The sequence below is a fragment of the Mustela nivalis genome (assembly GCF_964662115.1).
Source record: "Mustela nivalis genome assembly, chromosome: X".
NCBI classification, from domain to species: Eukaryota; Metazoa; Chordata; class Mammalia; order Carnivora; family Mustelidae; genus Mustela; species Mustela nivalis.
The window spans coordinates 119062705-119206883 of NC_139040.1; the positions used below are offsets into that span (position 1 = coordinate 119062705).

A 144179-nucleotide genomic window follows, 5' to 3' on the forward strand; every position below is an offset into this window, starting at 1 on the left:
TCAATTCCTATTAAAAGCAGGCTGGCAGGGGCACCTGGGTGGCTCAGTGGGTTAAAGCCTCTGCTTTCGGCTCGTGTCATGATCTGAGTCCTGGGATCGAGCCCCACATCGGGCTCTCTGCTCAGCGTGGAGCCTGCTTCCCCTCTCTCTCTCTCTGCCTGCCTCTCTGCCTACTTGTGATCTTTCCCGGTCAAATAAATAAATAAATAAAATCTTAAAAAAAAAAAAAAGCAGGCTGGCTAAATCAAGGATGGTCCTCCATAGCACGGAATTATTATACGGCCATTAAAAAGAAAAATCAGTGAACCAAAGGGTTCATGGTAACAGGGTCCGTAATTACCCCAAAGTCTGTCAGTAGCAGAGTGGATAAATAAGTTCTGGTATATTCACACAACAGGGGTTGGAGAATAACCAGAATGAACAGACGACAACTACATACCACCACCTTGTGAATGTCATAAATACAAGGTCGCACAAAAAAGGAGGTACTGAATGACTCCATGGACACAAAGCAGACCAAAAAATAACCGACGCGGCTACAAATCACAGTGATTATTACACTTGGATGGGGGAAGGGGGAGAAACACGGCAGGAGGCGTGAGGGGAACTCTGGGACACTGCAGGTTCTGTCTCTTTTTTTTTTTTTCTTTTTAAGATTTTATTTATTTGACAGACAGAGATCACAAGTAGGCAGAGGCAGGCAGAGAGAGGAGGTGGGGGGGGGGGAGCAGGCTCCCTGCTGAGCAAAGAGCCCGATGCGGGGCTGGATCCCAGGACCCTGAGATCATGACCTGAGGCGAAGGCAGAGGCTTTAACCCACTGAGCCACCCAGGCGCCCCAGGTTCTGATCTTGATCTGGATGCTTACATGGGTGTGCTCCTTGTGGAAATTCACCAAGCAGTACACTCATGATGTGTGCGTTTGTAAAAGAATTAGAGGCATTATAACTTGTAGGGATTTCAATTAGGTCTTATTGGTTGAGGGAAGACAAATGCAGAGAAATATGTAGACTAGAATGTCGTTTTTATACAGTATGCAATAATAAAACTGCATTAAGGATTACTGCGTATGTAAACACATGCTTGTACGAGGACAGATCGAAGTCTGCATAGGTTCATGTGGGACGGATAAAAACACAGAAGGCCATATTGTGGGTTCGCGTGGCTTCCCTAGGTGAGGGAGAAAGGGTGATGAAGGCCATGATTATGTTATAAAGGGGAAAAAAGGGGCCCTTGTTTCTTTAAAAAAGTATATAAAAAAAATATCCCATTTGTGTAAAAAAAATTAAAAACATTGAAGAGGAAAATTATTGGGGCACCTAGGTGGCTCAGTGGGTTAAGGCCTCTGCCTTCGGCTCAGGTCATGATCCCAGGGTCCTGGGATGGAGCACCAAGTCAGGCTCTCTGCTCAGCGGGGAGCCTGCTTCCCCCCTCTCTCTGCCTGCCTCTCTGCCTGCTTGTGATCTGTCAAATAAATAAATCTTTTTTTTTTAAAATAAAGAAGAGAATTATTGAGAGAGAAGTTCTACTGAAGTTTACCAGAGACTCACTAAGTGATAATATTGTGTAATTCCAGCATCGTGGCATATTGTGAACATCAATCATTGTCTAAGTAAAAATACGAAGGCTCAAAATTATTAACAAAGAGCAATAGATTTTAAAAAAAATCTATTTATTGGCTTTTAGCAATATGGTGGACTCAGACAACTTGAAAATCCTCTTACCATAATCACCTAGAAGTACTGGGTAAAATGTAACATAATTATTTTAAGTGTGCAGTTAAGCTCACGAATAATAAAAGCAAATCCCCGGGTGCCAGAAACAAAGAGGGAAGTGGGACAGCACAGGGGCGAATGCTTGCACTAATGGGTATTTGTCTCCAGAACCCAGGGGTTTGGTGTTAATTCCCACACAGGGGTAATAAATGAAGCTTTGGGAGGTAGGGAATTGGAACTGAGTACTTCGCATAAAGCCAAGACCCTCAAAGGGCTCTTTGATTTATGAAAAGATTTAAAAACAAGAGAGACCACAGGACACAGGGCTTTGGGTGGGAAAAAAAGAAAAGCTTTCTGAGAATTCAAAACCGCAGGACCACAATTCGCGCTGCTTTTACTCTACCCACATAGTTCAGAAATGCCAGACTCAAAAGTAACAGAATTATTCCTCAAGCAGGGATACTATCTTGGCCCAAGGCAGAAGCAAACAAAAAACTTCTCTCGAGAGTTGCGCCCACAACCAGAGACTATGGGATTTTACCCAGGGAAAAAAACCCCAAAAGCCCTGCTAGGGAGGGATTCACAATAAAAAATGACAGAGCCCACGCGGGACCCATCCAACCTGATCGAGAGTCTGCACACAGAATCATACCCCCAGGAACGCTCAACACAGACACAACCAGAGATTATCAAATACATACATATAAAATGAAGAGTAGAAAGGAAGAAAACAAATCCTAAAAGAACTAAACCCTACGAACAAGAGAGCCAGAAGAGTTGAACCAAATAAAATAGGAGAAAACCCATCAGGTATCATAGAATAAATCTTTTTGAACAGATTGTAATGATAATGAAAAACTATTAAGACATTAGAGAAGACTAAACTAATTGGGAAAAATACACCATGTTTATGGATAGGGAGACTCGATACAGTGAAAATGTCAATTCTCTCCAGGTTAATCTATAAATTTAAGGCAGTTCCCAGCAAAATCCAACAGGAGATTTCACAGAAATCCTAAAATGTACAGTTTTGTGAATACCGAAGCTCTGCTCCCAGGGAATACAAGGTTTGGTCCCTGAGAGCCTCTGGTCACAAGATTTTTGTCAAGTGACCCATGACAGACCTCCTCTATGTGTGTTTCTGTTCAAGGACACCTCACTTCATAGGTACATTAACTGGGGTCAGCAGCATTCAGCCCCCAGCCCCGGAAGCTTATTTAATACACCTGTTTTCTCCCAACCACTTCCCTGCCTCCCGTCTCCATCTCAATCCCCGCCCCCCCGCCCCAGGGTCTTCTTGCTCTTAGGAACAACACTAGAAAACCGTTCAGCACTATGTTTGAGGATCATCTTAAACACTGAAATCACCAACACAAAACAAATGGGGCCCTAAATTAAGCCCAGGTGAAGGACATTCATTCACAGTAGGAGAACCAAACCAGAAGGCAGAGCATCGCCGTGTTTGCCCTCAACTGGTACACGTTTGACTCCAAATTTCACTACTTGCACCCGGCCACCATAAATATGGATTTGGGGTCACACACTTCAGTGAGTAGGGGAATTTGCAAATACAGAGCCCGCAAACAATAAGCAACGACTGTATCTTTGTATTTCCAGGGTTGGAAAGAATATTTGTTTTTAGACAAGAGGCAAAAAGCATAAATTACAACAGAAAAGACTGACAAACTGGGTAAGCTGACATTTAAAACTTCTGCCTGGGGCTTGCAGACGCCGCCCTGGAGCATCCCACGCCACCAAGCCATCGGTCAACCCGTCTGTGTTCCTCCGGATTGCTGGGGACCACAAGCCCTCGGGCTGTGTCTCCTATGAGCTGTCGGCGGACCAAGTTCCAGTGACAGCAGAGAACGTCTGTGCTCTGAGCACTAGGGAGAAAGGATTTGCTTATAAAGGTTCCTGCTTTCACAGGATTATTCCCTAATTTCTGTGCCAGGGTGGTGACGTCACAGGTCATTGTGACACTGGCGGCCAGTCCATCTAGGAGGAGAAATTTGGTAAGAATTTCTTTCTGGGGGGACGCCTGGGTGGCTCAGTTGGTTAAGCAGCTGCCTTCGGCTCAGGTCATGATCCCAGCGTCCTGAGATCGAGTCCCACATCGGGCTCCTTGCTCGGCAGGGAGCCTGCTTCTCCCTCTGCCTCTGCCTGCCATTCTGTCTGCCTGTGCTCACTCTCTCTCCCCCCCTCTCTCTGATAAATAAATAAATAAATAAAAATCTTAAAAAAAAAAAAAGAATTTCTTTCTGGGGCACACAGGTTCTGGCATCTTGTCCACAGCAAATGCTGGACCCAACACAAACGGTTCCCGGTTTTTCACCTGCACTGCCAAAGCCGCAGTGGTAGGAGGGCGGGCACGCGGTCTTTGGCAAGGTGCGGGAGAGCAGGAACATTGTGGACACCATGAAACACTCTGGGTCCGGGAATGGCAAGACCAGCAAGAAGCTCACCATGGCCAACTGTGCACAAATCTCCTAAATTTGACTTGCATTTAACTACCAGACCGTTCCTTCTGTAGCTCAGGAGGGCACCCCTTCACCCCCAGCTGCTCCAAATATCCTACAATCTCTGTGCTCTTGCTGCGACTCCACGGGTTCCAGATTTTCCTTGTTCCCCTCCAAGTCTAGCTGGATTGCAGTTGAGAACTATGAAATAAAAATGAACAAACAAAAAAACCTTCTGCGTAAAAATCTATGTCAGAAGGAAACCTGAAAAAAACCCGAACTATATTGTTCACCCCAAACTAATAACACTGTATGTTAACTGAAATTATAATAAAACTGTAAGAATATACTTATATTAGAAAGAAAGTGAAAAATAAAGTCACAGACTGGGAGAAGATAATCTGCTCCCCAGATAAGCAAAGGATTGTTATCAAGGAGAGCTTTAAAGTTCCTAGAAATCAGTAAGAAAAAGAAAAATGAGGAAAGGGGGAAAAAAATGAGGAAAAGAACAAGCATTTTCTTAAAAGAAAACAGACTGCCAAACAAAAATATGTTCCATCTCATTTGTAATAAATATAAATTAAAAGTGAGATTTCACAACTCTCTATATATTGTACATAAATACTTTGTCAAATTGAAATGTGGCTGAAGATAACTCATGTTTCAAGCGGGAGTTTTACAACATTCAGTAACAATCTTCAGTAAAACCTAACTACATTTTTAGGTAAAATTTCCAACAAAGGCATTTAATTTCAGAGATTAGAAGCCCAAGGAAGAAGATGAGAGTTCCAGAAAGGACCCCCAAAATAGATAACCAAAGGATACTCAGGAAGCAACAAAAAGACTCATTCTTGACCACCAGGGATTGGACGTTTCTCAAAACCACTATCCTGGGATTATCAGTGGATTTTCACGTGAGATAATGGGGCAGAAGCTCTGTATACACCAGGGAGTACACATTCAGAGCACTCATCAAGATTCTGTTCTTTTGGGGCGCCTGGGTGGCTCAGTCGGTTGCGCGACTGCCTTCAGCTCAGGTCATGATCCCGGGGTTCTGAGATGGAGCCCCACATCAGGCTCTCCCTGCTCAGTGGGGAGCCTGCTTCTCCCTCTGCCTGCCGTTCCCCCTGCTTGCTCGCTCGCTCTCTCTCTTGCTCTCAAAAAAAAAAAAAAAAAAAAAAAAAAAAAAGATTGCTCTCTTGGAACCACTCTCAGTACAAAATTCTGTATTAGTCGGGGTTTTATAGATACATAAAACCAGCAGAAGGGGTTGACACAAAAGTGGGATCTGGGTAAACAGGTTCTGGAAGACGCCTTACCTGGTGTTGGAGCTCGAAGTCCTCAGGGTAGGTAGTCAGGAGGGGAAGATGAACACAGGCTCGAACCCACACACACACAAGCCGGCACCGCACAAGGACGGACCGCAGCCAGACTCCCTTCCTACTGTTTCTGGCGTTGGTGATGAGGCCGTGCTGTGGAAGCCACGGCCCTTCATCACGGAGCTAACACACACCTGGCCCGGGTGTCTCATCACGGAGCTGACACACACCTGGCCCGGGTGCCTCATCACGGAGCTGACACACACCTGGCCCGGGTGCCTCATCACGGAGCTGACACACACCTGGCCCGGGTGCCTCATCACGGAGCTGACACACACCTGGCCCGGGTGCCTCATCACGGAGCTGACACACACCTGGCCCAGGAATCAGAGAAGCTGACAGAGGATCCAGGGGAACTTAGAGCAATTGTGGGCCACTTCACACCAACAAAGTGACTCCGCAGCTCAGCAACAGCGTGTGCGAGCTACACTATGGCTGCTACTTCCCTTGGCCTTCCCAATCACTCAAGAGTCTCCCTGGCCACCCACTTTAACCGGAAACATACGAGAACAGGCATTCTGAGAAATGCGGTTCAGCCTAGCCAAACTGACACACTGCAAAGCTGTCACATTCTTTAATGGTTGTGTCTCTTCCGAACCTCCTTTTGTTCTAGAGTTAGCCTTAGTAAATTACATTTTTCTCTAAGAAACAGTCTATTCACCTATTTTTAAAAATAGTTACTCATCATATTCTTGGGAACTATTTTTAGCAATTTCTGGTAGAGCTACAGTTGTATTCCTTTTCACTCATTAATATGGCTATCTTATGTTGTTTCTAATTTAATTACATTATTATCAGAGAATGTAGTATCTTTGTTTTTGTTTGCTTGGTATTTGAGATATGTGTTGAAGTCTAGTAGAGGGTCAATTTTTATAAATGTTCCATGTGTGCTTGAAAACAATGTGTATTATCTAAAATTAATTCCAGAGTGCATGCGCACACGTGCACACGCACACACACACACACACACACAAAATTCAGTGGATTAACTGAGTTGTCCAAAAATCTATACACTGTTCTGTTATATAAATGGTCTATTCCTGACATAGGTGTATTAAAAATCTCCCTCTATCAATTTTTCCTAGTAATTACGTCAATTTTTGCATTATAAATTTTAAAGCTGTTATTGGATGCATATGTGTTTATAATTCTTTTATCATCATGGTGAATCATTCCTCTTAGCATTCAATAATGACCCCTTTTATCCCTAATGATATTTTTGCCTCAAAGGCTATATCCTGTCCAACATTAGTACTGCTACAGTTTTAATTATGCTGTTTTTTTATTGCCCACTAGGGCTTTCTATTACTTTCTTACCAGCTCAGCTATGCATTTAAAAAAGATATTTGTTACATTTTATCCATTATTCCTGGTGTGTGTACCAGGTAGTTGTGGATATCTAACCTGGCATATTGATAGATCTTAAGGTTCTCAAAATTAGAAAAAAATGAAATGCATATTCGCCTTTAGAGAGAAATCTAGATGCTTGATATGCATTCAGGATAGTAGAATAAATTGCACAACGTGTGCATAACCAAAGCCCCATCTCCCCGTGAAGGCGGCAAACGATCTTAACTGTAGGGCTCAATCTGAATTGTGTTCACCTTGTGTCTCCAACAGACAAGACAAAAAAAATAGGTTTTTTCAAACAATATACTCCTACAGCTTCCCCCAAGAGTTCGATATGGGCCCCATCCCTCAAGGGTGGTTCCCCCAAGATTGAGAATCACTGGTTTATGGTCTCCAAAGAAGATTCAGTTTAAAGACGGACATATTTTATTCCATTAACAGTTTGGTATGCCTCCTCCCATCCCTTAGTCACTCACACATGTTGCACTTTTCTCTGGTGCTCTGTGGGTTCCTTTCACATGTTTCCAAACTGCTCTGGTCTCCTGGTCCAAGAGGCCAACACTAGGATCAAACCCAGTTTCTACTTGGCAATGTATGAGTCCTAACACTGGAGCCAAATCCTATCAGCTGACATTTAACCTAGTTTACCAATTACCACTTCATGGGGACTTCAAACCCCATACTATACATCTGCTTGTGGCATGAATGGGGGGGGGGTCTACCTTTCTCTACTACTGATTATGAATTACAAGGGTTTTGCAAAGATGGCGCCAGTAATTTGGGCCCAAGAGTTTACAAGGAGGGAAAGCCCTCGTTCTTGCTAAGGAGATTGGCCATCTGATTTGTTCAACTTCTCCAATTTATGCACTACATAGAAAGCCTTAAGAAACTCATTAAAGTCAATGCTTCCATCTTTGTTTAAGTCCATTCTTTCAGCGAGCTCATCAATTTGAAAATCCTCAATGTGAATGCTGTAGTGACTATTGAAGAGTTTCCACATGGCACGAAATTCTTCCATGGAAATCAGGCCTAAAGGAATAAAGAAGAAGGTGTGAGTGTTGGTTTTAAGACCCACCTAATGGAGGCGGGGGGACTTATACTGATTGAAGAGTCCTAATGAGAAGCTCACTCACATGCCCAAACATCGAGACACTGAAGGAAATAAAAAAGTCAGACTGTCAATTTAAGACACAATATGTCACTTTCACGTACCTGAGATTATTCCAGGTCCAGATTATACTCAAGGTCCTGAGGTTATTCCAAACCTGGAAGTAGTATACACCGAAGGGATGGGGGTAGACTGTGGACTGTGGGGCTCTATTTAAGGGAAAGGGACATCAAAGCAGAGGGAGAAGATACTCTGGCCCTCAATAAGATAATGGAAAACAATGGCTCTGCCATGTTTTATAGACAATGATTTACTTTCATATTTTGATTATTGACCTTTGGTATTCAATGATCTCTGCAGTTGGGGAGTATCTGATGATTTTTTTTTTTATTGCCTGGAGTAACCACTATGTTTAAATGGCCAGGAAATTATCTTTTCATCTGTGCTGGTGACTTATAAAAGGAGCTATTCTTATCCAATAGATACAGAGGCCTATAGGGACAGTAAGGTCTTAAATACAGTTTTTAGACAAACTAAATAATAATAATAATAATATTTAACATAAGTTTATTCATCCCCCTAGCCCAGGTTAATTCAAGTTTGGGCAAAGAATGCAACAGATGAAAGCTGAATTCTGCTTTCCGAGAAACAGATTAGCCTTTGCCTTCTACTGCTATCGAACTAATCAACGCTCGTTTACCTGAGTGATCAGAGTCAATGACATTGAAGATGATTTGCAGGTCAGAGCGGTATCTGTACAGAGTTTCAATTAGAGTAGACTGAGCCTAAAATAAAGATGTTCTAAGTGTTAAAACACATAGAATTAATAACACAGGTCAATTGTAGTAAATGTAGCAAACACAAAACATTATCACCAGTTCAAAGGATGTGATTCAGATAGAATCGAGATGACAGGCCTTCCTTGGAGGACCAGCCCTCATTAATCAAAGACAAGACCATGCTCTTGTATGCGGAACCAAGTGCAGCCTGCGTGGGTCAGGGGACAGGGCCCATGCCATTCAGGAAGCAAGGAACAGCAGCCAACATTTACTGAGGAAACCGAGTGCAGGCTCTATGAGGAGAGTTTTCCATGGGAAACCCTCCATGAGAGTTTTCATTTCATTCTGTCCTCAACAAGAGGCCCGGGGAACAGAATTATTATGCCCATTTTCCAGATTAGAAAACAGGTAAAGTTCAGTTTCTCAAGGTTCACATAGTTGGTAAAGGGGATCTGACTCTCAGTTGCCTGAAGCCAAGGCCTATGGGTTTGGCCATCACGGTTTACTGCCTCTTAGATAAAGCCTAAAGCCTTCTCCGTGTGGGTGTTTCACTCTCCCACTCGCACTTTGCTTTTCTTCCCTCTGCTCTTACTTTCCTATCTCCCCTGCAAACAATCACCCCAATCTCAGTCCCCATCAGCTCCCTTTCAGCCAGTGTTATAACCAATTGCCAAAGGGTTGTTAACTAGTAAGTATGGGGGGTGGTGTCTGGTAATTCTTCCTGCGGTATTCTCATTTTAATAAGAGATACTAAAGTTTACAAGTCTTTAAGGCATAAAATGTCATGTCAGCTAGTCTATACCCTTACAGTTTAACAGGGGCTCTGCTGAGTATTTTAAGGGGGAGTTGAATGAAAGAATGGATGTCAGAGAATCATATATTTGACATGGATTTGCTTGCAGAAGCCTTTTCCTTCTTTTTCCATCTTGCCTATCCTTAGAAGGCACAAATTTCACAAACAGATCACAATGTACCTGGGAGAGCATCCTTAGGCCTTTCCCAAGACTGCCACACCCATCCATTAGATGATTCTCACTCCCCAACTTTTCTTTTTCCTTTTTTTAAAGAAAGATTTTATTTATTTATTTGTCAGAGAAAGAGCATGAGAGCAGGGTGAGGGGCAGAGGGAGAAGCAGACTCCCCACTGAGCAGAGAGCCTGATGCGAGGCTTGATCCCAGGACCCTGGGATTATGACCCGAGCCAAAGGTAGACGCTTAACGAACTGAGCCATGCAGGCGCACCATCCCCAACATTTCAGAGGACTGAGTTCCTCTTATAGGTCGTCTGAAGGGTGTTTTGCTCAAGCCAGGTTTTATTTGTCTGTTTTTGCTTTTTTCTTTTTAAGAGAGTAAGCACATGTGTGGGGGGTGGAGGGCAAAGGGAGAGAGGATCCCAAGCAGACTCCACTCTGAGCTCAGAGCCTGACTTGGGGCTCGATCCCACAATCCATGAGATCATGACCTGAGCCAAAAGCAAGAATCTGATGCCTAACTCGACTGAGCCACCCAGGCGCCCCATCGCTCCAGACAGGCTTTAGCTGGAGCTACGTTTCACTTGCCTCTTTCACAGGTTTCTGAATGTGGATATCCTGGAAGGTGGACATGTAGTTAATATTTCCATTTTTGTCTGTGGTTACCAGATGTGGACTCAGGGATCTCCATGGTAAGTTCAGCCCCAAAGTGTTCTCCATGGAGAAGGCCCACTGGCCCATAGAAAGTTTTCCTAACAACAATAACAACAACAATAACAACAAAGCCCATATCATTGGTTGATAATTTGGTAAAGAAATGCAACTTACTTGGCAGAACCAAGTTTCGAAGGCCCAGGGTTTCGAAGCCTGGGTTCCTCCTGTTCCCCTCTGTGATCTGTCCCAACAGGCACCGTAGCTCTGGTGCATAATATAGAAATTCCCCACTTCCACTCATCACCCTGTGCTCATCACGACCAGTGCCCCCCTTTATCCCCATCACCTGTCTCACCCATTCCCCCACCACCTTCCTTCTGGTAGCCAGAAGTGTGTTCTCCAGAGTGAAGAGTCTGTTTCTTGATCTGCCTCTCTTTCTCTCTCATTTTATCCCTTTGCTTCTTTCATTTCTTAAATTCCACAGATGAGTGAAATCATACAGTATTTGTCTTTCTCTGACTTATTTCACTAAGCTTAATTCTCTCTAGCTCCATCTGTGTCATTGCAAAGGGCAGGATTTTCTTTTTTATGGCTGAGTAATATTCCATTGTGTGTCCATATACCACTACTCTCTATCCATTCATCCATTCATGGACACTTGCATTGCTTCTGTATCTTGGCTGTTGTAGATAATGCTGCTATAAACATAGGGACGTGTGTATCCCTTTGAATTAGTGCTCTTGTATTCTTTGGGTAAACACCCTGTAGTGTGATTGCCAGATTAAAAGGTAGTTCTATTTTTAAATTTTTGAGGAACCTCCATACTATTTTCCATAGTGGCTGCACCATTTTGCATTCCCACCAATAGTGCATGGAGGTTCCTGTTTCTCCACATCCTCGCCAACACCTGTTGTTTCTCGTATTGTTGGTTTTAGCCATTCTGAAAGTGTGAGGTAATAGCTCACTGTGGTTTTGATCTGCATTTCCCTGACGATGAGTGATGATGAGCATCTTTTCATGTGTTTGTTGGCCATATTCTTTTTTTAAAAATTAAAGTTCAACACATACAGAAAGTTCACGAAATAAATTCAGAGCTCAGTGAATTGTCACGAGGGAGTTCCTATGTAGCCACCACCAAGGATAAGAAATAGAACATCGCCAAATACGTATGATTTCACTCATGTGAAATTTAAGAAACAAAACAAACGAGCACAGGGAAAAAAAGAGAGAAGCAAACCAAGAAATATACTTTTAACTATAGAGAACACACTGATGGTCACCAGAGGGGAGGTGGGTGGGGGCATGGGGTTAAACAGGGGAAGAGACCCGGGTGACATGTGAAAGTACTGAATCACCATATTGCACACCTGAAACTAATATTACACTGTATGTTAACTAATTGGAACCTAAACAAAAACTCAAAGTTTAAAAAAAAAAAAAAAGAACACTGTCAATATTCAAAAGGCCCCCTTGTGGCCTCTCACAATTACTACCACCACCCACTTTTCCTAAGGAGAGCTGCCATCTTGATTTCTATCACTATAATTAACCTTTTGTCTTTTTTGATCCATATGTAAATGGAATCACGAGGTATATATTTCAGGGGGAGTCTGACTCCTTTTGCTCAACACTAAGTGCATGAGAGTCAGCCATGTTTTCTATTCAGTTTCAGCATCTTTATTGTCATTGGTGTATGGCATTCCGTGGTGTGAATACACACAATTTATATATCCATTCAACTGTTGGTGGGCATCAGGGCTATCCCCAGTTTGAGGCTCTCACAAACAGTGTTGCTAAGAACATTTTTGTACATGCCCTTTTGGTGCATTGAACCTATAATTCAATTTGAAAAGAATTTATATCTTGATAACTTCAGCCCTTAAACACAGTAATATCTACCCACTTATTCCAATCCTTTTAAATTTCCTTTAATAATATTTTAGAAATCTCATACATCAGTCATTAGGCTCGTTCCTCAATTCTTGCTTATCTGCTGTGAATGGTATCTTTTAAGATTCTCATTATCTAAAAGTTAATTCTTAGCTCTGTTATTAGTTTATTCCCCCCCAGCTCCAAATCTACCCTTCTTTGCCCTGTTTTGTGATACTGGAACTGAACCCTGTAAATATTTCTCTTTTGGCACCTGGTATAATGTCAAGAGAGGGCACAGGAAGGATGCTCTAAGAGTTGGCAGAAGAAATACCTCTGGTATGCTTTCCTTCTTGCTTTTATAGCACAGCATGGTTGCCAGAGGTGTGTGGGAAATGCATTGGCACCCACTATCTAGTCAATTTTACCAATACCAGAGTGAATGGCTTCCTTGCCAGGAGTGTGTGGGAGACTCAGTGGTACACAGCCTAAAGAGGGTTTTGCTGGCACCCCAGTGGGTGGCTCCATCCTCTACAGTCCTGACCCACCAGCTATAGATCATCTTTGATATGAGACACCTGAGTGAACTTCCACCCCACCTAGAGAGCCACAGTCACTCCCTGTCCAATGAGATCTGAATCTTAGCCTTGGAGGGAGTAGGGGGCTATTCTAAGTTTGTTCCTTCCTTGGGTACACTTTCTTAGCCTTAGAGATAATAGCTGCTCCCTATAATTTCTATTCCTGTATCCTTTAGAGTTCTCTTTTAGCCATTTTAGTAATTAATCACCTTTAACTAGTTAATAATTCTTTATATTAAACTTCCCTGTTCAAATGATTGCTGTGGTTTCTGAGTCCTCAACAGATTCTAACCAATATACTAATATATGGAAATGCAATCAATTTCTGTGTATTGACACTGTGTTCTACAAGTTGTTAAATTAACTTATTAATTCTAAGAGTTTTTCTTTGTCTTTATTTAGGTTTTCTGTATACTCGATTATGTTGTCTACACATAGTAACATTTTATTTCTTCCTTTCTAATTCTTATCATCTTACTTAACTTGCCTTATTGCAGTAGCTAGCATCCCTAATAGAGTGTTGAACAATCTTGACAGTACACATCTGTATTAGTTTCCTACTGCTGCTGTAACAAATTACTACAGACTTAGTGGCTTAAAATAACACAGATTTATTCTCTTAAAGTTCTGGAGATTAGAAGCCCAAAATCTGCTTGCTGGGCCAAGTCCAAGTGTCAGCAGGGCTGGTTCCTTTGGGAAACTCTGATGGGAGGACCCATTTTCTTCCCCTTTTCGGCTTCTAAAGGCTGCCTATATTCCTTGACTTGAGGCACCTTCCTCCGTTTTCAGGATGTATTGTTTTATATTTGCTTCCATCAGCACATCACCTTTTCCTCTGACTCCGACTCCTCCTACATCCCTCTTGAAAGGACCATCCTGATTATATCGATTCCACCTAGATAACGCAGGGTAGTCTCCCTAGGTCAAGATCATTGTTCTAATTACATCTGCAAATCCCTTTAGCCATATAAGTAAGGTAACATTCAGAGATTCTGGGAATTAGGCTATGGACACGTTGGGGGATGGGAATTATTCAGCATCTTTCTCTCATTCCCCATCTTAGAAGAAAAGGTTTCAACATTACTCCATCAAGTGTGCTTTTTTCTATAGGCTTTGTTAGACATCCTTTATGAGATTAAGGAAATTTTCTTCTGTTTTTAGTTTTCTAAGTGTGATATCAAGGTAAAACACATCCAACAATTTTTCTTATTTTGGGAGAATCATAACTTCTTTAATTTTGTTAAAGCAGTGAATTAAACTGATTGATTTCTGAATGTTAAAACAAGCTACAATTCCTAACATTTCTAGACTAAACCAAACTTGGTTGTAATTTAACCTTTTGTTAATATTCTATTTAGGATTTTTTTCATCTAAGTTTATGAGCAAGATTAGCTATTAACTTTCCTTTTCCATAATGTTTTTGTTGGGTTTTGGTATCAAGGTTATGCTGACCTCCTAAAATAATCTTGGAAATATCCCTTGTATTTCCATTCTCTGGAAGAGTTTTGTAATACTGGTTTTATTCTTAAATGTATATTGTAATGGTTAATGAGGCTATCTGAACTAAGCTGTCTTTGGGACAAACTGCAAAATTTCATATCCATTTTCTTCAACAGTTATAGGATTGTTGAGATTTTCTATTTCTTTTTGTGTCTGTTTTGGCAAGACAGTGGGTATGTGTAACGTATTTTAGGAATTTGTCCATTTAATATAAAGTGTTAATTATTAGCACAAGAGTCTCTTTTTTTTTCCCAAGATTTTATTTATTCATCTGACAGAGAGAGAAGCACATGCACAAGCAGGGGGAGGGGCAAATGGGAGAGAGAGGAGCAGGCTCTCTGCTGAGCAGAGAGCTCAATACAGGGCTCAATTCCTGGACCACAGGATCATGACCTGAGCCAAAGGCAGATGTTTAATGACAAAGCCCAGGTGCCCGAGCATAAGAGTTTCTATAATACATCTTATGAGCTTTTTAATATCTGTAAAGTCTGTAGTAACATCTCTCTTCTCAATTCTGGCATCGATTATTTCTCTTTCTCTGTCTGTCTCCTTACCAGTGTTTTATCAGATTTACTAGTTTCTTCAAAGAATCTTTATTTTTTTACTTTGTTGATCTTAGTTTCATCTTTTAAAATATTAAAATATATGTATGTTCAGTGCTTCTCTAACTTGTATCTTATAAGTTTCAATATGTTGCATTTTCATTCAGTTGCAGAATTCTAGTTTCCACTGTTATTTTTCCTTTTATCTAAGGGCTATTTAGCATTATATTTCTTATTTCTAAGCCCCAGGGAATTTTCTGGCTACCTTCTGTCAATTCACTATGACAGAAAATTTATTCTGTATGTTTCTTATACAAAAATTTGTTGAGATTTGCCTTCTGTTCCAGTTTATGATCAATATTTGTAAATGTTCCATTTGTGCTTGACAAAAATGTATATTCTGCAATGTTGGGTGCAGAGTTCTATATACGTCTTTTAGGGGAAGTCTACTAATATTTTTGTCCGTTAATTCTTTTAGTCAAAGGGGTATTAAAATCTCCCAATGTTATGGTAGATTTATCTACTTTTATTTGTTCTGTTGATTTTCTTAAATATATTTTTGAGGCTATAAATCAATACATATACATTTAGAATGGATTCAATTGTCAAACTATTTTATCATTACAAAGTGTCCCTTTTTATTTTGAGTAATGTATATTTCCTTGAAATCTACTTTGTCTAATATTAATAGAGCTCTTACAACTTTGGTCTTGTGTTTTCATGTTGTATCTTTCTCTAAGTTTTGGTTTCAGTATTTTTTATATATGATTCCACTGTTTACAGGTTTCTATTGCAACTATGGAGAAGTCTAATAACAGTACAACTGTTTTTTCTTTGTAGCAATGTGTATTTCTCTCTGCTTCCAAGATTTTTTTTAAAAGATTTTATTTATTTGACAGAGAGAGAGATCACAAGTAGGCAGAGAGGCAGGCAGAGAAAGAGGGGGAAGCAGGCTACCCGCTGAGCAGAGAGCCTGATGCAGGGCTCCATCCCAGGACCCTGAGATCATGACCTGAGCTGAAGGCAGAAGCTTTACCCACTGAGCCACACAGGTGCTCCCCAAGATATTTTTATTTGCTGTTGGTGCCCTGTAGTTTCTCCACAAGTGTTATAGGTGTGTATTTATTTTTTTTATCCTGTTTGAGAAACACTGTACTTCTCTACCTGTGAATGTGAGTTGGCTTATCAGTTCTGGAAAAGTCTCAGCCATAATCATGTCAAATATATCCTCTCTTACAGTCTTTTCTCCTGAGACCCTGAGTAGATGTATGTTAGACTTGACTTTACTGTCCATAACACTTAATATTTCTAATTCCTTCTTAAGCAATGTCTAATCTTCTGTTTAACCCATCCGTTATGGGTTTTCTTAAACAAGTATATTTTTTTATCTATTTGGTTCTTCAAATTGTTTTCAAATGCATGTCTGCAATTCCATCTTTTATTTCATTAAACATTTCTTAGTTGTTTGTATTTGCATTTGAAAATTCTAATATCTGATGTCTTTAGGGAATTAAATCTGTAGTTTGTTCTTTCTGTTGACTCTTACTCATGGTAGCTTGCCTCGCTGTTTCACAATCTTTGGTTATGAGCTCGTGGTTGATCTTAATCTCTGGATACATTAGTGGCCAAAATTAGGGATGCATCCCTTGAACATGGATTTGCATTTGCTTGCCAAGAGTGGGGGGCACTACAAACATAGGCCTACCGTAGCCTCTTTGAGGGCCCAGGCTTAATGTAGAACTCTCAGATTCAGCTTATCCATCTTTCTTTTATCCCATGGTTTAGTCTCAGGATTGAGTGTTACACCAAAATTAGCATTTGCCCTCAGGACAATCTACTATTTTGTGCTTGCTTGCTACTCCATGCCCCAAATATGGTTTCAAAAAACCTTTCATGGGGAAATAAAATGTTTCCTACATATTTATCTTACTGTGAGGCTGGTAGATGCATTAAAATTCTTTATCCTCTAGAAGCTAGCTGTTACTTAGCAGGAGGGCCTTATGGAGTATCTAGTCTGAGATACCAAAATAGAAGGGTTGTTGTTGTTTTAAGTTGAAAGAAACTTCCTGCAAAGGAGGAATATGGCTTTTTTCAAGCACATAATGGATTATATTTTATTTTTATCTCTATCTTTCCTCGTTAGTAAAAATAGAAAACTGAAATCTTAAGGGAGCAAAAAAAATAAGTAAAAACTGATTTTTATGTAAGCTGGTACATTAAGAAATGGTAAGCATAACATCATTTTATTACCTGATTTACTGCGGTCTTGAAGTTGGAAAGCACGAATGAGGTCAGTTTTTCGTGAAAGCATTCTCTCTTTCAATATCCTGATGGCACTACTTTCCATAGTATTCACCCTATGGTAACAAAACAATTATTGGGTGAAAGAAAGACACATAAACCATACCACTGTGTCTTGTTTTAATGTGTTCCACTTCAAATGAACTGCCTAACTACACACATACCCTGTTAGTAGGTGGTCAGTGTTTTTGTATGTATGTATGTATGTGCATGTATTGTGAAATTTTAAAAGGATTACCACTGGTGTTTTCTTTTTGATTTCCAAGTTTTACATAAGCAACTGATGTCTGAGCATATCCAAGATAATTTTTAAAAACAAGAAAAATAAAGAGGGACTTGCTATAGCAGACATTAAAATTTACTGTGAAGTTGCTAAAACCAAACAATAGGTATTAACACAAAAGAAGACAGATGCATGAGCAGAACGTAATAGAAATTGCATAACCTTAGTGAACTATATATGGGAATAATATATATGACAAAGGGGGTATTACAATTCAGTGGAAAGGGGCTATTTTTTTTAACACAGTGCTAGCATAGTTATCTGTCTGAATGCTAAACCACCTTGACCGTTTACAAAAATAAATTCTAAATAAAGGAAGAAGAGAGAAGTAAAGTGGCTATGAGTCATATATCCCCTCCCCCAAAAAGCAGAGAGGGCAGACCCAACTGTATGTTTTCTACAGGAGATACACTTTAGTTTCAAAGATACAAAGAGCTCAAAAGAACAAAAAAAATGTGTATTATGCAAACATCAACCATAAGAGAGTTAGAGTGGCTACACTCTAACTAATAGTAGACAGAATAGACTTGAAGACAAAATATATTACTAGAGATAAAGAGGGATATTTTATAATGATAAAAGAGTCAGACAAGAAGACAACAATTGTAGCCATATATGAACCTAACAACAGAGCCCAAAACTATATGAAGCAAAAACAGACAGAATTGAAGGGAGAAAGAGACAATTTAACAATAATAGTTGGGGACTTCAATATTCTACTTTCAATAATGGATAGAACAATGAGGCAGAAAATAAAAAAGGATATAAAAGACTTGGACAGCACTACAAACCAACTAAATTTAATAGATATGTATAAAACACTCTACCCAACAATAGCAGAATATACATTTTTCTAAATCACATATGGAACATTCTCCACAATGGATCCTATGCTACGCCACAGTGTAAGTCTCAATAGATTTAACATGATTAACATAATACAAAGTATCTTTTCTGACTACAAAGGGAATAAATTAGAGATTAATAACAGAAAGAAATTTGGGTAAATCCCAAATACAAGGAAATCAAACAACACAATCCTTAAATAATCAATGGGTCAAAGAAGAAATCACAAGAGAAATTGGAATATACTTTAAGATAAATGAAGATTAAAACACAATATGTCAAAACGCATGAGACATAACCAAAATAGTGCTTAGAAGAAAATTTGCAGCTACAAATGCCTATATTAAAAAAGATCTCAAATCAATAACATAATCTCTGCTTTCAAAAACTAGGAAAAAAAGAGTAAACTGAAAGAAAACAGATGGAAAGAATAAAGAATAGAGGAAAACTATAGGCATAAATGTTTTATAGTACTTCTAAGGTATTTTTACATATTGAAGGTTTGTGGTAACCCTGCACTGAGCAAGCTTATCAATGACATTTTTCGAATAATATTTGCTCACTTTGTGTCTCTGTCACATTTTGGTAATTCTCACAGTATTTCAAACTTTTCCATTATTATTTTGTTATGGTGATCTATGATCAGTGATCTTTAATTTTAGTATGTAATTGTTTTGGGGTGCCACAAACTATGCCCACATAGGACAGCCACTTAATTGATATTGTATCTGTTCTGACTGCTCTACCGACCAGCCATCCCTCATCTCTCTCTCTCTCCTTGAGCCTCCCTATTTCCTGAGACACAACAATATTGAACTTAGACTAATTATTAAACCTACAGTGGCCTCTAAATGTTCAAGTTAAAGGGAGTCAAAGGTCTCTCACTTTATATTTTTTAAGTTTATTTATTTATTTTTAGTAATCTCTACAACCAATGTAGGGATCAAAGTCACAACCCTGAGATCAAGAGTCACATGTTCTTCTGACTGAGGCAGCCAGGCGCCCCTCTCATATTAAATCAAAAGCTAGAAATGATTAAGCTTAGTGAGGAAGGCATGTTGAAAGCCAAGAGAGGCTGAAGACTAATCTTCTTGTGCCCAAAAGTTAGCCAAGTTTTTAATGCAAAGAAAGAAATTTTTGAAGGAAATTAAAAGTGATATCCCAATAAACCCAAATGATAGGAAAATGGAACCGCCTTATTGCTGATATGGAGAAAGTCTAAGTGGTCTGGTTAGAAGATCAAACCAGCCACCATATTCTCTTAGGCCAAAGCCTAATCCAGAGCAAAGTCTTAACTCTCTTCAGTTCTATGAAGGCTGAGAGAGATGAAGAAGCTGCAGAAGAGAGGTTTGAAACTAGTGAAGGTCGGCTCATGAGGTTTAAGGAACCTCCATAATATTAAAGTTTAAGGTGAAGCAGCAAGTGCTGAGTAGAAGTTGCAGCAAGGGATCCAGAAGATCTAGCCAAAATAATGAATGAAGGTGGCTCCACTGAACAACAGATTTTCAATGCCCATGAAACAGTCTTCTACTGGAAGAAGATGCCATCTAGGACTTCCACGGCTAGAGAGGAGAAGTCACTGCCAGGCTTCAAAGCTTCCAAGGACAGGCTGACTTTTTTGTTAGGGGCTAATGTAGCTGGTGACTTGAAGTTGAAGGCAATGTTTATTCACCATTCTGAAAACCCTCGGGCCTTCAAGAATTATGTTTAATCCACTCTGCCTGGGCTCTATAAATGGAACAACAAAGCCTAAATGACACCACACCTATTTGCAACATGGTTTACTGAATATTTTAAGCCCACTGTTGAGGCCTACTACTCAGAAAAAGATTCCTTTTAAAATATGACTGCTCACCGACAGTACACCTGGTCACCTGAGAGCTCTGATGGAGATGGACAGTGAGATTCATGGTTCTGGGACTGCTACACAACATTCATTCTGCAGCCTATGGATCAAGGAGGAATTTAGACTTTCAAGTCTTATTATTTAAGAAAAACATTTCATAAGGCCATAGCTGCCATAGATAGTGATTCCTCTGATTGATCCAGGTAAAATAATTTGAAAAGCTTCTGAAACGGATTCGCCATTCTAGATGCCATTAAGAACATGTGTGATTCATCGGAAGAGGTCAAGTATCAACATTAACAAGAGTTTGGAAGAAGTTGACTCCAACCCACATGGATGACTTTGAGGGGTTCAAGACTTCAGTGATGGAAGTCACTGCAGATGTGTTGGAAACAAGAGCACTAGAATGAGAAGTGGAGCCTGGAGATGTGACAGAATTGCTGAGATCTCAGGGTAAAATTTTAATGAATGACAAGTTGCTTCTTAAGGATGAGCAAAGAAAGTGGTGTCTTGAGATGAATCTACTCCTGGTGAAGATGGTGTGAAGATTATTGAAATGACAACAAAGGAATTAAAATAGTATATACATTTAGTTGATAAAGCAGCAGCAGGGTTTGAGAGGACTGACTCCAATTCTGAAAGAAGTTACTGGGGGGAAAATGCTGTCAAATAGCATTGCATGCCACAGAGAAATTGTTCATAAAAGGAACAGCCAATCAATCTAGCAAATTTCATTGTTGTCTTATGTTAAGGAATTGCTGCAGCTGCCCCAGTGTTCAGCAACTATTACCCCGATCAGTCAGCAGCCATCAAGGTGGAGGCAAGAACTTCCACCAGCAAGATTACAGCGAGCTGAAAGTTCAGATGATGACTACCTTTTTTTTAACAATAGAGTAGTTTAAAATTAAAGTATAGGGCACCTGGGTGGCTCAGTGGGTTAAAGCCTCTGCCTTTGGCTCAGGTCATGATCCCAGGGTCCTGGAATCAAGCCCCGCATCGGGCTCTCTGCTCAGCAGGAAGCCTGCTTCGCTTCCTCTCTCTCTCTCTGCCTGCCTCTCTGCCTACTTGTAACCTCTGTCTATCAAATAAATGAATAAAATCCTAAAAAAAAATAAAATTAAAGTATATATGTTGTTTTTTAGATATGCTACTGCACACTTAACAGACTACAGTATAATGCAAACATAACTTTTATATGCACTAGGAAACTGAAAAATTCTCCTGACTTGCTTTATTGTAAGATTTGCTTTATTTATTTATTTATTTATTTTAAAGATTTTATTTATTTATTTGACAGATGGAGATTACGAGTAGGCAGAGAGGCAGGCAGAGAGAGAGGGGGGAAGCAGACTCCCTACTGAGCAGAGAGCCCAATGTGAGGCTCGATCCTAGGACCCTGAGATCATGACCTAAGCTGAAGGCAGAGGCTTTAACCTACTGAGCCACCCAGGCACCCTAAGATTTGCTTTATTACAGTGGATTGAAACTGAACCTGCAGTATCTCTGAGGTGTGCCTGTAAATGAAATAGAAAACAGAAAAACAATAGAGAAAATCAACGAAGCCAAAAATTGGTTCTTCCAAAAAGATCAATAAAATTGACAAACTTTAGCTAGACTGGCCAAGAAAAAAGGAATGAAGGACTCAAATTTCTAAAATCAGGCATGAAAGAGGGGTCATCACAATTGACCTCACAGAAATAAAAGGTTATGAGGGAATACTATAAGCAATTATACACCAACAAATTAGATAATCCAGAAGAAATGGACAAATTCCTATAAAGATACAAACTACCAAAACTGACTAAGAAGAAATAGAAAACCTGAACAGACTTAGAACAGATAAAAAGATTGAGTAAGTAATCGAACAAGTTCTTATGAAGAAAAGCTCAGGATGAGATGGCTTCACTGGTGAAGTCTACCAAACATTTAAAGAAAAATTAATACCAATCACACAAACTCCTCAAAAAAAGTATTGAGCATACTACCCATCTTGTTATACATACCCGTATTATTATACGAAGTCAATATTTTATCCTGACACCAAAACCAAAGATCACGAGAAAACTACACATCACTATAACACCTCTTATGAATATAGATGGAGGGGCATCTGGCTGGCTCAGTCAGTAGAGCACACAATTCTTGATTTCAGGGTTGTGAGTTTGAGTCCCATGTTGGATATAGAGATTGCTTGAAAAAATTTTTTAATTAAAAAAAAAAAATGAATATTGGGGCGCCCGGGTGGCTCAGTTGGTTAAGCAACTGCCTTCGGCTCAGGTCATGATCCCAGGGTCCTGGGATCGAGCCCCACATCAGGCTCCCTGTTCAGTGGGGAGCCTTCTTCTCCCTCACCCTCTGCTGCTCTGCCTGTCCTCTCCTGCTCTGTCAAATAAATAAATAAAAATCTTAAAAAAAAAATGAATATAGATGGAAAATCCTCAATAAAATACCAGCAAACTGTACCCAGCAATGTATAAAAAGGATTATATACCATGAACAAGTGGGATTTATCCAAGGAATCAAGGTCTGTTTAATATCTGAAATTTTAAAAATATCATATTAATTTTTTAAAAAGGAACAAAAAACACATGATCCTCTCAATAGATACAGAAAAAGCATCTGACAAACTCTAACACTCTTTCATGATAAAAACACTCAATAAATTTGGCATAGAAGGGAACTTCCTCAATCTGATGAGAGGCATCTACATAAAACACATGGCTGATATACTTAATGGTGAAAGACTGAATGTGTCCCTTTTATGAACAGGAACAAAGTAAGGATATCTGCTTTCACCACTTCTAGTCAACATTAGTCTAGAGGGTAGCCAGGACAATTAAACAAGAAATAGAAGTAAAAGGCATCCAGATTGGGAAAAAAGTGAAACTATTTTCATTCAGAAATAGTATGATTTTGTATATAAAAAATCCCAAGGAACCTACTAAAAACTATTAGAATTAATAAACAAGTTAATCAAGATTGCACAGTATACAAAAAACAATTGTATTTCTATAGGCTAGAAATGAACAATCCAAAAATGTAAATTAAGAAAGCAATTCTACTTTCTATAGCACTACAAAGAATAAAATACTCAGAAATGAATTTAACAAAGAAATTCAAGATTTTTACACAGAGAAACCAAAACTTTCTTCAAGGAAATTAAAGAGCTAAATAAATAGAACAATATTACATGCTCATGGACTCAAAGACCTAATAATTAGAATGACAATAACCATGGGTGCCTGGTTGGCTCAGACAGTTAAGAATCTGCCTTAGGCTCAGGTCATGATCCCAGAGTCCTGGAATCAAGCCCCACATTTGGCTCCCTGCTCAGCAGGAAGCCTGCTTCTCCCTCTTCCACTCCCCCTGCTTTTGTTCCCTCTCTCAATGTGTCTTTGTCAAATAAATAAACAAAATCTTTTTTAAAAAAATGGCAATAACCAGGAGGGCCTGGGTGGCTTGGTCGGTTAAGCATCTGACTCTTGGTTTTGGCTCAGGTCATGATCTCAGGGTTGAGAAACTGAGCCCCATGTTGGGCTCTGTGCCCAGCAGGGAGTCTGTTTAAGATTCTGTCTCACCCTTTCCCTTTGTGTCTCCCCCTCCCCAAATAAATAAATAAAATCTTTTAAAAATAAAAATAAAATGGCAATGGCCACCAAATATATCTACAGATTCAAAATAATCCCTAACAAAATCCCAGCTGGCATTTTTGTAGAAGTTGACAAGCTGATTCTAAAATTCATATGGAAATGCCGGGGTGCCAGAATAACTGAAACAATCTTAAAAAACAAGAACAAAGTTCAACTCACATTTCCCAGTTTCAAAACTTACTACAAAGCTGCACTAATCGGGACAGTGTATCACTTGCATTAGGATAGAGATACAGATCAATGGAATACAATTTAAAGACTAGAAATAAACCTATACCTTTATCGTCAATTGACTTTTGACAAATGTGCCAAGACAATTACTTGGGAGAAGAATAGTCTTTCCAACTGCTAGTGCTGGGACAACTAGATAGCCACATGCAAAAGAATAAAGTTAAAGCCCTACCTCACACCACATACATTAACTCAAAACGGATCAGATACCCAAATGTAAGTGCTTAATGTATAAAATTCTTAGAAGACAATATAGGAATAAATCCTCACACCTTTGAGTTAGGCAATGGCTTCTTAAATACAACATCAAAAGCACAAGCAAAAAAGAGAGAGAGAGAGAGAGATTGGATTTCATCAAAATTGAGAATTTTGTGCTGCAAATAATACCATAAGGAAAGGGAAAATATATCCCACAGATTGAGAGAGACTATCTGCAAATCATTTATCTAATAAGTGATGTGTATAGGATATATCAAGAATTCTTGTAACACCATAATAAAAAGAATAATAACTCAATTAAAAATTGAAAAAGGAGGGGCGATTGTGTGGCTCAGTTGGTTGAGTGTCTGTCTTTGACTTGCACCATCAGCCCAGGGTCCTGTAATTGAACACCCACACCACGCTCCCTGCTGCGCAGGGGAGGAAGTCTGCTTCTCCCTCTCCTTCTGCCCCTCCTTCTGCTTGTTCTCTCTCTCTCTCAAATAAATGAATAAAATCTTCTTTGAAAAAGGTGGCACCTGGGTGGCTCAGTGGGTTAAAGCCTCTGCCTTTGGCTCAGGTCATGATCCCAGGGTCCTGAGATGGAGCCCTGTATTGGGTTCTCTGCTCAGCAGGGAGCCTGCTCCACACCCCCCTGCTTGCCTCTCTGCCTACTTGTGATCTCTGTCTGTCAAATAAATAAATAAAAATCTTTAAAAAAAAAAAAGTTGAAAAGGGATCTGATATAGACATTTCTTCAAAGAAGATAAACAAATGTCCAATAAGTACATACAAAGGCCCTCAATATTACTGGTCATTAGAAAAATGCAAATCAAATCCACAATAAGATTCTATCTCACATTTACTAAAATGGCTACCATAAAAAAGATCATAATAAGGGTTGGCAAGGATGTATAAAAACTGGAATCCTCATACACTGCTGGTGGGAATGTAAAATTACGCAGACCCTTGGGGATAAAAGCTTACAAGTTACTCAAAATGTTAAAAATAAAGGTACCATATAATCTAACAATTCCACTTTCAGGTATATACCCAAGAGAAATGAAAACATATGTATGCAGAAAATCTGCCCACCAATGTTCAAAACATTATTATTCATAATAGCCAAAAAGTGGAAAAGAGACAACTTTCCATCAATGGTCTGATGAATGGTCAAAGAAAATGTGAACTATTCAAGCTAAAGCTATCTTGAAGAATAAAAATATAACTGGCATTATCGCAATTCCAGACTTCAAGTTATATTACAAAGCTGTAGTAATCAAAACAATATGTTACTGGCACAAAAATAGACAAAGAGATCAATGGAACAGAATAGAAAACCCAGAAATAAACTCACAGTTATATGGTCAATTAATCTTCAACAAAGCAGGAAAGAATATGTAATGAGGAAAAGACAGTCTCTTCGACAAATGGCTTTGGGAAAACTGGACAGTTACGTGGAAGGAATGAAACCACATTCTTACACCATACACAAAAATAAACTCAAAATGGAATAAAGACCCAAATGTGAGACCTGAAGCAATAAAAATCCTAGGAGAGAGCACAGGCAGTAACCTCTCTGGCATTAGCCATAGCAACTTTTTCTAGATAGGTCTTCTGAGGCAAGGGGTAGAAAAGCAAAAATAAACTATTGGAACGACATCAAAATAAAAAGCTTCTGCACAGCAAAAGGAACAATACACAAAACTAAAAGGCAACCTGTGGAATGGGAGAAGATATCTGCAAATAACATATCCGACAAAAGGTTAATATCCAAAATATATAAAAGAACTTATCAAACTCAACATCCAAAAAACCAAATAATCAAATTTTAAAAACGGGCAGAAGACAAGAACAGACATTTCTCCAAAGACAACATCCAGATGGCCAACAGGCACATGAAAAGATGCTCATCATCACTTACCATCAGGGAAATGCAAATCAAAACCACCATGAGCTATTACCTCACACTTTCAGAATGGCTAAAATCAACAACACGGGAAACAACAGGTGTTGGTGAGGATGTGGAGAAACGGGAACCCTCACGCACTGCTGGTGGGAATGCAAACTGGAGCAGACACTGTGGAAAACAGTATGGAGGATCTTCAAAAAGTTAAACATAGAAATACCTTACAATCCAGCAATCGTACTACTGGGTATTTACCCAAAGAATACAAGCACACTAATTCAAAGAGATACATGCCTCCCTATGTTTATGGAAGCATTATTTACAATACTCAAGATATGGAAGCAACACAAGTGTCCATCAGTTGATGAGTAGATAAAGAGCAGTGATATATATACACAATGGAATACTACCCAGCCAAAAAAAGAATTAAATCTTACCATTTGCTATAGCATGGATGAAGCTAGAGTGTACTATGCTAGGTGAAATCAGTCCGAGAAAGACAAATACCAGATGATTTCACTCATATGTGAAATTTAAGGAACAAAACAAATGAACAAAGGACAAGGGGGGGGCAAACCAAGAAACAGACCCTGAACTATAGAGAACAAAGTGATGGTTTCCAGAGGGGTGGTCGGTGGGGGAGGATGGTGAAATAGGTGATGGGGATGAAGGAGGTACTCGTGCTGAGCACAGGATGATGTCTGGAATTGTTAAATCACTATATTGTACACTCGAAGCTAATGTAATACTATGTGTTCACTGTACTGGAATTAAAACCTTAAAAAATTTTTTTAATTTTAAAAAAAGAAAATGTGGTCTATTCATATAATGGAATATTACTCAGCCATAAGAAGGAATGAAGCGTTCATACATGTTACATTAATGAACCTCAAAAACATTGTGCTTAGTGAAAGAAGCCAGTCACAGAAGACCACATATTGTGTGATCCCATTTACATGAAATATCCAGAACAGGTAAAATTTATAGAGACAGAAAGAGAAAACAGACTACTGGTTGCCTAGAGTTGTGATAGAGGTAAGTGACTGGTGACTGCTAATGGGTTCAAGTTGTCCTTTTAGAATGTCACAAATGTTTTAAAACTAGATTATTTTGGAACAATGAAAAAAAATAAATTAAATATTTATTTTAAAAAAAGAAAAGAAGAAGAAACTAGGTTATAGCGATGGTTGCACAACTCTATAAATATCCTATCGGTGAATTAAACTGGTCAACTTCATGGTGTGTGAATTATGCCTCAACAAAGCTGTTAAAATAATTTGAGATTAACTTACTAACATAATAAAATATAATATAATATAAACTTGTTGTGGAGACATTCTTCTAACAAAGATGAAAATCCAAAAGATACGATGAAATTATATATAAAAATGTGCTTTCATAGAACTAAAGCAAAATGACAAAATATATACAATGTAACTGTAAAAATCCTCTATCCCTCATTTGCAAAGTACTCCTAAAAATTGATCAGAAAATGACAAACAACCCAATGTAAAATGGAGGAATAATACAAATAGGAAATTCAAAGAAGAGAAAAATGCAATGCCCAAAAACATAAGATAGGCAAAAGTGCTAATTAAAACAATGAGATTTACCATTTTGATCCAACAGCTTGGCAAAAATCAAGAAGTGTAGTAATATCTGAGACTGACAAGGATGTGGAAAAGTTGGTATGTTGTTTTTCAGATTGTTAATTGTTAAAACTCTTTTGGAGTATCCAGCAAAATTTTAAACCATAAATCTATAAACTCCACATTTTGAAATTTTGTGTTAAAAAAGTACTAAAACTTATGGCTATATGCATGCACGTGTGTGTGTATGTATGTATGTATGTATACACACACACACACACACGGAGAAGTATTTGTTCTATACAACATTGCTTTTATTTTTTTTTATTTTTTTAAATTTTTTATTTTTTATATACATATATTTTTATCCCCAGGGGTACAGGTCTGTGAATCACCAGGTTTACACACTTCACACAACATTGCTTTTAAGTGCAAAACCCTGGAACCAAGCTGGATGGCCTTCAATTGAGTAAGATTTTGTCACTCTATAATTTTTATGGCACCTCTACTAGAAAGATTGAGTTAGAACTACGTGTATTCACTTGGAGTAATGTTCATGATATCATCTTTAGAGAAAAAGTCAGTTGTAGAGTGTGCTGTGTGATTCTATCTTTGTAAAAAAAAAAAAGTTTGTATGTTGCAGACTGCCTTTCTCCGTCCCCTCTGGGATCTGCACTGGATGAGGGAAAGGACTTCTGCCTATTTTGTTCATTGCTCTATCGTCTGTGCCTGGTACAGTGTATGACAGATACACAGGAGGTGCTCAACATTTTTTAAATTCGATGAACATAATGGTTTGTTTATTCTTGTAGAGCAAGAAAAGGGAAGAAATGTCCACTCTGGGCTATCAATTTCAGCTGCCTCTGGGAAAAAGGATCATTAAGAAGGAGGGGGAGAGAAGATCATTAGCACTTTCTGTATACATCTTTGTTTGGTCTCACTTGTCAACAACAAACATACTCGTTTTATAATGAAAACGTCTTAAAAAGATCACGTTGAATGGGGAAAAGGAAGATAAGCTACGGAGGCCATCACACGGAGAGACACTCAGCTCTTGTCAATCTACGCTTCAGGGTAGAAAAGCGACCAAGAGGCAAGAACACACAGGGCTGTTTGGGGGACAGGGAGGGCTTTCGGGTATGGGAGCAGGTGGATGTGGGGACCTTCTTTTCTTTACATTCAGTTAGAGGCTGCTCCTAGACACTAATGGCTTTACCCACTTAAAGAGACATATGAATTGAAAATTGCTCCTCTTGGCTTCAAATATGAATGCATTCACTGCTTGGTGTCTGGACCTAATTCTATTGTGTTTATACTAATGAGTGACCAGTAAGGAGTTGTCTTCACTCTCATGGCTGCTCTTAGTCACTCTGGGCTGGTTCTACTGGGTCACCAGTAGCAGCGCTCAGAATTCTCCTTGGAGCATACATACCTTTGGTAAAGAGGCCTCGAGCACGTTGCCCTAGTTACTTGGTACTGGAAAAATCGAGGGGTCATATCACAACACAGTTTGATGTAAGCTCCTCGATTGCTGCCTTCTTCATAATAATTAGAAGCAGAAAATACCGTAACAACCTGATTAAAGAAAAAGAGGGCCAGGTTCGCGTAGAGTTAGTTCTCAAAACATCCTTCAGTAAAGGCAGAAATAGCTCCATTCCTAAAAAAGCAAAAAGCAAAGTTCCAAATCCATACAAATGACCCAAGTCTGACAGGATTTTCTGTGATTCCACTGAAGAGCGACAAGGCTTCAAAATCAGTGTTCACGGGAACACGAACTTCCAGTCACTCACCCTCGTAGGGCGTAGCCTTGCGATCCTGTGTACAATTCCAGTTCCGTACCTTAGAAATCTACTTAACGCTTGGTTTTGCAAATTCTAATTTTCCAAGCTGGTAATGCCTTTGCTTTCTTTCCTTGTGATACTTGAGTGTTCAAAATAAAACTCCTCTACTATCAGTCTTTCTCTTTTGCTCCAAGTTGACTGATGTAGAGGGCTTGGGGCCCTGCACAAAACCAGTCCTTCAAGGGCAGAGAAAGTAGTGGCCCCAATACAGAGTGGCCAGGACCACTCTGCTGGGAAGGAACCAGCCCTGGGGCCATGGAGGGGGAGATGGCAGGGTAACCCTGGTCGTGGACAGGAGCTTGGGCCCAGTACAAAGAACCCTTAAAGAATACTTGCCTTCACTATCTCACAACCTGAGCAGGAGCCAAAAATGAACTAATGGGAGTTAAGAAAAGTGAAAGCCTTGAAACAGAGATGCCACATGGTTTGGTATTCTGTTTTATTTATTGTTATTCTCTGGTAGAAAAGGGACATCCCAAGACAACCTGGAATGAGGAACCCGCTCCTCAGCCCTCTTCTGGCCTTACCAGACACCATGGAAGGAGCCCAACACGCTCCACTTTAGCGTCCGCAGCTACACTGACCACAGCGGGCGACTCGCTAGAGCTCACCTGCTCAGTGAGGAGAAGCGAGGCGGGTTTTGTGGCTCTGCCCTGCACAGGGCAAGTACAAAAGGTGAAGGAGAGCCAGCCAGACTCACGGCTGCCTTTGACGGGCTCTGTGAGGGTAAGTACCTTCTCCACTGCACTGCACCAGAAAGCCACCTTTTGATCAATAAAGAAGGCAGCCTGTCTGTGGGTGCACTTAGAGCTACGTGTCAGAATTTCTATCTCTGGGATTCAGGAAGGTCAGGGAAATAAGCCAAATAGCTCTTCGAGTAAGGCACACTGAGGCCCCTTCAGATAACCTGTGTGAACCTCGTAGTCTCCTGTTTCTATGTACCAAAGCGTGGCCTCCTGTTTTGGTCCCGAGGAAGTCACCTTCCCATGAGCCTCTAGGTAAGATGCATCCTGGGAAGAAAAACTGCCTGGGGCGAGGCTGTGTGTGGCGCTGTCACCACCGCCGTCGGCTTACCTTCCCGTCATGGCAGATTTCATACCCTTCGGGCTTACATTCATGAGACCTGATCAGCATCTTCAACTGAAACTTATTAAGAATCTTGGAGGTGATATCTGGTCCGAAATAGCAGCCTCCACCGCGACTTGTGTTTGGGTAACAGCCTCTTTTGCCTCTGGGATCACTCCACAGAATATCGATAACCTTTGGGCAACAAACCAGATTAGGCCGCTATTCATAAGCGAGAGTCTGTCTTTCTAGATTCCAGCTTATTTGCCAGAAGTATTAACCCAAGTGATCCCAGACTCTGTTCCTCGTTCCTCCTTCAAACTTGGTGTGGACTCATCTCCTCCATGAATCTTTGCCACAATACCTGTAATGCCCACAGTCACCGCAATCGCTGTCCACTCATTACCAATGACCAGCGCAGCCAGACTCCATAATCACAAAGAGTCAGCCCTTGCTATTTTTGGTCTGTCTTCAGAAATCTTTTTTTTTTTTTTTTTTTTTGAGGAGTTTATTTATTTATTTGACAGAGAAAGAGATCACAAGTAGGCAGAGAGAGGGGGAAGCAGGCTCGCCGCTGAGCAGAGAGCCCGATGCAGGACTCAATCCCTGAGATCATGACCTGAGCCGAAGTCAGAGGCTTAACCCACTGAGCCACCCAGGCGCCCCGTCTTTAAAAATCTTATCGTGATCATTTCACAATTGCTGAATCTACCAAGGTCTTTTCTCTTTCTCTTTTTAAAAAAATTTTTGTTTATTTATTTGAGAGAGAATGAGAGTGACAGAGCACAAGTGGGGGGTGGGGGAGAACAGCAGAGGGAGAGGAAGAAACAGGCTCCCCGCTGAGCAGGGAGCCCAGTGTGGGGCTCAATCCCAGGACCCTGGGAAAATGACCTGAGCTGAAGGAAGACACTTAAATGACTGAGCCACCCACGTGCCCCTCAAGGTCTTTTCTCTTAAAAGAGCTACACTGTCATGTTCCAAGGAGAAAACAGTTCCCCACAGAGAACACACATTAGAGGTTCTTAATATGTTCAAAGAGGTAAGGTAGGTCTCCCAGCTGTGCCTTTGGCCCTGGTTTTTGTCCTGTTGAGCAGATAGCATGAGGAAGACTTTCTCCCAGCACAAATATAGACAAGTGTTCATCCGAGAGTACTTCCTAAGTCATCTCCTTTCCTTTTTGTCCCGTTCATAGAAACATTCTCAGTTCCACTGACTGGTTTCCACAATGTGTCTTCCTAAATCTACAAGTATTTTATTATCATAACATTTCCTTTTGGGGCTGAAAGAGGAAAACACAGCCTACATGATGCCCAAGACTGAAGATCCAGGTTTCTAAGAATATTTTTTATTGTTCTGATCTACATATAATGTTTCTTTATCTAAACTCCTACAGGCATTAAAGCAGTAGTGAGAAAAACTAGCTTTGTCACTAAAGCTGTGCAGCCTCGAGAAAACTCTCTGGGTCTCAGTTTCCAGATCTTTAAAAGTGGGGGTTTGGGCCAGGTGACTTGTAAAGTATCTCAAAGTTCTAACCGAGTATGATTCTAAGAGTCTGTCTTTTCCCTGTTTTTGTTCTGCAGGCTTGAAGGACCACGCATTTTAAGTTCTGCACTTAACCCTGGCAAGTCCAAGTCAGGTCTTAACAAGAGAACCAGAAATGGTTGTCCCAGTAAACTGGACTGTACACCCATTTATAGGTCTGATATTGAAGGGGAGCTAGAAATAAGTGAGGAAGAAGACAGTGAGGTGGAGAGAAGCGCAGAACTGGTAGAAGAACTTTGGAATAAGCACCTGGTCAGAGCCTGTAGCAACCCTCCATCAGGCATGAACCAGACACTTGGGGAATTTTTGATGATTGACAGCAGTGAGAGCTAAAACCCCCCAAAGAAGATTCAGACCAGGATTCTCTTTCCTCCCCTACTGAATTCCAACACTGGCACAATCCTACCCTACAAATAAATAAAATGGAGCCCATTTACCTTGGTGGTGTTTATGACAAAACAAACACTTGTATTGGCATATCTGGCTCTTACACCATAAATTCATGTTTGGGGGTCCTGATTTGACCTTTAGTATAAGGAAGGCAGAAACATGGAACACAAGAAATTGTGTTTTATAAAGAGGGGATTCAGTTTTAAATTCTCGCATGAAATGTGTCATTTATAGCCAAAATTAGCCCCTGGAAAACCTTTTAAATTACCCTTAATGTGCACTACATGATTTTATACACTAATATGGATGTGAGAATATTTTATATAAGTGAGAGTGTACAATGGGATAAATAAGCTTTATGACAATACAATTTTACATACTTTTCTCCTTTTTGTCATATACATGTAGTCTAAATGTACATAAATTCAATGTATGTGATGGATTCTACTGAACTAGAATAAGCACTGACCAAAGAGTTAGTTCCTCAAGCATCCCCTGTGTCATATTGGGCAAATCATTGAACCTATTTGAGCTTTAGTTGGCTCATCAATGAAATGAGAAAGATATAACAAACAAACATTCATTTTTCTTTGACTCAAAGTCAAAGGGGGTATGAGTTTTATAGAGATGAATGTCTTCAGAATTATCCATTCCATGAGTTTGCATTTGTTTTCTGTCTAGAATTCATTCACCTGACTCTGTTGAGCCAGACTGTGGCTATAATACAGATTTGATCCTGAGATCCTTTGTTGGTGAAAACAAATTCCTCTGTAGAGACAAGTCTCTTTCCTTCCAACAACATCCTCTCCTCTGAAATGCAAAGGCCTTGTGAGTGGTAAGTGCATGAAAGAATAGTTATTTACAACATTCTTTCCTGAAATTTTTCAGACCAAAAACTGGGAAAGTTTTACTGAATGACAGTTTTTATAGGTCCTGGTCAACAAAAATCTATTCGTGTCTCAGCCTTTAAACCTCCTAAATCCAAAATAAATCCAGCAAGAAGTGCCCTGGGCTGTCTGCGGCTCTGAATAATCCAGTTGCCAAAAGTATGTCTTGGGGGAGAGTTAATAGCTCCGAAAAGATGTATCTAAATGCTTCATTTCTAAGACACTAAAGCTACAGAGTAACTCTTCTTTTGTATTTTCCCTCCGTGATGTGTCCTCCTTCCAGCTTTGGGACATGTCTTTGGAAAAGCTGTGCTCAACCCAAACCTTCCAGCCAAACCGAAACTGCTTTAGATGCCTACTCCTTGCTTCATTGCTGCCCTGGATAAGCAGACACTGACGCAGTTCATTTTCTTATTGAGACCCCCCAGCACTCCGAAGTCGTATTTCCCTTCGGAAAAGGTGCATGGGCGTTAAAGGTGGACCAGGAATCCATCCTCCCCTGTGGCTCAGTGACTAGCCAAGTGAATACAAACAAGCCATTTCCCTCTCGGGAGCCTGCGCGAGGAGGCCGACCACCCTATCTAAAATTACAGCTCTGCCCTCCGCCTCCGGTTCTCCTGATTCTCCCAACCTTGTTCTGGTTTTAATTGTTTTCTGTAGAACTTCCCACTTAACAAATTATATAACTGACTTGCTTTTTGTTATATTATTATTTAACTCCTCCCCCTAGAATGTAAGCTTCAGGAGGTAACAGACCTTTGGTCACTGACATTCTCCAAAGTCTAGAACAGTGCAAGTGTTGAATAAATACTAAATGAATATTAAATGTTGAATAAATACTAAATAAATATTAAATGAGTGAATTAAGAGAAAAGAGTCACTCAGGAAATAAATAATTAAAATTATTTTTTAAACCTCTCTGGTCTTCTTGTTGCAAGTCGGTCCTAAAGGAAGGGTATCACGCTCGTCTCTATACAGTGACATAGCTCTGAGTATGTAGATGCCCCACATATCAGTGAACATAAGATAAACCTTAAATTATAGCACTCTGCCAAGAATCATGCACTTCTGTGAGTAGGGGACAAATAAGGAGCCTATGACCTTTATTATAACATAGCTCATAGCTATTGAGTAATAAAGTATGAAATCTGGTTTTCTCTGAAATTTCAACTCTAGCTAACTAAAGTATGCATGCCCACTTTGTACCAGCAACTGAGAGGAAAAAACATAAGGGTACAAGGTGAAATTATTAAAATAATGGGAATGAGATTCTGGTCCATTTTACCCTAAGATCCAGCGATGTACACGGAGTCGGCAAGATGCCTACACGTCTCTACCGTTGGGGCGGCGGGAAGTTCTGTTACAGAATCATGATCCCCAGTCTCCTCCCTCCCCTTTCTTAAGACTCAGTCTCTCTAGAATTCTAACTTACCTAGGCTTCCAGAGGCCAGAATTTTCTTTTTGTGCAACTCCAATCTCTTTGGCATCATCTTTTTTATTCACCATCCTCGAAGTGCTTGTTCTAACCTTTGGTCTTTGGAATTTGGGTCTCAGAATCTAAGTCGGTATCCTTTACTACTTGCTATAGGTGGTCTCTTGTACTTCTCTATTTTTTTTTTAAAGATTTTATTTATTTATTTGACAGAGGCCACAAGCAGGCAGAGAGGCAGGCAGAGAGAGAGAGGGAAGCAGGCTCCCTGCTGAGCAGAGAGCTCGATGCGGGGCTCGATCCCAGGACCCTGGGATCATGACCCAAGCCGAAGGCAGAGGCTTTAACCCACTGAGCCACCCAGGCGCCCCTACTTCTCTATTTTTAAATTCTTTGGATGCACAAGCTGTTGATGAATTCTATTCCTCTCTTCCTACCTCTTCTCCTTCCCTCTCCATCTCCCCACCTCTCTCTCTCTCTCTTCACTGATTAGAAGATATTTTACAACAGAAATCACATTTCAGTCAACACTTTCAGCAGTCAAGGTATAAGAGTACAGAGTCAAGAAATAGAGGCTTCTTAGAGGTAAGCAATCAGAAGAAAGCTGATGGTTCCACGATACTAGTAGCAAGAGTGGACCAGACCTAAGTTTCACCGACAGAATCAGGGAAAGGGGCAGATGAAAAGAGCCTCAGAGGGTCAGAATAAGCCTCAAGGATTGTACCACCCTGCAGCTGCAAAGGAGAAGGACTTTAATAGGATCAGATTGTGGAGCTATTCCTGAGCCCTGGGGCATTGTTAAGAACAATAGCACAATTAGCCAGCAATTAGTGAAGACCAACAGCTGCTGATACAAGTAGTTGTCTGATACAAATAGAGGCAGGTGCACCAAAGCTTAAGAGGGAAATCAGGGAAAGAGACCATAAAAGAGAGCCTACCTAAAACTACAATGACTGCATGCCCACTCCCCCCACCCCCACCCTGGCTGTCAGGGAAACTGTGCATGCTCCAGGCGGCTGGCTGAAGAGTGCTATCAGAGGCTACACACTGAGAGGTCCATCACAGACTTCACTGACCTAGTCAAGTCAAGCACTAAACAAATGAGTGAAAACACAAATGGGAATAACTATCTAGAGTTACTACAATATATTACTTAAAATGCCCAGTTTTCAACAAAAGAGTTATAGGACATGCAAAGAAAAAAATACACAAGGAAAAACAAGCAGGCAATAGAAATCTCCTTTGAGGAGAATAGGTGTTGACTTAGCAGACAAAGATTTCAAAGCAACTATTATAAATATATTCAAAGACAGATATATATATAGATATATATATCTATATATATATCTGTCTTTGAATATATAGCACTCCACTTAACAGGAATCGAATATATTTTCTTCTCCAGAGCACATGGAGCATTCTCCAAGATAGACCATACACTATCCATAAAAAAAGCATCACTATGTTTTCAAAGGATTTAAATCATATAAAGTATGTTCTCCAACCAAAATTGAATTCAAGTACAAAGCAGTAAGAGAAAGAAATATGAGAAATTCCCAAATATGCAGAAACTAAATAACATGCTGCTAAATAATGTATGTGTTAAAGAAGAAATCACAAGGGAAATTAGAAAATACTTACAGATGGATGAAAATGAAAGCAAAACATGGCAAAACTTACAGGATGGAGCTAAGGTAGTAGTTACAGGGAAATTTATAGCTTCATTATAAAAGGCAAGTGATCTCAAATTAATGACATTACCTTTCACCTTAGGAAACTGGAAAAAGAAGAGCAAACGAAATCTAAAGCAAACAGAAAAAAGGAAATAATAAAGATTAGGGTAGAAATAAATGACAGAGAGAACAGAAAATAATAAAGGAAGTCAATAAAACCAAAACTTGGTTTTGTGAAAAGATCAATAAAATTAACAAACCTTAGTGAGACTGACCAAGGAAAAAAAGAGACTCAACTGGCTAAAATTAGGAATGAAAGAGGTGACAGCACTACCGACTCTATGTTTATTTAAATGTATATATATTACAAACAACAAGATAAATTAGATGAAATGGACAGATTCCAAGGAAGAGGAACTATCAGGACTACCAATATACAAACTACTCAAGAAGAAATAAAAAATCTGAATAGAACTATAGCAAGAAAGAAGACTAAGTTGGTAATTTTTAAAATTCCTACAAAGAAAAGCCCAGGCTCAGGTTATTTCACTGATGAATTCTACCAAACATTTGAAGAAAAATTATCAGTCCTTCATAAACTCCTCAAACAAGTGGAAGAGGACCTAATGCTTCCCAACTCATCCTATGAGGCCAGTCTTATGCTAATACCAAAGACATCACAGGAAAACTACAGAACACTCTTATGAATATAGATGTAAAATCCTTTTAAAAAATTAGCAAACTGAAGTGAGCAGCATATAAAATGGATTACACACCATGACTAAGTGGGATTTGTCCCAGGAATGTAAGGTTGGTTTAAATCAATCAATGTAATACGCCATATTGATAGAATAAAGAGCAAACCCCATAAGATCATCTTAATAGATACAAAAAATCATTTGACAAAATCTAACACTCTTCCATAATAAAAACATTCAACAAAGTATGCACAGAAGGGAACCTCCTCATGATGAAGGGCAGCTAATATACTTAATGGTGAAAGATTGAATGCCTTCCTCTAATATCAGGAATAAAAAAAGGATGTCTATCTACTCTCACCACTTCTATTCAATGCTGTACTGGAGGTTCTAGACAGGGTTATTAAGGAAGAAAAAGAAATAAAAGGCAGCCAGTTTGGAAAGGAAGAAGCAAAATTATCTCTATTCACAGATAACATGCTCATGTATATAGAAAGTCCCAAGGAACCACTAAAAATCATTAGGATGAATAAACAGGCTTATCAAGGTTCATAACATGAGATCAGTATACACAAGTCAACTGTATTTCTAAAGGTAATTTAAAAAACAATTCTGTTTTACAATAACATCACTTGAGCAAAACAAGTGCCTCAGTGTACATTATTAAAAACATTGTTGAAATTAAAGATCTAAATACATGGAAAGACATTCCATATTCATGGATCTGGACTCCAGGATCATGACCTGAGCTGAAAGCAGTCACTCAACCAACTAAGCCACCCAGGCGCCCCCGGTCAAAACAATCTTGAAAAAGAACAACAAAACAAAGAACTCACATTTTCCAGTTTCAAAACTTTCTACAAAGCTACAGTATTCAAAACTGTGTAGTGCTGATGTAAGGATAGACATATAGATCAGGGAGTAGAATTAAGAGTCTAGAAATAAACGTTCATATTTATGGTCTGTTGATTTTTGGTAAAAGTGCCAAGAAAATTCAATGAGAATAAGTGGTATTGGAATAACCAGAGATCCACATGTGAAAGAATAAAGTTAGACCCCTATCTCCCAGCATACACAAAAATTAACTCAAAATGGATTACTCAAATGTAAGTGCTTAATCTATAAAATTCTTAGAAAAAAATATAGCAATAAATCCTCATGACTTTGGGTTAGGCAAAGGATTCTTAGATAAAACCCCCAAAACACAAGTAAAAAAACCAAATATTAGATTTCATCAAAATTAAAAACTTTGGTGCTGCAAAGAGAAGGAAAAGATAGCCCACAGGATAGGAAAGAATATTGGCAAATAATATATCTGATAAGGAATTTATATCCAGAATATATGAAGAACTCTTACAAAGCGATAATAAAAAGATAAATAACTCAATTTTTAAAATGAGCAAAGGATCTGAATAGATATTTCTCCCAAGATATACAGATGGCCAATTAGCACACGAAAAGATGCTCAACATCATTAGAGAAATACCAAAACCACAACAAATCAAAACCATAATAAGATTCAACCTCACACCCACTAGGACAGCCATAATCAAAAGGAGAGACAATTTTTTAGTGAGAATGTGAAGAAATTGGAACCTTCATACATTGGTAATGGAAATATAAAATGGCGCAGCTCCTTGGGAGAACAGTTTGGAAGTTTCTCAAAATGTTCAGCTTAGAATTATCTTATGACTGAGCAATTCCATTCTCAGGTATATACCAAAGAGAAATGAAAACCTAGGCCCACAGAAAAACTTTTATGTCAGTGTTCATAGCAGCATTATTCATAATAGCCAAGAAGCAGAAACAACTCAAATGTCTACCCACTTATGAATGAATAAACAAAATGTAGCATATCCACACAACGAAGTACAACATGGATGAACCTCAAAACATTGGGCTGAGTACAAGAAGCCAGGCATATTGTATGGGTCCATTTCTATAGCATGTCCAGAATAGGCAAATCTATAAAGACCAAAAGTAGATTAGCGATTGCCTAAGGCTGGGGGAGGGGGTGATTGGCGAGGGAAGGGGGAGTGACTAGTAATAGGTATGGAGTTTCTTTTTCAGGTGATGAAAACGTTCTAAAGATCGTCATGACAGTTGCTCAACACTGTAAATATACCAAAACCACTGAATTATATACTTTAAATGCAAGTCTATCTCAATGAAGCTATTAAAAGTATAGTGATGAATTCAGAAAGAAGAGTTTGCTTATAAAGGTAAGTCACTTGTTATGGATCTAAGGGACAGCATCATCAATGCGGCATCTTCACTGCCACTTTGGTGAACACTTTGATACCTACCTGTTCCCATTCATGCTTTGGTAACTGTTCGGAAGGGGATTCATTTGTTTTGACTTCCCGAGGTACAACATTTGCACCTGTTTTAGTTTTCTTCAAGTCAGTATCATGGTCTTCATTTACGGAAATTGGTGGCATCAGCACAGATTTCATCTACAAAACAAATTCATACTTTAGCTAAACCCTGTGCTTCATGTGCTGCCGGCAGAAACTCCAGTGGCCACTGCCTCTCTGTCTCTATTGCTGTGCCTCAGCTGATGAAGAAGGTGTGTTTTTCCAGGCCACTTAGGATCAGAATACTTTGCCCAGCTCCTCCCTAAAGTTCCACGCCACCATTTTCTCCTGGGAGTGCTGCTAGCCATCCTTTCTCCTACCCCCTGCCAGGGAGCTGAAAGAATTCTAAACTAGAATCTCAGACTTATAGAATCTTCCTTCTCTGTTCCTCTGCACTGACAGCCCCACCAGCCTACCCACCTTACAAAATGCCTTTGATGAGCCTAGAAGTTGGTTGTCATCAGGTTTCCCCCAACCCTACTCCCTGCTGCCATTAACAACCATACCACGACAGCCGGCATAAACCCCGAAGTGTGGTCATCCCTACCCTTAGAGGGTCCTAAGGGATGGGAAAGCGGAGAAAACGGGAAAGGTATAAAATTGGACCTGAAAATCTACTTTTGCTTTTCATTTGGTAGAGTTCCAAAGTCTTAAACCTTCTACTTTTGCTACAGTTCAACTGTATTTAATACAAGTATGTGCTGCCAATTCAACCTCATTCTAGGAGGGGTAGAAGACACAAAAAGTACACAAGTCAGATTTCTATCTTTAAAACCAGGCTTATGAGTGGGTGGAATGATGACCCCCAAAGGAGGTAAAATTTGTTTTCCTGGGAAAACTCCTGGCCTAAAAATTTCTCCCCAAGGGGTGTCTTGGTGACTAAAATTCAACCCTCGGTTCCAAGTATCAGGAAAGAGAGGAGAGAGTTGGAGGGAGAGTGCTTTGTGTTTAGAGCTTACTCTATGCTGTTTTCTTCACCTAAATAATTATATTTAATCCTCCTAACAATTCAATATAGTAGGTGTTTTTAGCTTCCATGCACAGGGGCAGAAACCAAGGTTTCAAGACCTTTCATACCCACTCACCCAGCCAGGAAGTGGCAGAAGTAGAATGTAAAGCTAGCTTTGGCTGTCTGATGTCAGAGCTTCATGAATTTTACTAGGTCAAGGTGGCTCTCACCCTTTGATCTTCACAGAGAGAGTAACAGCCATTCCAGAGACATGCTCTTTTTTTTTTCTTTTTTCCCAAGTAGGCTCCACAACCAGCATGGAACCCAACTTAGGGCTTGAACTCATGACCCTGAGATAGAGACCTGAGCTGAGACCAAGAGTCAGAGGCTTAAACAACTGAGCCACCCAGGCGCCCCAAGCCATGCTCTTCATAGCTCAGAAAGCTCTAGAGAGGGCTGGCTGCTCAGGCTCCCTTCAGAAAAGGGTAAGTTTTCGATCAGATCAATTGTAGTGGCTGCCATGGCTGATGAGCGCTGCTGTCGCATGGCGGGTGGTGGTAGAGCACGGCACTCCTGCTGCGTGCTTGACAATACCTGACCGACTGAAACATCATGTTCCCTCACTCTTGCCTAGAATCACGTCCACTCGTTATGTCAAACTGACTATCTTGATCAAAATGTTTTACTAGCTTGACTATTTGCTGATACCATGAGAAAGAAGCCTTCAACACGGGGTGACCTTAAAATTTACTGCAGTCAGAATACTGAGAGTAAATGGAGGCACTATTAACAATTACCAGAACAACAGGTACAAGCCAGGAGATATGTTCACGGTTGGGTGAGGTTGGAGAGGAGGGATGTAAAATCACCACAGATTCAGGAAAGGGGTGGTAAAGATGTTTCTATCCAGTTTTGTCTTCAGTCTTCCCTACTTTGGTCTTAAATGTCTTGGGACACAGCCAACAAACACTGATTAAGTATTCACTACATCATCTGAAGGGGCACATACACCCTAATGTTTATAGCAGCAATGTCCACAATAGCCAAACTATGGAAAGAAACTAGATGTCCAACAACAGATGAATGGATAAAGAAGATGTGATATATATATATACACATATATATGTATATATATATACTGGAATTCTATGCAGCCATCAAAAGAAATGAAATCTTGCTATTGCAATGACATGGGTGGAACTAGAGGGTATTATGCTTAGCGAAATAAGTCAATCAGAGAAAGACAATTATCATATGATCTCCCTGATATGAGGAAGTTGAGAGGCAATGTGGGGGGTTTAGGGGGTAGGAAAGGAATAAATGGAACAAGATGGGATCGGGAGGGAGACAAACCATAAGAGACTCTTAATCTCACAAAACAAACTGAGGGTTGCGGGGGCAGCAGGGGCGCGGTAGGGAGAGGGTGGTTGGGTGATGAACACTGGGGAAGGTATGCGCTATGGTGAGTGCTAGGAAGTACAAACCTGGCAGTTCACAGACCCATACCCCTGGTGCTAATAATACATTATATGTTAATTTTAAATTTTTTAAAGAACATAGATTATAAAAAAGTAAAAAAACAAAAAGTATTCACTGCATCTTCGGTGCTGGACTTATATCAGTGAATGAGAGAAGCAGGGGAGGATGGTAAGTAGTACCCCAATTCTACACTCAGTTCTGGTAACTGTTATGAAGGATATGTACAAGGGACTTGAGAGCAGATAGAAGCGGACCTGACGTAGTCCGGAGGTCATGGAAGGCTTTCCAGAGGAGGAGGTCCATTTAAGCTGATATTAAAAGGATGAGAAGTTAGCAATAATACTATCTTTCATATGTATATAAAGTGATAAGGGTTCCAGAAACTCAAGGTGAAGAGGGGTCACACTTCTGTCTATACCAAATTGAATTCCAGCTCTGGACTCTACTTGTCTGGATTGGTTGGAAGTTGACTCTCAGTCTTGGAGGGGTGAGGGTTCAGGCTTCTCACTAGGACCGTATCCGATCATCTGGTTCTGGAGCTGCTATTGGTCCTCAGGCTCACAGGGCACATCCTATGCCCCGGTCTGCGGGCTTTGCCTGGGCCCTGGTACAGGACCCAGATAATTCCAGTCACTTGGCAAGACCCAGCCGGAGCCCTTTGCTAAGTATGGGAGCTTTACAGGCCACACCCAGTCTCTTCCCTTAGAGGTTCTGTCCCTGTTCTTGCTCTGCTTCTGTTGTACTGAATCTGATTACTCAGTTTAAAACATTTCCCCCCAAAATACCCTGAGCCATTTGGAGTATAAGAGAAGTCATAGCAATTCAGAAATAAATTGCTCTATGATTCCATCTATGTGAGACACCCTGCGTAGTCAAATTCAGAGACAGAAAATAGAATGGTGGTCAGCAGGGGCTAGGAAGAGGGGAGATTGGAGAGCTGCTGCTTAATGGGTAGAGTTTCAGTTTGGGAAGATGAAAAATTCTGGGGATGGATGGTGGGGATGATGGCACAACAATGAGAATGTACTTAATGCCACTGAGCTCTACACTTAAAAATGGTTAATTAAAGTGGTTCATTTCATGTTATGTATATTTTACTACAACATTAATCAGAAATTTTAATTTTAAAATATCAGGATTCTTCACTTTTAGAAACTATATGAAATGCCAACAGTTCCTCGTTTTCCACTTACATCATGAAGTTAAAAAAAATACATTTGGCCATATGTAGAAGTTACCCATTCAGTTCTTTATCTTGCAATCATAGATTTTCTTAAAATTTGTACTAATTTTTGCAGAGTTATGACAACTACTAAAACGTAAGTGAATACAAAATTAGAAATGAAAAGAGGTGTACATCCCCTTACAAAAACTCTGAGACAAGATTTATGTAAACATTGTTTCTTACTTTGTGTCTTTCTATGCGGTGGAGCAAATTCAAGTCTGTGGACTCTGATATCCCACCATGTATAACCAGGATTTCATTGTCAATGATTGTACCAATTGGGAGCCAGGTATAGACATCTTCTAAGATTTGTAAGATTTTCTTTCCATGCATCTGTAGGTAAGAACTGGAGTAAGTTTTGTTTTTTGGTAAATTCAAGTTTATCACAAAAAGCAACAGCTTTCATGCCACACAAAGGAGTCATGGAGTCACCAACCCACCAGCATGCATTAATCATGTCTTTTTATTCTACCTTTGTTTGTTTTTTATTCTATGTTTTTGATACTTTGACAACTTGTCGCCTTGCTGACCCTAGAGGAGAGATTGCTCCTCCCAGAGGTAGCTAATTCCTAGAAATCCTAGATGATTTACCTTTCATATGCAGATGAGTGTCTTTCATATGCAAACTACCCAATCCACAGCCCACTCCTTTACTCACTTAGAGTGAGTACAAATCTCTTCCTTTGCGATAATCATTTCTGTATCTGCATGTTTACCGTAAAACAAATCCTGGGTACCATTACAACAATAGAATATGTTTGTATCTCTGCTGAAACTAACAATGAAAGTCACAATGAAAAAGCTTGGTTTGGTCCAGGAAGAAAATGAGGCCTCTACCCTGGCCAGAGCTTCCTGCTGTGCTTTTATTTGTTTATTTTTTTAAACCCATCACCCTTCCCAAAGGCTCTTTTTTTTTTTTTTTTTTTTTTGTAGTTCTATGGATAAGCAGCAAAGAGAATGCATTAAAAAAAAAAAAAAAAAGACGAGCCTTACCTTATATTTATGCAAAATTTCTTTTGTGAAGCCATACCTGAAAAAAAAGAAAACAATGGTGTTCAAAACTGATTAAATGTTGATAACTCCTACTTACGTCATGCAAAAAGGGGACCTACTGACATCTCATTATCACAAGTATGAAGAACTTGAGAAACTAGAGTTTAGTTGAAACTACTACTTACCCAAGTTTTTGCTAGGCATGATGGGAAAGAACAAAAGCAGCCAATGACATCATCCCTACTCGGAAGGAGCTTATAGCATGGAGAAGGAAGATAAGCTTTCATGAAACAATTTTCAAGGCAACTTAAGAAATACGTGCTAGGTATAGGATGTGTAGCTGCTGTGAGTACTCGGAGAAGTGTGCTGTGGCAGCTGGGGGAAGCTGTGTGGGAGAATGCTTTTCATTTAGATAGAATTTCTCAGACATCCTAAATCTTAGAGTAAATGAATGAAGGTGCAGGAAGGGGGGTTGGGGGGAGAGACAGAACAGAGACAAAGAAAAGACTAGAAGACAACAAGTTGGCCCTTTACACTCTCTCTGATATCATTCATGTAATAGTATTCAATATTTTAATAGAAAGAGTCAGGAATTTTCATGCCTGAATCGTAATCATGAAGGGAACGTCAATGATGGAAATTTTTAAAAAGACTTTTCCTTGCCTTAGGATAATCATATATATTCTTAAGGCCCAAGAAAGGGAAGTCAGAACACAGCATATTTATTCCAGGTTTCCATGCAAATCATGTCATGTCAGGCTTCTACAGTGTAACTTCGTGTTTCCCGAGATGAATTCAGTCCTGCACTCGCCAAAGGTGTCTATGTTGTTAAATCCAATGGACACCTTGCAGTCCTCGTGTTCCTTGCCCTCTCTGAAGCACTAGATATAGTTGACTACATCATCCTCCTGGAAAACTTTTCTTCTCTTGGATTCTGTGACAATAAACCCTCTTGGTTTTCCTTGTACCTTTCTGGGTATTCTACATCTCCTTTGCAAGTTTTTCTCTGCCTCACCTTGAACGGTGGCATTCCTTCGGATTCTGTCCTAGGCCCTCTTCTCCCTTCACTCTCTCTCGGCAATCTCATCCTTGCCTAGGGCTCTGGGTACTATGTATGTGCCAATGGCCTAGGGCTCTGGGTACTGTGTATGTGCCAATGTTGCCAGACAATGCTGCAGGCCACACTGCATGTCTGCGCTCTGGACACAAACATGCAACTACCTAACCAAAAAGCACTTCAAATCACCTTACCCCCAAATGAGCTTACCGTTCATTCTCACCTCAACCTTTTCTTCTTGTCATGTTCCCAATATCAGTGAACAATGCCAGTGTACTCTCACAGTGAAGCCGGAAACCTGGAGGTTATCCTTGATTCTCTCTTCTTTCAAGTCCCCCATATCACATTATCACACTTTAAACCATCATTGCCTAAACTCCTCTTGAATCTGTCCACTTCTTTGTATCTCCATCCCTACTACCTTAGTCTACATGAGAACCTATCATCTATCTCTTCAACTACCTCCTAATTGGCCTCCCACATTCAAACATTTCTTCCTGCTGCATTTAAAACACAAATTTTATGATACTCTTCTATGATTATTGTTGTTGTCCTTAGAAAAAAGTTCTAAATTCCTTTGCATGATCCAACCATGTCTTACGTCTCCAGCCATGTTGGGGACCATCCTATCCCTCAGTCTGTGCTCCTACCCTCCTAAAGTTCTTTCAAATCTAAAAAGTCTTGTCTCATATTCTACCTAAGTTGTCGCCTCAGTGTGGAATATCATTCTTCATCTCTGAATTGCCTAATTCATCCTCAGGTTTCAGGCTGATACCATACTTCTACGGGAGAACCTTCTATCATCCCCCAGACAAGTTAGGTCCCCACTTTACAAACTTATCACACTTGAAAAACCTGTTCAATGTAAGTCTTCCCTGCTAGATGTAAACTCTGTGAGGGCAGGGGCCATGTCTCTTTCATTAACCATCACAGACATGAGATAAATATGACTGGCTAACTGAATAAATGAAAGGATAAGTGGCATGCCCAAATAAACCTTTTGAGCTACATTCCATAGAAAGGACCTCTGAGAACAGTCTGGGACTTTTCTCATCATAGTCTTAGCATCTGTTTCCATACTTGAAACATTATAATTGAAAATCTCTACTCAAAGCCGGGGGGTGAAACTGCCCCAAAGGCAAAACTCATCAGTTGCTGAGCTTTTATCAAGGCACCCAAAAACCTAGAAATAAAAGCATGAGACACGTCATGCCTTCTACTGCCCTAGACCAAACTGGTAAAGGAGGGGTGGAGGAAGAAGAAAGAAGGGAAAGGGGAACATTTATCACCGACTATGTCTTCCAGCAACATTTGGTAAGCTATTTAACCAATTTTTATTCCTCAAATCGCCAGTGAGTCAGATAGTTGAAATGCAACATTACAGCTGTTCTCAAATGTGTTTATGAACAATTATGCCAGAAGCAATCACCATGTCATAAAAAATATACACATCAGTGAAAAACACAGCTCTAGTTTCTGAGACAACATCTGAGGCAAGCCAAAAGTGTAGCAACAGAATGATCTCATCTAAGCCTGCTCATAGAAACTACCACACCTCCAAAACTGGCCTAACACATCCATCCAGGAAACAATTTGGCCTATGATGGGAGGCATGGGAGGAAGAGAAAGAACATAACAGAAGGGAGAAGCAAGGACAGAACTAGAAGAAAAATATGGGAAGAAGACTTCAGAGTAACGTATACTCACTCAGTAGAAGACTGAGCTAGTAAATTGAGGTAAGACTTGAGGGTCTCCCTTGAGATTCTCCTCATCCCTACTTCTCTACACTCACTTGTAACTCTCTGCTAGGAACTCAACCTGGCAGTATTTTTCAGTATGGGAAACAAAAGAGGAAATCTAAAGGCCTAGGTTACCTCAGATTCATCATAAAATCTTCATGGTTCCCTCTGTTCAAGTGCAGGTCATTTGGGTAGACAAGAAAACTCACAAACAGGATCATTAGGATCTCCATGGAATGTTTTCCTCGATCTACAAAATCACCATTAAAAATATATGAGTTGCTCCCTGAGGGGAGACCATTCTGTGGAAGGAGGAGAGGAGGGGGGAAACAAGCAGTTAAAAGAATGTACTTTTAAAATAAGGCTTTGTACTTAACATCCCTGTGAAGATGGAGAAAAGAGGCAGAATCACTTCCTCCACTGGGAAAAATCTGCTCACTAACTTGAGGTAGTTCCACTCTTCTAGGTCAGGCATCTCCTGGAAGGGACTTTGGAAGTGAAGCATTAGCTTGGGGTAGGAAGCTTCCAGGGGACATGGTGACTGCTTATTCTACCCACTACCTACTCTGAGTTTTCTCTGAAAGGAGCTGATTTTTGTCCTATCAAAAATGGCTAAACTTGTCTCTTCTTTCTCCCTGGAAAAGAGGGAAACTTCCACCCAAGGACAAACACTGAACCAAGAGCTGGAAGTCTTTCATTCTAAGAGGCCCTCTGTTTAATTTCTTTGGAGATGGCACAAAAGGGAGTGTACAAAAGGGAGATGACACTATGTCCACCCCCTCCCCAGATCAAACAAGAGAATGGATATGAAAATATCCAGCGGAGTGTAAGGTCCCGCGCAACTGTGAGCAGGGCTGACATATCAGCAGTGCGCTCTGTTACAACTGCACCGGGTGTTGACAGCTGGCAGATACTGTGAGTGCTCACTGGCCGGGCCATATTAGTTGTTAAATATTTTGATTCTCACTCCTGAGTATGAGATAATACTTTTAAACACGGCGTTAGTAGGAAAAAAGAACTGGGATCAGGACAGAGGTCTGGTCTTTATAGCAGCTATTGATGCATTTACTTCTGTACTATGAAACTCCAAGACAAAACAAACATGACAGACCCATGCCTGGTAGGGAAATGGTCAAATGCATTTCTACTGCACCGTAAAATTAATCTGAACATTGAAAAAATACATCACAAAGAGAAAATTTTAAGTGCTCATATTTCCAAATGTCTGTCCCCTTTCAAAAAAGTTACCTTTAGGAAATAAAATACATATTCCAGTTACATTAATCTTTCTCAAACTATTTTCAGATTCCTCTTTTTTTAGATTTCACACTACAAAAGAAAATCTTACCACCTTATAGTCACTGTCCTAGTATTTACATATATTTAAAGTTATTCATACCCATATAGTAGAACTAGTTAAATATATATATAATATGGATTGCAATATGTTAACTCAGGGATTCCGCAAATCATCATGCAATGTAACATGTTCTGAAGACAACTGGAAACAAACAAGCAAGCAAGCAGCAGTACAGCGTCCTGGACCAAAAATAAGACGACTTACTGGCTAGTCCACCTCCACTGCTACCCATGTGTTCTTGGGTAAATTCTTTAATCTTTATGAGATATATTTCCCTCATCTGTAAAATGGGGATGATAACTTCCAAACTTACCATACAGGGCTACTCTGGAACTCGAATGAGGCTGTGTGTATAAAATTGCATGAAAACCATACAACACCATACAAATGAGAAGATGCATTTTATTATGACCTCCATATTATTTCTAATTTTAAGATCCCATTATTTTATATTTTCTTATACATTAATTCATATACCTTCATGAATTTATTGGGCTTAAATAGTGTGAGCCAGTTGCAAAAACATAGGCTATTCCTTATCATAACTTAAAGAAAAAAGGATGGATTCTGCATCTCTGATAACTCTTCCTTCCTCTAGCCTTCAGCTGGCTGGGATGAATAAACCAGAGTAATCTGAGGGGTGTTAAAGGAGGCAATAGGTTCTCCTGGAATTCCAGGCCTGGAGGGGACAAGAGGAGAAGCAGTACAATGTCTTGGGGTGAGAACATGGAAGAACTAGACCTGATGGGACCTGGACCTTATTTCTTCCCCCTTGATTAGGGGAAACCCTGACTCAGAGCATTAGTGTGGTCCTGGTTTGGGGAAGAAGGAGCTGGATCCTACTAGAAAAAGTGTAGGGAACTTCGTCTCTATGTCTGAAGTTAAAAAAAAAAAAAAACTAATACTTGAATTTAGGGATCCCTAGGAATGTAGAGACTTCCTCTCACACTCTTGATATAGGAGTAGCAACTATTGTGCCTTCAACTATAGACAGGCTTAATCTAGCTCAAGCAGAGAATAGAAAATGAGAATAACCTAGCACTTAAGGGGATCCAGTAACCAGAGAGAGACAGACCAATCAGATCTGCTAAAGTTCTAACCCCTAATGAGCTAGAATTGTTGGAGGACAGAAGAAAACGTTATTTAAAAAAAAAAAAATGAGAGGACCATAAAAGAACAAAAAGTTAATAATTCTTGCCATTTAAAGTGTGATAGCCAAATTTAAAATATCAATAGATTAGAGATAATTAAAAGAAACAGAGATTGGAGAATACATTTTTTAAAAATCGGGACGCCTGGGTGGCTCAGTTGGTTAAGCGGCTGCCTTCGGCTCAGGTCATGATCCCAGCGTCCTGGGATCGAGTCCCACATCGGGCTCCTTGCTCGGCAGGGAGCCTGCTTCTCCCTCTGCCTCTCCAGGCCTCTCTGCCTGTGCTCGCTCGCTCTCTCTCTTCCTCTATCCCTGACAAATAAATAAATAAAATCTTTAAAAAATTTTTAAAAAATATATATTTTATTTGTTTATTTGACAGAGATCACAAGTAGGCAGAGAGGCAGGCAGAGAGAGACGGGGAAACAGGCTCCCCACCGAGCAGAGAGCCCAACGCGGGGCTCAATCTCATGACCCAAGCTGAAGGCAGAGGCTTTAACCCACTGAGGCACCTAGGCACCCCAGAAAATACATTATTGACATGAAAAAGCAAACAGATGAAAAATCTCTCATACAGATTAAAAAGCAAAATTATGGAAATCACAAGGCATGAGTAAGAAATTAGAGATCAAGCCAAGAGAACTAATATTCTAATAATCATTCCAGAATCAGGAAAAAGGAACAGATGGAGTAGAGGCAATAATTACATAATAAAGAAAGGGAGATTTCTATGGTTAAAAAGGGGCTTCGGCCTGAAGTCTCAAAAAGCTCCTGAATCCTATGCACAATTGATAGGGGAAAAAATATTCCTATTACCAGGTAAGAGTCTTAGAAGCTACTAGAGAGAAAGAGCAAGTTACAAAGGGAAAAGAATCATCCTGGCATTAGACTTCTCATATCCAGTAGTGGGAGGTAGAAGATGGTAGAATAAATCTACAAATTAAAGACAGAAAAGGACTATAAACCAAGAATTCTGTATTGGACAGAACAGCATTAACTTCTTAGAGTGATAAATAATATTTGCAGATGTGTAAAGGTTCAAATATCAGCAACAACATAGATGATCATCAGAGTAGAAAAAAGACATATGTAAGTATGCAGTGATCTAATACCACAAAAACAATGAACATGCATTGATGGCTTGTTATGTGCTAGACACAGTTTTGGTGCTAGAAACACAGAAGTAAATAATACGAAGTCCGTGCATTCAAGGAGCTTGCATTCAGAGAATGTAGCACCCATGTGTCCCATAGAGGAAAAGACTCAAGAAAATATTCTAACGAAGTAAGAGCCAGGGAAAGACCCAAGAGGAAAGAATATATTATATAGACTATAGATGTGCACAATGAACAATGAACCTTCAGTATCTAATTAAATATAAATATAAATCAATAGTGATAACATGGAACTTGCACTTAAGTACCAAGCAAGGATTCTAAAAATAGAAGAGACATACTATGAAGAAAAACCTAATAATGGTCAAGAAATAAAAATATGGCATGAGCAGTAACTAGAATTTGCAGGGGAGGTTAGGGAAGAAAAGCAAATTCTCCACAAGTCTCATCCTAATGGGGGACATATGTAGAAAGCATGAAAATAAATACATTTATCTCATTGGAGGAGAGAGAGGATAACGGTGGAAAAATAAAGTTATACCTACCTGAGAAATATACACACAAATTTTTTATCAGGAATGGGAAGATAACCACTATTGAATAGAAAAGCACAGTAAAAACACCAAAGAAAACTTCACCAAAACAGCAAAAAGAAAAGGGAGAAGATGAAACATAGTGAAGTAAATAGTAAGCAAAGTAAAATAGAAGAAAAATTTTCAAAAATATCTGTTGTTATACTAAATGTGAATGGGTTAAATTCTCCAATTAAAATACCAAGATCACTAGACTATATCAAAATACAAAAATCAGGTATATATTATTTGTGAGAAATACACATTAAAATATAGGTAAAGATAGTTTGAAAACAAGATAAATAAAAGAAAGAGAAATCAAAATGTATACATTGATACAAGACAGTGGAATTTAAAAGTGCTAAACATGATTACAAAGCAACATTACATAATAAAAGATACTTATGAGGAAGATACAATCCATGAACTTGTATTCAATAAACAAAAGAATGAGTTTTTGCTGCATATATTTAACTACTATAAATGCAAGAAGAAACTTTAAAAATACAAATACAAATACAAAATTCAGATTGAATTACTGGTTTAAAATAATGTCTACAAATTCTTGACACTCCCTTTGTTATTTTCTTAAGGTTTTTTTGTTTTTGTTTTTGTTTTTAATTTGACAGACAGAGGGAAAACACAAGCATGGGAAGTGGCGGGCAGAGGGAGAGGAAGAAGCAGGCTCCTTGCTGAGCAGGGAGCCTGATGTGGGGCTCAATCCCAGGATGCCAGGATCATGACCTGAGCCAAAGGCAGTTGCTTAACTGACTGAGCCACCCATGTGCCCCGTGACACTCCTTTTAAAAGGTGAAGCCTAATTTGCCTCATTTTTTTTTTAAGATTTTATTTATTTATTTGACAGAGAGAAATGACAAGTAGTTGGAGAGGCAGGCAGAGAGAGAGAGACGGAAGCAGGCTCCCTGCTGAGCAGAGAGCCCGATGCGGGACTCGATCCCAGGACCCTGAGATCATGACCTGAGCCGAAGGCAGCGGCTTAACCCACTGAGCCACCCAGGCGCCCCTAATTTGCCTCATCTTGAATGTGGGTTAGATTAGCAATTTGCTTCTAATGAATTGAAAAAAAAAAAAAAGCAGGAGTGATAGGGTGCAATTTTGGTGACTAAGTCATAAAAGACACTACAACTTCCTGCCTGCTTTCTCTTTTGCATCACTCACTTGGGGGAAAGCCAGCTGCTATGTCATGAGAACACACTCAGGCACCCTGTGGAGAAGCCCATGTAGCTGTTCTGCCAATAACCAGTGAGGAACTGAAATGCTGTCCCTGCAGCCACATAAGTTAGCAATCTTGGAAATGGGTCCTTGAGCCCAGTCAACCTTTCAGATGACTGCAGCCCTGGTCAATAGTTTGACTATCACAATATGCGAGACCCTAAGCCAGAATCATTTAGCTAAGCTGCACTCAAATTTCTGACCCACAGAAACTGGGAGACACTAAATGTTTATAGTTTTAAAACACTAAGTACTGGGGTAACTTGTTATGCAGCAATATATAATATACATATTTAGACAGATATATTAGACACTAAATATGTGGAAAATTGAATATTTAATCAGTGAATTTAATTTAATATGTAGATATAGTAAGAACTTTACATCCTATAAAGAGTACAGTTAATTTTTCATATGTCCAAGGAGACTTTATGAAAATCGATTATGTACTTGATTTCAAAGAAATCCTGAATAAATTCAAAATAGTAAACATTTCATAGGATATATTCTCATATTATAATCCAATAAAATTTTAACTAAATAATAAAAATATGATTCAAAGAATTCTAGCTCCTTTAATTAAGATCCTTGGAAATTAAAAAGTGTCATCTTAAGCATTAGATCAAAGAGAAAAGTAAAGGAAAATTACAAGTCTATAGAAGTCTCAATTAAAATTAAAATTAGAAAAGATGTGTGGGGGACACCTGGGTGACTCAGGCTGTTGAGTGCCCAACTTGGTTTCAGCTCAGGTCTTAATCTCATGAGTCATGAGATTGAGCCCCAAGGCAGGATCTCAATGATCAGGGGAATCTCCTCAACCAGAGATTTTCTCCCTCTGCTCCTCTTCAACTTTCTCTCTCTCAAGTAAATAAATAAATCTTAAAAAAAAAAATAGATAAGATGTGTAGCTTTAAATACCTTCATTATTAAAGAAGATGCACATGAAAGACTATTCATCTGAGGAAATTAGGAACAGAACAATAAACTCAATCAAATAAAGATAAAAGCTGAAATTAATGAAATAGAAAGCAAACAAAAAAGAAAAAAATACATAAATCTGAAAGGTGATTCTTTGAAAGAACAAATAAAATTGATAAACTCATCATGAGCCTGACTAAGGATAAGTGAAAAAAGAGAAAATTTAAAAATATGTAACAGGGCACCTGGATGGCTCAGTCGGTTGGGTGTCTGCCTTTGGCTCAGGTCATGATCACCGGCCCCTGAGTCAGGCTCCCAGATAAGCATGGAGTCTGCTTGTCCCTCTCTCTCCTGCTCATGCTCTCTCTTTCTCTCAAATAAACAAATAAAAATCTTTAAAAAAAAATTCTTTTTTTTTGAAAAAACAAAATGTAAGATTAAGGGTGTTTGACGGGCTCATCACTATAGCATATGACTCCTGATCTCGGGGTTGTGAGTTTGAGCCCCACACTGGGTGTAGAGATTACTCTAAAATCTTTTACGGGCACTTGGGTGGCTCAGTCATTAAGCGTCTGCCTTCAGCTTGGGTCATGGTCCCAGGATCCTGGGATCAAGCCCCACGGCAGGCTCTCTGCTCAGTGGAGAATCTGCTTCTCCCTCTCCCACTCTCCCTGCTTGTGTTTTTTTTCTCACTATCTCTCTCTGTGTCAAATAAATAGATGGAATCTTTACAGAAGAAGAAGTTACAATTTAAAAATAAACAAACAAAATCTTTTAAAAATATGTAAGATTCAAAAGTAGAAAAAAAGACATAGAGAACTAGACAAAAGTTACATATATGTAAACAATATAATATTGACATCTATGGCAATGTACTTTTATAGTCTAGAGAAATGGAGGATTTCCCTAAAAATAAAACTACGAGAACTGAGAACTGATTCAAAAGTAGAAAACTTGAATAGTACATCTTCCTGTGACTTTATAGCAGAGCTCTATCTCAATTTTCTTTTTCTTTTTTTTAAAAAATATTTTATTTATTTATTTGACAGACAGAGATCACAAGTAGACAGAAAGGCAGGCAGAGAGAGAGAGGGAAGCAGGCTCCCTGCTGAGCAGAGAGCCTAATGTGGGGCTCGATCCCAGGACTCTGAGATCATGACCTGAGCCAAAGGCAGAGGCTTAACCCACTGAGCCACCCAGGCGCCCCCACATGACTTTATTTTTTACCTCTTTTGCAAGCCCCATTTTAGAGGTCTGTTCTGACTGCAACATACCGCCTTAATCAACAAAGAAAAAGAATGGACTACTGGGGTAGCGTGCAGCATATCAGCAATAGAGAAAAAAGAAAATATTTAATGACCTTCTAGAGCAGAAAAGCATGGGTATGGAGGGTGGAGGACGGTAGGGAAGAGAAAGAAAAGGAAAACCAGGTAGCATGGCTTCCAGTGGACAGCATCGGTGTGACACCGTCAGGGTTAAGAGTTAATTTGATATTTTCTGTCCATGGGCACCTCTTTTTCAGCTTCAGGAAGTCCCCACTCACAGCATCAATTTAACAAACCAGTTTGCCAATACTTGATCTAAAACTCCCAGCTTCCCATTCAATGAGGGAAAAAAATGTCTTGTAATTTTAGCAAGGCTAATTGAGGCTCCGAATGAAGTATTTCACAATGGTCATTCTAATTAAGCAAAAGTGGCTGATAAAAATTAGCCTTTTCAGAAATAAAATCCAAAAATATAACTTAATTAATGCTATGTAAATTGCTTCACTTGATGGTGTTTGAAGCCTTATGATATTGAGATGCTCTGTTAGCAAAGGTCTGCCATGATTACCAATGAAGAAAGCATCCTATTCAAAGCCAAATAGGACCATAGCTGAAAATATCTAGTTTAGTCTTAAGGTATTAAGTGATACAAATTGTAAGGACAACCAAATATGAAAGGGACCAAAATCTCAACACAAATAATCAAAAGCAATCATTGGTATGAATGCCATTATTTATTACAGGGCACTGCAAAAAATGTGTGACAATAAAATCTTCTCAGATCCTCCAAAACTTTCCTTCATGATTTAGGCACTTACTAAATGACTAAAATTTTTGAACGGGTTGTCTTAAATGCCGCCTCCTCCAGGAAGTCTTCCATGAGGTGAGGTGCCCCTCCAACATGCTACCTTGTAGCCTTGGGGTTATCTTTATCATTAATACATCCCACCCTGACCTGTCTTGTCTTCTTACTAGTTGGCCTTTTCCTCTGGGGCTGAGGACCATAACTTAGTCATACTTGTCTTGCCAACCCTTAGCAGAGTACCTCACTCATAACAGGGGTTTAATAAACACATGTGAAATGAAGGAACTTCATATTCACCTTGGTATCTTCTCAGTTTTCACATAGTGCCTTGAACACTGCAAGGACCAGATAAAAGCATATTACATGAATCAATTTGTGGACAAACTAACTTTTGTATGTGATTGGTTATAAGGATACAAATCTTAAACCAAACCAACTGCTTGGATGAAGAGAGTAATATGACAAGACATCTCAGGGACCCTGCACTGCAACTCCCCCTCTCAGGCTATGCCTTTGGCAGGCCCTGGGCCAGGCCCAGTCCTGAGAAGGAAGAAATGACCTGGCAAAGCACTCACTGGAAGATGAATAACAATTCTGCCTTAATTCAAAGCCTGGGGTTTTCCTGGTTTCTCTTTGGGGCTGACTGAGAGGAATCAGTCCGAGCATAATAAAAAAATGTAGGGATTGACAGCTCCAAAGATCTCCAGTGGTAGCTTGCCACGCTGTTCCCTGTGGTTCACGTTCAATCCGAATGTGAATAAAATACATCGTGAGAAATTAAATAAGAAAAAAATAAAACAAACATCAGTTGATAATTTTACTAAATAATAATAAATAAAATAAGGATATATGAAATCACGGCCACTAGCTGCTTCTAAATAGAAGACAAGAGAGCCCGTGGCTTATGCTGAGACACCCTGCTCCCGCGCGTTGCTGGGGATAAGCGAGAGGAAGGGCCGCACACAGGGCATCGCACATAATTGGGAATTAAAAACACACGTTGATGCATTGAGTTTTGCAGTGAGCATCACCTGCCGTCGCAGAAACCCTACCATTTCCTGAAGCCATTGAGAGAGGGCCTAGGTCAGAAGTGACAGCTGCTGTCAGTCCCCTGGGAGGCCACAGAGAGAAATCGGCCACTCCCTCTTTTCCTGCTTTGTTCATAAGATGCACCTTCTTTCCCCCTTATGTGCTTTCCTGGCCCATTAAGCTTCTCTCAACTAATCTTCCTTTTTTCCCCCCTCATGTTCTTTTGTCCTCCTATACCTAAGACCCAATAATGATACTCATACTGTAAGTACTGCTAAGATGAATTTTCCAGATCACTGAAGCTTACTCCTTTAAAAGCTAAAACGCATTTTTAAATTACTTTAACCATTTTAACTCTGGGTTTTGAAAATGTGCCATTTGTTCTCTCCAGTTCTTAACAGAGTGTGCACCGCAGCCCTTGACGCTTTCCTGACCCTGCAGGCTTATTGATCTCCGCATCCTCTCCGAACTTCTCACAAATACAGAACTCTCTTCCCTGCACATATTTCCTATCTCATAGTTACAGGTCTAGATCTCTTCTGTCAGTGGGAGCTTTACTTTTCATCATTGTCCTCATTTCTCACAACTGCCTCCCCCGCCCCCCCACAGGCCCTGATCTGCCGGGGTGGGCAGCAGACAGCCCCACTTGTAGCAAGAATGTGTCAGATAGGAGTTTCCTGATAGAATGTTCCCTGGTCTTTGAGCAAGGGTCTGGGGCCCACACTGCGAGGAAAGGTTGCTGGATTTGTGTCAGTGATTTCAAGAACGCAGAGACCCTTTCTCCTTAATTGTGTCGGTTTGGGACCGCAGAGCCAAGTGAAGATAAGTACAGGACACGGGAGCCGGCCCCCTGGAGAGGGGACTGTCACAGTCCCTTGTATTCAGGTAGAAACATTGTTTCCCTGAATAGTTTGCGCAGCCTGGTTTCAGGGCACAGTGTACCCTTGCGATCCTATTATCGTTCCTCATTTAAACTTCAGAAAAAAAAAAAAATGAAACAGAAAAAGGCTGACTTTGGCGAGTGAGATCATCACGTGAAGGCGCTTACTCAGTCATCCCCGCGTGACTGTCCTTTCTTCCTGGGCCTGCGGCTCCGGTCCCTCCCTACCCTCGCTGCCCCTAAGCCGCGTGACTGGCCATCATCATGGGCCCACCAGGTTCTTCTCCCCTTCTTAGACACCATTAAGGACAGCACCTTTTCAGCTTCTTAGAGTGGAACCCCGTTGTCATCAGTGGCTCGTTCCTCAGTTTCCCCTTTCAAACCAGGCAATTTCAAGATTTGGGTGCGCGTGCTTTATCCCACAGCCAAGATGCATTTTAGCTGCTTCTCGCTCCCGCATGTTAAAACTCGAATTCATGTTTTCCAAACATCCCTCTCACCTCCCTCTCCCCAAATCCCTCCCAAACGAGGGTGCCCTACTCTTCTGCTGGGCTCTCAGTCCCCACTCTGGAACGCTGTCGTTGGTTAACTCTCAAAATACTTCTTGCTTTCATGTGAATGCTATATTTTCACCTTTCATTCTTTTTATGGTATCTCTTACCACCCACCTCCTCCTGTTCAGTCTTTACGTTAGCACTTTCCAGTTTTAAAATGTTCCATACTGCTCTGCCGATAGAATTAAAGAAACACTTTGCAATTGTCGTCTGTCTACTCCCAAGTCCCTTCCCCCACCACATCTTAATCGCTTCAACTACCTCTCAAGAAATTTGCAATTCTAAATGCCTCAGAAGCCATTTCTCCCATCTAATTTACTCAACTATTTCCCTTTTTATATATCTCCCCAAACCTCTAAAAACATAATGGCTGGATTTTCTCTTGTGGTTGTTCCCCATCTCCTCCTGCCCCCTCTTCCTCCCTCTGACTGTCACTGCCAACAGCAGCAGGACTGAACTTCGCAACATTTTATATGGTGCCATGAACTGAGGTAAACAAATCTCGCTCCCTGAACTGTGTAACTCCTTAGCTTCCTCTCACCAGTCCGTTCTCTCACTGCTCCCACAGCTTTCCAATTTGGCCAGTAGAATCCCCATTTTATGGTAAATAAACTCTCTTCTGCCTTCAACTCATTCAGAAGATTTCCCTCGGGAAGTCTGGGCCTCCCCTAAGAAGGCTGCTGGACTCCTGGAAGGACAGGACTCATTCCCCCACAGGATGGAGCTGGGGGCGGTTCACAGGCTCCTCAGAGCCACTAAAAACCCAGCATTTGGGGGCACCTGGGTGGCTCAGTGAGTTAAACCTCTGCCTTCGGCTCAGGTCTTGATCTCAGGGTCCTGGGATCGAGCCCCGCATTGGGCTCTCTGCTTGGCAGGGAGCCTGCTTCCTCCTCTCTCTCTGCCTGCCTCTCTGCCTACTTGTGATCTGTCTCTGCCAAAGAAATAAATAAAATCTTTAAAAAAAAAAAACCAGCATTTTGTCAGCCTCCGCAAAAAGCCCCTCCTCCTTTCCTGCCCACCACCTCTGACTAGCCTTCCTTCCCCTGCTCCTCACCTCACAGTCCTGTGGCAGATTCACTGAACACAACCTGCTTTCCACATCCTCGACCCCCCTCATCTCCAATCTGGACTCCATCTTGGACACACTCTTCTCCTATGACTCCTCCTCGACAACTTCGCACCCTTCCTGCTTCCCAAGGCCCTTGCCTCAGCCTGTCTGCCCCCTCACTCAGAAAGCATACCAGTCCTGGCCTCCCATTTCTCCTAGTTGACTGGCCCATCCTGACTTCTCTTTCTTCCCTGTCCAGCTTGGAGTCTGTGCTTGACCTCAGGAACTGCTCTCTTACTAGCACCATCAGCTAGCTCTCTACCAGAAAAACTTCGGCTGGACTTCCTGGCACCAACCTAACTTCCAGGGCAGCCTCCTACTTCCTCTACTCCTGTTCTCCAGCTACCAGGCTCTGGATCCTTCCTTAGGTCTCCTGCCGTCCCCACTGAGGTCCTAAGTGCCAGCTCCGTTCATCCGCTTCCGGGTTGGCCCACTCCGTTCCCTTCTAAGCTTCCACTCCAAATGAATGAAATTAAAACCTCACATTTCTGTTATAATTTATTACTTTAAAAAATGCTTTTGGATATTTGTTATTTTATCCATAAGACCACCTTTTGTGGGGTGAAAGCTCAAGAATATTACAGCCCCCCCCAAAAAAAATTGAGTTTCATAGAGGTTACATGGCTCACTTAAGCTCTCACAGTCTCCAAAGAATAGAAATGATTGGCCATCCCAATAATCAGAATATATTTTCTTTCCACTAACTGAGACACCTATGCTGTGCCCAGTTATTCAACGGGCTAGCTGGGGGGGGGGGCAGGGGGACTGACACAGGGATCAACAGGAGACATCAAGAGATGAAGGCAGGGGTCACCTCAGGATCAGTTGTCCCGAAAGCAAATATTCAGGTTGTCACTGCTGGCTCAGAAACAAATTCCACTGCAGAGATGCAGAGAAACCCCACACCAGCCACGCTGCTCTGTGCCCTCTGTTGAGGCCTCCACAACCCAAACCCAACAAATGAAGAGGAGATAGCGCTGAGCTCAGCGATGGTGAATCAGGGTAAAGAAGAGAGCAATTCGGAATTTACTGAGTGGGGCACTCCCTTCCTGCATAATTAGCGTGCTTCCGAAGAGAAGACTGGTATGTGACATGCTCACTTCCCAACAAAATAAAAGCTAAACAGATTGCTCTCCTTCCCATCCTGCATCACTGAGACATCTCTGAGGTGATAAAGTCATAAATGCAATCTGAGAAAGATAAATGGGCAAATCCCAGGGGATATATAGATAACAGTAATACTGAACAAGGACGCAGATTAAATTTTTTAAAGATTTTTTTGTTTAAATATGTGTCACAAAGCCAAAAGATATCCCTCTACAAATATTTCGGCTTCTTAGGAAAAAAACTGTTACATACATCTGTATTTGTCCATATCCCTAGGAAAGCCAACATTGTTATCTCCCCTAGGACTGCCCTCCCCCGCCCCAACAAAAAACACCACTATTTAGCAAAATAATTATTTACCTTATAGAAGATCAAAAAAAGATCATCCAGTTTCCCATGCAAATCACCTGGAGTGCAAATGAAAAAATCACTATTCAGTAGGAAACAAGAAAACACGCAGTCCGTTACAGAACTTTGAAACTGACATGCTGCCGATATATTCCCAAGTATTCTCAGCGCATTGGGTTTTTACCCAAGCTCTTAGCAATTTTTTGGTATTGTTTACACTATAATCTGGAGGAGAGCAGCAATAATATGTCAGTTCGCATTAAGTCCCCAGTGTCTCTCCTAGTACGTGATGCATGACAGACACTCGATAAATAAATTTAATTGCTAAATGCACAGCTTTTTAAAGCCATGTATTTAAAGCCACATAATTGGGGCATCTGGGTGGCTCAGTGGGTTAAAGCCTCTGCCTTCAGCTCGGGTCATGATCCCAGGGTCCTGGGATAGAGCCCCGCACCTGGGATCAGCTCTCTGCTCAGCAGGGAGCCTGCTTCCCTTTGTCTCTCTGCCTGTCTCTCTGCCTACTTGCTTTCTCTGTCTGTCAAATAAATAAATAAAATCTTTTTAAAAATATTATTAAAGCCACATATTAGAGAATATGCTCTAGCAACAATATCTAAAAATTTAAAAATTGTGAGTTGACATTGTTTTGATGAGACAGTTACAGGAAGCAAAAATGCAAGCATGGCTTTATGGAACTCAGCTAATGAAGGGAAACCATATGAATATATGAAGCCATTAATTAAAAATTAAGAGTGAATATATTAAAGAAAAGCCCTATTTGGATAACTATTTCTAGGTAAAATATCTGTGTTTCATAGGCCCTGATCATTAATTGTTTTCTTTGTATTCAACTTGATTACCAGATAGAATTTAATATAGAAATATCTTTCCCTAGTTTTCTTGAAATCCCACAACCAAAATTAATCAAATATATACAACAAAAGACTCTGATTGTGAGAATAATAAAATAAAAATCCTATGTCACCAGCACTTAATTTATAAAATGACTATAATAGTAAGAGTAAATTAATGCTATTGTATACTTAAATTTTATTGCTTTCATATGATCTTACTCCAAATATAAGGAAATAAAAATGGAAGGACTTTATATATTTGGATTATTTTATTTTCCTAATTTTCCTCAGGGTGACTTGTCTTTCAAGGATTTGGGTGGACAAAATTGTTGCAGCTGGCATGCTAAAAAATGAATTGGTGGGGCGCCTGGGTGGCTCAGTGGGTTAAGCCACTGCCTTCGGCTCAGGTCATGATCTCAGGGTCCTGGGATGGAGTCCCACATCAGGCTCTCTGCTCAGCAGGGAGCCTGCTCCCCCCCCACCCCAACTGCCTCTGCCTACTTGTGATCTCTCTCTCTGTCAAATAAATAAATAAAATCTTTTTTAAAAAAATGAATTGGTTTCCGCATATTAGGAATTGAGGTATATAGATATTTTTAACTTCTAGATGGACTGCAATAGATAAAACTTGATGTATCACAGAAAGATAGCCACAGAAAGCTATTTCCACTGCAAACAAAAACATGAGCACAGAATTAGTTATCTTTTATAATATAACTAGAAACTAAAACACCTTCTACGTTGCATGAGTGTTGAGAACTACGTAGCAGGTTGAGATGTTCATTTAAAAGAATGCATCCAGGGTTTCTGGGTGGCTCAGTGGGTTAAGCCGCTGCCTTCGGCTCAGGTCATGATATCAGGGTCCTGGGATCGAGTCCCGCATCAGGCTCTCTGCTCAGCAGGGAGCCTGCTTCCTCCTCTCTCTCTGCCTGCCTCTCTGCCTATTTGTGATCTCTCTCTGTCAAATAAATAAATAAAATCTTAAAAAAAAAAAAAAGAATACATCTGGAAATTAAAATAAAGGTAAAATTTCATCACACTTTCTCTTCCTCTTCTAGTACTATCTTAAACAGATGTTTTTGAAAATATAGCCCCAATTTTGAATTTTAAATGATGACCAAATTTATCTAAGTTTAATGAGGCTATAAAGACCCACAATAATAATTTCTCTGCTAAGGGAACCTATTGGCCTTGGCTTTTCCCTCTAGCCATGGTGCTACATGGAAAAATGTCTGGAAATAAGTGCCCAAGATATGGAGATCTTTAAGTAAATGAACTGTCCAATCAATGCATTCCCGTCTCTCTCTCATAATGGCAAATGAAACATCAGTCTGAGAGACACGTGATGGGAGTTGAGAGAGTAGCAGATATGGGGCTGGCCTAGCCCCAAATGCAAAGGACCTGATATCTGACTCTGACCCTGCTACTAATCAGCTGAGTGAGCCTGGGGGTGAGGGATTGGGGTGGGGAGAGTCACCGCATAGAAATGCAGGGAAAGAGCAGTGCCTGGCTGACTGTCGGTGGACCATGGGACTCTTGGTCTTAAGAGTTGTAAGTTTGAGTCCCACATTGAGTATAGAGATTACTGAAAAACAAAATCTTTAGAAAAAAGAAAAAAAGAAAGAGAGAGAGGAAAGAATGTAGGGAAGGCAGTACATTTTCCTTTTCCTCTCTGGGCCTCAATTTCATCCACAAGAACAAGTGATAGGCTGTTCTCAGTAAGAACCGCTTGGATCTTACACTGTATAATGTCAGGACTCCCTCGCCCTCTAATTCACATCTTCTTCTAGATCTTTTTACCCAAAGATAAATCTACAGTGGAAACTGCAGGTATACTGGAAACATGTGGGAGCGGATCTCAGTCTCTGCTTGGTTTACTGTATCTAGCCCTGGCTCCACGGGCTCCGTGGGTGGGCACAGCTCCCTGAGCTTCATGCGCCCCCTCCCCCCCAAGTCTAAAGCTCTGTGAAAAGTAAGAGCCCGCAGGCCTTGGATAAAAGCCCCCCCTCCCCCGCTGAGATGCATCATCTGTCAGGCAGAGGTGCGGCCCATTCGGTTGGAATCGAACTCGTGAAGGTGCGTCCGAAGCCGGAGTCTGGGCACATGCCCCGTACGCAATACCAATGCGTCGAGTCCCTACCACCGCTACGAGGCGCTAGCGAGGCAAACGGTTTGTCTAGATTGTCAAACCCACTTCTACCTGCCAGCAGAAAAGAAACACAGGCTAAAATTGATTTGGAAAATCACAATCACTGTTTTGTAACTTAAGGGCCTAATTAGAAGTTAAGGGAATCGCTATTCCTTCCACGCACCCCATTCCCAGACAGTTGCAAGCCCGCTGAACACCAACTGTGTTGAATTTCACTGTGTACTGTTTCTGGAAGCAATACCCTGCCAGGCTGGCCTATACGATAACAAAATCTTAAGTCTTGTTATTTAGAAGAACAAGGAACAGATTTCTGGGACATTCCCACTCTTCTAAAAGCTGCAGCGACCAGTTGGAAAAATCTAAAACGGCAGCCAAGGGCAGAGAAGAATTTAATCTCCACCCGGCGTTGGGCTTTTCGCCTGCCAGCATCAGTGGCACGCATGAGGCCCACCTAGGAAAAGGAACACGGAACGAAGATAATGAGAGCTAGACGGAGGGCAGAGAACGCTTATGCCACCCATGGGTGGTTTTCCATATTAAAATGCTGCCTGCCTTTATAAAAAGCTATGAGTTCTTTAATTTCTCACATAATTAATTCCTGCCAGCTGGTATGCAAAACAAAGACAAGATGGGGAACAGTATTATCATGATAGATCGCTTTATATTAACACTTCTCCCTTAATACAGTCCAATTTACACAGTTTTCAAGCTAAGTAAATGAGGTAGAACCAAGACGTTCCTAAATATTAATTCGGCAGCTCCACTCCGAAACTTACCACAGATTGTTATCTCTTTGGTGGGAGAAGTTTTGACTTGAGTGAAGTTCGGCATTTGCTTCAGGACTCTCTTTGTTTCAAAGAGCACCTCTAGGACATAATGCGCGTGAAGAATCTGTGGGCGGGGCAGAGGAAATGCATCCAGTGAACTAGTAAGAAAGGCAGGACAGGGTAGAAAGCTGTAAGAGGGGAGCATACGAGCCCATTTCAGGAAGCTGGATTACAGGATAATCTCTAAATGAGTCTCAGCTAGATTATTCTAGCACTGTGTCTGGCATACAGGAAGCCATCACTAGAGATCTGTAAACAGAATGAATGAATGGTTCCTAGGGCATTTACACTTTCCTGTTCTTAACTGACATCGCCCATTCACAGAACGTCTCTGATGGTTCTGGGTCCTTAGAGCCCAGGAGACAGGACAGGGAAAAAAAAGGAGACTGCCTTGCTCCAGGGAAACAGGCAAAAATGAATCCATAGAAGAGAAGGAAGGACAGGACAAAGAGAGAGGGAGAGCGACTGTGGAAGCGGGGCTCCTTGGCATTTGTTTGGGACATCCTGCCACCTAGAGTGGCAACCAGGTGGTGGCGCTGGCTTCACAGATCTCCCAAGGCAGCCGGAGCAGCCCCAAGGAACCCCTGAGCCAAGAATCCCAGGTGGCTCAATGCTGGGTGCACAGACGTGAGCATATACAGAACAGCAAGTGCATTTATATACTAGTCTAAATATAAAACCTATTCCAAACCCAAATAAACCATTTGCATCACCTCCTATTATGACTATTCGGCTGCCCTCCTCCAGTTACAGTGATGACGACATCATCGTTTGGACAGATTTACTCCGCTTTCTCCGCTGGGCTTTTGTTTGTTTGTTTTAAATCCAGTGTGTTAGTCTCTCTTTTTTAAAAAAGTACAAGATATTCCAAATACATAATTCCCAAAGAAACAGAGCCGATGCAAATGTAACAGATGCTAACACCACTTCATGGGTCAGGACTGTTCCCACAACTCGAAAGGGGCTAGCCAAAATCGATATGTGCCATGAGTGCCAAATACGTACTCGTTTTCAAAGACTTGGTGTGTGAAAAAATAAAAAAGTAAAAAGTCTCATTAAAAACTTTAACTTGGACTACATGTCAAAATGATAATAATTTCATCTGTTGGATTAAATAAAGTATTAAAGTCATTTTCTTTTTTTAACATTTTTTAAAGTTTTCTTATTTTAGTAATCTTTACACCCACATATAAATTATGTAAATAATTTATATATGATATATAATATATAATATATAATAATTATATAAATTATATAAATATAATATAGTAGATTTTATTTCTGTTGGACACCACTGGTTTAGATTATTAAAGGCTGAGAAGGATCATTTCTACATACTGTTCAGATACTGCTTTGGGTAAGGGTTTCAGAACAGATGGAATCCTTTGCTCCTTTGGAAAAATCTGGTCTCATGGTATCTTAAAATTTTTATTTGCATAGCTATTAAAATGACAAAACTATTTCCTATCCCAGACCCCAAAAACATGATTTAAGTTTAGAGAATTTTCACGATTAAATCTACATTTTTTTTTTAAGACAGAGAGCAAGGCGAGGGGCAGAGGGAAATGGAGAGAGAGAAGCTTTTTTAATTAACTTATAATGTGTTATTTGTTTCAAGGGTACAGGTCTGTGATTCATCCGTCTTACATAATTCACAGCACTCACCATAGCACATAACCCTCCCCAATGTCTATCACCCAGCACTCCCATCTTTCCAACCCCCCTCCCTTCTGGCAACCCTCAGTTTGTTTCCTGAGATTAAGAGTCTCTTATGGTTTGTCTCCCTCTCTGGTGGGAGAGAGAATCTTTAAGCAGGCTCTGTACCCAGCAGGGAGCCCAACATAGGACTCAATCCCATGACCCTGAGATCATGACCTGAGCAGAAATCAAGAGTAAGGCACTTAACTGACTGAGCCACCTAGGTGCCCCTGATTAAGTATACTTGTTAAGAACAGGAATCAGGGTTTGAAAGCAATGTGAGAATTAGGAGGAAAGATGGATGTTGATGAGTGGAGAGACACTTATTTCCTGACTCCCCAAGACCTAATGAACTGCTAAAGATTTTTCCTACAAAAGCATTTTATTTTTTTTTTAAGATTTTATTCATTTATTTATTTGACACAGAGAAAGAGATCACAAGTAGGCAGAGAGGCAGGAAGGGGGGGCGGAAGCAGGCTCCCTGCCAAGCAGAGAGCCCAATGTGGGGCTCGATCCCAGGACCCCGAGATCATGACCTGAGCCGAAGGCAGAGGCTTAACCCACTGAGCCACCCAGGCGCCCCTACTACAAAAGCATTTTAAATCCATTCAATCCACAACTTGAGTCAAATCTTGAATGTGAACTTTCCTTTAGCTCCATTTTAAAGGAACAGGTAAAATACCTTAATACAATGACTTATTTCACTTTGCACATTTAGTCTACTGATTCCCAAGACTGGCTTCAGTGTCACCTGAACTTGCCACTGCAGATTTTCTGGTCCATTTGTAGCACTAATCAGAGTGATTGGTGTCTGAAAGGGCAGTTTTGTTTTGTAAGTTAAAAAAGAAAAAAAAAAAAAATCACTGAGAATATATTACAACAAAAAATTCCTATTATTAAAATGGTTTTTCAAAAATAAAATAAAATAAATAAAATGGGTTTTCTCAGTCCTTTTTCTTTCCTTTTTTTTCACTTTGTTATTATTATTTTTTTAAGTAATCTCTACATCCAGCATGGGGCTCAAACTCACAATCCTGAGATCAAGAGTTGCATGCTCCACTGACTGAGCCAGCAGGGTGCCCCGGTTCCTTTATCAACAGGCTAAAATGATGTGGCTAATGTCAGTATTTGCTTACAATGCTGTCTTTCAATAGCATTATAATTGTGTTTACAGTTGCAATATTTTATTTTATTTTTTTAAGATTTTATTTATTTATTTGACAGACAGAGATACCAAGCAGGCAGAGAGGCAGGCAGAGAGAGAGGAAGGGAAGCAGGCCCCCTGCCGAGCAGAGAGAGCCCACGTGGGGCTCGATTCCAGGATCCTGGAATCATGACTGGAGCCAAAGGCAGAGGCTTTAACCCACTGAGCCACCCAGGCGCCCCTACAGTTGCAATATTAAATATTCAAAAAAGTTAAGTTGGTTTCTACATTTATAGAGCTGGTCAGAGTAAACAGCACCTGAAATAAAATATTCATATTCTTTTAAAGGCAATGAGGGAGGAAAATACTACTTTTAAAAGATATTTCTTCGTATCAAATAACGAGCTTTAAATGAAGAAAAACCTCATTTTTTAAGTTGAGATAAAAAGTTAAATAGTAAAAAGGAGTATAACTGAAAAGCAATTTTCTTTCTTCTCCAGACCTCAGTCCCTGTCCCCAGAAACAACCACTGTTAAGAGTGCCTTCATTATCTTTCCAAGACAAATTCTACGTGTTTGCAAGCATATAAAATTAATATAACCACATATAAATATGTAATATTAATATATATATTCTATTCTATAAGTATATAGAGTATATTCCTACAAAGGAATGTTATTCAACTAAAAGTAGTAATGAAATACTGAGATATGCTAAAACATGGATGAATTTTGAATACATTTTGCCAAGGGAAGGCAGACATAAAAGGTCACATATTATATGATTCTATTTATATGAAATGTCCAAATTAGGCAAATTTATAGAAAGAAAAGGCAAATTAGTGGTTGCCAAGGGCTAGGGAGAAGGGGCAATGGGGAGTGACTGCTTGATGTACAGGGTTTTGTTTTGGGGTGATGAAATCTTCTGGAATTAGATAGTGGTGTTGGTTGCACAACATTTTGAATATACTAAAAACTGTTCAACTGTACACTTTTAAATGGTTAAAATATTCTATTTTATGTTATATGAATTTTGTCTTAGTTTTTAAAAATCAAAAAATGTATATAATACTTAATTTTTTTTTATAAATTTTTTTTTAAAGATTTTATTTATTTATTTGACAGACAGAGATCACAAGTAGGCAGAGAGGCAGGCAGAGAGAGAGAGGAGGAAGCAGACTCCCCGCCGAGCAGAGAGCCCGATGCAGGACTCGATCCCAGGACCCTGAGATCATGACCCGAGCCGAAGGCAGCGGCTTAACCCACTGAGCCACCCAGGCGCCCAATACTTAATTTTTTTAATAGATGGGAACATACTGTACTCTATGTTGAACCTTCCAGGTTTCCCTTAACAACATATATTTCTCTTTTTTATAAAGTCAAAATTACTGATCTTTTCTGTTATACTCCTTGGATTTTTGTCATATCGTTTCTCTCTTTGAACATATTAACCATATTTATCTTAAACTCTGAGTTTGATAATTTCGGTCTGTTTCTGTTGTTTGTTGTTTGCCTCAGTTTTCTGTCATGAATCTTGTATCTTCCTATGCCTGGTTAACATGGTATTGAGTTCTGGACCTCGTACATGACAATTTGAAGAAATAATTTGAGGCCAATTTCTTTCTAGAGAGTATTTACTTTTTCATTTGGCAGGTGGCTAGGAACTCCAGCTATCTAGAATAATCTCAATTTAATTTCAGGAATTAGATGATTCCAAGCTTTGCTTCATCCCCACAGAGACAGTATACTTATAGTTCACTCTTACTCCTAGGGTATGCCCTTAGGGTCCAAACCTGAGAATGAGGGTTTTGGTGTAATGTCAGAGAAAATAATGGAATAGGTAGCTCATAGGTCCTATCCTATTCTGCTCCACAGAAGCACTGAAAACTCAAGCAAAAAACAAACAAACAAACAAACAAAAAGTCAAAATCAACTCTCGCAGAACTTTGGAAAACAAAGTTCAGAGCAACCAAGAAAAGGCTGAATCAAGAAAAAGGTAACTTAAAAATCCTAGTGCAAGCAGAGAGTAAAGGGTAAAATAGGTTTGTAAACAGCATAGCTGGGCAGTGAAGAAGTGTACCAACACAGAGCCTATCTGCAAAGACTAGGCTTATCTTTGCTTTTCTTTGCTTCTATCTCTCTACCATGTTCTTTCTTTCATTCTCTCTCTTGGGCTCCTGGTGTTCAAGGAAATCTCCATCAAATACTAGCTGAACACAAGCTAAAAGAACAAAGATTTCAGAGACCTCACACAAAACTAGACCAAGCATACATCTATAGAACACTCCACCCAACAACATCAGGCTACACATTTTTTTAACAAGAGCACATGGAACATTCTCCAGGATAGACCGGATATTAGGCCCCCAAACAAGCCTTAATAAATTGAAAAAGATTGGGATCAAGCGAAGTTTCTTCTCTGATCACAGTGGAATGAAGCTTGAAATCAATAACAGAAGGAAAATTGAAAAAGTCACAAATATGTAGAAATTAAACAACATACGCAAACAATAGGTCAAAGAAGAAATCACAAAGGAAATTAGAAACTACTTTGAGATGAACAAAAATGAAAATGTTACATACCAAAATATATGGGAGGCATCAAAAGCAATGCTCAGAGAGAAATATATAATTGCAAATGCCTACATTAAAAGAAAGATCTCTGGGGTGCCTGGGTGGCTCAGTGGGTTGAGTCTCTGCCTTCAGCTCAGGTCATGATCTCAGGGTCCTGGGATTAAGCCCCGCATCAGGCTCTCTGCTAGGTGGGGAACCTGCTTCCCCCCTACCCGCCTGCCTTTCTGCCTACTTGTGATCTCTCTCCCCGTCAAATAAATAAATAAAATGTTTTTGTGTGTGTGTGTGTCAATTTAGCAACAGATAAAAATTTATTAGGGATGTTTATAATACATCATACATATTATTACCCTAACTTTTTTATATTAAATTTTTACATGCTCTAAAATTATAAATTATTTTATTTTGTTCATGTTATGGCAGTAAAAGATATTTAATGAAAGCCTACAGAAAGATAAAAATTTAAAGTTCATAGGTGTTTTTCTCCATTTCTCTCTATATTTAATCATTCTCAATGATTTTTTTTAAATTACATGCAGAAAGGAAGAAAGCCCAAGTTTTCATATTCCTAAACTTTTTTTATTTTAATAGTCACTCTAACATGCCTTACTTGCTTGGTTCAGAATTTTAATTATTGTAAGGTAATCTATTTTAAGTGAATATTTAAGGATCATTTATTTTTCTTTTATGTGACTGCAGTTGAAATGTGGGTGAAGAGGAGGCTGAAGTTGATGTGAGCCTATCTTTCCAATTCAGCTGCTACTCTCCACTCACCAATATTCCATGGTTGTCTTTTTTTTTTTAATTTATTTTTTATTTATTTGTAGCATAACAGTATTCATTATTTTTGCACCACACCCAGTGCTCCATGCAATCCATGCCCTTTATATTACCCACCACCTGGTTCCCCCAACCTCCCACCCCCACACCCCTTCAAAACCCTCAGATTGTTCTTCAGAGTCCATAGTCTCTCATGATTCACCTCCCCTTCCAATTTCCCACAACTCCCTTCTCCTCTCTAACTCCCCATGTCCTCCATGCTATTTGTTATGCTCCACAAATAAGTGAAACCATATGATAATTGACTCTCTCTGCTTGACTTATTTCACTCAGCATAATCTCTTCCAGTCCCGTCCATGTTGCTACAAAAGTTGGGTATTCGTCCTTTCTGATGGAGGCATAATACTCCATAGTGTATATGGACCACATCTTCCTTATAAAATCTTTAAAAAAGAAGAAGAAGAAGAAGAAGATCTCAAGTGAAAAACTAACTTGACATGAAGGAACTAGAAAAAGAACAAACTAAGCCAAAAGCTAGCAAAGGAAATATAAAAAGGTTAGAGTTTGGATAAATGAAATAGACAACAGAAAAATAATAGAGAGGCTCAACAAAACTCAAAGTGGGTTCTTTGAAAATATTAACAAAATTGACAAACCTTTAACTAGACTGACAAAGGAAAACAAAGAGAGAATGTAAATAACTATAATCAGAACTAAAAGTGGGGACATTACCACCAACCTTAAAGAAATAAAAAGAATTTTAAGAGAATTCTATGACTAATTACACACTAACAAGAGATAGCTTAGATGAAATGGACAGATTCCTGGAAACATACAAATTCCCAAAACTGATTCAAGATGAAATAGAAAATCTGAACAGATCTAGGACAAGTAGAGATTGAATCAGTAGTAAAAAACCTCCTAACAAGAAAAAGTCCAAGATAGGGAGCTTCACTGGTGAACTCACTGAACATTTAAAGAATTAACACCAATCCTTCTTAAACTCTTCCAAAAAAAATTGAAGAGAAGGAAACAATTCCTAACTCATTTTATAAGGCCAATATTATTCTAATACCAAAGTCAGACAAAGACACCACAAGAACATACATATCAATATCCCTTATGAATAAAATGAAAAAAAAAAAAAACTTCAAAATACCAGCAAACAAAATCCAATAAAATTTTAAAAGAAGCATAGACCATGACCCAGTGGAATTTATTGCAGGAATACAAGATGGTTCAACACACACACAAAAAGTAACCAGTGTAATATATACATTAATAGAATGAAGGAAAAAAACACAGGATCATCTCAATTGGTGGAGAAAAAGTATTTGACAACATCTAACACCTTTACATGACAAAGCCACTCAGAAAACTAAGAATGGGAGAAGACTTCCTCAACATGATGAACGGCATTGATGAAAAACCCACAACTAATGTCAAACTCAATGGTGAAAGATTGAAAGCTTTCCCACTAAGATCAAGAACAAGACAAGCATGCTTGCCCTCACTACTGCTATTCAGCATTGTAGTGGAAGTTCTAGCCAGAGTAACTAGGCAAGAAAAAGAAATAAAAGTCATCTAAATCAAAAAGGAAAAAGTAAAACTATCTCTATTCCCAGATGACATGATCCTGTATATAGATCATCTCAAAATACACACACACACTACTACTAGAGCTAGTAAATGAACTTAGCAAAGCAAAGTGGCCGAGTAAAAACTCAGCCCACAAAAATCAAGTGTCCTTTTATACACCAACAATAAATAATTCAGAAGGGAATTAAGAAAGCAATCCCGGGGTGCTTCGGTGGTGCAGTGGGTTAAGCCTCTTCCTTTGGTTCAGGTCATGATCTCAGGGTCTTGGGATCAAGCCCCGCATAGGGCTCTCTGCTCAGCAGGGAGCCTGCTTCCCACTCTGCCTGCTTCTCTGCCTACTTGTGATCTCTGTCTGTCAAATAAATAAATAAGATCTTAAAAAAAAAAACAAAAGAAAGCAATCCCATTTACAATAGTAATCAAGAGGATAAAATACCAAGGAATAATTTAAAATAGTAAAAGACTTGTGCACTGAAAATTAGAAAACATTGCTAAAAGAAATCAAAGAAGACCTAAACAAATGGAAAGTCATCCTGTGTTTATGAATTGGAAAACTTAATATTGTCAAGATGGTAATACTATCCAAAGTGATCTACAGATTCAATGCAATCCCTAACAAAACTTTTTTTTTTTTAACAGAAATGGAGATGTCAATCCTCAAATTCATGGAAAGGGAACGCAAATGCCAAAACAGTATTCAAAAAGAACTTAATTGAAGGATTCATACTTCCTGATTTCAAAACTTAACTATAAAGCTATAGTAATTAAGACAATGTGGTATTGGCATAAGGAGAAACACATACACAAATGAATAGAATTGGGAGTCCAGACATAAATCAATACATCTGTGATTTATTAGTTTTCAACAAGGGTATCAAGGCCGTTCAATGGGGAAAGAATGAACTCTTCAACAGAAGGTGCGAGAACAATAGCATATCCACATGCAAAGAATAAATTTAGACCCCTACCTCATACCATATACAGAAAGTAACTGAAAATAGTTCATGGAAATAAATGTAAGAGCTAAAACTATAAAATTCTTAAAAGGAAACATAAGGGGTAAATCTTCATGACCTTGGATTTGGCAATGGATTCTTAGATATAACACAAAAGCATAAGCAACCAAAAAAAAAAATAGATACATTGAACTTCATCAAAATTAGAAATTTTGTTACTCAAAGGATTATGCTCAAAACATTATGCTAATTGAAAAAGCCAGACACAAGCGGCTACATATTATATAATTCCATTTGTTTGAAATGTCCAAAACAGACAAATCCATAGAAACAGAAAGTAGAATCATAGTTGCCAGGGGTGAGGGAGGAGGGAATGGTAATGAGTATGGAATTTCTTTTTGGGGTGGTGAAAGTGTTTTCGGAATTAGCTACTGGTGACGGTTGCACAGTTTAGTGAATGTAGTAAAAACCACTGAATTGTACACATTCTTATTTATTTATTTTTCATCAGAGAATTGTTGACACACAGTGTTGCATTAGTTTGAGGGGTCCAACACAGTGATTCAACAACTCTATACGTTATGCTATGTTCACCCAAGTCCAGCTCCCATCTGTCACCATAGAACTCTATTATAGTACTATCAGCTATATTCCCTATGCTGTAGCTTTTATCCTGATGACTTATTTGTTCTGTAACTGGAAGCCTGGATCCCCCACTCTCTTTCACCCATTTCACCCATCCCCCTACCCTTAAATCATTCACTTGAAAATGATGAATTTTCTAAGATGTGAATTACATCTCAGAAAAAGAAAAAGGAAATGCTGTAAGCCTATAGAGAGGAAGTTTCTGTGCATCTGAGGAGACTTCTAATTAATAGGCTAAGCAGAGCAGAGGGTAGCTCTCACTTACTATGAAACTTTTCCCCCAAGGGAATGCATTTCAGCTATAGTATTTTCATTCATTCATTCACCAGATAGTCACTGAGCACATGCTATGTACAAGAATCAGGGCAGTATCTGCATCCACTTGCCTGTTGTTTCTTGAAGGCCTCAACAAGTAAATCAATATCAGTGAAAGTGAGAGGAAATTGCAGCCGAGGACCATTATAGGAGTCTGGGACGTCTACGAAGGAGACATACTCCTGCCTGTCCTTGGCGTCCTGGAGGGTTCCACCAAAAAGTCGAGCAACTAATTCTGGAAAACAAAAGACAGAAAGGGGGGGGTCAACATTCCCATACTTAAATTCAATAAATAACTTCTTGAATATCAAGCCCACGTAAGGCATGGTGCTACACGTTATGAATACCAAGCTATCCCACATACAATCATGAAGAAGAATTTGTTCTCAGACCATTAGGTACATTCACAGGAATCACCCTCATCCCTTCCTGAGTGGACATTGTACCAAAGCAGTGAGCTCTCATTGGTGGGGAGGAGAAGGAGAAACACAAGGAAAACTGGGCAATCAAGGTACTCTGATGGTCTGAAACTCTACCTCTACATTTTTTGTCTACGCTTACAGCTCAGATTTTTACAAATCAGGCTGAAAACATAACAATGTATGGCATTGGATTCAAACATCTGTGCTATTCAAGATCTACAGAAAATTAAACTGCAACATTCAGTTTTTTCCCCTGTTAAACACTTCAAATTTTACTTAGCTGTAATAGATTTCTCTCTTTACATAAAAACAGATTTTCTGACATGATTTCTTTTTTCTTCTTGATAACAAAGCAGATAAAGTTAGATGATGAACCACAGGCAGAAATACCCATAGGGCCTCTCTCTGAGAGAGACACTTCTATGTAACAGATCACCTGCATTGTCCATTTCAGTAGGCGCTGAGATCCAGGATCCCTTTCTTACTAGGCTGCCTATAAGACAGTCAACCCAAGAACAGAAATCTGGCTACTTTGGTTGGAGAAAGATGAAAGGGGATATGGTAGACTGATTGCAAAAGTGACCTTGATTGTCTATCCCAACTTCTAGCCTGAATCTTTTTAATGGGATTTGCAGCTACTCTCATCAAGAACCTATTTCCCTGGAGTGCCTGGGTGGCTAAGTGGGTTAAAGCCTCTGCTTTCCGCTCAGGTCATGATCTCAGGGTCCTGGGATCGAGCCCCGCATCAGGCTTTCTGCTCGGTGGGAAGCCTGCTGCCCCCACCCCCTGCCTGCCTCTCTGCCTACTTGTCATCTCTCTCCCTCTCTCTGTCAAATAAATAAATAATTTTTAAAAAATCGATTTCCCCAGGCTTCAGATCTGGGTTGTGGGGTTCATGACATGTGTTGGTCTAAAGAATGTGGTGGAAGTGTTACGTACCATTGCCAAGTCAAGACCTCAGAAGGTCTTGTATGCTTCCATGCTCTCTCTTTTGAATCCATGCTACCACCACAGAGCCCAGGCTAACCTAATGAAAGCTCTAAGACTACGGGGAACAAAACTGAGTCACCCCAGCCAAGGCCATTCTGGATAAGCCATTAGCCTGCAGACCTCCAAATACATGACCAAACTCTCGCCAAGAGCTGAGACAAACTGCCAGATGGAACCTGCCAAGATCAGCAGGAGCACTCGGATAACCTGTAGACTTGTGGGCAAAAAGAAATGTTTATTACATGCCATTGAGCTATTGTGGTTGCTTAATACGCGGTATTGTTTCATGAACAGATAACGGATAGAGACGATGGTGATGTATTCTTCAACTCATTAACACTGAATTGCTATCAAGCCAATGGGAATCAGAAGTCTTCTGCAAGCAGTTTCTATCTTTTTGAATATTTAGAGTAGACATGTTTGGAAAGTGTGACGTTAGCAGATGTAGAGAGAATACTTTTTTTTCAGGATCCAGATGCTGAGAGATTACAGTTAAGGACTAAACTTAAAAAAAAAAAAAAAAAAAAACTTTCTAAAATAAGTCATAATATTTAGTAATTTAAAATGCTTTCTAAATTATTGTGGGTCCACCCTAACACTTCTGTGGCGGTGGTTGATGATGTTTGATAAGAAGTTAAATTTAGGAATAATAAGGTTTGTCTTCAGTGTGGTCCAGCACAGTGTATATTTTTCCCATTTGGATTTGGTTTGAGATTTGAGAATCACTTAATTATTCCATTTTAGGTTTGAAAACTAGACATACAGAGCAGCTTGGCAAATTTTATCTCAGATTCCACTGTGCAAGCAGTAAAGCCTAAGTAATCTACGTAACTATCTTAATAATCATACCATCCCGTTCTTCGAGACACATCCTCCTGGCTGTACACACTCAAATATTGGGCTACTCTTGGGAAAAAAACAATAACAACAAAGAAAGACAAAAACAACCCCACCGGTCTCCCTGTATCATCTTATAACTGACTTGTTGAGTAATCCCGACTGCGTGAGGTACAAGCATGACATGATTTTCTTTTCCCGATCACTGCCTTCACCCATGCTGTCTGCTCTCCCTTTCTCATCAGCTCCTACCTCAAGTTAATTCCATCAGTTCCAGTCATTAAAATGCAGTTTTGTTCTTTTAAGAACAAAATTAAAATAGTGTTTTTTCTTCTGTAAAACAAACACAAAAAAGCTTAGTTGGCTCTTCTTTCCATACATATGTTGACCTTCATTTCCTGTAAGTTCCATGATAAATATATGAAAAAGCACCAATTCCCTAAGCCATTTCTTAGGCAGAAGTACTCAATATGAAATATCAATAAACATCAAAATCATAATCCTTCTGCTGACTTTTAGCCACATTAAAAAAAAAATAACATAGATTCTCTTCCTAATATGGGTAGCTAATGTGAGTCATGTATGAAAACAATCAAAAGCTCTACCAAGTCGAATCCAAGTACTGTGGGTTGCAACTCAACTCTTATAACTAGTAAGAATAATTTAATGAATGCCAGCAATATGTAAAGATTTGTGCAACGTGTAACTGGAATGAGTCTTTACCTGTTTCACTTATAGTTCTGTCAACATGAATCTAAACTAATTAAATATAATGAAATCTTGAATTATAACCAAATGATACAAGTTGTTCTAAAGAAAATCTCTCAAAACTACCCCCATATAATCTTTTCTTTTACCCAGTACAAACTCAAAATCTGGACAGGGAAAATGTTAAAACCCATAATTAAAACACACACACACACACACACACACACACACACACATATACTTTCTGCCTCTACCGCCCACGTGTCATTTTGAAAACAAGCTCCAGATATGGCTGGGAAAAGAAAAACACCAACTGAACTACATTTTATAATTATTTCATTTCTCAGTTATGAATCGGGATTAAAACTGGGAGGCTCCATAGAACAAACTCAATAAACAGCAACATGGCATTTCATAAAGTTCAACACGTGTTCCTGATTATTGAAAAACTCAGAAAACCAGGAATGAAAGCTTACCTCCGTAACAGAATTCTAAAAATTTAAATCAACAAGAATGATTTTTCCATTAAGAGCATTAACAAGACAGGATGCCTAGTTTCACTGCTTCATTTTCCCATTGTTCTGCCATTTCTAGCCAACGCAACAAAACACAGAGCTGAAATAAGGGCAGTGATGATTGGGTAGAAAGATGCAAAAATAAAGTTACTTGTGGCCAGTGTGATTAAATATCCACATGCAAGAAAACTGGTGGAGAAACTCCCAGAACTGATAGAAGAATTCAATACTACAGAGGTTTGAATCACAGCTTTACTATTGCTGAGATGAATAACCCTGGGAAGTCACCTTCTAAGTCTCCATATTCTCATCCAACAAAAGGGGATGATAATAATACTAATATCAGTGGTTTTTCATGAAGACTAAATGAAATATTTAAAGCACTTAAAAGACACAGCACATGGCAAACATTTAAAAAATATTAGCAATAATATTAAGTTCATTCATGCTGTTGTTCAATAGTTGCCCAATACAAATAGATATAAATCAAAGGCTTGTTAAATACTACCAATAATCACTGGGGAGATATCATGGCGAAAATAACCTACTGATGATAGGCACAAAAAACTATAAAATACCTGGGTCTGATAGGACATTTTGGCTGATTTATGAAGCAGAAAGAATTGTCAAAACAACAATTGCACCCACTCCACCCCACTTCCTACTTCCACCAGCCTCTGCTTAAACATGTACAGTAGGTTTGGCTTTCTATCTTATGGGATGGATGTGTGGAATCTCCCCATTAAGTCCTGTGAACTGGCTTCAGCAACAGAGTAGTAGTGCACAGAAATGAATGGCTGCCAGGTCCCCCTCCCTCTTATGGAACACTCGGGATGTCTGGACTCCCCTGTGCCTCAGAGTTAAAACCATGAGTCCAGCTCTGAAATCTGGAAATGTTAAGTGACCTTCTGGGCCCAAAATATACCATGTTTTGGGGGGTCCTGGTGCTTTTGCCAAACTGGGTGATGGTTGTATGGAACCTTCCCACCAAGGAAGGCCATCAGAAAGCAACCTACAGCAATGTCCAGCGCGGTGACCTTAGTTAACACTACTCTAATTGTATGCTCCAAAGTTGCTAAGAGAGTACAATTTTAAAGTGCTCACCACACCTGAAGGACTTGTAACTATGAGGTGATGGTTGTGTTAACTAACCTTGTTGTGGTAACCATTTCCTAATATATACATATATGAAATCACCGCACTGTATACCTTGAACTTTAACAATGTTATATGTCAACTATATTTCAGTAAAGCTGGAGACAAATATGAAACAAAATCTACCTACAGGGGTGCCTGGGTGGCTCAGTGGGTTAAGCCTCTGCCTTCGGCCCAGGTCATGATCTCAGAGTCCTGAGATCGAGCCCCACATCGGGCTCTCTGCTCAGCAGGAAGCCGGCTTCCCCTTCTCTCTCTGCCTGCCTCTCTGCCTGCTTGTGATCTCTCTCTCTCTGTCAAATAAATAAAATCTTAAAAAAAAAAAAAAAATCTACCTACAGAAGTAACCTATAAATTCATTTTTCTGTTACACACAGCAATCAAATCAGTAAGATTCTAGGACTCTATATTAGAGAGATATATAAGAGAATAGAAGCCTAGAAATACGCCCTAATACATATTTTTAAATGAATACATGATAAAGGAGACACTAAAAACCCTGTGAAAAGATACATTATCTTTTCATAATAAATACATAATCCCACAATACATAGACATGGTAGGAAAAACTGGTTAACTACTTGGACATTTTCTTTTTAGCTGTGTTCTTTAATTGTTTTTAATTACGAGGTATCAAGACTTCCTTTTTTGGTTTAATATAAAAAATCCCAAATTTATGAAGTGTTGAAATTTTTAAAAGTCAAACCATAAAAAAATCTAGAAATCCAGGCACAGCGATCCACATTTTAAATATTTCAAAGCCTTCTAAGTTTAAAAGCGGGGATTCACAAAGAAAAAGATATTTAGACTTGAAAGATATTTTAAATAATTAATGGGTAAAAACTTCCTATACCTGATGGAAAATATCAACCTAGATACCACAGAAGCTCAAACAAACCCCACACAGGATAAAATATAAATGAAGCATCATCAAGGCTCATTATAGGCAAAGCCCTATTTTCCACTGTTACTTAGGTTAGTTTGTTTCTTCCTGAAACCCATCAGGTGATTCTGTTATTTGTAATACAGTTAAATTCATTTGTCACTGTATGTATTCTATTTTGGAAATATACACGCACATTCTTTTCCTGTTTGTAATAATTTTTTTTAATGGATGTGGAACATTATCATGGTTCTAAAAGTCAAAACAAAAAGGTACATTCAGAGGAGTCTTATCCACCCCCAGCCCTCTGCCCAACTCTATTCTCCCATTCTTTCTTTGTCCCCTCTTCCCACCCATCCACTCATCCCCTGTAGGTAAACAAGGTCATTAGTTTCTGGTTTATTCTATAGGTTTCTCCTGTATTTATTTTGGGGCGTGCGCACGCATACACACACACACGCACACACACACACACTCCTATCAGGCAAGGATTTCTCAAACAAGATGCAGAAAGTACTAAGCATAAAGGGAAAAAAATTGTACTACATTAAAATCAAGAATGTCTGTTATCATCAAAAGACAGCATTTAAATATCAGGGAGGTAAAAGCCAAAGACTAAGAGAAGATATTTGCAGTATGTTTATCTAACAAAAACTCATATTCTCATATGTAGAATACTTAGAGCATTCTTAAAAACTGGTAAGAAGAGAGCAGCTAACCAAGTAAGAGGATGGCAGGAGACCAGAATAGGCCCTTCACCAAACAGGACGTTCACAGGGCCGCCGCACAAACAAAAAGGTGACCCACTTCAGCACTCACCAGGGAAAAACAAACTCAAGCAGAAATGGGATACTACTACACACCGGGCAGAATGGCTAAGATGAAAAGGGTTGACAGCTCTAAGTGCTGAAGAGGATAGAGAACACTGGAACTCTCACCCACCGGTGGGAGTATAACTTGGTACAATAATTTTGTAAGAAGGTTTGTCAGTATCTAATGAAGCTGAACACGCGCAGGTCTTGTACCCCAAACTTCCACTCCGGGATCGTGGGACATCTTTATTATAATCTTTGTAATAACGACCCCAGGGAATCAAGTCCCTTTGTATCCACGTCCCTTTATACAACACAAGAGATGGAGCTTTCCTAACCCTTGTGAATCTGTGGTTGCCCTTGTAACTTGCTTTGACCCAAAAAATATGGCAGAACCAATTTTATGTGAGTTCCAGAGAATAGGCCCTAAGAGGCCTTGTAGCTTCTGCCTTTGTTCTCTTGGGATCCAGCTACCATGTGAAGAAGTCTGGGATATCCTGCTGGACAGAGAGGCTACATGAGGAGAACTGAGATATCCAAGTTCATAGCCAACACCAGTCCCAGACAGGTGAGTAGAAGCATCTAGGCCTCCCTACCCCGCCCAGCCAGGTTGAGTGAGCCAAAATGATACCAAATGGAATGAAGACAAGCCATCCCCACTGAGACCAGTTCAAATGCCCAATCCACAGAACCACGAGCAATAAAATGGCTATTGTTTCTAAGCCACTAAATTTGGGGGTGATTTGCTATACAGCAATAGATAACCGGAAATGAGAATATAGCAAAAAAAGATATGTTCACCAAAAAGGACATGTACAAGAAGGTGCATAACAGTACCATTCAAATTACACAAACTAAAAACAATCCAAATGTCCATAAACAATAGAATGGATGTGTTTTGGTAAATTTGTAACATTTTCTTTCTTGTTTTGGGTGTGGGTTACAAGGGCATGCTTACTTCAAGAAAATTATTGAGTCCTGTACTTACAATTTGTGTGCTTTGATGTATGTTAGACTTGAAGAAAAGTTTACATAAGAAGATTAAATCACCGTCCCCTTCTTGGATAAAAATTTTTAAATATTTTTAAATCACCTACAGAATTTTTTGACATGCAGATTCTTTAAAATACAGAGCCTGAGTAAATGTCTCTGGGCTGGAACCCAGCCATCTGTGGACTATGAATCTCCATAAATGATTCTGATGCACACAGCCCAGATCGAAATATTAGGTCATTAGCAAAAAGAGTGCTGCTTCATTTCATCATCATTATATTTCCTCTCAGAACTATTTTGCCAAAGAACACGAAGCACAAACATCTATTTTCAAATTGCAATTATCTAAAAGAAAGAAAATGGCAAAATCCCCACTTCCTCCCACTCCCCACTCCTCAGGTTTGGCTATTCTACCATTTAGAAAGCTTCTACAGATCATTAAATGCTTTAATTAGTTTCATACATATGCGCTCAGCTCCAAGCATGCCATTAAAACACCATTCCTTTGCCACTGTGAAGGGTGCTCGCTGGATGATTTCAAAGGAGTTCTTAGATGCCATATACTTTCAATTAGAACAAAAAATGGTTGGCCCAAATTTAAGAAAAATAAGTTTTTAAGCCTAGCATCTACCTTGAAGATAACAACAGTCATCTTGATTTTGTAGGAGAAAGATGTACCTTGGGAATAACTATAATTTCAAAATCATTTTGAACCATGCCTTCACTGCCTGTCTGTGAGATGATTTACTTAGTCATTTCAGAATGATGGCATAAATGATAGACAGAGAAACAGCTAGCTCTGCCGAAAACAGAGAACCGTGTTCAATCTACCATGTCCCCCCAGATTTGTTTCATGAGATACTCAAGATATTTTGATCTCTCGGCATGAAAATTCTGGGGATAAAAAATACGATCCTCTTCACTAAAGCTGCTATGGTATATCAACAGGTTGTGATTCAGAGGTGTTCAACAAATTAACATTGAATGAAATCTAATTCAGCTTTGTGAAAGTAATGAAATTAGTCAAATTCAGCTTTGTGAAAGTGATGAAATTAGTCAAATTTAATAAATAACAATCAGAGGAGAAACGCCACCTGAACTGATTTCACGTTTGGTGTCACGAAGACGAGCCAGGTGGGCCTCTTTTTAATTTCTCAGTGTCCCCCCATCTTCAGACTTCACATCGCTTAATGGGGACAATTCAATATTTAATGACTGCTTTTCAAAAGACTAAGCGTTTTACTTACCTGGGTCTTTCTCATGTATTTGTGTGTAGTTTTCCAACATGAAGGAAAAGAAGTTGGATAGCTGGACAAAATAAAAGTATATTAGTCAGTGAAGGATCCCCAAATAGCCACTGTGGTAAATACAGTTGGCGCCCTCTCCCAGCCTCTCCCAGCCTCTGCCTGCCTCTGCCTGCCTCCCTCCTCCCTTGCGTCCTCCCTCAGCTGGTGGGCAGCACCTCCCCAGAGGCACAGGATATCACATAGCCTCCCACCCCTTAATGGCTAAAAAGGACTTCTTTTCCACAAGGAAGCATTAAAGCTGGATTTATTACACCATTTTTACACGCTTGAAAAAGGCCTTCCTCACCCATCTATATTTTCTTCTAGAATTCTCACCAGTTTGCTCTCAGGAAATGCTTTCATATTTTAACTCTTTCAGATATTTTTCCCTTCATAAAGAAACAACTTTACTTCCTCCTGGGACAGGTGCCCAAGAACAGAATAAGACCATTTTTTATTAGTTAACGAGACATGTGGCAGCCCCCCTCAAAATATAAACTTCAGAAATGAAAAATACCATCCTCTTCCCAAATCCTACTCTCTCTCCTCAGCCACTTCCGAGACAATGTCACCCTCTACTAAAGTTCTCACCAAGGTTCCTCAGCTTAAAATGGACCCAGACTTTCCTTTTCTCACTTGTGAGGGGTAAAGAGAAGCATTTTACCGGAAGAAGAGATGAGCCAGCAAAACAGACCTGCAATTGGCCTTGTTCATCAGCATATTCAATGGACTGGAAGATGGTGAGGGCATAGCGTTGTCTGGCCTTCAACCGAGCACTGTAACCGCGGTACCAGTTCTGGATGACCAACGCGGCTTTTAGCGCTGCAGCCCCACGGGATATGAAAACCAGAGGAAACCAGTTACTATGCAGCTATGGGACAGGGAAGTAGAGGCTTCAGAAAAAAAATCAGTCCACCTGGATTCCTAGGTTCTAAGAACATACACACTACAATGGGATTTACCTTTATGTTTTTGTAAAATGTCCTCAAGTCCTGAATACTCGGAGAATAATGATGGCATAGCCGTTAAGAGTAGAGTTTCTGGGGGGCACCTGCGTGGTTCAGTCGGTTGAGGGTCCGACTCTTGATTTTGGCTCAGGTCATGATCTCAGGGTCATGGGATCAAACGCTGGGTCAGGCTCTGTGCTCAGTAGAGAGCTGGCCTGGGATTCTCCTGCCCTCTGCGCAACCCCGCCCCCACGCCCTCCTACTTCCACGTATTCTCTCTTAGAGGGGAAAAGAGAACAGTAGAGTTTGGGGGGCAAGAAGTTCTCAATATGAATCCCAGCCATGCTAATTATTGTCTGTGTGACTCTGGTAAGTTACCAAAACTCTCAAGGCCTCAGGGTCCTCACCTGCAAAATGGGGAAAATAACAGTACCTACCTCTGGCCCTACTCAGGCATATTCACGTTCCATGTCCTATGAAGGAACAATTCCATTCTTCACTATATACCCCAAAGCAATCCTCACACAGCCCATAAGGGAGGCATATGGGGACACAAGAGTTCCTGTGCTTGAGGCAGTAGGGAATCTGACACCAACGCAGCCTGGCTCGCCATGGCTGGGAAAGAGAATGTGTAACCATGGTGGGCGCACACCATGACCTACTAGGCCACAACTGCAAGCAATAGATTAAAGAAACCCATAGCAACATGGATGAGGCTTAGAAATATAGTGCTTCGGTGAGAACAGCTTTAGTTAAGGACAGTGAAATGTAACATGATGTCATTCTATATAAACTTAAAACACACATATACAAAGCCAAAATACAGATTTCCTAAGAATATATACAAAGGAAAAGACACTAAACAGATAGATCGGTTATTTATGGGGGGGGGTGAATATAGTGCACGTGAGTAAAAAGGAACAAAAGCAAATTAATGAGCCAACATAAGAAAGGGTCTCGCACAGCCCGGCAATGACAATGTGCAATGAATCGGAGAAGTATGATTCACTCCAGCTTCTGTACGTGAGATTCAAATAAGAAAAGACAGAGGGAGAGACGAAGACACCTCCCTCCTTCAGAGCCCTTACAGTAAGGATGAAATGAGCTACTACAGGAGAAGAGTTCATCCCCACGCCTGGTTAATAAATGGCTAAGCTAATGGCTACTATAGTGATCAGTGTTGTCTTGTTTGTGGATTATTCAGCGCACTGACTCTCTTCTGGGGCTCTGAGCCTTTGAATCATCCTGGAGCTTCATGGCTTTGAAGAAAGCGATCAGGTGAGAGATAATGAGATTTAAAATATAGTCTCTTATGCCTTCCACAAGTTTTAGAGTGAAGAGCAATCAACACCAGCTGGCTTCTTTTATTCATGCTATAATTTTTCCCAGTTAGCACATAGAAATTAAGAGTTGACTATAACAAGAACAATTTGAATTCTAAAAGCAGAATTCTAGCCTCCAGTCCCAGTATCCTTGGCTTAATACTACTGTGGTACGCGAGATATACTACTCATCTGAGGGTTTTTATTGATGAGTTTCTCCAAGACTCTCTGGTTCCAGAGACACTCATTTCGTTATTCATATTCCAGAAGACGCCAGGAAGTAGACACAATAAAGTCAAGTATCACAATCTTTATAGGGGAACACCACAGAAAGAAGAAATAAGAGTGACTTGTTCGATAGCGCCAAGCAGATGATTGGAAGGTTCAAAATCTCAAGTCTTCACCCCATATCATGACGGAGAGCCCGGGCTCCCCCGCAAGGTCTGTTCTATGGGACAGCCGCTGTCATGACCAGGAACCCTCACCTCAGGTGCTCTGTTTCTCAAGCGCAAAGGAACTGTCCGAGGGCTATTTACTGAGCACTTCCTGAGGGCCAGGCCATGGGTTCATTTCCACAGTCCTCACCACACCAAGAAGCTGAGACACTACTTAGTGTAGTGTAGTATAGTGTAAGATCACTTAGCCCAGAAGCGGAAACGCGCAGCACCAAATGGAAGCCACGTCTCGCTTAACCTCCGCAGAGCTACCGACCTTCTGCTGCATCTGTTTCTTCATCTGCATAGTTAGGCACTTCTACTCAGGGTCAGCACCACCGATAAGAAGTAATCAGGCTTACTATGCACTATTTCTATCATTAATAATGGGACGAAACAGCTACCACATGCAAAGGGGCTGCTAGGAGAGATTTAGCCCCTACAAGTATCATCTCTATGTTACATACAAGGAAACCTGAGGTTCAGAGAGGCAAGTGTCTTGCTCCAAGTCACTTACCTAGTATGGATTTGGGTCTTCTGAATTCCTACTCTGGGCTCTCTCCACCATAGCTGGTTACAACTTTCCCTAATCTCTGTGTGCCTCTCCTTTCTTTGAAAAGTAAGAGCCAGCCTTTATGGAATGCCTCTATGCGCCTGGCACTAAGCTACACACAATACATACAGTACCACTTCTACTCCTCCCCCACGCGGGCAGGTGGGTGATGGAAGCCCCCTGTCCTCTCTTGGCCTGGCTTCAGTCCAGTCCCTTGCCGGGATCCCCACCCCACTCCCGCGGGGAGGAGTTGTGATCCTACTCGGTAAGCCCACAGTGCTTTCCGGGGCTGTGTCCCACTAGTAGGTGTGGAAGGCAGATGGCCATGTTCAGTTCCCTGGCTCCTGCATTTCCTCTTCTGCTCCAAAGGCAGGAAGCTGAGCCCCCACTTCCCGGCTCAGAAAGCTGCCATGCCCGTTGCTGCTTGCCTTCCTCTATTGGAGCTTATGGCGCCACTTACTAAACCATCACGCGTCAGCCGTCACCCCCCACTTCCCCGATGCTGAGACCAGGGCTCTGCAGGCCACATTTCTGATCAGCGGGGTGCTCTCTGCTTGGCTCTGCCAAGGGGGTGGCAGTAGAGGGAGATGGTGCGGCTGGAGGAGGGAAGAGAGACACCCCCCTTCCTGTCTTCCTCCCGTTCCTCTTGGTGTCGCCTAACAATGGCTGCCCCAGCAACCCCCGCCCCTGGTCCCCCTGCACCAGTCTCTGCTTGTCGCAACAACCAGATCCCAACTGCAGCGACGCCATGCACGAGCAGCCTCGGGGCTGCCCTTCAGAGACCCCAGCACTAGCTTGGCAGCTTCATGGTCAGAGGTCTGAGTTTCAGTTCTGCAGGAAGCCTCCTCCAAGCTTCTAGATTTTCGTAATTCCTGCCTCCATCTGCCTTAGTGCTCCTTCAGAGACTTTTCTGTTGCCTGGGAACAGTCTGATACCCAATTACCCAATTACAGGCTCTTCCTCTTCCCTTCTCTAGTCACATCCCTCTGTGGTTTCTGCCTTCTGACCACACCCCTGCAGGAGGGGCCCATCAGGTTAGGCCTCAAGTGTCCAGCTTCCTGGAGGCTCCAGCTCAGGCCCTTAGGAGAGTCCCACATGGGGATTTCGAGCACTCAGGTAGCAGCTGACAAAATGGACTTGGATCCACACCCTGTTATAACTCTTTTGGTCCGCAGCTGCCCCAACCCCCTATCAGGCACAGAGAAGGAGACCAGCAGGGCACGGCTGAGGGTACCAACCTCCAACCTCTAAAGCCTCATCTGGTTCCGCAGATGCACCCTCCCCTCTGCAAGATATACACAGCAGGGCCATTCTAGCCACCTGAGGCTTCTCCTCTGGTGCAGAAACCTGTAAAACAGCAAAGGGTAGAGCCACGGGACAGACCCTACCCGAGCGGCTGCTGGCTCCGTAACCCCCAACCCCGCCTGCAGAGTTGAAGAGCTGTGTCGTCCAGTTGTGAACTTGCTGGACAGCTTAGATCCACTTCTGGTCCTGCTGCTTCATCCCATAACAGGGCTTGTCTTCCCTGTCACATTAATTCCATGCAGAAAAAAACAAAAATAAAAGCTATTGCCATATATGTCCCAAGGGCCTTCTATTTTTGTTTCTAGAAGGAAGCAATAGCATAGGTTTAACAAGTTACCTGGCCAATTTCCTGTACCCAGCACAGGTGGATTCTCTATTGCCAAGCTGGGGTGGTTTTTTCGGGGGGGGGGGTTGTTTTTTAATGGCTTTTCTATGGTGACAGTCACCATCGTGGTATTTTACATGAAATTAAATATCCATGTAGGAGGTCAATGAAGAAGGCAAATAATAAATTCAGAGCATCCGCTTTGTGCCAGGCACTGTGCTGGTGCTTTATGTGGATCATGTCATTTGATTTAATCCTCCCAATAATCCTAGGAAGCATCATTATCCTTATTTTACAGATAAGGAGACTGAGGCTCAGAGATAACTTGTTTGGAGGTCACGTCACTTGTCAGTGGGAGAATCTAGAGTCAAATCCGGATCTCTGTAATTCCAGAAACAGGGCTTATATCCACTATGCTGTACAACCCGGTGTGGTGTTCTGAATCAGCCCTAAAAATAAGACAATGGGCGGCACAGTAGTATGTCCTCCCTCCTCCAAATTCCCTACGTCCCATTCCCTATGCTTTTCACTTGTTCCTTTGTTCTCCATAGCATGTTTTACCGTCTGACATTCTATGTAGTCGTATGTTTATTGTCTATCACTCCCTATTAGCTAAGATACATGAGAATAGGGACTTTCTTTTGTTGGTTGCCATATCCCCAGGACCCTGGGTAAGGCCTGCCAATGGATATTTGTTGAACAAACAAACAAATACCTTCCAGGACTGTTATAATAATGACATATGAGCAATGCACGATAATGTATTAGTAATGTGTTGATACACATATTCATAATAAATTAATTGATTAATATAAAATGCTTAGCACATTGCCTGGCACATAGGAAACACTCAATAAATAGTAGTTACTGTTTTTTAAAAAAAGTAAGAGGGGAAGAACAGGTCATAATTGTCTCTCTCCCAGCTAACTTCTAGTGACACCCGCCCCGATTCCTAATTATACGTAACAGTTTATTAAAAATTTCACAAACTACTGTGGACAAACACACACCATCTCAGAACCCAAGAGTGAAGAGCGAGAAGAATCGTGCCAGCCGGGATCCACAGGGCTCACTCCCACGGAGAGCATGGTCTTGGCTCAAACCTCACCTTCTCAGCAAGGCCTTTCCTGACCATCCTTTTCAAAATGGCCCCATGGCCCCTACTGCCTATCTCATTTCCTCACCACAGCCCTTAAGACTATCTGGTATAGCATATGTTTTACTCATTTGTCATTATCTGTCTCCTTCCACGAGGACGTAATCTCTGTAAGGGCTGGGATTATAGTCCGTTGGGTTAGCCACTATATCCCCCGAGTCTGGAACAGTCCCTAGAACATAGCAGATGCTCAATAAGTATTTGTCGAATGAATGAAATTGCTCTCTGGTTAAGACTTTCTGTCTTGTGTTTCTCTTCATGCTGACATGTGGAGTCTTAGGTTTGGTTTGTTTTTTAAATAGGAGGTTATGTGACAGTTCTTTAAACAAGAAGCTTATATTCAGAATGGTAAGGCATTTAAAGACTCTCTGCTTTTAAAATTCTGCTGGCAGAGGCCTCCTGAGGAGGCATCAGGATGAGCAAATATTTCACGGAACTTTAAGGGGCCTGACATCCAGTCAGGAAGAAAGAGAGGCACAAGTATGATAGAACCTCATTAAAATGAATTCAAACGAACTGGAAAGAGTATGAACCATCTAGTAGCAAAAGGCTTTAAACAAGAGGAGAAAACAACCATTATCTCAGCTCTTCAAAGCACGATGAGAATAGTCTGGCTCGGCTCTGGGACCACAGTTTTCCTTGCTATTTTTGCTCACAGCTATTCTATATCTGCCATCTGCTAGAGTGTGTGACTGCCACAGGGAGACTTCCAGCTTCACGGAAGAAACAGCTCAAAGCACATGCCTGGTGGACATGAGATGGTCACAAAGCCTGCTTCTTGGGCAGCAAGCAAGACAAGAACCCAAGAGGCTTGCCCATCCACAAACTGTGGCACCGCTGCACAGCAAGGGTGCGACACAGCATTCTAGTCCCTGGAAAGCATTTTTCTTTTTCTTTAAGATTTTATTTATTTATTTGAGAGAGAGAGAAAGAGCACAGGGGGAAGGGCCAAAGAAAAGGGAGAGAATATCAAGCAGACTCCGTATTGTGTTTAGGAGCCATGAAGTCTGGTCAAGGGCACTGCCCCACTAGGTTAAGGTTTGAACTGATGCAGGCCTAATCCTGCCGAGGGCAGGGTGCCCCCCCGCCCGCCACCACCAAAGGCTGCCAAGGGCCAGATAGCTCCGCAGAGAAGCATGGTCTGGTAAGTCTCTTGCCTTTTCCTCTGATCCCCGTATGTCTCTCAAATAAAGAGCTCCTTGCTAATCTGCCACAAATATCTCTCAGGCTTGTGGGTCGGAGCAACTTCAAGGAGGTAAATTATTCTGTACCTAGGACTATGGAGAACTTCAGATGTGTACAGCGATAGAAGGTTTCCTCCCTAGGCTGATGTTTGTCCAAGGCTCTCACAAGCCGAGCCATTAAAACACACCCTGCCTCCTGCAAAGGTAACGCCTTCCCGTTCCTACTTCTCTCCTATATACTTAGTTCCTCCAGATAGCTTCTCGTTTTCCATTAACCTATATCCTGTTTTCCTGCAGGCCCCAAAATAAGTTACCAAAAAGCACATATTTGTGCTACCTCCCATGGCTTTCTGAGGGACATGATTACTCAAGAAGCAAGACCCTGTCCCCCATCCCTGGCGCCAGTCTATACCCATTATAGCTTAACTAGAATAACTTGTGCTGAACAAAGAGAAATTATCTGATGAGTGCTTGAGTACTTTGATGTCCTTTGCACGAATGTAGCCCCCACCCCAAGTAAACTGCCTATATGAGAAGCTCTAAAATCAGAATAAAGAGGGAGATGCCTGACTACTGACCAGAACGCGCTGTGTGGCTCTCTCGTTCCTCTCGTGGACACCGCCCCTCCTTCAGGGACACCTGCACCTGCCGAGGCCGGACCCCGGCAGTGTTGCACGTGGAGCCCAATGTGGGGGTCGATCTCACCACTCTGAGATCATGACCTGAGCCTAAACCAAGAGCTGGATGCTTAAGCGACTGAACCATCCAGGGGCCCCTGCAAAGCATTTTCCTTAAACATAGGGAAATGGAAGGCAAGCATGAAGCCCAGTCTCCAAACACTGACAGGCCTCTTAAAACTATCACTTTCCCTAAATGACAAGAGATCTTAGTTCAGTCACTCTTGGAAACCTCTGGTGTTCCAGTCAGAGAGGGGCAAGAATTAGAGGTAATTTCTTTGACTTCTTATTTATACATGTACACACCCACCCAGCAACCCATCCACATGGGATAATAAAAATAAATTTTGAATTTGTAATATAGAGACTTCCATTTTGGTTCTGACTCAACCAGGTGCCAACCATGTAAACTTGGCCAGGTTGTCTAACCTCTCTGGTCCTCAGCAACTCATGCGAAAAATGAAAACTTGAAATTATGTGATCTCTAAGATTCTCTCCAGTTATACAATGTTCTAATTTATCTATTTTTTTTTTTAAGGCCACAGCTGCAGCCTACCTATTATTGCACAGAGCAAAGCTGAAAGTAAGCATGCAAGGACAAAATAGGACATGTACCTGTGAACACTCAAATCAGAAGCTTCTGGACAAAGAGGACAAATTCTAAAGGCTACTCAAAAAAAAAAAAAAAAAATCTGAGTCATCCCTGTTGAAAAATCCAAGCCAAGTCGCTAATATCCTTGGCTTTTCCCATCAAGGAATTGTAGCAAAGTGTGCTAGCAAGTGTCTGGGAACATTAAACACTTCCCCCACCACTTACCTTTTAAATTGCCTAAAGTATGATTACTGTGTATGATCTGTTAACTGGCTCGACTGATAGCCCACAGAAGACCGGGCGGTGGGGGGGGAGGTGGATGGAGGAGAAAGTGAAGACAAGAGGGGGCTGGGAGACACATACACACGGGAAGGGACTAAGTCCAGAAGTTTCAATGAAGATCCAGAGATCAGAAAATGGGATAATCCTAAAGACAGCAGAGGCCGAGCTGATCCGAGTGACCACAGGGGCCAGGAAATGGGCGCAAGTAGCTCAAGGAGAGAGAATAAGTAGATGCTGGAGCTTAGGAGGCCAAGGACACCAGCGCATTTGTGGTTGTTCGCAGGCACAGTGAAGCTGCTCAAGATGGTGCCAGGTTGAGTACATAGAGTCTGTGATGGATGGGGGGGGGGGGGGGGTGGAAGAAGGCAAAAGCAAGGAAGAGCTAAGAAATGGCACTCCCGAAGGCTTGGAAAACAGAACTCAGGTTGTACAGGATGGGGACAGTCTTACCTTTTTTACTCGGAAACATTTTCAAGCATTTGGGGAAAGGGGAGAACAGTACAGTCGTTCATATTTCGTCTCCTATACATTCTCCTACTCTCTCCCTCTCGCTCTCTCTCCACGCATAATAACGTCATTTCTGTAGTCTCCTTTATTCTAGAACAATTCCTTAGCCTCCCTTTCTCTTTAACGACCCTGAAATTTTTGAAGAGCACAGGCTAGTTATTTCAAATAGCTTTCCATTTGGATCTGTCTGCTACTTCCTAGTGATGAAATTCAGGTTATATATTTTGGTAGGGACAAGTGCTGAGTCTCTCTCAAGTGCGTTGCATCAGGAGGCGCGTGGTGTGCATCGATCTCATTATTGCTGAGATGAACTTAGATTATTTGTTACTGCGGTGTCTGTAGAGGCTGCTTGATGGCAGCAGGCTTGAGCAAGGGGAAGCTGGGTAAGGTTAGAGGGGCCCACAAGCGACCACCAGGCTGAATGCAAACAGGCTCATTAGGCGACCCACCCGGAAAAAACTATAGACCCTGGCTGACCAATGGGCTATTTACAAGAGAGCACAGGTACCAAAAAAGGAAAATTCCATATGTTCCCATAACTCCTCACCTTCCCCCACCTTAACTAGAGCCCCTCACCACTGCCTCCTGGCAGTCTCTCTTCTGCTCTCCTACCGGGTATCCAATAAACCTCTATCTCCTTTGTTCTGCCTCTGGTGAATTCTTTCACTGCCCATGCTGCCAGGCTCCAGTGTCTACCTAGAATTCTCTACTACAGGCATATTTGCTTCCTCTTTATAATTAACAAACAATTTGCAGGGACATGCTTTAGGACCGTGTATATATTCTATTCTCTAAAACATCCATGGATAGTTTTTGCCGAAATCAATTCTTCCTTTTTTTTTTTTTTTTTTTTAAGATTTTATTTATTTGCCAGAGAGAGAGAGAGGGAGAGTACACACAAGCAGGCAGAGAGGCAGGCAGAGGCAGTGAAAGAAGCAGGCTACCTGCCAAGCAAGGAGCCAGATGCGGAACTTGATCCCAAAACCCTGGAATCATGACCTGAGCCAAAGGCAGCGGCTTAACCAACTGAGCCACCCAGGCGTCCCCAAATCAATTCTTTCGACAGTGATTGCAAAAGAATGATTTTCAAAACTTTTTCTCTCTACATTTCTCTGTTACATTTTTGACACCTGAAAAAATGTTCATCATCACTAGCCATCAGGGAGATTCAAATTAAAACCACAATGAGATACCACCTTACACCAGTTAGAATGGCCAAAATTAGCAAGATAGAAAACAACGTGTGTTGGAGAGGATGTGGAGAAAGGGGAACCCTCTTGCACTGTTGGTGGGAATGAAACCTGATGCAGCCTCTTTGGAGAACAGTGTGGAGATTCCTTAAGAAATTAAAAATAGAGCTTCCCTATAACCCTGCAATTGCACTACTGGGTATTTACCCCAAAGATACAGATATAGTGAAAAGAAGGGTCTTCTGTACCCCAATGTTTATAGCAGCAATGGCCATGGTCGCCAAACTGTGGAAAGAACCAAGGTGCCTTTCAACGGACGAATGGATAAGGAAGATGTGGTCCATATACGCTATGGAGTATTATGCCTCCATCAGAAAGGACGAATACCCAACTTTTGTAGCAACATGGACGGGACTGGAAGAGATTATGCTGAGTGAAATAAGTCAAGCAGAGTCAATTATCATATGGTTTCACTTATTTGTGGAGCATAACAAATAACATGGAGGACACAGGGAGATGGAGAGGAGAAGGGAGTTGTGGGAAATTGGAAGGGGAGGTGAACCATGAGAGACTGTGGACTCTGAAAAACAATCTGAGTGTTTTGAAGGGGCGGGGGTGGGAGGTTGGGGGAACCAGGTGGTGGGTATTAGGGAGGGCAAGTATTGCATGGAGCACTGGGTGTGGTACATAAACAATGAATTCTGTTATGCTGAAAAGAAATTATAAATAAATAAATAAATAAATAAATGCCAACAAAAAAACTATTACATTTTTGAGTATGTAAGAAATTTAGCTATGTAAAAGTACTACTAGCATTTTAAATTATTAAAATACTTTCTCATAGGAAATATGGTCTATTCAACAATTCAATAATGACCTTCAAACCCCACTCAGAATTTAAAAAATTAAATGTCTTGACAGCAATTCTGGTTTATGTCTCCCTTGTTATTAATTACTAATCATTCATTCACCCGAGGTCAAAGACAGTCAGCATTAAATTTTGTCTTTTGCAGCTGCTAAAAAAGATAATGCCACATAAAGCCACAATCATATAAGGAAAGTGTTCTGATTATGGGAACTAACTGGCAACTGGGGCCGAGGTAATGGCCTTTCTTACACTCAGTTGAAATATGTCTCTTTGTAACAAGATTTTCTAACAATTAACAGGATCCAACTAAAAGCTGGCTTCTTTGTGAATTGTCTAGTCCAGGCTGGGAGCTGGCAAAGAGCATTTAAATGGGGAGGTGGGACTTCATAGCCTTTCAGTAATACTTTCTACCCCCTAAAAGCTCATGATTCTAGAATGGATACCTAAACAGTCCATGGCAGACTCTCATAATACTGAAGGTTTCTAAAGCAGAAATGGATTAGTCACACAGCAAATAAAGAAAAATATGAAGATGCATTTAATGGGTATAAAGAATAAAAAGGATATTTCAATTTTTGGTGTGCCTGTTTCATATAGGCAAGAAATGTGTTTGTAGTACAGGTCCTATAGAAACCTCAAGGCCAGTACATTGTTGTATCAAAAAGTGAACGACTAACCAAAAATTATTATTGAGAGGGATCATAATTTCAGATGAGGAAAGTGGGCTCGTTTTACAAAGAAAAGTACTCTTGGGGCACCTGGCTGGCTAAGGCAGAGGAGCATGGGACAGCTGATCTCGGGGTCACAAGTTCGAGCTCCATGTTGGTTATAGACAGTGCTTAAATAAAAAATTTATTAAAAAAGAAAAAAGAAAAGTACTCATTTAAAATGATTCCTGGGGCGCCTGGGTGGCTCAGTGGGTTAAGCCGCTGCCTTCGGCTCAGGTCATGATCTCGGGGTCCTGGGATCGAGTCCCGCATCGGGCTCTCTGCTCAGCAGGGAGCCTGTTTCCCTCTCTCTCTCTGCCTGCCTCTCCGTCTACTTGTGATTTCTCTCTGTCAAATAAATAAATAAAATTTTTAAAAAAAATAAAATAAAATGATTCCTGGGGCGCCTGACTGGATAGTCAGTTAACAACCAAACTCTTGATTTCGGCTCAGGTCGTGATCTCAGGGTTGTGGGATCAAGCCCCGCATCGGTTCTGTGCTCAGCATGGGGTCTGCTTGTTCCTATTCCTCCACTCTCCCCCTTCCCCTCTCACTCTCTCTCTAAAATAAAGAAAATCTTTTAAAAATAAAATAAAATATAATGATTCCCTAAGAGTACTCTTACCATGATGAGCACTGACTAGTATATAGAATTATTGAATCACCAAATATTGTACACCTGAAACTAATATAACACTGTGCGTTAATTGTAGTGGAATTTAAAAAAGAAAAGAAAATGATTCTCAAATGATACCAACAAACCAGGGATATAATATACGACATGGGCCAAAAATAAAGAGTTCGCAGTTTTGATATACAGATGATCATTGAAGCCATGAAAGTAAAGTCACCCAAGGAGAACATTAGAGTGACAAAATAAAACGACCAAGAGCAACCCAGAGGAGTCCTAATATGTAGAACTTGGGAGAAAGTGGAAGGAAACCCAGGAGAATGTACCAAGGGCCAGGAATATTTTAAGAGGGGTGTTTGCGGAGTGCCAAGTACTACCAGGAAGTCACGAAAAATAAGAACTGAAAAATGGTCCACTGGACTTCAGGGTCATTCAAGAACTTGTCAAAAATCACTTTCCATGGGATACAACAGAGAAAACAGGAGACACCAGTGTGAACATCCCTTCCGGGAGTAAGCTCTGAGAGGGAGGAGAGTGACTGGAAGGAAGAAGAGGGCAAGGGAAGGCTTTTCTTCCAGAGGGAAGGAAAAACCAGTCACAAAGGGCCATGTTAGACAACAGGACAATTCTGAATATGAACTCTATGTTACACAATATTAATCCACCAACACTATATTTTTTTCAGAGTGATACAGTTATATAAAAGAATATCCCTGTTTTTAGGACACTCATGCTGAAGTATATGGAGGTTAATATCCTACTGTCTACAACTTACTTTCAAATGAAGAGGGAGACAGAAGGAGAGAGGGAGACAGAAAATGGTAAAATGTTGACAGAGTAGTGAATCTCAGTGAAGAGATGTGGGTGCTGTCTGTATTCGCCTTTCATCTTCTCTCTGGAGGTTTGCAGTTTTTAAAAATAAGAAGTTGGGGGTAAAGCAAAACAGAATGGCAGGAGGAAAAAAGTATCTCCAAATCAAAAGGAAAGGAAAAAAGAGGAAAGACACTTGAGCATGTTAGAATGTTGATAAGGTGGGGCGCCTGGGTGGCTCAGTCAGTTAACGGACTGACTCTTGACTTTGGCTCAAGTCATGATCTCAGTGTGGTGAGATCCAGCCCTGCATTAAGCCTACATCAGGCTCCGTACTGGGCAGGGAGCTATTTAAGATTCTCTCTCTCCCTCTCCCTCTGCTCCTTCTCCCATTCCGTACCCCCCTAGCAGTGCTTTCTTTCTCTCTCAAAAGAAAGAAAGAAAGAAAGGAAGAAAGGAAGAAAGAAAGAAAGAAAGAAAGAAAGAAAGAAAGAAAGAAAGAAAGTAGGTTAATGAGGTGACAGCTAAGGGAGCAAGCAAGAGAAGTAGAAGTGGGAAATCAATGCCCCCCCATCTCTCCACAAGCACTTGCAGCTATAGAGCATTCTGATGGACTTTTGTGTGGCAAGAATTTTAAAGAGCATCTTATCTAATGTCCCATTTCACTGAAGAAAACAAGGGAGAACCCAACGCACAGGGATTTCTGCTATACCCCAGAATGCCAGGAAAGACTGCTTGATGGCAGTTATAAAGGAAAATCCTCCAACAATAATAAGAATGGCAAGGGCCCCTTTAAAATTTCAGAAAAATTTTTGGAGAACAACAAAAGGAAACAGATAAAGGAAACAAGGTCATTCATTGTTTTTCCATGAAGGTCCCAAGTTTAATATACAGCACTGTAAAGGACTTAACTTTGGGACTGAGAACGTAGGGGATCAGGGGCTGAGGGTAGATCTCTCAGGTAACTGTGAATGGCTTGAACATTAGATTTTTAAACAAATAAATGAACTAGATGTTATTCCAGGAATTAAAGAAATACTTGGTTTACTAACAAGTGAAAATAAATATTTTTAAAAGAACAAATATTTTTTAAAAGAACAATCTCCATTAGAGAAAATTTCCATTTTTCATAGCTTAGAGCATCAAAGCCAAAAGCCTTTGTAGGCTCCTCAGCACTTAGGGAAAATAAATAAATGCATTTCTAAATGGTCTCAAGGGAAGAAATAAAAGGGGATAAATCATCGTGTTCTCACAGTGCTCCATGGGAAAAAAAAAAAGTGCAATAGATTATTAGTTCAAAATACATAAATATAAAATCTTAAGTATAAAGTGAAGTTCAGGAGAATGAAATTATAATGTTTAATTTCTATTTCTGGATAAATTCCAATTTTACAAGTCAGGGCAGCATATTAAGAAAAGTATGGGCTTCGAAATCTGTCAGAGCCAGTTCTAATGTAGGTCAACTAGTACAGGACTTCGGGCAGTTCTTTAATCTAAGACTCAGTTTCCTCATCTAGAAAAGGAGACTAATCAAAGCTTCCTCCAAGAGTTGTTATTTGTTTGTTTAATATTTTATTTCTTTATTTGAGAGTGAGAGAGTGCAAGTGGGGGCAGGGAGAAGGATGAGCAGACACCCCCGGAGTGTGGAGCCCAACAACATAGGGCTCCATCACAGGACCCTGAGATCATGACCTGAGCTGATACCAAGAGTCGAACGTTTAACCAACTGAGCCCACCCAAGTGCCCCAGAGCTTCCTCCAAGAGTTTTGTAGAGAAATAGAAATAATGAATGTAATAGGCACGCAATATAAATGATAGCTATGATTTTTCTCTTCCCTGTTGCATATCACAAAAGAAGCAAAATAACAATAATAATATAACATGGATGCTACTTCTCTACCTGAAAATAGATAGCCCCACAAGAAGGGGATAGCCTCAGTTTTGTATGTAGGCACTTTTTCTCAAAAATGCCATGACAGGGGAACCCGGGTGGCTCAGTCAGTTAAGCATCCAACTCTTGGTTTCCACTCAGGTCAGGATCTCAGGGTTGTGGGATCAAGCCCTGCTCCACACTCAGTGGAATGTCTATTTAAGGACTCTCTCTCCCTCTCCTTCTGCCCCTCCCCCATTTGCTCACATGTGCGTGCATGCGCACTCTGTCTCTCTCTCAAATAAATATGTTTTTAAAAAATGCCATGATACTCTAGAGGTAGAGTTTTGTATTGGTTCTGAATGACCAAAGTGGGGGCAAAAGCTGTTCACACCAGTCAGACCAGGAGAAACAGGAAGTAAGCCCTAAGCCCAGCTGTGCCCCTTACTAGCTATGCATTCTTAAGCAAATCACTTTGCCTCTCAAAGCCTCCATTTCCTTGGTTACAAATTGAGAACAATCCGTCACAGTTTGTGAAGACCAAAGTATATGAAAGGGCCTGTAGAAGTATAAAAGCACTATGCAAATAAAAGCTACTTTATATGAGTAAATTTAATTAAAGTTTCCAAGAGCAGCAACATTGGGAGGCACCGTAAAAGGGTGTAATGGTTGACAGCAAAAAAACAAACAAAAAATAACAACAACAACAAAAGAAAACAAAGAAACCACAAAAACACAACACTGTACTTAGAACTTTCTGGGTTCAAAGCCCAACTCTGGCAGTGATTACTAATATGACCTTGACAAATACTTACCTCGCTGAGCATGTTTTCAATTAAACAAAAAAGAAATAATATTTTACTTAGGTTTATTGCAAGGATTAAATAAAAAGTATACAGGATCTTTTGAACACTCCCTAGCATGTAGTTAGTAATCAGGAAATACTATTATTTTTCTATCAAAACATTTGTAACCCCTGACACAGTAAGTTCACGTCTAATCATCTGAATGTGGGAATAATCCAAAGTAAGGAAAAAGCTATACAAAGAAATTCTCCCAGGTATTGTCTATATCAGTTAAAAAGAAAAAAATGTTCAATATTAGAGGAATAATTAAGACTATGACGGTCTATCCATTAAGTAAAATGTTTAGTAATGGTTAAAATGTTATTTACAAAGCATTTATAACACCTTGATAAATGTTTATATAATAATGTCTTAGTGCCAAAAGTGAGGCTACAAGAAATTAATATTTAGGATGATCAGAAATCTATACTATAAAAAAAAAAAAAAAAGAAAGAAAGAAAAAGAAAGAAATTACCAAAATGTTAACAGTTATTGTCTGGGTAGACATACTGGGTAGTAGAAATGATGAATATTATTCCAACTGCTTTTCTATATTTTACAATATTTCTAAATGAGAAAAACTTTATTTACTTACTTTATTTACTTCAGTTTTCAGCAGGTTTATTGAAATCATAATAAACATTGACATATTCACAAGAGATGGTGGAAGAATAAATAGAACTATAAGGGAATATTCTAACAAGAATATGCTAATACATTAAATAGCTTAGATGAAATAGGCAAATTCCTAGAAGCACACAAACTACTAAAAATGAATCAAGAAGAAACAGAAACTCTGAATAGACCTATAACAAAAGTAGAATAAGTAATCAAAAAACTACCCACAAAGATAGGCCCGTGCTCAGTTTCACTGATGAATTCTACCAAACATTTAAAGAATACCAATTCTTCACAAACTCTTCTAAAATGTGAAAGAAAAGACTTTGCAACTCATTCTATGAACCTAGTATTACCCTGACAGCAAACCCACACAAACTCATCACGTGAAAACTATGGACCAGTATCTCTTATGAATACAGATGCAAAAATCCAAAACAAAGCTCTAACAAACTGAATCCAGCAACATATAAAAAATATTATACACCATGACCAAGAGGAATTTATCCCAGGAATGCCAAGTCGATTGAACATCTAAAATTCAATTAACTTATCATAGAATAAAGGGCAAAAACTACATGATCATTTTAATACATGCAGAGAAAGCATTTGACAAAATTAAACACCACTTCTTTTTTTTTTAAGATATAATTTATTTGAGAGAGAGAGAACAGGCAAGTTGGGGGGAAGGGCAGAGGGAGAGGGAGAAACAGATTCCCTAATGAGTGGGGAGCCCAACTTGGGGCTCAATCCCAGGACCCTGGGATCATGACCTGAGCTGAAGACAGAGACCAAGCCACCCAGGTGCCCTACCACTTCTTAATTTAAAAAAAACCAAAAAACCGATAAACTAGGAATCTACCACTTCTTAATTTAAAAAAAAAAAAACAAAAAACTGATAAACTAGGAATAGGAATTAATTTCCTCAACCTGATAAAGGGCACCTTGGAAAAAAACCACAACTAATATCACACTAAAGGTGAAAGATTGAATGTCTTCTCCCTATGATCAGGAACAAGACAAGGATGTGTATTCATGAATTTCTCTATTTAACACAAAGAGAGGTCTATCAGGATAATTATGCAAGAAAATGAAATAAAAAGTATAGAATAGAAAGGAAGAAGTAAAACTATATTAGCAGGTGACATAGTTTGTAAACAGAAGATCCTAAAGAATCAACCAAAATATTGGGATACAAGATCAATATACAGCTATCAATTGTTTTCTATACACTTGCAATGAGCAATCCAAAAATGAAATTAAGAAAATAATTCCATTTTTAACAGTATTAAAAACAATGAAAATACTTAGAGTAAATTTAACAAAAGAACTTAAATTCTGAATGCTACAAAACCCTGTTGAAAGAAATTAAAGACCTAAACAACTGGGAAGACATTCCATATTCATGGATCAGATAATTTAATGGTTAAACTGGCAATACTCCCCAAATGGATCTACAGATTCAGTGCAATCCTTGTCAACATTCCAGATGGCTTCTTCTGAGAAACTGAGAAACTGATCCTAAAATTCATATGGAAATACAAGGGAATCAAGAAGCCAAAACAATCTCGCAAAAGAGAAACAAAGTTGAAGGACTCAGACTCCCAATTTCAAAACCATAGAAGGTTTTGAAAATACAGTAATCAAGAAAGTGTGGCATAAGGATAGACCTATAGATCAATGAAATAATATTCAGAGTCTAGAAATAAACCCTCATATCTATAGTCAATTGATTTTTTAAAATTTTTTTTAAAAGATTGTATTTATTTATTTGACAGAGAGAGAGAGAGATCACAAGTAGGCAGAGAGGCAGGCAGAGAGAGAAGGAGAAGCAGGCTCCCTGCTTAGCAGAGAGCCCAATGCGTGGGCTCCATCCCAGGACCCTGAGATCATGACCTAAGCCGAAGGCAGAGGCTTAACCCACTGAGCCACCCAGGCGTCCCAAGTCAACTGATTTTTGACAAGAGTGCCAAGACCATTCAATGGAGAAAGAATAGTCTTTTTAACAAATGGTACTGCAATGACTGGATGTCCAGGTGCAAAGAATAATTTTGTTCCTCATACCATATACAAAAACTAACACAAAATGAATCAAAAACCTAAATGTAAGAGTTAAAAATACAAAAGTTTTAGAAAAAAAACACAGCCATAAATAATCTTGGTTTGGGCAATGGATTCTTTGGCATGATGCCAAAAGCATAAGCAACCAAGAAAAAAATAAATTGGACTTCATCAAAATTAAAAACCTTTCTGCTTCAAAGGACACCATCAAGAAAGTGAGAAAACAGCCCTCTAAAAGAAAGAAAACATTTGCAAATCATATATTTGATCAAGAACTTGTAACTGGAATATATAAAGGAAATTCTCACAACAAAATAATATAAAAATGAATAACTAAAAATAGACAGATGATCTGAATAGACATTTTTCCAAAGATCTGCAAATGGCTAATACACACAGGACAAAACGCTCAATATCATTAGTCATTAGGGAAATGCAAATGAAAACCCTAAATGAACTACGATTTCTTACCCAACAGGATGGGTGTAATCAAAAGGACAGACAATAACAAGTGTTACGAAGGATGTGGAAAAAATGGAACCATCACACACTGCTGGTGGAAATGAAGAATGGTGTAGGCACTTGGGAAAACTGTAGTTTCTCAAAATGTTAAACATTGAGCTACCATATGACACAGCAATTATACTCCTAGGTATATACCCAAGAGCACCAAAAATACGTGTATACACTCTAATGCGTACATGAATGTTCATAATAGCATGGTTCACAATAGTAAAAAAGTAGAAACAACCCAAATGTCCATCAATTGATGAATAGATGAATACGACGTGGCATATTCCTACAATAGAATACTATTTAGAGATGAAAAGGAATGAAATTCTGATTCATGTTACAACATGAACTTTCAAAACATTATGCTGAATGAAAGAATTCAAGCAGAAAAGACTCCATGTGGCCTTGATTACATTGATATGAAATGTCCAGAGAAGCCCATATCTGTAGAGACAGACAGTAGATTAGTGATTGCCTAGGGCTGGGGAGGTAATGGGTAGGGGAGTCACTGCTAATGGTTTGGGGGAGGGATGTGAAAATGTTCTAAAATTGCTAGTGGTGATGGTTTTACAGCTCTGTGAATATTCTAAAAACCAATGAATTTTATGGTTTAAACCGGTGAATCGTGGCCTGTGAATTATAGCTCCATAAAACTGCTCTTTTAAGAAAGTGATCCAGGAAAAGAGGTGGCATTTCCTCAAAGAGTTAAACAAAGAATTGCCATATGACCAGGCATTTTCAGTCCTAGGTGTATATCCCTCAAGAATTGAATATGGGGGCGCCTGGGTGGCTCAGTGGGTTAAGCCGCTGCCTTTGGCTCGGGTCATGATCTCAGGGGCCTGGGATCGAGTCCCACATCGGGCTCTCTGCTCAGCAGGGAGCCTGCTTCCCTTTCTCTCTCTCTGCCTGCCTCTCTGCCTACTTGTGATCTCTGTCTGTCAAATAAACAAATAAAATCTTTAAAAAAAAAAGAATTGAATACGGGAATTCTAAACAAGTACACATATGCCCATGTTCATAGCCGCACTATTCCCAGTAGTCGAACAGGTGGAAACAACTCAAATGTCCATCACCAAATGAATCGATAAATAAAATGTGGTCTATACCCACAAGGGAATACTATTCAGCCTTGAAAAGGAATGAAGTATGAGAGATGCTACAACATGCATGAACCCCAAAAACATGTCAAGTGAAAGGTGGCAGGGGTTACATTGTACATGATTTCATTTACCTATTCACCTATTCCATCCAGAATGGACAAATTCACAGAGATAGAACACAACAGTGGCCGTGGCCAGGGGCGGAAAGGAGAGGGAAATCGGGAGAAGCTGTCTAATAGCTAAGGGGTTTTGGTTTGGAGTGATGGAAATGTTTGGAACTGGACTAGAAGGGGTGGTTATACAACTTTGTGAATGAACAAAATGTCACTGAAAACTTCCCTCTACAATGATTAATTTTGTGCTACGTGCATTTCACCTTGATAAATTAAAAGAAAAACCCATCCCCAAATCTAAGGCAATATTTTCTATTTACCTGCAACATTTTAAAAGTTGAGAAGTATTTCAAAAAGAGAAACCTTACTTTTACAAGTTGGGTGTGGCTTTTTTTTTTTTTTTTTTTTTTTTTTTGGTAACCTGAGAAATTTGGCTAAATTTCAAGAATCTTGGATAATCCTAGATATAAAAAGAACATTACTCCCTTTTCTCTTTTATAATAAATTATTACCATGGAATTAGCTCAGTTGCAGCTTTGGAAAGATTTACAGATTTGAAAGAGTTAGTGCATCTCTCCTGTGTCTCCAAAGTGGGAGATGAGCTTTGCTAACTTACCAGCATCAGTCAGCTGGGAGGCGGAATGGCACTTGATTCCCAAGAGAAAACATCACACGCTAATTAGTATAGAATACCCTGCACCCTAACTGTCCATCTTAAGCCTGAGTGCACTTCCTAAAACAAGATGTGGAGTAGAATATGGGAAAATTATCCATAAGCTAGATACGAAAAGAAGGAGGTTTAAGAGAGAAATAGTCACATAATCAGCCCAGTTTATTTTTACTTTTATCTGCTTGTGGAGACTCTGTCTCTTAAACACTCAAGTGAGTTGTAGCTCAATTTCAGTAGGTATGAGAAAGAACTTCAGGACGAAATAAACAAGGAAATATTTAAGCCTCTAATTATATGGGGGTTGTGGAATTTAGAAACAACACACTTTTTCGGAAGCCGATGATCTTGAGTTTCCCAAATTCTACCTGCAACAGTCTAAAAATGTGGGGGCAAATCTCATAAAGTTCTGTGTTGAATAGCTGTAAAAAATAATCCAATCACTGAGTTACAAAATCTAATAAAAAGTCAATGATGCTGCTAAACATCACAGAGGTTTGGATATAGCTACTTATAAGCATATTGAATAAACAGAGAGAAATTTCCAGAGGCTTTCTTATTCCCTGCCACTGGGTTTGAAATTCACATTTTTATACTGTACGTTCTCAGCTGAAATCAAATCAAACATAAGCTCTTTCTTAGATAATACTTTATGGTACATCCTAAATTCAAAGCCACATCTTCCTAAAGGTAGTTTCCCGCGTTCTGCCAACATTCAGCCTTCAGCTGGAGTGACAGCGCCTTGTGCACAAGCGCACGGGGCGGCTGGAGAAGCGAGTGACTTCCCCGGGAAAGGGGAGAGGGCGAAGCTGGCTCACTCTCTCTTGGCCGTTCCAGAAAACGGGCACCCCCCACCTCCCACTGGCACTCACCTTTTTCAGATTTCCTGTCTTTCGTTGACGACGAAGTCCCACAGCCCATGTCTTCTAAATCATGTGTGCTCATGAATTGAACTTCTCATTCCGAAACAGAGTGTGAAAAGTGCCTCCCTTTATGCTGCGAGGAGCCCCTCCTAGCTGATCCACCTCAGGCATAGATCCTGATGAGGAAGACACAGGCGGGAGGGGGGGGAGGAAAGCACCCGTTAACAGCAAGGTATCTAAGGGCTGCTGAGCAGGATTCATTTTATGCTTCTTCTCAACTGCTGTTCATCATGTGATGTGGAAAGTGATCAGACATAATCTAAAGCGGTTCATTTTCCAGAACACAGCAGCAGCCGCCGAGCAGCTATAGATTGCTTTTTCTGCTACACGTAAACTATCTTTTCCCCAAGTCAAGGTTAGATCAAGGTCTGTATAAATGCTGTATAAAATAAAGCACTGAAAACAGAAAGGAAAACAGAAATGTAAGAGCATAGGATTTTCTAATGGAAACACAGGGAATGGGATATGGAGGACCTGATAGAAGTTAACTGTTTGGGCTGTAAGCACAAAATAATTAAATCTATCTAGGCTTTTAAAAACACAGATTGGAGACAGACTATGACAAAACAACATGTTTGAACAACTCTGCCAAAATTCAAATCGAAGTGAGTTCCTCAACACTATTTCTCAGAATCAGCTGGAGAGCTTGTTTTTATAAAGGAGGCTCCAGGCCTCCCCCCCACCCCCCAGACTAAGGTGCCACAATGGGGGAAGGGGGCCAAGTGCCCTTTTTGTTTGTTTGTATTATTTTCTTCCTTTTTTTTTTTTTTTTTTTTTTTTTTTTTTTTTCAGTAAACTCTACGCCCGAAGAGGGCTTGACCTCACAACCTGAGATCAAGAGTCCAGTGGGCCCTTTTTAAATAAGCTATGTGATTCCGAGACAACCTCTGCTCCCAGGTCTATCCTCACACTCGCTGGTTGAAACTGCTCAACTGGATTTTAGTATTCTACCTCACTACCTTTGGGAGTGATGTTTCCTTTATTTTGTATTGCTCCAAATCAGCCTGATCTAATCTATTTGCATTTCATGATAGGAACAAAATCAGAGAACAACTGACTGGACGCTACCAAAGTGTCCTTTTGGTAGGGTCGTTTCTCCATTAGCAGTACACTAAAAGCCTCAAAACTATGACTCAACTAAAGAAAGAGAAAAAATAAAATGAGCGAAATATTTGAATTATGGAAATACCATTCAAACAATAATAACCTTAATAAACAGATATTTTGATCAGAGCTAGACCTGATTCTTTTATGTATGGTATGAATTAACCCTCCTAAATGTTGAGTTATCTCCAAATTTGACAGGCATCTCTATCATATCTTTCTTATCTACATAATGGGTAAAAAATGTTGACAAGGTCAGCTCCAAGGGCACAATAGCCGCTGGAGCCTTCCATTCCAACCCATTCTCCAGGGTCACTACAGGGCCCTTTCATTCACACTCTCAGCATATTTGTGCAGCTAGGTAGTAAATCCACCTGTCATAACATCCTGGGAAATTTTGCTAAATATTTTCATGAAATTAATATACATCCATTAACACCTCGACTATCCCAGCCCCCAGAAGAAGAAAATGAAGTAGGGGAGGAGGACAGAAGGAGGGAAAAAAGGAGGAAATCAGTTGGGCAGGACTTTTAATAACAGAATCACTAAAGTTGAAAGGTGAGAGAGACCTTTAAAATTGCCTGGAATTTACACAAAGTACAAGGAAGTCAAGCAACTTACCTCAAGTCATATAGAGAAATTGGTTATCAAACCTTGTTGCCTCTTACCATAGCCGGGGGAGCTTTTAAAACTCCCAGTGCTCAGCCAGCACTGCATTAAGGGAGACTGAGGCCTGGATCCCAGCCCCAGAGATTCTGATGTAACTGGTACTGGGTGGGGGGTTGGGCATCAAGATTTTTAAGAACGCCCCAGATGATTCTAACATGTAGCCACATTCGACAGTCTTTAATAGTGACAGTATTTGAGCAAACCCATGATGACACCTAAGGATCATCACATTTTCCTCTGCAGGCTCTGACTCCATCTGTTTGGAACAGAATTTTTCCAAAGGTCATGTCAGGCTTATAAAGCAGTGGTTTCTGGCCTCTCTTCTTTTCTCATTTTTGAAATCTGGGCAGTATTTACCTATCACCTGCCTTCTCTCTGTACTCAGAAGTGTCTTTTTTTTTTTTTTTTTTTTAAGATTCTACCCATTTATTTAGAAACAGGGCTGGGGGAGAGAGAGAGGGGAAGGGAGGGGGAGAGGCAGAGGGAGAGAGAATACCAAGCAGACGAGTAGACTGGGGCCGCATCTCATGACCCCGACACCACCACCCAAGGTGAAACCTAGTCAGATGCTCCTGAGCCACCCTGGCGTCCCTGTACTCAGCAATTTCTTATAGGTTATCTGTAGCACCTCTGAGAACACACCCGCTGGGGTCCTTCATTACCCTTCAAAGTCGTTCACCTCCTCCTGGTGACTTTCTCCACGCACCTAGATCAGTGCTCCCTGACAAGCACCATCAGATTCACCAGGGGAGGTTATTAAAAAATGAAGACTCTCGGGGCGCCTGGGTGGTTCAGTGGGTTAAGGTGCTGCCTTTGGCTCAGGTCATGATCTCGGGGTCATGGGATCGAGTCCCGCATCAGGTTCTCTGCTCAGTGGGGAGCCTGCTTCCCTCTCTCTCTCTGCCTGCCTCTCTGCCTACTTGTGATCTCTGTCAAATAAATAAATAAAAATCTTTTAAAAAAGAAAAAAAGAAGTGAGACATTTCAATCTTTTCTTTTCCAGAAAAAAATAAAATAAAATAAAGCAATATCTCTCCAAAAACATTTGGTTCTCAGCCACCCCTGAGTTCATTACACAAGCAAATTTCATGTAAAAAATTCACTAGGAACTAAAAAGGATCAAACTTGAGTATATTTCTGTTAGACTGTAAGCTCCAAGGGTATCTTTCTTTCTAAATACTCCTTGAATCTCTGGCACCTTCACAGTGCCTTTCACATAGCAGGTGTTTGATAAATGCTAAATGCATTAATGGAGCTTCCTAAGCTACCGTCCTTTGTTCTCTTTTTAAAGATTTTATTTATTGGGGCACCTGGGTGGCTCAGTGGGTTAAAGCCTCTGCCTTCGGCTCAGGTCATGGTCCCAGGGTCCTGGGATCGAGTCCCGCATCAGGCTCTCTGCTCAGCAGGGAGCCTGCTTCCTCCTCTCTCTGCCTACCTCTCTGCCTACCTGTGATCTCGGTCTGTCAAATAAATAGATAAAATCTTTAAAAAAAAATTAATTGCTGGGGCTCTGGGTGGCTCAGCCGGTTGAGCATCGGACTCTTGATTTCAACTCACATCATAATCTCAGGGTTGTGGAGCTGAGCCCTGCACTGGGCTCCATGCTTGGTGCAGGGTCTGCTGGACAGATTCTTTCTCTCCTTCTCCTTCCCTCTTTGCTCCTACCCCTGCTCAGGCTCACTCACTTGTGCGCTCTCGCGCGCGCTCTCTCTCTCTCTCTCTCTCTCATATAAATAAATAAATAAATACAATCTTAAAAAAAAAATGCTAAAAGCCAGTATTAGTCCATGACTTGGTACACAGATGCCTGCTATTTCATTATACAAAAGCCTTTTATTAAACCAGAAAATGGGTAGTACTTACAGATTCATTTTTAAAGAGGATTTTAAAATCACAATGGAGAAAAACAGAATTATTCCAGAATTCTTTCGTTTTTAGGGAAAAATTTGCTGTTGAAATTTTTATACTACTAAATAAGTATTAAGCAAGCTATTCTTCAACTGTTTTTCTCCTTCAGGTAACAGGTAAAACAAACAAACCAAAAGAACTATTTTAATGCTCACCAAAACAGGGGCCACTTAATACTCCCACACAGAGCCCAAAGTACACTGCCATCACCCACTCAAAGCCAGAGAGGAAAACAAGTTTGTAAGCAGCGTATGTACCTTTGAGGACATCTCCAGCTGGCTGCAAGGCTGATAAAAATGATCGGGGGATTTTCCATTATTGAGAAAAATCGAAGCTCCTTGCATTTGCAGCCCTCTGTCAGCATTAGAAAAGCACTTAGTGTGCCAAAGAAGTCTCCGGAGAAATGATACCCTAGGGCCTGAAAGGGGTCCTGTGGCTCAAGAGGTGGAGAGCTTCTTCAGGGTTCACAAAGACCCAAGGACGCATCCTCAACGATATGGACACTGAAAAGGTGGCTCTTAGCAAAAAAAACAGCTTGAAATTTGCCCAGGGAGGCTGCCCCTACCAATATTTATATGTCGAGGATGGTTTTAAAGCACAAACATGAAACAGTGACTCATCATTGGCACTCACTTCTAATCTGAAAAAGAAAAGGTTTCTACGGCTTCTGCTGGAAGGTTTTTACTGTGCGTGGGGGCTGGGGGGCCACTGAAGGGCCCAACGGTTTGAGGTCCAGCTCTTTTCATGCTACCCACTTTTCACTTCCCAAGGTGAAAATACATGGAATGAACAAATGATGGCCCTTGGAGCCAAGCTAAACCTCAGCCATCAAGCACCCTCCAAGTGCTAGCCCTGCCTCCCCAAGCTGTTATTTGTTCTTCATTTCATTCCAGACTACAGTCTTATTGGACTCCCACGCCCCCGCTCAGCTACCTGGGCTTTGATTCTGCCTCTGGCATTCGAGATGGGGCTTGGGAGGTTTCCCATGCTGAAAACTCAGCCTTTCTCAGAAATGCTGCCTTTTATGAGAAATTCCTCCTCCAGCTCTGGCCCTGAGGAACCCAAATCCAGGACCCAGTGTACTTCAACAGGCAACACACTCCCACCGCCCAAGGTGGGACGCATGGAGGACAGATGTCTCTTGAGGCTCGCCTTGCTGTGTTCTCTGTGGTGGTCACCAGGGGTTCTATAGCCTGGTGTCGGTGGCCTAAGGATGACTAAGGGGCACAGAGTGGGGTAGAGGAGTCCCTGGTGGATGGCGCTAGAGAGGCCCGTTCCAGCACTCCGTTTCCAGAAGAACACTGTAGCCTTTCCTTGTTCGTACCCTTGTGGCTGGGGTCTTAAATGTGTCTGTGAGACAGACCCAGTGACTCTTGCCGGCTCTCATCAGATGAAAGACTAAAAAGAAGGAGAAACGCCACTGAATACCAGAAGGCATCTGAAGGTATCTATATCGGACAGGATGGTCATCAAGAGGCAGCTTGGCCTGGTTCCAGGTTTTCCACAGTGTGTTTGTGGAAGAGTAGTTCTCCGTGCTATATGATTCTAGGCACGAGGCAAAAAAGGCCCCACAGTCGAATAAGTTGAGGAGAAGTCGGGTGAAACAGATTTCTTGACGGCAAGATTCCTTAGAGCCTTCAACACGTTACTATGCGTCTCTAATAGGAATCTCTGAGAAAAAAGCCAGAGTGTCCACCATTTCCCAAACAGCCTAGCAGGGGACCCTTTTGAGGTAAAGCATCTCCAGAACATGTGTTGTTCCTAAGAGCCTAATGATGGCTCAGTGGGGCCTGGGGTTTAGAAGTCAAAGAAACTGGGGCTATCTGCTGGCTGAAGTCAGTAGAGCATGCGAGTCTTCATCTCAGGGTGGTGCGTTCAAGCCCTACACTGGGTGTGGAGCCTACTTATATAAATAAATAAAAATGAATTATTTAACTAATTAACATAAATTCCTCTGTACCTCCGTTTTCTCTTAATGGGATAATAGCGCCTACCTGACCAGCTTGTACTGAGGACTACTGAGGAGTTCAGCGGTGCAAAGAACCAGCTTGAACAAAAAGCAATTCCTCTTAGCTGAATGAGGGAGGAGAGGCCATGCACAGGCGGGGGCTCACCATGGTCAAGTGTTGAAACGAGATTGTGTTTGCTCAGATCTCTTCCTTCCAAATGCATGGTCTGGGACCTCCGGAGGCTAAAACCCTACGAGGTCTACTCCTTCTGGGATAATTGCAGATTCATAAGAAATGAACTCTCTTCCTCAGAGAGCACTAAGATCTGAAAGAACACTACGCCAGTAATAAGCATAATAGCTAAAATCACTACTTCTTATCAAGGGACTACTGTTTACCCAGCCCAGTGGTTGCTCTCTGTTTCTCTTTCTCCAGCTAATCTTCACGCAAACTTTTAAGGTGTGTCCATCACTCCCGTGTTATAGATGAAGAACTGAGATTCAGAAATTAAATATGGTACCCCGTGGCACAGCTGACCAGTGGCAGCCCCAAAGACCCGTTCTGGTCAATGGTTAAAGAACAAAAATGTCCACTATAAGGTTGTCTACATCTTGGTCTCAGATCCAGTCTGAAGCCCCAAATCACTAAAGAGAATTCTTGAACATTTCAAGGAATTCGGTTTCCCTTTCCTAAAGAGAGACGGAAACCTAATGATCTTCCAAGATAGCAACAGGCCAAGGGGGCTACGGGAAGATTTCTGAACATGAAGTTGCGTCATGGGCTTTGAAGGATTTCTCGAAGTATCTCTTCCCTCATTTCTAGTTCTCACCCAAGTGACCACAGAGTTTTTCCAAATGTCAAGTTCCTTTGAAATAGGCTGCAATCCTTCAAACGGCAAAGTCATCTGTACCCCTTTCTAAGATGAGGACAGCTGATTTGGAATCAGAATCTCTGAGAAAAACATCACTCTGAGAAATTGCAAAGCCATAAAATAAACTCTAAGGTATGCACATTTCCTATCCCATCACTACACAATCGATATTTATATGGTAGACTTCTGCTTGCTCAAAATACCTAAGGACAAGCAAACATATTACCTCTTTCTTCTGCTTGGCTGATGCGGAGGGTTTTCCTCACCCCAGGTGTTTCAAGAGACCCCAGAACAAGGAGAAAACCTTCTTTATGAGGGATGCAGAGGCCTGAAAGAAAAGCGGTACAAGTCCAGCTGTCTCTGGAGCACGCCCCCCGAACACACGCGCGAGCAGGCACGCGTGCACACACTCCACATCCCGAGTCCTCGCCGCTCTCTGTAGGGAGAACTCTTGCTTAAAGAAATCAAGAAAGAAATACACATGCACACACACAAAGAAATAATTCCAGCGAGCCTTGGGGGCTTTGCCTTTCAGCCTGGAAGAGGGGCCCAGAGTCAACAGATCCGGGAGAGGCCGAGTTGGGCTGGGAGCCCCAGCTGTCTGGCCTGGCCCTGCCGCATTCCCATCAGCTCGGAGATCAAGGGACACGCTCAAGCAATGGGTTGTGGTCACAGGACTGCTTTCAAGGGGCCCTGGGCCTGGACAGACAGGGCCAGACCAATAGGCTGCTGTTGGCATAAATAATCTGCCTCGATACAAAACACACGGTGAATTTTTCTAAGTAAGGGCAGAAGAGCATTCTGTGGTTCATCCTGGAGGTCCACCAAGGCTGGTTTTTAGGCAGCACCGCAGCCACGTGCGTGTGGCTAGGAGAAGGGGGCACGCTACACTTTCCTCCTTGGGACTCCAAAAGGCCGGAGGGGAAGGGCGCGGCCCCAGGTGCTGCGCTGCGGTGGTATTCCTCCGGCTGTTCCATTAGCTGCATGGTGGGGAACCCATCAGGGGGACACAGATTCCCCTGCCCCCCGCGGTGGGGAGGATCATGGGAGAGTGCACCCTGTGATCTTGCTGACTTTGAGAAGGAAGAGGAGGGAGCCGGTACCAGGGCGGGTGCCGCCAGCCTGGGTTCCAACATCTTTCGAGGCCCTCTGAGGTAATCTTGCTCCCGGAGGCACAAACCCACGGCAGCGGCGCCCACAGCCGGTCTCCTCCCCAGTCCTGCCTGGCTGGCCAGCCGGCGTGTTTTCCCGCTTCCTGGCCTTCTGCATTGCAAGCTTGGATTGAAAGGACTTGGGCCAAAATCATATGCTAACCCCGCCCAGGCTGCTCTCTAGCCGTAGTTCCTTTCTGCACTTGAGAGCCACAGGGGATCCAAGGAAGTGGTCGCCTAGCTCACGATTAAAGCTAATGGAGTCACTTTAAAAAATAACTGGAGAGGCAGCTCTAGGCTTCTGTACTCCCATTAGCATATTAAATATGATCAGAGGGCCTCATTAGGAGGCAGTACAACCGTACAGGTTTCCATGGCAGGCGCTCCAAGACAAGGGCCTGGTGAGGCCGCCATCCACGGTGCAAACGATAGTGTCATTACCCAGGCTCGGAGACAAATAGTGGACAATGTCGCTCTGTGGCTGTTTCCAGCCAAATGCCTGTTCAGTCCACAGTGGTTAAATGATGGCTATGTCTAGATTTGGTTGTTCAAATATCACCTCCTCTGTGTGAAGCTTTTCTTAAAGCACCAAAGGGGAGTTAGGCGCTCTGTGCCCTGGCTCTCAAAGCCACATATGCGTCCAATTCTAGAGCTCTTGCAAAGTGCTCTGTAATTTGTCCTTGTACATGTGAAATGCAGAGGAAATTTTCACTCTTATATGTGAAAGGACAGGGTCCATTTCATTCCTCTTGGCAATCCTAGTACCAAATGCATAAAAGGTACTCACCAAATACTTGTTTCATCACAGAAAGAAAGGAAAGGAGGGAAAGAACTTCTGACTTAGGTGGTTATTTTAATGGCCAGTCTCTGGACCATGAATTACATGAGCCGTGCCCTTTATGTGATAGATCTAAAACTTAGAATTTGCTTAAATGAAGAGTTTCACCGTATTTTTCCATTGTAGGAAGAATGTTGGAATGTGACTTTGAGTGCTACCAAGAGTCTTAGACCCAGCCTCCAATTGCTGAATAAACCAGCACTGATGGATGTGAATAAATCAAAGTAACGATAGCGTTCACTGAGCACGTACTACGTTCTAGGCCCTTGTTAGTCTTACATGTATTAATCTCATTTCATCCACACACCATCCTATGAGGCATATATTATGTCTTCCCTATTTACACTTTAGGACCTAGAGCCCAAAGTCAAACAGCAAATGAGTGGCAAAGCTGGGATCCGAACCCGGGCACTTTGACTCTCAAACCCTTACTTCTGATCCTTACACTACACTGCCTCGGTCAGCACCTTACGTGTTTGTAAAATGACGAACCCAGCCTCTTCTCAGATGCTGTCCGACTTCCCTCCAGCTGAGCAGGGAGGTGTTCTCCCAGGCTGAAAACAGAAAAAAATAATTGGCAAAGTAACGTTCACAGTTTTAAATTCGCTAGTTAATAGATTCGTGCCCCCAAACAGTCAAGGTCAATGTCTCTCTGGGTGGGCATATCATCATATGAAAAGAGCCCCCAGCAAAGGTTGGAAAAGGCCATGGCAATACCAAATCATCCTGAACTAAGGTGGCTTGTGCTCTTCAATTCGACACAGTGCCACCCGACCCTCTGAGCTCCCCTATGTGACAGGCGCTGCTGAAGGACAGGGACATAAAGGGGGAACCAAATGGATGTGATTAGGTGGGGCAGACACCTAGGCAAATAAGAAAATAAAATCACAAATTAAAATATTGCTCTCCTGTTGGAATATAAACTCCAACAGGAGTAATAGGCATGTAATAGATATTTATTATGCAAGTAAATACGAGCAGTATGGTATGATAAGATCTCTAACAGGACAGGGACGGGGCACAGAGAAAGGGCCCCATCGCAGAAAGGGGGATGAAAGAAGGTTTTCTAAGTGAGATGCTGCTGGGGTGCCTGGCCGGCTCAGTCGGCAGAGCAGAGCGGGGTAACTCTTGATCTCAGGGCTGTGAGGGCAAGCCCCCTGTTAGGCATAAAGCTTGGTTAAAGAAAAAGGAAAGGAAAAGAAAAGAAGGGAGGCCCAGCCCGAGAGGTGATGACTGAGCAGCCAGAAGTTAGAAGTTAACCAAGAAGAAAAGAGGTGAGGGGAGGGGGAGGGGGGTGTTCTTGCAGATGGCACGTATCTCACAGTGTTTAACAAGGACGTGAAACAGGAGAGGTAAGACCAAAATCAGAAAGCACTGAGTTCCTGATTATGACAGTGCGGGTAGCTGTACACGTGGGCGGAGGAACGTGCTCCTCTGCTAGGACTGAGCCCCGCCCCTGCAGGCTGGACTTACTCTTTCCCCGCTGCCTCGGCTGTCCTCTCTCCTGCCCTGCTCACTTCCCCATTTCCCTACTGGGTTTGCCTTCACCCTCCTTGCTCTCAAATGCTTTTCTCAGAGTCTGCACCTGAGGGAACCCAGATCAGGGCCCTGGTTTAGTCTATGGTGGGAGCAAGCTACAGAAAGAGAGAGGGGAATGGAGAGGCTGGTTACCTCACTAGGGACAGACTGGGCATTGCGGCAGACCTCTCCTGGGCCACAAGCGTCCTGGAGTTGGCCACAGTTCCATCTTCTAGCAAGGAAAGGTCATTCAAAGGGGCGGCTCCTACTGATCATGAAACACACCGGGGAATATACTAGATTCTAGACAGAGCAGCTGGATTCAGGAAGAGACTGAGAAAAGAAACAACGTGGGCTGATCTATTTGGTAGTGAGTACTTAAGGTTTCTGTCCACTCCTGACCCCTGATACCTTATGCCCAATAGCACCCCTTCGGATAATAGAAAGGAAATTATTAGAACTCATATGTTCATCTATTTTTAAATTCTTCTTGAACTTCCTATTTTCATGTATGTTTGATAATGTACACAATATATGAGTTCAGTAGTATTTGTTACAAATACATTAATATACTCATGTTAGGGGTCCATTCTAAAAAAGCTTGTACTGTGACAGGTTCACGATCAAAAACATTCACAGAATCTTGATTTAAAGAGCCTACTTCCTTTTAAAGAGAGGGAAAGAATACCAAGTAATTTTATGTTTCAATAAAGAGAAAGGATCAAGCATATTTCCAGGGATGAATTCTGGGTATTGAAAAGCCACATTAAGTAAGAGAGAAGAGAGGCCAGATTTAGCAAGTCATTAGAAAGCCATTAAAAGAAATTAAAAGTGGGTTATAATTCACTATCCAGGGAAAGAAATTCATAAAGGCCAGTGCTGGCCAGATGTATCTGTTGGGGTCTCCTGGTCAGCAGCCATAATGACAGGCTGAAACAGCTGTCACTATGTGTTGACGTTTACAAGGTCGCTTTGAAGAGGCTACAAAGTTGAGCTCTCCATGGTTGTGATTTAATAAACAGAAGATTGGCAGGTATGAGGATTTAAATTTTGACCACTGCTTAATCTAAGCCTAGCTTGGTCCTAGATGGCTCAAGTTAAAAACAACAAACAAGGGGCGCCTGGGTGGCTCAGTGGGTTAAGCCGCTGCCTTCGGCTCAGGTCATGATTTCAGGGTCCTGGGATCGAGTCCAGCATCGGGCTCTCTGCTCAGCAGGGAGCCTACTTCCTCCTCTCTCTCTGCCTGCCTCTCTGTCTACTTGTGATGTCTCTCTGTCAAATAAATAAATTAAAACAAACAAACAAACAAACTCCTAAAATAACCCCGAAGCTTCAGAAATCAAATCAAAAAGCTTCAGAGAGAGTCACCTAAAGACAGTCTACCCACTCTGCCTGCCTCTCCCATGGAACAAAGCTATAAAACACCAGGACAGGATCCATGGAGCAGCCATCTGAAGACTGCGGCAGGCAGACCCAAGATGGCTCCCAACAGTCCCTGCCTCCTGGTATTCACGCTCCAGTGTAACCCCCTCCCCTTCAGTGTAAGGCTGGACCTAGTTAGCAACGGATTTCTAATCAATAAAATACGGCAAATGTGTTGGGCTATTGCTTCTGTGACTCAGTTATAAAAAACTGTGGCTTTCTGTCTTGCTAGCAGTCTCTATTACCCTCACAGGTTGTGTGCTTTTGATGAAGTAAGCTGCCATGTTGGAGAGGCCTACGTGGCTGAGGACTGAAGGAGGTTTCTGACCAAAAGCCAGCAAGGAACGGACGCCTTCGATCCAACAGACCTCAAGGAACTGAATCCTGCCAACAAGCACTTGAGATTGGAAGTGGATCCTTCTCCAGCGAAGCCTTCCTGTGACTGTAGCCGACACATTGACTACAACAGCTTGTGAGGACCCAGGTAAGCCATGCCTGGACTCCTAACCCACAGAAGCTGTGAGATCATAAATGTGCATTTTAAGCTTTAAGGTTTTCGGTAACCTGTATGTAGCAATGAATAAGTAACACAAGGACTCTGAAAAGTAAGTAGCAGAAGGAAGACTGAGGAAGAAGATCAGAGTTTGAAGTACTACAAGAGTGGCGGTGAGTTGGCCGTCTTCTTCCCTCCAGTTCCCCTCGCCTGGATTTGAGGAGCAAAAGTTCAAATCAAAGCCACAATGAGAAAACCCAGTAAGCCTATTAAGGCAGTTAAAAACAACCCAGTCGTACCCAGCGCTGGTTGGGATGTGGAGTGACTCGGACCGTCATGCTTTGCTGGTGAGAATGCAAAATGGTACATTTACTTTGAAAAATAGTTCGGTTAGTTTCTTGTAAAGTGGAACATACATTTTACCGTATGACACCACAATCCTAGCCCTGGGTATTTACTCTAGAGGAAGCTTATATTCACACAAAAGCCTGTACACAAGTTCGTAGGGTCAAATATGGCAAACACCCAGATGTCCTTTGGCGAGTGAATGGAAGCGCAACTGTGGGACCTCTATACACTGGAATACTACTTAAGAAGAAAAAGGAATAAATTATTGATGCCTAAAACCTGGATGAATCTCAAAGGCATTATGTTGAGTAAAAGAACCCGGTTTAAAAGGTCACATACATTTCTATGACATTCTTGGGAGACAACACCACAGGGATGGAGAACCACTCAGTAGTTGTCAAGGTTTATGGGGGCGGGGGTGTGACTACAAGCAGAAAGCAAGAACAAGTTTTGGGGCAATGTTCTGTATCCTAATTTTTTAGAGTGGTGGTTACGCTAACCTATCCACGTGTCCCTATTTACTGTACACGAATTTTAAAATAAAAAGCTTCAGAGCTGGCTCTGGTTTAGGGCCTTGGGGTCTGCAAGATATGAAAGTCCCCATGGGTTGACTTTGCCAAGGGCCTCCCCAAATCCCAGCCAGAAGTAGCACCTTCGACTGCAAACTACGAGCCCTAAAAAAAAAAACACTGGCCCTTCCCTCTGACTTCACCTTTGGCTCTCTATCCATGGGCAAAACTCACAAAACAGAGATCCTAGTCAGAAAACGTACCCCAAGCATTCTTTATTCAACAGGTACTTACTAAGCACGTTTTAGCTACGAGGCAGGGATACAACAATGAATACATTCTGATCCATCTCCCTTCCAGGTACACGGTTGAACGAGGGACTCGGGTCTGCCCACAAGTAGTTTCAAGAGAGGAGGTGCAGGTACAGAGAGAGGCCCACGTACTACTGGAGTCTAGAAGGATAGTCGTTCTGCAGGTTAAGTGAGGAGGCAGTTCATAGAACATGAAAGATGGGAAAGGCACTCCAGGGAACGTGGGAGCATGTGCTATTTCAGTAATGTTTCCTGAGACTGGGGGGCTGAGGATGTATAGAGCAGAGGATGGGGGTAGGATGGGGTAGCTGTGGTCATTCTTAGAAACCATGACAAAGAATTCAGACCCTAACTCATCAGTCAGGGCTTACAATTTCAAGCGCTCGCATGGGCTGGGGCAGGTAAGATACATGAATGAAGCAGCTTAGGCGGAAGCGACAGGACATTCTAGAGAGCTTTTATCTAAATGAGGCAGCTGCTACTTAGTGGTTGCTCCCTCTTAGGCTGCCAGACAGAAATCCTGGCCCAGGGTCGCCCAGTGTAATTTTTCAAGAGAAGCTGAACATATTTTTATGTGAAATCTCCCTACTTTTAAATATCAGTATATTTCTGCAAATTTCAGATACCATTGATTATAGGTACATCATTATTTTACATACTGATAAGAAAGAAAAAAGCCACCCATCAAACCATTATGCTCCATCGATTTTAAGACTCATTGCAATCTCAGAGGTACTAAAAATGTGAAAAACATGGACATCTCAGAATCCATGAAATGCAGTCATTCTTTTTTTTCTCAAAGCACCATAGAGGCTCCACGGAATCCATGCAGTATGAGCCTGCCAGAGGGCGAACTTGATTTTTCTTTCTTGCTTGCTTGCTTTTCTTTGTTTCTTTCTTAAGATTTATTTATTTCTTTGACAGAAAGACACAGCGAGAGAGGGAACACAAACAGGGGGAGCGGGAGAGGGAGAAACAGGCTTCCCGCTGAGTGGGGAGCCCGATGCAAAACTCGACCCATGGACCCCAAGATCATGACATAACCCAAAGGCAGACACTCAACGACTGAGCCACCCAGGGGCCCACGAACTTGATTTCTAAGTGAAGGGAAGCCTGAGGGTGATCTGATTAGATTCAAACTTGAGGAATATCACTGATGAGGAACTGGGGGAAAGCCCGCCCTAGGAAGACCAACAAGGAAGCCCTGGCAACAATCCAGGAGATGAGAAGGGCTGGATTAAAGCAAGGGTCAGCGGGAGGCGGTGGGGGTGAAGAGGAGGGGCCTGATGTGAAAGCCTTTCCGGTAATAAATCCCTCAGGTCCCAGAGTGAGTATAGGCAGGGATGGAGGTTTCTAGTTTGAAATAATAGATGGGTTAATCACTTCAATATTTACTGGGTGTCCACCATATGCCAGGCATGATGCCGAGCGCTGGGTGTAACGTGGCAGACAACACAGACACCCTCCCTGCCCTCTTGTCATACGCAGTCTGGTGGGCAATGCCATTAACCGTGGTATTAGTGGGTAGAACACGAAAGGGAGGTGGAGAAAAATAACGAGTTCACATGTCCCGTCGGCAGCAGAAGCCTGAGTGTAGAGCCCAGGAAATAAATCAATCTATAGATTCTCATTAAGAGGTCACCAGGTTATGGATAACAACTGAAGCGGCTGGAGAGGATGAAACAGCCACGGAGAGCCGGGAGGGAAAGAAGGCACGAGCGGTGAAACCAGAAGCCTGAAGAATTGAGACATTTAAAGGAAAAGAGGAGGAGGAAGGAACAAAGGAGACCAAAAAAGCAACAATCTGGAAAGGAAGAGGCCCGGGAGAGAGGGAGACAGGTATTCTCATGTAATCCAATATACTTGCATCTATAATTACCGCGTAGAAGTAATTTACCTTGGCAATGTACGATTCAGATTTTTCAGAGTTACGGGTGTTTTGCATGAATGCCAAATAGGCTTATCAGAACTGCTTCTTATTTAGAGAGTTGTGATATTTTTAAATATTGCCACAATCTGTTCCTTTAGCTTGTATGTGCTTGCGTTTTGCATGTATCACAGTTTGACATCTAGCATGAGTCAATGGCAGAGTAATGGTAATTTCTTACTTCTTCTTATTTTCCTTCTGCAGGAGCTATAATCTGCCATTCCAAGACAAAAATAAAATGAGAATATACATTTATGCAACTGCCTTTCATATCAAGGCACTGGGAATTGGGAAAAATTGATCTAGGCACACAGTGGAGTCCCTTTGTATGATCATCGTGAGGTCCTTGGCCTAGAGCTCTGTCCCGGTGAGCCTGTGATGTGGTAAGACACTCTGGTCCTCTGGAATTACCCAGGAAAGTCCTTCATTTTGTAGGAGAGGACACAAGGCCCAGAGAAGTTAGCTGGCCTCCCCAACATTATATATATTATATATTATATAATATATATATTATATATTATATATCTTACGATTTGGTGGCCAACACTCCTTCTACATCAGGGTGACCCAATTCTACCCTATAAAGATCGCCCAAATATAAATTATAGTAAAGTATGTAAAATACATATTAAAGAATGATAAACTTCATACACAAAACTCCATACATAGAGTCTACCAGAGTTGGCTAAACAGAGGAGGAAGGCTAACTTTTAGTCATATGGTTCCATACCCAGATTTCATCCAACTCATCTGCTCCATTAAGCGTTCTTACCCTTCTAAGTTTTATCAGTCCTGCACAGGTTCAAGGAAAATAGACTCCTAGATCTTCACTTCGTTGGTTGCTGAATCTTTCAGCCTGACCTGCAGGCTCAGGACACTATCCATTGTCACACTTATAAGTCTTACTTAAAGAGAATTCCTCAGCTTCACCTAGAATTTTCCAGAGGTAAATTCTAGAATGATTCTTTAATAGGTTGCCTTGGCAACCCCACAATGTCAGAGGCAGATATGACAGTCCTGCCAACAGAATGTGAACAATACAAGCTGGATGAGAGAACCACTTCCTGTGTATTGGAAAGACAGGTTCCAGGTTCTTCAAGCTTTCTTTCTGCCACCATTTGCTTTCCTGTCAACCATTTCTGCATCACAAACACAGAAAACAAAGCAGAGTTGGTTTCTTGGAGGAACACTGAAACTACTAGCTAAAACAAGACCTGGGAAAGATCCCTGACTTTCTGTTCACAACCCTTGCTGCTATTGCCTGAGAGGATTAAGTGCTCATTGGGAAGCCTTTAGAAAAGTTTTCAGAGAATTTTCTTTAAGAGCACTTATTCTTGTCTTGGTTTCATTCATATACTCAGTCAACAAACATTTGTTGAGCACCCATGGTGTGCCAGGCACTATTCTAGACCCTGGAGATATACCAGAACTGACAAGGTCCCTTCCCTCATGAAGTTTATAGCCTAGTGGGGGAAGTAAACATTAATTAAATACTCATAAAGGTAAATGTGAAATTGCAAAGGAGAAGTACATGTATTATGAGAATGAGTCAGGAGGTCAAGCCAATAATTGCTTATCAAAGAAAATAAGCTTTGAACTGACATCTAAAAGACAAATACTGATTAAGTGAAGGTGTTGATGGGGGAAGGAGTCAAGCATACATTTGAGTTAAGACAAGATTTTAAGTTTACCAAAGCTGAAGTTAGTATTTTCACCAATATTGCAGAGACTATGAGATCTGTGAGTCTCTTTTATATAAAACTCTCTAAAACAGTGCTTCTCAAACTTTAATGTACTTATAAATCACCGAGGAATATTGTTAAAACACAGATTCCTGGGGTGCCTGGGTGGCTCAGTGGGTTAGGGCCTCTGCCTTCGGCTCAGGTCATGATCCCAGTGCCCTGGGATCGAGCCCTGCATTGGGCTCTCTGCTCAGCGGGGAGCCTGCTTCCCTCCTCTCTCTCTCTGCCTGCCTCTCTGCCTACTTGTGATCTCTGTCTGTCAAATAAATAAATAAATAAGAAACTTCTCTATGTGTAATGACTCATTAACAGGTTCACTTTCATTTTTTTTTTTAAAGATTTTATTTATTTATTTGACAGAGAGAAATCACAAGTAGATGGAGAGGCAGGCAGAGAGAGAGAGGGAAGCAGGCTCCCTGCTGAGCAGGACCCTGAGATCATGACCTGAGCCGAAGGCAGCAGCTTAACCCACTGAGCCACCCAGGCGCCCTCACTTTCATTTTTTAATGAAGCTCTGGATGTCATATCACATGAGATAAGAAGAACCTTTGCAGGGATCAAAAGCAGGCCACCCCAAAATGTGCCACTTTGGCACACAGATTACTTCCAGCCAGAAACAATCAAGGCCCCAAAAGACACATGAAGAAACAGCCACCTTCCCCTTAACTGCGTAAAGGAATTTAGATAGAGGACCTGCTCCAGGAAGACAGCTGTCGCCATAGCTAACTATATCATGGTATCAACTAGGTATGGCAGACATGAAGGAGCCGAGCAAGACCGGTTTGATCAAATTCCTTTCTATGTCCCATTGTTTCTGAGTGGCCCAGCAAACATTTGTTTATCCGACATTTACTCTTTTTTCATCTTCCTGTGAATTGCTTCCCTTCCCTTTGAAGTTCCAGACTCCTACCCCCTTCTCCTTTGTACAGGATGACACATGGCCCTCATCATGCCTATCTGTGGGATCTCATGTCTGTGTGGATTTCCTGCACATACATAATTAAGTTTTATTTTCTCCTGTTAATTTGCTTCATGTCAGTTCAATTCTTAGACCAGCAGCAAGAACTTTGAAGAGTATAAAAAGATTTTTTTCCTCCCCAACTCTGCCCTTTTAGGTCTGTTTCTTACTACCCAACATAATTACTTCTGATATGCCACGTTCCTGCTGGTGTGGCTATGTGAAAACGACACTATGAAAACAAGTTGATGAGAGACTCAAGATTTCTAAGCATTGTTTTTCCTGAGAAGGTTGTGAAATATAGGGCCTAGAACTAACTATTATCATTTTCTAAAAATCAAAAATGAAGTTTTCTGTGCACAGAAGAGTAGGAGGATTACGAAAGGGAACAGGGAATAAGTTCTTGTTATTTCATAAAAATATCAGTGCTGCCACTTAACAGCTGTGTGTGAACTTGAGAAAATCACATTACCTCTCTGGGCCTGTTTCATAGAAAACCAAGATATGGAAGAAGGGAAGGGAAGGGACGGGAAGGAAAAAGGAAAGTAAAAAAGAAACAGAAAAAACTGGGATAGTGATATCCACCATGCTGGGTTAAAATAAAGAATAAATGAGTTAAAAAAAAAAAAAGAAGAAATGAGTTAATATAAAACATGGCAGCCTAGTTAGTTGCCTAATCAATATCCATTCTCCCTTTCTTCCTTACAAGTAAAATCTCAATTTTGTTTTAGGCGGCTATGGGCTTAGCCAACAAAATTTGATTTGCTAGGTTCCCTTGCAGTTACAGTGGTCATGTGACACGGTTCTGGATAATAAAATATAAGCAGAAATCTACTGGCTGAAGCTCACAGAAAAGCTATTTTCCTGATTTAAAAAAGAAAAAAAAAAAAAAGACAAGACTCCGCTGACATGAGCCCTTTCCTCTTTGCCCTTCCCCCATTCTGTACCAGCGGGAACAACGTCTGCAGGAGGAGCGGCCTTCTTGTGAGCATTAGGATGCCAGCCTCCTGCTGAGAATGATAATGCAGAAAGGTTGAAAGAGAAGCCTGAGATATGAGTAATAATGTGAAGTTGCTTCTCTTGTGACTTCATATCACATGGGATAAAAACCAACACCTCTGTGTTAAGTCCTTGCTATTTGGCTTACCTTATTACCTGCAGCCAAACACATTCTCTAACCAGTAGGCCTATAAAGCAGTTTGAGTAGTGCCTACCTCGTCATTAGCATTCAATCAATATTAGCTGTTGTTACTGTTACGACTTGCACAGCATTTTCTGTTCCTTAACCAGATGGTTAGCAAGTATTCCCCTCATTTCCTTGCAATAGTACCCCAATTTTCATTTTTGAAATCAACTCTCTCCCTATTCTCAGCCCTGTGGTTTCCATGGAACTAACATCACCCCGACTGTCCCTGGGGGCGCCTGGGGGGCTCAGTTAAGCATCTGCCTTCGGCCCAGGTCATGATCCCAGAGTCCTGGGATCGAGCCCCACATCAGGCTCCCTGGTCAGTGGGGGGTCTGCTTGTCCCTCTTCTTCTCCCTCTGCCCCTCCCCCAGCTCATGCACACACTCCTCCCTCCCTCTCTCTCCCTCTCTTGCTCTTAAATAAATAAAATCGTAAACAAAACAAAACAAAACAACAAAAAAAGGCCCTGATGGGCTTAAGCAAAATCAGCATGAGCCCACTTTCCAAACAACAGTGATTGTCAAGGGATGGGCCCATAACTCAGGCCTCAGCCAACAAGCCCATCTCCTTTACTTGGTAAAAAGGAGTGTTCCAGGGACGCCTGGGTGGCTCAGTTGGTTAAGCAACTGCTTTCCACTCAGGTCATGATCCCAGCGTCCCGGGATCAACTCCCACATCGGGCTCCTTGCTCGACCGGGAGCCTGCTTTTCCCTCTGCCTCTGCTGCCACTCTGCTTGTGCTGGCTTGCGCACGCGCTCTCTCTCCCTCTCTCTCTCTCTGGCAAATAAATAAATAAAATCTTAAAAAATTAAAAAAAAAAGGAGTGTTCCAGTGGGTATGTAGCTAAAGATTGGCAATATAAGTGACTCTGGGGGCGCCTTCAGAGAGCGCTGGGACACAGACTCACTGTCCCAGCTGAGGGGCAATGCTCTGAGCATGGCTGTCACCATGCGGAGAACAGGTGTGAGGGGTACAACTGGGACATGGAGAAGAGTGACCAGGAGAGGGCAAGGAAATGGAGCTGGAGCCCTTCATTGGAAATCTCTGCATGAAGTTTTACCTTAGAATGTTCAAGTCATATTCATTTGAGACTGGTTTGATAACTTGGTTTGGATTCAGTCCTCTGCCACTTGTGACACTGTCAGATGGGGGACAAAAAAAAAAAAAAGAAAGAATAATTCAACGTAAGGATTATATAGGCTTAAAAGAATCCTTCCAAACTCTTCCCTAGTGTATCTATTTAATCAAATGTAGGGACAAGCACAATGTAAATTCATATCCAAATCCCCTTTCCAAAAGAAAGGAACAGCAATAAAATCTGCAATTTGCAATTGTGTAAATCCATTCCTTTTTCTTTTCCAAAAGAAAAAACCCAGGCAACTGAAAGTGCTTTGTTTTTTTGTTTGTTTTTCATTTTTGTAAACATGTCCAGGACAACTCCTTCAAGAACAGATGTGTCTTGGGGTTTTAGAATCATTGTTGGACCCAGAGGCTGACACTGGAAACCTATAACTAATACTGAAATAATATTCACAGACAGTTGTCATGACAGCCTGCTCGTTCTGCACAAAATAGAACCCACTGCATTTTAACAGGATCTATCAGAGGAAAGCTGCCAGTCTGCAGACAGCCTCTAACTGAGTTAAACAACCTGCTAATTGGTTTTATTATTGCATTAGCCTTCAGACTATACCCTAATGATATCCCCCCAATCACAAATATTTAAAACAATAAAAATCCATAATACAATTTTTGTTTAAAACCTGCATCACTCTTCGTATCTTCCCATCAGACTATGAGGAACAACTCAGAGGCGGGTCCCATCCTGTGCACTGTTGAATCTCCTCGTAAATCTAAAGGAGACAGTAAGTGTTGGGCCAGTCCAGGGATTAGCCAAGTTCATTTCCATCAACAATTAGCATTGGCTAGAGCTGCCACCGGATATTTCCTTGTAAGTGGGGTTCTGTAGGAGAGGGGAGTGGCCAAATTGTTCTGCGCTCCGTTACAAAGGCCCAGGGGAGTGACTTTAGAAACTAGAGGCATCTCAAGACATATAAACAAGGGAGGGGGAGGCGAAGTATTTTGAGCTGATCTGTTCCTCACCTGGGTGGCCATCTCTACCAATTTAAGTTGTGATTGGTTGTGACTGTGGGTGAATTTGGAGATTAGAGATAGCAGGTATGGAAAGGAATACTGTAAGGCCATTTTTACTGTTAGGCAGGCTTTTCACATATAAAAGCCTCCTGCCCTCCTCTCCCCTCTGCATTCTCTTCTTTTGAGTCTCTACTTTAAGAGAGAGGAGACAGGGTCTATTAAAATTCGATAACATCCTGAGTTAGGAAAACAACATCAAACCATTATCATCCATTAACAGCGTGGAACAAATCAGTCCTTTGGGGAAATTAATGTTCTTCAAACTCCTTGAGATGGGGCCAGGTCAACACTTAAAGAAAAAAAACAAAACAACAATAATAAAACCTCCCATACTACCCAATACTGTGCTCCTAGACATATTGCAGGCATGTGATCATAAACAACTTCTACCAACAGACTACAACACGGAGCAATCCCTCAGTAGCTGGTGGGCAGATTAGAGACATTGTCAAAATGATACAGGAGACATCTAAGGGTGAGAAATGTGGAAATGTTGAATTGGTAGGTATATGTTTTCCCTTCATGTATCTGAAACTCTTACTAAACAATGGCATTACAAATTAGGGGTTTTATTTTTCATAAGAAACATAGGATCTGGAAGTATGAAATCTGGAGCTGGGACTCAGGCATCTTCTTTCTTTCAGCCAAGTCACATAGCTTTTTTATTCAAAATTGTCAACTCATGGTCACGAAGTGGCTGCTCTACCTCCAGCATCCACATGTGCATTCCGGGCCGAAAGTAAACAACTAAGAGCAAAATGAGGCATACCACCCGTGTATACCTTCATTTAAAGAAATGGTTTTGGAAGCCCCCCTGCTTCCAAACATCTCACGGCCAGAACTGTGCCACCCAGTCTCTTTTAGCTACAAGGGAGCCTGGGAAATCAAGCTGTTTTAGCTGGATACGTTGCCAAATGAAACAAAATCAGGCAGTGCAGTGTAGAGGCTAAATACAGCCCGTGGAGCCAGATGGCCTGAGTGTAAAGCCCTGCTCCTTTGTTTACTAGCTACACCACTACACAAGTCATTTAATTATTCTATGCCTCCGGTCTTCTCATCTGTAAGCCAGGTGTCATAACCTTTTCTCACAGGGTTCTTGAGTAGATTAAAGGAGTTAATCTGAGCAAAGAGTTTAGAACGGTCTCTAATACATAGCAAGTACTCTACAAATGTTTATTGTGATTTTTATTATTGAGGAAAAGGAGGAGGATGAATTGGGGGCAAGCAACCAAAGGCACCCCAGATGTTTGCCCACTCTCGACCTCTACCTGCCCTAGCTACCGTGCTCCCTGTGAACAAGCACCCCACTGGGTTTGAGCACTGCGGGCTGGCTCCCCAAACACCTTGAAACCCAAAGCCTGCCCTGCCGGAATGGGCCGTCTCCCCGTTTACTGGGAACAGAAGGGCAACCAAAACTTCGAGTATCTGGGACAGGACCCCCACTGCAAGCCACTGTGCTGCTGCCCACCCATTTTCGATGAACCGTCAGGACTCCTCCTATCAGAAATGTCAGTGAGCCCAATTGCAACCGGCCTGAGCAAAACCAGGAATGCCTTCTTCCAATGACTGAGGAGTCCACAGGTAGATGTAGGGCATGGCTTGTTGGAGGCCTTACGGGAGGGCATCCAGTCGTTCTCGTTCTCAGCTCTAACCCCTCGCTCCTTTCTTAGGCTTCAGGCAGGCAGCCGATGTCTTCATGCTTTCTGATCACTGGCTCACTTCTCCGTTCCCCACGCTGACTCCCACCTCCTCGAAGGAGAAACAAGACATTCGCTTCTCCAGCCTCTCTCCAGGCAAGAGCACAGGATGTAACTTGGGCTCCAGCAGAGACCTCAGTTAAGAAGGCAGCTCGAGGAGTCAAGGGGTGATGAAATCCATCTTGGGACAACGTCAGTGCCAGAGGGTCCAGTTTTCAGGGATGCGGGGCCCCATCACTGGCTTGAGTTGCTGCCTCTGTACTCAGAGCGGGAGCAGTGGGCATCTTAGCTGGTGCAGCCCCGCGATGAGGTAAGATGAAGACATTTTTTGCTGGCTCTGGCCTCTCCGGGGCCTTTTGGGAGATGCTGTGTACCACCAAGTAGCCTTTAATAAACTCATTTTCTCGTGGAACTAGCAGAAGTGTTGAATCCACTGAGGTGATGTTAGGCTTCAGTAACAGATGAACCCAAATCTTTGTGGCTTACAACGATCAAGGTTTGACTTTTCACCATGGCTGGTGGCTGCAGTTCCGTCAACCGGGGTCTTTTTTCTAAGACTCAGGCGAACCTCTCTCTGTGCGTTGCTGTCCCCATAGTAAAGGGAAACAATGAAGTGGCAAATCCCAAGCTGGTTCTTCGCAGTTTGGCTTAAAAGTGATACACATCACTTCTGCCAACATTCAACTGGCCAAAGCAAGTCATTCAGTCAAGTCTATGGTGGGGGAAATGGTTTAAAAATCCCTTAGGGGGAAGAGCAGCTAGTGCTACGAACAACGAAGACGCTGGTCTGACACATTACAACAGTCCAGAGACGGCAGCAGAACCTCCAGCCTCTGGGTGATCTCACAGTCAAGTCAAGGATCGAGGAACAAGGATATGTCTCTTCTCAGAGTTCATGTAAAAGCCCCAGGATTAGCTCTGATTGGGAGTAACTGACTCCACTCGATCGTCCCCAACCCTGAACACATTCATTCAAGAATTGTTCACTGGACCCTTACTATGTACGGGGCCCTGCTTAGGCTCTGTGGAACACAACAGTGAACAGAACCTAATCCACGCCTTCCTGATGCTTTCATTGTAGTTGAGGGTGGCCGGGGATAAGCAACAAAACGAGGAAGTAACTATCTAGCAAATGAGATGGTAGTAAGTGTTGCAAAGAAAAATAATGCAGGAGAGGGGGATACTGCATTTCCGGTGTGAAGAAGGCTGGGGCAGAGGGAGAGTCACTGTAAATAGGGCTGTCAGGAGACCGCTTGCTGACAAGATATTTAGGCAAATACCTGAGCGAGGTCAGAGAGCAAGCAATGGGACGGCATAGGGAAAGAGCATTCAAGAACAGCAGGTTCAAAGGCCCTGAGGCAGAAGAGGCCCAGCATGTTTGAAGAACAGCAAGCAGGCAAGTGTGGCCGGAGTACAGAGTAAAAGAAAAGGCAAAGTAATAGGTTATATAGTCCAACAGGTAATGGACGTGGGAGAGAACACATCATACAGCATCTTGCCAGCTACTGTGTGGCCTTAGCTTTCACTCTAGCTGTGGGGAGGAGCTACTGGAGGGTTCTGAGCAGAGGAGTGAGACAATCTAACTTACCTTTTAAAAGGATCACTCTGGGTGGCTCAATGGGTTAAGCCTCTGCCTTTGGCTCAGGTTGTGATCTCAGGGTCCTAGGATCCAGCCCCGCATCAGGCTCTCTGCTCAGCAGGGAGCCTGCTTCCCCCTCTCTCTCTGCCTACTTGTGATCTCTGTCTGTCAAATAAATAAATAAGATTAAAAAAAAAGGGGGGGGATCACTCTGGCTACTGTGCAGAGAATAGTCCATAGGGAGAGAAGGGCAGAAGCTGGAGGCCCGGAGAGGAGGTGTCTGACAATGATCCAGGCCAGACGGGATGATGGCTTTGACTGGTGTAACAGCAAAGGAGACACAGAAAGTGACTGACAAGATTCTACATAGATCCTGAAAGGAAAGCCAATAGAATTTGCCAGTAGAATTAGATTCAAGGTATGAGGAAAAGAAGAATCAAGTATGATTCAAAGTTTTGGGCCTCAATACGTAGAAAGGTGAAGCTGTTCTTAGCTGAGATAAGGAAGAGAGAGGGGGTAGCAGATGGAGGCGGATGCCGGGAGTGTCGCCGCAGCTCTGATAGCTTTAAGATGCCCGTTAGACACACATCTAAATGGACACGTGGAGCAGGTACATTTGGAGTTTGGGAGGAAAGTGTTGACGAGACTATAGCGAGTATTTCAAGCCACTCAAATGAATGAGGTCGGGGCACCTGGGTGGTTCGTTCAGTGGTTGTTAAAGCCTCTGCCTTCGGCTCAGGTCCTGATCTCAGGGTCCTGGGATGGAGCCCCACATCAGGCTCTCCGCTCAGCGGGGAGCCTACTTCCCCCTTTCTCTCTCTGCCTACTTGTGATCTGTTTGCCAAATAAATAAACAACAACAAAAAAATCTAAAATAAATAAAGAAGTAAAACAAATGAATGAGGTCATCCAGGCGGTGGGAATGAAGATAGAAGAAGTCCAAGTGCAAAGGTGACCGAGAAGGGGCGACTTATAAGGCAGGAAACAATAATCGGGAGAGGACAGTATCCTAAAAGCCACAAGGGAAAAGCACTTCCAAAAGGAGAGGAATGGGAGAGAGAGCCTACAGACACATCTTCCTACGAGTTCTGTTGCAAAGGAGAGCAAACAAAAACACAACAACAACAACAAAAATAAAACAGCAAAAAAACTGAACTAGGGTCACCTGGGTGACTGTCGGTTGGGACGCTGCCTTCAGCTCAGGTCATGATCCCAGGGTCCTGGGATCGAGTCCCGCATTGAGCTCCTTGCTCAGCAGGCGGCCTGCTTCTCTCTCTGCCTCTGCCTGCCTCTCTGCATGCTTGTGCTCTCTCTCTCTCTGTCAAATAAATAAGTAAATAAATAAAGTCTTTAAAAAAAATTGAATTATCTAGAGGCCAAAAGGGGATCAGGGGTTCCTTTTAACGCTGAGAGAAACTGCAGCATGTTTGTAAGTTTATCGGAAGGCGATGACAGAGAAGGTAAATAATCATGTAGGAGAGAGGGGACTTGCTGGAGTGATTTCCTGGAGTAGACAAGAGGTGGCGGGCTGGATTTTGATAGAAATGTGGACAGTGCATCTAGGACAGGACTTCTCAACCACAGCACTAGGAACATTCAGGACTGGGAGAGCTTTGCCACGGCGGCCTGTCGTGTGCCCTGCAGGATCTCACCACATCCCTGGTCTCTACCCCCAGACACCAATAGCACACCAACCCTTGCACCCACGCTGGGACAACCAAAAGTATCTGCAAATGTTACCAAAAGGCCCCCAAGACCTCCCCCTGCCAGGGGACATTTTGGGTGCCAACAACTGGGGGGAGGAATGCCGGGGGCATCAAGTGGGTAGAGGCCAGGGACGCTGTGAGGCATCCTTCCATGCACAGAACGACCCCCATGACCAAGAGTTACTCAGTCCCAAATGTCAAAACAGCTGTTGAGAAGCCCTGATCTACTGTGATCTACAGGGAGAGGCCTGACCTAGAGCTCTGATCGCACAGATACCGGTGGCTGGGCAGAAGTGGTGGGGACTTGTGGCAGTCCTCTTCTCATTGCTTCTCTCTCTTTACTGAAAAAAGCAGCAGGTTCATCACCTGTAAGTGAGACTGGGAAAGGATGTACAGGAAGTTCACGGAGAGAAGATACAAAATTGTCCTTTAGGAGAAGAGGAGCATGAATGCACAAAGAAGTAGACTGGATTCTAGGCTACATTAAGGGTTCGCTTGAGGTCAGTAGTCAAGAATTTAGTGTGAAATCGGTTGACCCGGATATGTGTTCCTCTTGGGGCCATATACAAGGGCAGAGTACGGAGAGAGCAGGACCTTACAGACTGTGGTTTGCCAACAAGTACAACAAAAGGGCAAACAAGTGATAAAAATGACCATAGAAGTTGAGCCAGCTAAGAAGACAGAGGGATACAGAGGACTATGAAAAGGCACGGGGGCAAAGAGCAACAAATATCAAATACCCATTCCAATAGGCTAATTTCAAATGTTTCGAACTTGATGAGCTGCAAAAGGGAGAAGATTAAGGTGAGCTCACATAATAAGGTAATGACTTATTTTCTTAGTAAATACTGGAGCACGATAGTGAAAGAGTATAACCCTTTCTAAATGAAATCAGGTAAGTCAGCTCAGTGTTTGAGACCATGGTTTCTCTAAGTTGCTCCCCGTCAGTAAAGCCATCCACTGAGGAAGCTACACCAAGCAACTGAGGAATCAGGGGACTCAAAACTTTGAAGTGACTTCTAGTCCTTATTTACTAGTCTGTTGATGGATTTGACTTACAGTTGTTCAGATGCTTACAGGCATACCTGGGGCGGGGGGAAGGGGGGCAGGCCTCACACATCCAACTGAACTGCCTGAAGCACCAGGCAAAACTGTGGCCATCTGAAAGAAAGGCTAGCCATGACATTGATGGTTCCAAGATCAAAGTCACCAACGGTTGTTTCTGGGCAGGCTTTTGTTTCCTGCTTTTGAGGACTTGATCTTAAAATTACAAGGGAGGGGGCCCTGGGTGGCTCAGTCGGTTGAGGGTCTGACTCTTGGTGTCAGCTCATGTCATGATCTCAGGGTCTTGGGATTGAGCCCAAGACCCCTTCACAGGGTCATGGGATTGAGCCCTGCTTCAGGTTCCATGCTCTGCAAGGAGTCCGCTCAAAATTCTCTCTCCCTCTCTCTCAAATAAATAAATAAATCTTTAAAAAAATAAAATCACAAAAGGAAAGAATAGTTATCCGTTTCCTCCCTGAGTGCATATGAATCATTACAAGAACTCAGGGGCGCTCTTACAGGAACCACACGTGGCCTTTGCGGACATGGGCCTCCCAAAATCACTTCGGCATCAGAAGACTGAGTATAAGCAGAATGGTCTCAGGGAAGGCATTCAGATTCATCAGCTTTAACTTTCTCAGCTGAAAAATGAAGACAGTAATACTTATCATGGCTTCCTCATAGGAGTGTATGTGAAAGTGCTTTGTAAACAATCTTGTGCTTCACTAACAGAATGTGACTACACTCTGAGGGCAGCAGGGAAGTGGAACAAAGGTCTTCCTCCTTGTCAGAATGGAAAAAGGCACAAGAATTTTCCACTAAAGGCAGAAACCTACGTACGCATGAGAGGTGCATCAGCTTCTTTTCTACATGGAGCATGTGTGGGAACTTGGCCCAAAACTTGCACTCGGAGAACCCATCCTTTGGAGCAAGGGCAGACACAAAGCTGGGAGATGAGCGAAGCGTTCCCTAGAGAAAAACCAAAACACAACAGTGAGTGTAATTTCAGGCCTAATTTGCGGCAGCCTTGTTCTGCACAGAGAGAGGTTTGGAAACAGGTGGGATGTACTTAGCATTGGGTATCCTGGGAGTCATTATGGTCCATGGACTAGCAGTTGAGCTTTCATGAATCCATCCTCCTGCTGGTGGCTATCCACTCGTGGCCATCCGCATCAAGAGGCCTGGAGAAAAGTATCAACAAAAAGGAATTCTGCAATGGGCCCCATGGTGAATATTACGGGGTGGGGGGCTCAGTAGGAGTAGGGAGCCCGGGAGTAGAGAACCCAAGCACGAGCTGCACGCCTGCCTCCATACCTTTGGAAAACTTACAGGGCAGGTAACTGCCTCCGTGTGCCCACCTGGAAAGGAGGAATAACATTTAGACCCAGAGGGGAAGTGGGTGTGTCTGGTCCAACCCATTCATTTCACCAAGGAGGACGCTGAGGCTTGGGAGGTGAACCGAAGAGCACATAGTTAATGAGTAATCAGGGCAGGACTAGACTCTAGATTCTGCCCCCCAGATTAGTTTGCCTTCCACCCACCTGTTTCTTCCACAGATCTTCCCAGGAGGTCGGGACTCCGGGGTTGCTTTCAGACAATCAGTACCATGTCTCCATCACTTTGCCAGCTTCAGAGGAAGACGCCAGGGGAAAAGACAGCCCCATCCTTCAACTCAGCCCTTAAAGATGCCCGTCAAAGGGTCTTGGCTGGGTTTTTAAGCTTGAGGGTGGTGAGCAACCCTAGGACGGTGACGAAGATCCATCCAAAAGCACTGGGGAGGGGAAACGGCAGTGACAATGAAAACTAAGAAGCCTGAAAACTAAGAAGCCGGAGCACACCGGAGCCCCTTTGTAATGGAGGCTTCCAGCACCTGGCGCGGGCCAGAAGTCTCGGAAGCGTCGCGACAGGTTCACCGGCCACAACCTGCGCAGTCGCAGGGGTCGGCTCTGGGTCTAATGCTCTGCTTACCACCGTTTGGGGACCCTTAGTAACTCATGAACAAGGAACCTGGCATTTTGCTTTTGCACTGGGCCGCTCAAATCTCGTGGCGGGTCCCGCTTCATCATCCCCAGTCCGGGAAGAGCTGTAAACCGTCTACACCGCCCCTCCCAGCCCAACCCCAGCCCAAATAGTGGCCAACAAAAGTCCTGCAACTTCCAGCTCCCGTGGGCGGGGGGTCGGGAGAGGAGGAACGCTGTGAAAATGTCGGGGGACCATTAGGAGCCTACACCCGCGGGCAAGGGGCCCACTAACCAGCGGACTCTTCCAACCCTGGCAACGGAAATGCCGACGTGACGGCGAGGCCCAGCCCACACCCAAACCCGGCGCTGCCTCCATCTTTGACTCCAAGAGGCGCTCCTGTCCGCCCTGCTCCGGACTCAAGGCCCCCACGTGCCGCCGGCAGCGGCGCAGGGCGCCCAGGGATAAACCGGGGGAAAGCGCGGGTCCCTCCCCAGCTGAGGGAAGCGGCTAAGAGCCGTCATGGCCGCGGCACGGTCCGCTTCCGCCTGCCCTCTGGGCAGGTCCCGCTGACCTCGCGACTGACAAAAAACTTTGGACGGGTGATTAGGGGGGCGGCCCTCAGGAGGGTCACCCCAGCCCTGGCCTCGCTCTGGTCACAGTGCTGACGAACGAGGCGGGCAGGTTGCCCGAGCAGCGAAAACGCCACAGCCAGAGCTGGGGACTTGGCCGCGAACACCCTATCTTGCAGGTGGGGCGGAGCCACGGCGGAGGAGGAGCTACGGCCGAGGGGCGGGGTTTGAGCGGAGGCGCCGGTTCAGATGTGAGGCTATGAATAAGCTAATGATACCAAGTTTCTCTCGGGGAGGTTCCATAGTGTAGTGGTTATCACGTCTGCTTTACACGCAGAAGGTCCTGGGTTCGAGCCCCAGTGGAACCATGGGTGAAAGACTCCTTTTCCGGTCCACTTCCAATATTCTTCCAGTGCACAGGCGAAGAAAACCAAAAGGAGGGTTTTTTCTTTCTCCTTTAAAAGTAGTATCTGCGGGGGGTACCTCGGGGGCTCGGTGGGTCAAAGCCTCTACCTTCGGCTCAGATCATGATCCCAGAATCCTAAGATCGAGCCCCCTCATCGGGCTCTCTGCTCAGCAGGGAGCCTGCTTCCCTTCCTCCCTCTCTGTCTGCCTCTCTGCCTACTTGTAATCTCTGTCTGTTAAATAAAATCTTTTTAAAAAATAAATAAATAAAATAGTATTTGCGGGCGCCTAGTGGCTCAGTCAGTTAAGCATCTGCCTTTGGCTCTGGTCATGATCCAGGGGTCCTGCAATTGAGCCCCACATAGGGCTCCCTGATCAGCAGGAAGCCTGCTTCTCCCTCTCCCACTCCCCCTTCTTGTGTTCCCTCTCTCGCTGTCTCTCTCTATCAAAGACATAAATAAAATCTTTAAAAATAAATAAAAAATAAAATAAAAAATAAAATAAAAATAGTATTCGTTTGACTCTTCTATTTGGGAACATTTAAAACTTTTTCTTAATTTTTCACTTTCTTGGGGGGAGCGGGGGGAACATGTTTTTATCGCAGAAGCATAATGACAGCCTCTCCTCCCCTCTGCAACAGCAGAGGTGGGCTCCTGGTCCTGTGTCGTAGTCCCACCCGGCCTGGGCCCCAGCGGCCTGGGAAAATACGGAGCTCCTAGGAAGCAAGACCACCTGGCCAAGCCCTTTCCCTGCAAGCCAGCACAGACCTGTCCCCCAAAGCCTCCAACTGAAATATGGCAATGCAAAAGTGCTTTGACTGCGGTTGAATTATTACAGGTTTATTATTTTTCATTAGACTGTAAACTGCAGGGAAGGGAGAAATAGTCCTTCACTTTTTAATACACCAGTAGGGTTTGTTGAATAGACCTTCCTTTGTTTAATGACGAATCCATACAAGGTATAGAACAAGCTTGTAGACACAGGATAAATACCGACGAAATGACTAAGCGTTTCTCTAGCTCCTTTTTGTTCCTCTTTGTAGTTCATCACACTTTTCTTGGGGGGGGGGTGTCATGATTATCTTTTTATATTCGCCTTTTTCTTTCTTTTTTTTAAAAGATCTTGTTTATTTGACACAGAGAGAGAGGGAGCACAAGCAGGGGGAGTGGGAGAGGTAGAAGCAGGCTTCCTACCGGCAGGGAGCCCAATGCAGGCTGTGGGGAGGCTCCGTTCCAGGACCCTGGGATCACCACGGGAACCGAAGGCAGACGCTTAGTGACTGAGCCACCCAGGGACCCCTATATTGGCCTTTTCCATCTTTGACAAGAGGAATGAAGGGGAGGTGTCTGGGACCCTGGGGGCTGCGGTGGAATGGCGATGGCCCAAAACCGGAAAGGGAAAGGGAAACTCTATTTTTCTATGCATTTTTCCACATTGTTGGGGGTCATACAATGTGTACTTTTGCATCCTTTTCTAAATCAAGAGTATAACACAGTTTTGTCCCTGTTATCACAATCGTTTCATTAACTTGTTTTATTTTTTATCATCTTAACCGTGTTTAAGTGCACAATTCGGGAATGCTAAATATATTCACATTATTGTGAAAAAGATCTCCAGAACGTTTTCACCTTGCAAAACCGAAACTCTGTTCTTATTAAACAACTCCCTTTTTCACCCATCAGCTTTATTATTAATGGCTGTATAATAATAACTAATTATGTCTAGCACTGTCTTAATTATATACGTAATCATCCCACTTGATCCTCAAACTACCTGTATGAAATAGGCATTATTATCATCATCTTATAGATGAGAAAGTTGAGGCACACAGATCTCAAATAACTTGCCTAAAGTTATATAACAAGTGGTTGAGCTGAGCTTTACACCCAGTCTGGCATGGGACTCAGTGCTCTTAACTCTACCTGCTATGCTGAACCCCCTGACCTTGGCCATGTAGATTGTTTCCCATTTTTTGTTATTATCAATAACAAAGTGAGGTATGTCTTTGTGTATAATCATCTCCCCCTCCCAAACTGAGTATTTTCCTGAGTGAATAGGTGTATGAACATGATGCCAAGTTGCTTTCCAAGAAGGGAATCCATGTCGCTTTCATAGAATTTGACAACGTTAGTGCTGATCTGGCAGGAAATTGCTCAAGGTCACCCACAGAGAAGATGATGGCAAAGAAAGGATTAAGACCTGGGTCTTCTGACTGTAGTTTCTCTTGCCCTCCACTGCTTCCCTTAAATTTAAAGAGAGTGCAGGGGCGCCTGGGGTGGCTCAGTTGGCTGAGCGACCAACTCTCGGTTTGCACTCAGGTCATGATCTCAGGTTGTGGGGTCGAGCGCCACGTCTGGCTCCCTGCTCCATGGGAAATCTACTTGGGATTCTCTCTCCTCCTTCTCCCTCTGTCCCTCCCCCTGCTAGCTCTCTTTCTCTCTCTTTGTCTTTCAAAATAAATAAATAAATCTTTAAAAATAAAGATAGCCTAAAACCAGTGCCTTCCTTTGCTAAACCAGCCTCAGTAGACATTAGACTCGTCTCTGAGACTTGCTTGTTGAGCAGGTAGCTATGTGGGTTAACTTCCTAGGGCTCAGCCAAAGCCCTAAGAACTAAATGGAATAAGATGCTTAAGGAGGCCAGCGCTCAAGTTAAGCCCCTGCTCCTGGGGAAGCTCTCCACTTGGGTAAGGTAGAGCTGCAGCCAAGGACAAGCAGAGAATGCCGCACAAGATAGAAGGCTTCTTGTTTTTACTTCTCTTTGGCTATGAAGGTATGTGCTATGCAACCATTAGCATTTAGCAAATACTTAATAGTAAAACTGAATTAGTCATTTTGCTGATGAATAGAAATGCAACCTGAATAATTAAAAGATTGCTAACTAGGAAGCCATGTTACTTAGTCAAGGTGCATTGATAATGGACAACAGTCGTCTTTATGGGGATGTGGTTCCTCTTAGTTTCCCCGCTGGCTTTCTGGTTCTCTGAGGAGCCTTCTAAAGTCCAAAGGATGGTTGAAATGGGACCGAAAGAAGGAAGGGTCTCAGAGATTGTAGAAAACAGCTATAAATTGCAACAATGAGAAAGTGTGGTGTGTCCTTGAAAATTTTTAGGATTCAAGGTTAGAGTGACTGTAGAATTTAATCTTCCAAACTAGGACACTATTGAGAGTGGAAGGGGAGGCTATTAATAATTCTGCTGGGACAACAGGTGTGAACCAGGACTGTCCTGGGCAAATCGGGACGTGAGGTCACTCTAGTTTAAATATGGATTAACATAACACGCCGACTACCACTGGACTCTAATAGAAATCATAATCCAAACGAGAGTCAGGAACCTCCAGAGACTCTATACACTCAATCATTTTTAAATGTCTCAATATGGCCCTGGCAGGAGTAATATGCTTAAATAAGGAGAAATTAAACGCGAATCTCTAAGATATCATCCATTTTACCCTCTAAATTCTCTCTCAATCTTTGAAATAATAGTCCTTCATGCCTCTCTCAACTCTCAAGGGCCTGTTAGCTCAGAATTCTTTTTTTGATTCCTTCTGAATATTAGAAATTGGTTGAAGGTCTTCTTCAAGGCAATTGTGTATGCACGCGTGTCACAGGAAATAAATGAGGGCAGGAAGGAGGAGGCCTCTCCACTCTGCAAATGACCGGGTGGGCAGACATGACGCAAGTCACACAAATAGAGTCAGAACTCCGGGTTTAGATCACGCTCCTCTCTGCCCTGTCATTAGACCTCATTGGTGGAGTATGTGCTTTCATGATCCCCCAATCGCATGACTTTTGGTATTTTGTCACCTTTCTCAGTATTTGGGAAGGTCTCTATGAATACAATCCCAAGGTCATTTGGCAAATCCAAACACATTTCTTAAGTAGGAATCATTGAGACCAGTTGTCTGGTTTCCTTCTGTTTTGGAAGTAAGAGTCAGCAACTTGTCTCAGGAACTCTCAATACTTGAAGGTCCTCTGGGTGTTTTGTTGTTTTTCCTTTACTCTTTCCTCTTTCCTCAACAAGAAAATCTAAACAGCCTTTCAAGGGTTCGATTTCAATACTTCTGGTTCTCTAATATCCATGGGCTTCACCCTCCGATTTCTCTTCTGTGTGATTGGCACTGGGAGCCAGCCAACCACCCATGCATCCACTCATTCTGTTGTCGGTTCGATAAAGAACCCATCCCCGAGTGGCTGCTCTGGGCCAAATAGTGTCAGAATTTGACCCACGGGGACGATCTTGGTTCCTTTCGCAGTGCTGAATCTAATGACTGTGTTCTGTGACCCCCAAATGGGAAAAAGCCCTATAAAACTTTCCCAACCCCTTTTTATTTTTATTTTTATTTTTTTTTAATTTTTTATTTTTTATAAATATATATTTTTATTCCCAGGGGTACAGGTCTGTGAATCGCCAGGTTTACACACTTCACAGCACTCACCAAAGCACATACCCTCCCCAATGTCCATAATCCCAACCCCTTTTTAAATTAGACCTGCCCATTCGGGAGATATCTGTAATAAAAGACACACTGTCAGGAGGCCCAGAGCCCAGCATTCTTTCCTGTTCTACTGCTTACCAATCTGTGTGCAAGGCTGAGGAGCTCTCGAAATTTCCACGAGGAGTGGAAAATACCATCTGGCTGGGGGCGGTGAGGGGGGAGCTGGAATGTGGTCCACGGGCTGGTCCAGGGACCATTTTATGGTCCGTGTGGCTTGGCGACCTATCAGGATGCTCAAGAGGCAGAGAGAAAAGACAGGATCTCAGGGGGTGGTTGCTTCCCTTCATCAGCTTCCCATCCAGAGAGAGAATCAAGGCCAACGCACAGGGGAAAATGTTTTCTATTGCCCGCCTGGGAAACGGAAGACAAAGTTTCTTTGTGTAATTTGCTCTTTACCATTTCTATTCTCCCGCGGCAGTCGCTCCTTATTATAGTGAAATCAGATAAATAGATTGACTCCGCTTATGCGTTGGATGAAGGTTCATTTGGGAACCGAGACGTGATCATCGTAAAGCGCTGCTTTCATCTGCTAACGGAGACAGGCTTTTATTCATCTTCCATTGTATATCTTGGATTCAGTGCAAAGGATGATTTTTAAAAACCCACCTGATTAAAATAAAGAGGTCCATTACTTGGTCATGTTTATATATATCTTACAGGTGTGTCTCCTTCGCAGGTGACAGCGGAGTTTTTCTTTAAGCAGCTTATTGAGATGTAATTTACATAACATTAAATTCCCCCATTTAAAGTGTGCGATTCAATGGGTTTTAGTATATTTATAGATTTGTGGAGCACACCATCCAATTTTAGAACATTTTCGTCACCCCACCACCACCACCAAAAGAAACCGGTAGACATTAAGCCCGTTTCCCCATCTCCCCAGCCCCTGGCAACCACCGATCTACTTTCTGTCTCTGTAGATTTATCTATTCCGGACATTACATTTAAATGGAATCATACAACATATGGTCTTTTATCTTTCACTTAGCATATGTTTTTGAGATTCATCTGTGTTGAAGCATGTACAGATAACAGATTTACCCAGAAATACGCCTGTAGCCACAAATAGTAACATTTTCACACCAGGACGATTTCCTTCTTTCTTCTTCGAGAGGGACATTCTTGGAGCCTGCTGCTTTCTTCCTGAGTCTTACCCTTATTTCCCAAGGAGATGGGAAGCTAGTTACTGACAGCTTTTGTCATTCATAATTTTATGCTTTTCTCCTCAGCTTCATCTGTTTCCACGGGAAGGAAAGCTCTGGATTTAGTGACATCCATCAAAAAGACCCAGAGTCTCTCCTCTGTGAGTTTAATGCCCATTTTTCCTCTTGGGCTTGCAAGGTACATTCTGAGAGATAGCAAGCCCTGAGTTTTCTTGCTGTGGGAACAAGGGTCTCCCCATGGAGTGGCCCTTTGGGCAAAAGGGCAGAATGAGCCCATGTGGCATAAATCTGAGATCAGGGAATGAGAGCCATCTCAGACGCTCGCGTGGAAAACCACAGCATGGGCAGAAATCTAACAAACAATCCAAAGAGGGAGAAAAATATGCAACCACACAAATCAAAATCTTTTCTTCTTTTTCCTTTCAAGGTTGACCTGTTTTCTGCTGCTCATTCTGGCAATGTTATTTTCTGGTATTATAGGATGTTGTAGTCAAACACGCTTTTGTTCACCAGCTTTTTGGTGATTAAATCATTTCGGGGACGATCCAGCCACGGCGCTGCTCCCTGGGTGACAGCTTTTCCTGTAAAATGCTTGCTGTTGCTTCTCTCTCCGCTCGTTTCCATACGGATCTGGTGCCTCAGATCCCCGGGGCTGCCTATAGACCAACGCTTTCTGAGGAGGGGAGCCTGCGAGGGAAAAAACATGAGAAATCTGCCCAACATCTGCCTGGACACAGGAAGTGGCTCTGAAAGCAGGCCTTCCTCTCAAGACGCTTGCTCTCCACGAGCACACAGTGGCAGAAACACACACACACACACACACACACACACACACACACACCCTTTCCTTTTGGCCTTCTGCTTTATTTCTGCAGAATGCAGAACCCCCAGGGCCCACTTGGAAACGAGTAGGGTTCTCACTGGATCTCTGGGTTTGCTCATTTGCAGCCACAAGAACCCTCCTCAGTGACAGACACAGGCTCTGGGCCAAACTGATTCGGTTATTAAGTCCATACTGTCAGTGGCCCGCACGCCTCCCCTTTGATCCACCGCCCCCCCCACCCCCAACAAGAGGGTCTTGGCACAATTGAGGTTTGCCCAGCTGCCAGGCCTGCCCGCATTTCAGCCATCTTGAAGATGGGGTGGAGCCCAGTGCCTCCTGGATGAACCACCCCCCGAATCTACTAGATTCGATGCCACTCGTTCCTCTACTCCACCGTTGCCGGGGAGCAGCGGAGGGACGAAGGCTCCGGGTTCCCGTGCTCACCCAATGCAAGGAGCGCAGGGCTCCAGCCAGCCGGGCTGGGCTTTCCCCTGGGCTCCAGGAGCTGCCCGCCCGGAGCCACTCAGCCTCAACCGTCCATGGCCCACAGGCCTCTGAGGGAACCTCTTCACCCCATCCCCCACAGTCCCTGTTCCTCCTGGAAACTTCCCTCCCCCAGGAAATGGCAGCTCTCCCCTCCCAGTCCCTCAGGCCTTAAACCTCTCTTTCCCTCACACCCGGTCCCCTGTCAGCAAGTACTGTTGGCTGCCATCCAAAGACAGTCAGAATCCAGCCATTTCTCATCCTCTCCCTTGCCTCCACCTGGGCCAAGCCCTTTTGGCCCCCCACTTGACCCCTTCATCTCCTGAAACGTGCTTTCCTTCACCTGCTCCAGCCCCAGGGGCTCCTTGGTCGGTCTAGAGCACACCAAGTGCCCATCCAGAAGCCACCCACCTCGGGCCCTTTCTGCTTGCTGTTCCCTCTGCCCAGAATGCTTTGCTCGTGGGTCTCTCGCTTCTTTCAGGTCTATGCTCCAACACCACCTTCTCGCTGCCGGGTATCTTACTCGTTCCTTCATTAGCCCTGATCACCTGCAGCCTGCGCTACGCACACCCTATGACGGCTGGTCCTCCTCCTGTTTTGTTAGCTGCAGTATCCCCAACACCTAAAGCCGGGCCTGGAATATAGTAGATACTCAGTGAATATTACTTAAAGAATAAATGCTTTGGGACCAATCATTGGCAGGTACCTTTTATATCAATTTCTGTAATTGTACAGGTGCTTACATAAACCTGTGCACGCAAGAGGTGGGACACAAGCCAGAGCAAGTGGTGAGTTGTACAGGGGGGGGGGGGGTGGCGCAGAAGAAGTCCTCAGCACAGAGAAGGGGATAGGCAGGCAGAAAAGTTGGAAGAGGAGAGACTTTTTAATTTTTTTCTTAAGATTTTATTTATTGGGGCATCTGGGTGGCTCTGGGTTTAGCCTCTGCCTTGGGCTCAGGTCATGGTCCCAGGATCCTGGGATAGAGCCCCGCATTGGGCTCTCTGCTTAGCAGGGAGCCTGCTCCTCTCTCTCTCTCTCACCTGCCTCTCTCTGTCAAATAAATAAGATCTTTAAAAAAATTTTTTTTATTTATTTGACAGAGAGTGGGAGAGATCACAAGTAGGCAGAGAGGCAGGTAGAGAGAGAGGGAAGCAGGCTTCCAGTTGAGCAGAGAGCCCAAGGTGGCGCAATGGCCCTGGAAAATGAGAGACTTTAAACCTAAGAGACCAGACAGACGTGAATTGCAGCTAGTAGAGCATGCAAAAGATACATTTGGAGAGGCAGGCAGGAGCTAGATCATGGTGGCCTCTTGAAAGACACATTACTATCATACCCATTTTAAGGATGAGGAAATGGAGAGATGTGGCCATTCAACAGGTAAATGAGAGATGGAACCTGGAGCCCTGCAAGGACGATCCACCAAAGGTTTTGCAGGAAGAGAGTGACACAGTCAGGTGTGCATCCCCTTCCACGGGCAGCATGACAGGTGGATGAGACAAGGTCTCTCCAGCAGGGAGAGTATGGGGGAGGGAGAATGGGGGGCTGAACATGGGAAGTGATGGTGGCGGCATAGAGAGGGAAAAGGCTGCTGCTTGACACTGGATGTCTGGCTTTAGGGGGAAAAGGTGACTAAGACAAGCCCCACGTCTCTAGATGGGGTGCTAAGTGGATGGGGAAGCCATCCAGTAGGATAAGAAATAAAGGAAAAGAAAATTTAAGGAAGGATGTAATGAGTTCTGGCTTAAAAAACATTTCGATCGGGCGCCTGGGTGGCTCAGTGGGTTAAGCCGCTGCCTTCGGCTCAGGTCATGATCTCAGGGTCCTGGGATGGAGTCCCGCATCGGGCTCTCTGCTCAACAGGGAGCCTGCTTCCTTCTCTCTCTCTCTCTGCCTGCCTCTCAGTGTACTTGTAATTTCTCTCTGTCAAATAAATAAATAAAATCTTTAAAAAAAAAAAAACATTTCGATTGAAGTATAGCATACATACCACTATTTAAGTATGATATACATACAGAAAAGTACAGGTAAGTGTTTGTAGCTTAGTGAGTTTTCACTACTGAACACATCCATGTAACCAGTACTCTGATCAAGTAACCCGGAATATCGCCAGCCGTCACCCCGCCCCCCCCGCCCCCACAGAGCCTCCGCGGCCTTCCTCCCTGCCACTTCCTGCTCCAAATGTGACGAGGACCCTAGTGTCTAATGGCATAGATTACTTTTGCCTGCTTCTGTACATTTCAAATGGATTCATGTGGTGTGTCCACTTTAGTGTTTGGCTTTCCTCAGCATTGTTCGTGAGAGGCGGCCATATTGTGGCATGGACTGCAGT

The 144179-nt window shown here is 41.8% G+C and overlaps 2 protein-coding genes and 1 long non-coding RNA gene across 5 annotated transcripts in view; 1 reads left to right on the forward strand and 2 right to left on the reverse strand.

Annotated features, from left to right (window-relative positions):
* Positions 1-7307: 7307 nt before the first annotated feature.
* Positions 7308-120789, reverse strand: PPEF1 (protein phosphatase with EF-hand domain 1). 3 transcript variants are annotated; one of them, XM_082718376.1, is made up of 20 exons: positions 120653-120789; positions 119851-120094; positions 113825-113906; positions 111590-111691; positions 104812-104978; positions 83357-83484; positions 82624-82684; positions 74133-74296; positions 64301-64415; positions 60534-60580; positions 47213-47379; positions 44282-44318; positions 43472-43621; positions 39585-39734; positions 30669-30854; positions 29186-29328; positions 17151-17257; positions 10346-10509; positions 8708-8792; positions 7308-7928 (listed from the first exon to the last, which is right to left on the reverse strand). In XM_082718376.1, exons 5-20 carry the CDS (start codon positions 104882-104884, stop codon positions 7720-7722), a joined length of 1986 nt encoding a protein of 661 aa, XP_082574502.1. In that variant the 5' UTR covers positions 104885-104978; positions 111590-111691; positions 113825-113906; positions 119851-120094; positions 120653-120789; the 3' UTR covers positions 7308-7719. The 3 variants fall into 3 exon arrangements, with proteins under 3 accessions (XP_082574502.1, XP_082574503.1, XP_082574504.1); XM_082718377.1 differs by having other exon boundaries at positions 113820-113906; XM_082718378.1 differs by lacking the exon at positions 119851-120094.
* An 11826-nt stretch (positions 120790-132615) lies between these two features.
* Positions 132616-134945, reverse strand: LOC309856786. The gene is made up of 2 exons (XR_014307349.1): positions 133488-134945; positions 132616-132915 (listed from the first exon to the last, which is right to left on the reverse strand). It is a non-coding gene; the product is annotated as an uncharacterized lncRNA (long non-coding RNA).
* A 2645-nt stretch (positions 134946-137590) lies between these two features.
* The window catches only part of RS1 (retinoschisin 1), a 24296-nt gene continuing 17707 nt past the window's right edge, over positions 137591-144179 (forward strand). The window contains exon 1 of the mRNA XM_082718379.1: positions 137591-137654. Coding sequence (XP_082574505.1) covers positions 137603-137654 — 52 coding nt within the window. The 5' untranslated portion in view covers positions 137591-137602. The remainder of the gene's footprint in view (positions 137655-144179) is intronic.

What these genes read in the sequence shown, in the direction of transcription:
- PPEF1 (XM_082718378.1), bottom strand. Translation starts at nt 104,884, where the DNA reads ATGAGCACACATGATTTAGAAGACATGGGCTGTGGGACTTCGTCGTCA. An exon ending in ATGAACAAGGCCAATTGCAG is followed by an intron (nt 82,685 to 83,356) that starts GTCTGTTTTGCT and finishes TATTTTGTCCAG; the next exon opens with CTATCCAACTTCTTTTCCTT. An exon ending in CAAAGAGATAACAATCTGTG is followed by an intron (nt 60,581 to 64,300) that starts GTAAGTTTCGGA and finishes TTTGCACTCCAG; the next exon opens with GTGATTTGCATGGGAAACTG.